This window comes from Cololabis saira, chromosome 22, assembly GCF_033807715.1.
Source record: "Cololabis saira isolate AMF1-May2022 chromosome 22, fColSai1.1, whole genome shotgun sequence".
Classification (NCBI taxonomy): Eukaryota; Metazoa; Chordata; class Actinopteri; order Beloniformes; family Belonidae; genus Cololabis; species Cololabis saira.
Genome location: NC_084608.1, coordinates 18,951,564 through 19,095,742, shown reverse-complemented (window position 1 = coordinate 19,095,742; position 144,179 = coordinate 18,951,564). Strand labels below are relative to the sequence as shown.

The 144,179-nt window shown below is 41.5% G+C and overlaps 6 protein-coding genes across 8 annotated transcripts; 4 read left to right on the top strand and 2 right to left on the bottom strand.

Annotated features, from left to right (window-relative positions):
- Positions 1 to 34,256: 34,256 nt before the first annotated feature.
- Positions 34,257 to 40,165, top strand: agtr1b (angiotensin II receptor, type 1b). The gene is made up of 2 exons (XM_061712938.1): positions 34,257 to 34,425; positions 38,162 to 40,165. The coding sequence occupies exon 2, from the start codon at positions 38,270 to 38,272 to the stop codon at positions 39,347 to 39,349; it is 1,080 nt and encodes a 359-aa protein (XP_061568922.1). The 5' UTR covers positions 34,257 to 34,425; positions 38,162 to 38,269; the 3' UTR covers positions 39,350 to 40,165.
- A 282-nt stretch (positions 40,166 to 40,447) lies between these two features.
- On the top strand, positions 40,448 to 48,431 carry cpb1 (carboxypeptidase B1 (tissue)). Its single transcript, XM_061712937.1, has 11 exons — positions 40,448 to 40,538; positions 41,986 to 42,061; positions 42,358 to 42,482; positions 42,566 to 42,662; positions 42,757 to 42,858; positions 42,938 to 43,042; positions 43,128 to 43,238; positions 43,362 to 43,452; positions 44,156 to 44,358; positions 47,219 to 47,303; positions 48,063 to 48,431. The coding sequence occupies exons 1-11, from the start codon at positions 40,474 to 40,476 to the stop codon at positions 48,248 to 48,250; spliced, it is 1,248 nt and encodes a 415-aa protein (XP_061568921.1). The 5' UTR covers positions 40,448 to 40,473; the 3' UTR covers positions 48,251 to 48,431.
- A 2,173-nt stretch (positions 48,432 to 50,604) lies between these two features.
- On the top strand, positions 50,605 to 62,151 carry gyg1b (glycogenin 1b). Its single transcript, XM_061713717.1, has 7 exons — positions 50,605 to 50,708; positions 52,417 to 52,552; positions 52,680 to 52,854; positions 52,940 to 53,102; positions 58,422 to 58,548; positions 60,893 to 61,109; positions 61,428 to 62,151. Exons 1-7 carry the CDS (start codon positions 50,702 to 50,704, stop codon positions 61,569 to 61,571), a joined length of 969 nt encoding a protein of 322 aa, XP_061569701.1. The 5' UTR covers positions 50,605 to 50,701; the 3' UTR covers positions 61,572 to 62,151.
- A 6,446-nt stretch (positions 62,152 to 68,597) lies between these two features.
- On the top strand, positions 68,598 to 75,387 carry bdh1 (3-hydroxybutyrate dehydrogenase, type 1). Its single transcript, XM_061713981.1, has 5 exons — positions 68,598 to 68,824; positions 70,780 to 70,890; positions 72,743 to 72,884; positions 72,962 to 73,114; positions 74,184 to 75,387. The coding sequence occupies exons 1-5, from the start codon at positions 68,612 to 68,614 to the stop codon at positions 74,648 to 74,650; spliced, it is 1,086 nt and encodes a 361-aa protein (XP_061569965.1). The 5' UTR covers positions 68,598 to 68,611; the 3' UTR covers positions 74,651 to 75,387.
- Positions 75,388 to 78,531: 3,144 nt separating this feature from the next.
- Positions 78,532 to 118,813, bottom strand: nck1b (NCK adaptor protein 1b). Of its 3 annotated transcripts, none has more exons than XM_061713979.1 (5): positions 118,732 to 118,813; positions 91,559 to 91,609; positions 90,380 to 90,620; positions 79,480 to 80,228; positions 78,532 to 79,372 (listed from the first exon to the last, which is right to left on the bottom strand). In XM_061713979.1, the coding sequence occupies exons 3-5, from the start codon at positions 90,603 to 90,605 to the stop codon at positions 79,172 to 79,174; spliced, it is 1,176 nt and encodes a 391-aa protein (XP_061569963.1). In that variant the 5' UTR covers positions 90,606 to 90,620; positions 91,559 to 91,609; positions 118,732 to 118,813; the 3' UTR covers positions 78,532 to 79,171. The 3 variants fall into 3 exon arrangements, with proteins under 3 accessions (XP_061569963.1, XP_061569962.1, XP_061569964.1); XM_061713978.1 differs by lacking the exon at positions 118,732 to 118,813 and adding an exon at positions 117,841 to 118,056; XM_061713980.1 differs by lacking the exons at positions 90,380 to 90,620; positions 91,559 to 91,609; positions 118,732 to 118,813 and adding an exon at positions 88,251 to 88,441.
- Positions 118,814 to 119,804: 991 nt separating this feature from the next.
- slc35g2b (solute carrier family 35 member G2b) lies at positions 119,805 to 123,467 on the bottom strand. The gene is made up of 2 exons (XM_061713350.1): positions 123,241 to 123,467; positions 119,805 to 122,228 (listed from the first exon to the last, which is right to left on the bottom strand). The coding sequence occupies exon 2, from the start codon at positions 122,200 to 122,202 to the stop codon at positions 120,952 to 120,954; it is 1,251 nt and encodes a 416-aa protein (XP_061569334.1). The 5' UTR covers positions 122,203 to 122,228; positions 123,241 to 123,467; the 3' UTR covers positions 119,805 to 120,951.
- Between the last annotated feature and the right edge of the window lie 20,712 nt (positions 123,468 to 144,179).

The window sequence follows — 144,179 nt, the reverse complement described above, 5'->3', positions numbered from 1 at the left end:
TGCTAAAGGAAGGAGCAAAGCTTGACATCCCGGTCTATCACTACAAAAACAGCCCCTTTAGAAATAAGCCTTTATATTCTATGAATCCAGTCAAAATTCTTATTATTGGCAAATAAATCTTTGACAGTAAGGTAAGAATTTTTTTTACACAAAATCTGGCTTAATTACGGTAAACAAATGAGGAACTAACCAGTACGTTACCATTAATTAATCATCAAGGGTAGACAAATTTCCCTATGGGAAAAATAAAATAAATAAATCTATGTTGCTAAATATTTGTTTGTTAATGTTGCTTAATTACCTTAAACCAAATGAGAAACTAACCAGCACTTACTGTAACAATTAGTTAATCATCAAGTAGGTTTTTAGTAAGTAATGGTTGTTTAATGTTACTGTACTTAATTACCCGGAAACAAATTAGATACTTTAACATTAGTTAATCATCAAGTAGCTTAGTGGATTTTTAGTAAGTAATAGCTAGTTAATGATGCTTAATAGCTGGGAAACAAATGATGAACTAACCAGAGGAACCAACCACTACTTAACCATTATTTAATCATGAAGTAGCAAGAAAGAAACAAATGTGGAACTAACCACAGGAACTAACTAAAAAGAAACTAGATGTTTCTGTAAGCAGTTGATTACAAACAACCTGTTTACACTCGTACCCCCCCATTCATTCATCCCACACCCCACCTGCAATTGCTCTGATGCCCCCCAGTTTGGAAACCACTTGTTAGGAGTCCTCCTCCTCTGGCTGGGAGAGCCAGCAGCACAGGTGCTGCTGATCAGCCATCTACCTCAGCTGCCACTAATCGCCAGCCCAGGCTTAAAAGAAGACCTGGACCTTCACTCAGTGCTTGATTGTACTGAACCCATGCGGTAACTAAATCAGGCCCTTCGAGAAACTTTCTCTAGCTTTTTTCAGCCCTCGAGTTTGAACCTTTGTGTCGTGCTTACATTAATCCCTCTGTTTTTTGTCCCAAGGCTTTTTTGTTCCTGTGTCTACGTTGCCTCCCTGGACCCCTCCTCGACGCCTCTGTTCCCCTCGCAGCCATTCTCGTGGATCTCCGTGACCCCCCCCAGCTGCCAACTCACGACTGACCCTGGTCTCCTGGACCCCCAACCATCGCTCCCCCGTTTCCTCTGCCTTCCCCTCCGGATCAACCCCTGAGTCAGTTTTTTCCCCTTCACCTTAATAAACAGCCATCTGGCTCTTTATTTCAATTGTTTGGTCTCCTGCCTGTTTGTGGTTGGCTACTCGGGTTCACCTCAGGTTTTGGGGTTGGACCCTACAGAACAATCAAGCCAAATATGAACCCTAGCCAACCCAGACAGGCGGTTGCCCCACCCGCCACTATGCCCAAGCTCCCTGACCCCGAGACCCTCCAAATCAGAGTCCGCGAGCATGATGCCCAGCTAGCAGGCCTTAACAACCAGCTCACCCAGGCCTTCACCCTGGTCACAGGGGAGGTTTCAACTCTCCAGACCACCTCCCAGACCAACGCTGCTGCCCTGGTGACCATTGGCGCTCAGCTCGCTTCCCTGACCGAGGTCGTCTCCCGGCTTAGCGGCCCTTCTGCAGCCCCTCAGCCCAGCCCCTTGGTCTCATCTGTTCATAACCCTCCTGAACCTAGCACAGAGCCCAAACTCCCATGTCCCAAGAGTTATTCTGGAAATTTTGCCCAGTGCAAGGGGTTTCTCGGTCAGTGCCAACTCCTGTTTACCCACCAGCCCTCACGTTATGGGTCCGACGAGGCCCGGATCGCCCTGATCATATCCCTCCTCTCGGACAAAGCCCTCAGCTGGGCCATTGCAGCCGTTGGCCAGGATGGGTCCCTCTCCAAGGACTATGAGAGATTCCTTGCAGAGTTCAGACTGGTGTTTGATCACCCGGCGGACGGGGCGGACGCGGCCAGCCGGCTACACACCCTCCAGCAGGGGACTCGCTCTGTCGCAGACTACACCCTGGACTTTCGGGTGATTGCCGCAGACAGTGGGTGGGGTGACCTGGCTCTCCGGAGCGCGTACCGGAGAGGTCTGAGTGACGCAATAAAGGATCTGATCGTCGGAAGAGACCCACCCACTACCCTCAACGCTCTGGTCACCCTTGCTCTGCAGATGGATGCACGCCTGAGAGAGAGACGCCAGGAACATGCTCAACGCTCAGGGGCTACACCCAGAGCATACACAGCCTGTTCCCCTATTAACCCCGATGGTGGAAGTTACCCATCGGGCCCCACATTCCCTCTCTCACCTAAACCATCATCCGGAGGAGCCTCTGATGAACCCCTGAAGGTGGCCAGGTCACGCCTCCGGCCTGAGGAACGAGAAGAGCGTATGCGGGGTCGACTCTGTCTCTATTGTGGGAAGAAGGGGCACTTCATCAGAGCCTGCCCTGCCTGCCCAAAAATACCTGGCTCACTAGCTAAGGGGATCCTGGTGAGCAAGACCACACTACCCCAACCCAAGAACCATCTTTTCCCTGCCACTCTTTCTTGGGGCACTGAGTCACTCTCGGTTAGCGCACTGGTGGATTCAGGGGCGGACGAGTGTTTGATAGACATCTCCCTTGCCCGTCAAGCTGGTATCCCACTCGTTCCCCTTGACTCCACCTGCACCGTCCAAGCCTTAGATGGCCACTCTCTAGGTAAGGTTACGCACTGCACTGCTCCTCTCACATTGACGCTTTCTGGGAATCACGTGGAGACTGCACGTTTTTTGGTGTTACACGCTCCCACTGCTCCCCTGGTGTTAGGTAGGCCCTGGTTGGAGAGACATGATCCCCACATCTCGTGGTCAGCTGGACGGATTTTGGGCTGGAGCGTTGCTTGCCACGCCAACTGCCTTCGCTCTGCTCGCTCTCCGTCCAGTAGCCCTCGGCGATCGGTCTCTCCTCCAGACCTTTCTGGTGTCCCCTCTGTCTATCACGATCTTGCTTCAGTGTTTAGTAAACATCAGGCCCTTTCACTCCCCCCTCACCGCCCTTATGATTGCTCCATAGATCTCCTTCCTGGGGCAGCTCTTCCGGTGGGTCGGCTGTATAACCTCTCTGTCCCTGAGAAGGAGACTATGCGCAATTATATCACCGAGTCCCTCGCCTCAGGCATCATAAGGCCATCGTCCTCTGCGGTAGGCGCAGGCTTCTTCTTTGTGGCGAAGAAGGATGGCAGCCTGAGGCCCTGCATAGATTATCGGCAGTTAAACACCATCACAGTTAAGAACAGGTATCCACTCCCCCTCTTGAGTTCCATGTTTGAACCCCTGACCCACGCCTCTGTTTTCACAAAGTTGGACCTCCGCAACGCCTACCACCTAGTGCGCATTCGGGAAGGAGACGAGTGGAAGACGGCTTTCAATACCCACCTGGGCCACTTCGAATATCTCGTCATGCCTTTCGGCCTGACGAATGCCCCAGCTGTCTTCCAGGCATTGGTGAACGACATCCTCCGGGATATGTTGAACACTTTCGTGGTGGTCTACCTGGATGACATCCTGGTGTTCTCCAGGACTGAGGAGGAGCACCAACAACATGTCCGCCTCGTCCTCCAAAGGCTGTTGGAGAATCGCCTGTTTGTTAAGGCTGAGAAGTGTGTGTTCCACTCCGCCTCAGTGGAATTTCTGGGCCATGTTGTGGAGAAGGGTCATGTTTGTGCTGACCCCAAGAAGGTCCGGGCAGTGGAGGACTGGCCTACCCCTACTGACAAGACCCAACTCCGGCGCTTCTTGGGGTTTGCTAATTTTTATAGACGGTTTGTCCCAGGGTTCAGTCGGGTCGCTGCCCCTCTCACTGCGCTCACCTCCACCCTTCGTCCTTTTTGCTGGACCCCTGAGGCAGAGTCAGCGTTTAGGACACTGAAGGGCCTATTTACTAAGGCGCCTGTGCTCTCCCATCCTGACCCTTCACGCCAGTTCATTGTGGAGGTGGATGCGTCGGACACAGGGATTGGAGCCGTTCTCTCCCAGCGGTCGGAGGAGGATCAGAAGATCCACCCATGCGCATACCTCTCCCGGCGATTCTCCCCAGCAGAGAGGAACTATGACGTGGGTAATCGGGAGCTTCTAGCAGTTCATGCTGCACTGGAGGAATGGCGGCATTGGCTGGAGGGGGCAAAGGAACCTTTTATTGTATGGTCTGACCACAAGAACCTAACCTACGTGAGGACCGCCAAGAGACTTAACCCCCGACAAGCTCGCTGGGCGCTCTTCTTCAGTCGTTTCAATTTCACCCTCACCTTTCGCCCAGGCTCCAAGAATGTTAGGGCTGACGCCCTCTCCCGCCTGGAATCTGAGGAATCCACCAAGGCCCTTGCTACCCCGGACACCATTCTCCCCCCAGCCCGGGTTGTGGGTGCCGTCACCTGGGGAATCGAGACGGTGGTAAGAACGGCTCAACGCACCCAACCTGACCCTGGCAATGGACCCCGTAATCGCCTGTTTGTACCGAATGCTGTCCGGCCCCAAGTACTTCAGTGGGGTCATGCCAGTCGGTTCGTCGGCCACCCCGGGGCTCGTCGCACGGCGGCTTTTATCCGCAGGCGCTTCTGGTGGCCTTCCCTTGAGGCTGACACAAGGGAGTTTGTAGCTGCCTGCGATGTCTGCTCCCGCAGTAAGGCCTCTCATCAGCCCCCAGCAGGTCTCCTACGCCCCCTCCCAGTCCCCAGTCGGCCATGGTCTCATGTGGGGGTGGATTTTGTGACTGGGCTCCCCTCATCCCAAGGTAACAATACCATCCTCACCATTGTTGACCGGTTCAGTAAAGCTGTTCACCTTGTTGCCCTGCCCAAACTCCCCACAGCTGCTGAGACCGCAGAACTCCTGGTGACCCACGTCGTACGCCTCCACGGGATTCCCCAGGATATTGTCTCGGACCGTGGCCCCCAGTTCACTGCTAAGGTGTGGCGGACTTTCTGCAGTGGAATTGGGGCCACAGCCAGCCTTTCTTCGGGATACCACCCACAGACCAATGGGCAGACGGAGCGAGCTAACCAGGTTGTGGAAGCGGCCCTACGTTGCGCTACCACCAGCAACCCCGCTTCCTGGAGCAAGTATCTGCCTTGGGTGGAGTATGCCATCAACACCCTGGAAAGTTCTGCTACAGGGCTGTCTCCCTTTGAATGCTCCTTGGGTTACCAACCCCCGTTGTTCCCAAGCCAGGAGCTAGAGGTGGCGGTCCCTTCCACCCAAGCTCATCTCCATCGTTGCCAGCGCATCTGGAGGACTGCACGGAGGGCCATGCTACGGGCTAACGAGCGGTCTCGGCGGACTGCCGATCGACGGAGGAGGCCAGCACCAGACTACAGGCCGGGTCAACAGGTGTATTTGTTGTCCCAGGACTTGCCACTTCCTGCCACCTCCCGGAAGATGGGACCCCGCTATGTTGGCCCATATACCATCGACCGCATCATCAACCCCATGACTGTACGCCTCCACCTTCCAGCTTCACTCAAGGTTCACCCCGTGTTTCATGTGTCACGTCTCAAACCCGTAGTCTCCAGCGTTCTCTCTGCCCCAGTTCCCCTTCCCCCCCCACCACGGGTCCTGGAAGGGGGTGACCTGGTCTGGGATGTTAAGGAGCTCCTTGCTGTCCGTCGTCGGGGCCGGGGCTATCAATACCTGGTGGACTGGGTAGGGTACGGCCCCGAGCACCGCACCTGGGTCCCTCGCTCATACCTGGCGGACCCCGCCCTCCTGAAGGACTTCTATCGAGCCCACCCGGATGCCATCGGACGGTCGCCCGGTGTCTCCCGTAGGAGGGGGGGTCCTGTTAGGAGTCCTCCTCCTCTGGCTGGGAGAGCCAGCAGCACAGGTGCTGCTGATCAGCCATCTACCTCAGCTGCCACTAATCGCCAGCCCAGGCTTAAAAGAAGACCTGGACCTTCACTCAGTGCTTGATTGTACTGAACCCATGCGGTAACTAAATCAGGCCCTTCGAGAAACTTTCTCTAGCTTTTTTCAGCCCTCGAGTTTGAACCTTTGTGTCGTGCTTACATTAATCCCTCTGTTTTTTGTCCCAAGGCTTTTTTGTTCCTGTGTCTACGTTGCCTCCCTGGACCCCTCCTCGACGCCTCTGTTCCCCTCGCAGCCATTCTCGTGGATCTCCGTGACCCCCCCCAGCTGCCAACTCACGACTGACCCTGGTCTCCTGGACCCCCAACCATCGCTCCCCCGTTTCCTCTGCCTTCCCCTCCGGATCAACCCCTGAGTCAGTTTTTTCCCCTTCACCTTAATAAACAGCCATCTGGCTCTTTATTTCAATTGTTTGGTCTCCTGCCTGTTTGTGGTTGGCTACTCGGGTTCACCTCAGGTTTTGGGGTTGGACCCTACACCACTGGGTTAGAGCATGTTGTTGGGCTTAAAGAGACAACTCTACAACAACTCTACATTGGTTTAAATCCTATCTTTCTCACAGATTCCAGTTTGTTCATGTTCAAGAGGTTATTTCTGTACAGATGAGCATCTGCTGCGGTGTCCCACAGGGTTCAGTGCCAGAGCTAATCTTGTTCAGTTTATACATGCATCTCTTGGGAAGTATTATCCAGAACCACTGCATCAATTTTTATTGCTATGCTGATGATACACAGCTGTATTTTTCTATGAAGCCAGATGAAACAGAAACATTAGCTAAACTTCAGGCATGTCATGAGGACATTAAGGCCTGGATGTCCACTAACTTTCTGCTTCTAAATTCAGATAATGTTCAGAATGTTATTATTTTTGTTCCCACACACCTTAGGGAGGTATTAGATGGTGTTGTGATGGCCTCCAGTGCTGTTGTGCAAAACTTTAGTGTTATTTTCAGGATTTGTGGTTTAAACAGCATTTCAATCAGGTTTGTAAGACAATGTTTTTCAATCTCTGTAATATTGCAAAAATTAGGAGCATCCTTTCCCAGAGGGACGCTGAAAATTCACAGGTTTGTAACTTCTAGACTAGATTACTGTAATGTGTTATTAGTAGGATGTTCAAGTAATTCTATGAATAACCTCCAGCTGATCCAAAATGCAGCAACGTCTCTCCAGTGTTAGCGTCGCTCCATTGGCTACCTGTAAAATTCAGAATCCAATTCAAAATTGTATTACTTGCGTATAGAGTCCAAATTGGCCTAGCTCAGCAATATTTGACTTGATAGTTCCTTATGTTCCTTCTGTTCTCTGAGTGCAGGTTTACTCGTAGATCCTAGAGTATCCAAATGTAGATTTGGAGGGCGGGCGTGCTATCAGGCACCATCAGGCACCGTTACTATGGAACCAACTTCCAATCTGGGTTAAGGAGGCTGACACCACCTCCACCTTTAAAACCAAATTAAAACATTTATGTTTAGTAAAGCCTATAGTTAGTGTAAACTTGAGTGTGTTAGAGTCAGTAGTCATTTTATTTTATTTATCCTTTATTTAAGGATTATTTTTATTATTTAAGGATATTTATGATTTTAACATATGTTTGAACATATTAAGAGAAGGTAAATATTTCAAGTTGAGTATGTGTTGTAGCTCATTCCAAGCTTGCAGTGCATAAAAGGAAAAGGCCGATTTACCCAACTCCTGTTTGCTTGGGACCATGAGGAAAATTTTCTCTGATGATGATCTAGTGTTATAGCTACTAGAGTAATATTTTAATAAATTGGATATGTACAGAGGTAGTTTACCCAGTAATGCTTTTGATAAATAAATAATAACATATGTGTCATGGCTGCAGCTATAGGACAAGACTAAAACAGTTCGTCTCAAATAGCTTCGTTGTAAATATGCTGCTATAGGCCTACGCTGCAGGGGGACACCAACATGATCCACTGAGCAGTACCCCTCACTCATATTGTCTCCATTACTATAGGAGTATATGAAGTATCTCATATCTCTTCTGTGCATGTTTGCAGACCAGAGCCTCCAGAGCTGCATGCTGCCCTGTAGTCCCACTCTCTGACCACCTCACTGTCTGCTGTCTACACTTGTTTACATAGTCGTCTCTGTAGTACAACAGCTAACCATGTATCAGTAATATTAAAACTCTTAGTTCTCCTGCTCATGGATAGTTAATACCAATATATCTTGTCTTTTGTACCTTTGACAGCGTGTCTTTCTCCCCTCTCTCTTAATTCTCTCTTTCTAGTCTCAGTTTTCCTGCTCTTACTGGGAGGCCTTCAACAGGAGGGTCCCCTACTTATGATCCAGGTCCTGCTCAAGGTTTCTTCCCTCTTAAAAGGGAGTTTTTCCTTGCCACTGTTTCGCTTAAGGTTTTTCTTCCACCAGGGGAATTTTTGCCTGCCATTGTTTATGTAATTATTCGAGGGTCATGTTCTGGGTCTCTGGAAAGCGCTTAGACACAATTTCTATTGTAATAGATGCTATATAAATAAAATTGAATTGAATTGAATTGACCTTGAGGAGAACACAATGGGTCTTGTGGATGCCTAGCCTGAAAGCACGTAAAAAAAGGCCCATCAGGCTAGTAAAAAAAATATCACCAGGGACCACCTTTTGAATTAATTGGGTGAAAATGGAAATATTCACTCCTCAGTCAATCACAGCCCATCATTATTTAACTCCACCACAGGAGTTCACCAACAGAATACTGAGTGTGCCTGTTTTTTTATACTAATCAAAGATCTGGAGATTGCAATCGAAAAGAGATGTTGAAGGAACATTTTGCATTCGTAGAATGGACTCAATGACTCAATGATTGGAAAATCAAGCCAATGCCAATGTCTCCTCGGACATCTGCTCCATGATATATATAACCAGTTTGAAGTTTGAAAAGCACATCTAGATCAAATGAATGGATCACCATCAGCTTATCCCCAAGGTTTGCACAAGTGTGTTGATGACCCACTGATTTGAATCAGATGTGCTGAAGCAGGAAAACCTCCAAAACATTTAGGACTGGAGCACTCCAATACCATACATGGGGAACTCTGCTTTAGTGCATTTATACAGTGTTGTGAATACAGTTTTATTGTTTAATAGCTGTTAACCATTGTCAAGGCATTTACACAAGTTACAGGTCTTTTCAAACAAGATAAACAAGGTGTTGTGTTGAGTAACAATATCTGCAGTGAGCTATTAATCTATTATTATTCAAACTTAAAGAGCATATTGCAGGTTGGAGACCCCTGTGAATCAATGTGTAGGAAAATAATGTAGGAACTGAATTTTCATTGAAATACGCATAAATATATACTACAGTGACCTCCGGAGTTGTTTTTGTGAGAGTATTTTACTTCTGCATCTGAAAAAGCTGAACCGGAAGTGACGTAGCACCAGGGAGTGCGGTGAATTTCAACAATAGGAAAAATAATGGATCTTAATGTTAGTTGTGACACTGAAGAGGTTGTGAATGTGTATTCACACCAATATGACGGGCCACAGCCTTATAATTACGAACCCGTTAGGCCCCCCACGTTCTTTTGATTGACAGCTGAAACTCGCTTTTTAAAAGGATGATTTATGGGTTCCCGTTACACCAACGCAGACCCTACGGCGTAGGTTACGCAGCGACGCACAGAACGCTGCGTGCGCCGCGTACCCTACACCGTAGGCTGCGCCGTCGATTTTACGCGGAACCATAAATCAGCCTTTATTCACTGCAGCACCCGCCCGTGCTCCTGAAAGGAACTCCGAAAGTAACTCCTTAAAAATGGGTGAGTACTTGTAATCTGTCTACGTTTGTACTTTCTAAACAGAAAACAGGCTTATTATCTTCTCTTTTTTCTGATTAAATGCATCCGAAATAGCCGGGTATTTTTAAAACCGAATTTAATATTTTGTATCCACATTACATCGTTAAAAAAAAAAAAACCTTCCACACATAACCGAAGATCTGCGTTTTCGACCACATTCATAAGCATTCCAAACCTGTAGATCATCTGGTCTTCCGGCCTCCGGGCCGCCTCTGCGGCGCAGCTTCCCCGGGATCCACGTCTCCTTCTCGGGTAACGAGCTCGAGTCCCCCCGTGTCCCACCACGGAGCTGCCGCGTTAAATCGACGCAGCCCTACGCCGTAGGGTACGGCGTAGGGCTGCGCGTCGCCGCGTACCCTACGGCGTAGGCTCTGCGTCGGTGTAACGCAGTAATGGCTGTCAAGAGCAGAGACCATTTATTTAATAAATAGCTTGGAGGACAGATGGTGGATCATCTGTAGTTCTGAGTCGCACGTTAGGCGTCAGACTCAGAGCAGATTTGTTGTTGTTTTGGAGCATAATGTGACGTTCGAAAACGCAAAACTGCTCTCTGTCTCTGTCTACACCAGGTCTAGATGCATTTACATAAACAGAGTTTTCAAAAATCTTCACTTTGCCCGGAGTTTTTTTTAAACATTCGTTTATTTGCGTTTTCATGTGGATGACAGGTCCAAACGTAGGAAAATATCTTGGGTTTAGCAGATACCTGCGTGTGTACGGGGTCTGCACAGTCAGATGGGGCAGCTGTGGAGACTGCTCCCTGGTGCTGCGTCATATGACGCGGTGTTCGAAAAAAAAAGCGTTTGTACGAGCTTGGCTAAAATCAGCCACTTTTTCCTCTGAATACGTGCCCTTATGTCTTGTAAAACATATTAAATCCTACATTAACTTCTCACATAGTCATTTTCACATAAGGTCAGGTATAATTTTTGAAAAAATTCTAACCTGCAATATGCTCTTTAATTTATTTTCTCCATTGACTAAATATCCAATATGTGTAAGTGCATATGTTCATCCTTGCTAATATTAAATATAACAATGCAACTTGAGTTGAATGTTTTATTCCTATCATTATTTTACTGCAATTGTGAGGGACCATAAATTGTACTATAGCAATAAAAAAAAAATAGCTTGTAAAAAAAAAAAAAAGAAAAGCATTTTTCCATTTACAGCTTTACAGCGCTTACTGTAAGCGACAAGCCAATTTATTTTCCGGAAGAGAGACTTTGTAAATAATGGACATGTAATGAATAATTAATCAGTAGGTACTTGGTATGATGCAGCACTTTACTTGGGGCACACGAAAGCAGTGATGAATAGATAATCAATTAATCAGTAGATACTCAGTACTACATGGTACTTAGTCTGTGTCTTGTAGAATTATTGATGATGAAAGGAAGACTATTGTAAAGTAATAATAATGAATGAGTTATTACTTATTTTGTACCGTTAACCATTTGGTTCAGAATTAATTTATAACTGATGAAGAGATATATCAGTATGATCAGTTCAAAGATAATCATTAACTAATTATCACCTAATAATTCATTAATGTAGGATCTTCCAGACTTTTCTTTGGTAGCCTAAATGGCTGTCAGGAAATTTATGAGGAATTACAAAATTAAATCATCAGCCATTCAATTATTTATGGTTAATCAAGTTGACTCAATCTTTAACTATTACCTTTCATAAAACATATACAACTATAAAACTTGTACATGTACAAGTTAATGATTAAGTAATGTTCTAGGAGTTAGTTCTTCGTTTGCTCCTCAGTAATTGAGCAACATTTACAAACTAATACTATACCAAAACCCAATTCAGTACTTTAAATAATGGTTAAGTAATGGTTAGTTCCTTTTGCTAGTTCCTAATTTGTTTCCAGGTATTTAAGCAACATTAACTAACCGTTATTTACAAAAAATCTACTTGATGATTAACTAATTGTTAAGTACTGGTTAACAATTTTCAATTCAATTCAAGATAATTAGGCAACATTAACAAACTATTACTTACCTAAAACCCACATAGGAACATTATGATTAACTAATGGTTAAGTACTGGTTAGTTCTTCATTTGTTTAGCGTAATTAAGCAACATTTTGTGTACCTTACCAAATTTCTTGAATAGAATGCTTAAAAATTAGCAAAATAGTCTAAAATAGTTGTTTTTTCTAATTATCTTATAACAAGGCTTATTTTAAGTTTTTGGAGTATTAAATTGGTCACAATAAGGTTAACGTGGAAAATCCCAAACTCTGAAAACCAACACAATAGAGTGGCAGCTGTGGCAGGAAGTGATCTAGTAACCCACTGCCCTGTTGTCAAACAGAACAGCAGCAACTACTGCTTCCTCTGGGAGAAGTGTTATTTTCTCGAGAAGCTGAAGTACGCACGTTCTTTGTTGACATCACCCATTAGTTCTGCACAGCTATAAAACCTGCCAGTGACGCTTTTGTTGCACTGTGTCTCAGGGAGATGACACAAAACTCTGACGACAAGAGATCAAGAGCAGGTATTAAATCATGGTATAACGTTATTGTAATTGTCTCATATTACAATATTGTTTGGCATCTTTTTAAATATTTAGGTCCATCAAGTGTCTGAATGTCACACATCGGTTTACTTATGCTCATGTTCCTAACTATATTCCTCCCTTTAGCAACTTTATACTTTACTGATTCCCCCATTCTGTCCTTCACCTGTTTTACAGACATTTTGAAGGTTTACCTCTTTTGTCATTCATTATTTCCTTATTTATTCAAGCAACATAAAGAGGAGGATGCAGATGCAACAGGTCAACACTAAAAGAGAACCTTTCAATAAATAAACTAAGGTGCTGCACAGGAAGCCCAAAAATAGTAAGCTCAGACTGGAAGAATAAAAATAGAAAAAGTAATTAACGCAAACATGAACAATGATAAAATGATATGAGAATCAGACACTAAGCAAAAGATACATTGTAAAATATCCACAGGGACAAAAGTATGAATGACCTACACATGTGGAGAAATCACTAAACTAAAACCAAGAGTGGATCAAGGACAAGAAAAAAAGCTGAGCGTAATATAAAAATAAATAATAAATAAAACTAGAACGCACAACATGGCTACCTGAAGTGAAAATTAAAACATAAAAACAATGTCTGTTCAATTAAAAAGAAAAAAAGGTCAACAAAATTTAAAAAAAAATAACCAAAAAACAAACCATTTTCATTCTCCGTATTTTGTTCCCATCTTTGATTTCCTTCTTAATCTTTCAAACAGATCATGCTTTTTGGAGGTTATCCCGTCCACATGTTAAATAGCTTAACATGTATGTAAGAGGTATCCAGAATAATGGAAATGTTCCAGATCACACACATATGAACTTCTTTTGGAAAACATATGAGTGTTCACACTTGTATTTCTGTCACTGCACATTTCACTGCTGTACTCTGAAAAGTGATTGTAGAAACTTCATAAACTCAGTGTCGGCAAACATAGAGGAAATCTGGGGACATTCATTTGTTATGTTTGGTTAAAAAAGAGGGTTGTGACAGTGGAGTGGAGAGATTGAGAGTGGAAGACAAACAAAACTGGGTTCATTTTGTTTGGACCTAAATGTTGGTGGTAAAATGGCAGAAACTAGGGTGATGCTGCTGAAGAAAGAAGATTGTGATCTTCATTTCCGGAAAGACCCCCAAACACTTTTACATTGGGATAGCACACTGTGTACTGTGTACTTAGTGTACTTAGCGCACTGTTTACGAGAGCAAACACAGCCATTTATGCTTTTAGGTCCAACCATCCCCGTATCCTGCACCGTCACCTCTGCCACAGGCTGACGTCAGAAATGTAACCATACCTCAGGTTCACACAGACCTCAACAAATGTGATCGGCCCGCTTGGTAGCACGGTATTTCTTCCACCTATTTTTAGCAACCACTTCTTCTTTGCCATTTTCAAATGATAGATTGCTGTAATGTCAGTAAAAGTTGCTGTTGCTCAACATTTATCAGCTGCAATTCACCAAAGATATTAATTTGCTTCATTGCCACATCTGAGGTACAGTACAAACAGGAAGTAAAAAAAAGCTACCGCCCTGCTGTTTGTTAGAGTGATAATAACAGAGCGCCAACTACGCCAACACCAGCTATGGCGTACGTTCTGTAAGCTATGTGTCTAGCTGGTGCACTGAAGCATAGATGAAGCTTGTTGAAATGTGCATTTTGAACTTTAAAATAAAAAGTAGAATAGAAACTTATAAATAAGCATAGTAATTATATTCAGGATCATCGTCTTTAGCCATGACCGGTCCACGGTAAAATGGAAAATCTTGTCTGCAACAGTTTAAGGTCAGATACAGGTCAGTTTCTGTATTATGCAACACATTGCATTTTCAGTTGCACAGTCACATCAAAACCATGCGAAAGAAGAGAGAACGACTTGAGACATCTCTCTAATCAAATAACCCTAGAGTTAGAAAGGCCTTCCCAAGCCCCCACATTTCCTGTATACAAGTTATATTGCACAACCTGCACGAGAAACAGACATGAGAAACTGCCTCTAACAAACGTGCTTGCAACTTCCAAATCAGTTGAAACCCAATTTACTGTTTCTCCTGATAGGTAATGCACGTGTTTGAAATCATGCAGACATCAGTTCAACACAACCTTTATGTTAGCTGGTAACAGGAATAAAATGAGCCTCAAATGTCACTGGAACACAGTCAGAGAGGGTTTCCTCAAAGCAGTCCGCCCTGGGGAGGGCTAATCATCCTGCACATAATGTAAAACAGATGTATAATAAAGGAAATGACCCATAACAGGAAGAATAATAACTTATACATACAGTATACTCCTAAATGTGTTGAATCCATTGCAGTTCCCCAACAAGCGTTATAGATGACCGACCCAGAAAAACCAAACAAAAAAAGAGAATTATCAAATGCATTGAAAAGCTGAATAATTTATACAAAACTTGGCAACTTGGATGATAGTGCTGAGTAGTTATGAAGATGGTCCTTAAGGAAAAATGAAGGATTAAAAAAAATAAATAAATTACAAAAAAAAATGATGAATCTGGTTGACAAACTAAAACTTAACATATGTCAAAACAAAACATCTTCTTAGTCTCTGGGGTCTGCTGGAGCCTTTTTTCAGCTGTCCTCTGGGGAAAGGCGGAGGTGTTGTACAAAAATAAATAATTAAAAGTAAATATTATGCAGTACACATTACACAATGTTCACTTTGCTCTTCAGATTCAGACAAGAATGAGACACAAAAACTACGCAGTTATTGTATCAGTGATTCTCCATTGCCTGACTTGCTACAACTTTTATTGGATCTGAGTAATTGCTAACAATTGTTGTTAGCACTTTTGTTCTTTTTCTAATGTCATTAAACAGACAAAGGACCAAAAAGCTAATGAGCGGCGGCTGTTGTGAAGGAGGTTAGCGACACAGCAAACCCAGATATTAGGAAAAAGTGAGATGGAGCTGCATCTGAGAGATAGGATGGAGGTGCGTGTTTGTGTGCGCGCGTGCAATGATCGGGGTAGATACACTCGGGGATGGATGTCCCGCAGTGTCTCATGTCCAAATCTATATGGCCCTTTTAATCCAATGAAAAATGAGAAGTGTGTGGTAACTTTGTTAGAAGTGGGTAATGCAGCCAGGGAAAATGGAGCAGGGGCCAGATTTGCAGGTCTCCTGCACATTCGGTGTAAGCGTTAACCTGATTTGCAGTGTGCCAGCTATGAGACCGGTATCTGCCTCAATCGCACAAAGCCCATCAGAAGTGATTAAATAAAAATGATAGACAGTTTTCTGAAGACACTACTAACTGTGACGTCTGTTTAGCATCCACTTTGATATGTGCATGTCTATCCTATTAACATCACATTTAGAGATTTACACTCCCAAACAATATAGGACCCTCACTCACACATTATCATGAGTTACTTACCCTGAAAATGTACAATACAGAAACTGTTCACAGTCTAAATTATTGCATTTGGTTCTATACAGAATATAGAGGAAACTGGAAAGGTAGAAAATAAGAAGACTGTTTTGCATTATGTATGATAAAAACACATATGGTACCCTTTTGTGGTCAAGTAGATGCCAAGTATGACTTGAGGCGTACTTAAAAACCTTCATCAATCAGTATCACTAATTGGCCAGTAGGCAAATGGCTTATAAATAAACTGGATGACTAAGGCCACGTTTACACGTAGCCGGGTATTTACAAAAACGGATATTTTCCCCTCTACGTTTTCAAAAAAATCCTCGTTTACACGGACCCGCATGAAAACGCTCTTAACGTCATGCAAGCCAATCAGAATCCTGGAAAAACATCAACAAATGACACGTGTGTAACTTCCAGTTAAGGCTGATTTATGGTTCCGCGTTACATTAACGCAGAGCCTACGGCGTAGGGTACGCGGGGACGCGCACGTACCTTGCGCGTCGCCGCGTACCCTACGCCGTCGATTTAACGCGGAACCATAATTCAGGCTTCATGCTGCTGGCTGACGCGCTCACAGGCTTGAATGAGCAGGAGCCTGGACGGGGGGGGGGGGGGGGGGGGGGGAGTTACTTTTAAGTGTGACTTTAGAATATTAAACAGGTAAAATACAAGAAAATATTGACGGTGGCCAAACTAATTGTAAACACAGGTCGCACACATGACGCTGGTGAGTTTCTGGTGCATAATGTGACGTTCTGAAGCTTAAATCTCCGTTTTCCTCCGTTTTCCTCCGTTTAGACGCAAACGGGAAAACGGAGTTTTTGAAAATCTCCACTTTGGCCGGAGTTTTCAGAAATGATCGTTTTTGGTGACTTTGACCTCCGTTTCCGTGTAAACGAACGGCCAAAACGCATGAAAACGCCTCCGTTTTTGTAAATACCCGGCTACGTGTAAACGGGGCCTAAAGGTGCTTAGACTCAGCAGAAGTCTGGAAGACAGACACATTTAGCAGATTCTCACCTGGCAAACAGATTACATTCGTGAGTGTATTCATTTAATTGCAGCGATGCATCAAACCCAACAACGCCAAAAACAAGGTCAGCATATTATAACAGTTTTGATTGCAAATGTGATTGACCCGCCTGGTAGTGCGGTATTTTTTCGACCTATTTCCCGCAATTACTTCTTTTTTGACATTTACAAATAATAGATTGCTGTAATGTCATCATCTGCAATAAAGTAAAAGAAAATCTAAAAAAAATACAATGTTATTGTTAAAAAACATTTAATTCTAGTTCTTCGGGATGCACTAACAAATATAAATTTAAATTAAAGAAAGCATCTCCATGTACAGTAATAGAGCAGTATTTTCTACCATTGAGACACTGTCCGCAGCTTATTGAAGTGTTGAAAGTGCTGTAGTTGGTTGTAAATGACTGAAAAACAAACTGCAACCATATTATAAAGAATTAAGTGAATTGATGTTAAACAGGTCGAGGAAGATATGGACTCGTAAAGCATATACACCAGAATGATAGTTTTCTGGCCTCTGAAGGCTTTTTTGATGGTTTATTCATAAATATTTATGCTAATACAGCTTTGGTACTCTCACTGTTAACAATAACAGTCAGTGAGCAGCTTTGCTTGAAACATTTGGGCTGGACCAGGGGTGTCTAAAGTCCTGACGTTTCAGATGTTGCTTTGCATCAACACACCTGATTCTAATTTATGGTTGTCATCAATTTATCATCAAGGTCTGCACAGTTTTTGTATCAAGGTTTGTTGAAGGAGGGAAACATCTAAAACCTGCAGGACACCGGCTCTCTTTTTGTTCAAAGATATAAAACAAAGTTGATACTAAAATTGTTTGTTCTCCTTTTTTCCAAATGAGAATCGATAAGAGAATCGATAAAGAATCGAATCGTTAAGCAGAATCGAAAATGGAATCGTAATCGGAAAAATCTTATCAATTCCCATCCCTAATTGTGCCAACTCTAAAGTTTGGTGGAGGAAGAATAATGTTATGGGCAGGGCTGCACACAAGCCGGGACTCGAGGGCCAGTCTACTGCACGTTTTAGATGTTTCCCTGCCTCAACACAACCCTGATAGACAAGGCTGTGTCACCAACAGAGTTGTGTAAACCTTGATCACATGTTGATGACGACCAGTGATTAGAATCAGGTGTGCTGAAGACGGGGAAACATCTAAAACATGCAGTAGACTAGCCCTCGAGTATCGGCTTGTGTGCACCCCTGGTTATGGCCCTGTTTTTCAGCGTTTAGGCTAGGCTTCTTATTTCCAGTTACAGGCAATATTAATGCATCTGCATGTAAAGACATTTTGGACAATCCTATGCTTCCAACTGCATGGCATCAGTTTGGTGAAGGCCCTTTTTCATTCCAACATAACTATACCACAGCGCACAAAGCAAGAACTATAAAAAACATGGTTTGATAGTTAATCTGGAAGCTCTTGACTGGTCTACACAGAGCCCTGACCTCAGCTACATCAAGCATTGTGGGATAAACTGAAGTGGAGATTGCAAGCTAGGCCTTTTCACCAATGTCAGTCCCTGACCTCATAAATCCTCTAAAGAATAAATGAGAACAAATTCCCACAAACACAAAATACTTTGGAAAGTCTTCCAAGAGGAGCTTGTATTGGTTCTTAAGGAAGCCAAGTCCATATTAAAGTATATGCATTTGTATACAATGACATTTCAGTCTCTGTTAGTATAATAGTCAGGTGTCCAACGACTCTTGTCTATATTTTTCACACTTTTTTTTCAAACACATAATGTAATACTGTTTAAAAAAGAAAGAAAAACTTAGGCAATATGACACATTACCAATATAAAATGTATTTCTACTGTGCTAGCACCTGTGAAATGCTAATGTTCATGCCTAAAATATCCCCACAAGTTACTGACTTATATGAAGAGGCTGTTTCTTAATTTTAAGTTTATTAGTGACAGCAGTTCAGAAAATGTTTTTTCACACATTAATGAAAACCAAAATGGGGATTTGCAACGGAAGTTCAAGTTCGATAGAGCTGCCGAGCTGTGAAACAGCAGCCCTGCGCCAGCTGCTGGGAATTGCAACCATTCTTATGAAAGACAAAGGACAGATGAGGGACGGGACGGGGTACTTAAGGGGGTCAGGCATATTTCAGCTGGTGCCAATGCTTCTGCGAGACAAAACAGGAGGAAAACCCTGTTCACTGTGTAGCCGCAGCCTATCTGGCAACATTTGTTGGGGTGTTCAGGACACTTGATTCTGGGATGATGTTTTTGATGGTAAGAATGAGCATTTTGGTTACTTTCCAAAGGAATCTCATTCTTGAACATTTTTCAAGCATCACTAACCCCACGATTAACTGGGATGTGTTTTCTGGGGTTGGAATGCAACAATATCAGATGTGTGCAGTTATCCGTTTTTCATTCCTCAATTGTTCTACAAATATTCAATTCAGTAATCTGTTAAACACACACAGCTATCTCTTTAAAAATTGCTTATCGTGTCCAAGCAGCTGTCTGCATCTCCCAAATTTATAGCTAATAATTTACCAGTATGTCTGTGCTCTTGATCTTCTGTCTCAGTTGCAATGCGATAAGGCTGCATACATGGTGTCGGTGTAGATGCATTTCAACAACACCACTCATCCAGTTCCTCCTATCTCAGCCTCCGTCCGCTCCACTGTGATTAATTAGGAAAGTGAGTGGAATTAGTCCATCAGTGGGCTGATGGGAGAGGATGAAAATATTTACAGAGCTCCCAGGAAGGGATTTCATTAGGAGTTGTGGTGCCTTCGCTCCTCATGCCGAAGAAGTGTGGGAGTCGTCTGAAACTTGACCCGGCATGTCAAGTCACGTGGCGACTGTTAAAAGCGATAATAACAGTGACTACACAGACGAGCGGCCCAAAATAAATCACTTATTTACTTACAGAGGGAAATAAACCACATAGCCTACAGTAGTAATGGAAGTTCAGCTGTCTAAAAGCACGACAGGCACAACTCCAGTACTGAGCTAAAACCTGACCCTACTGAGAGCTTAAATGAGCACATTAACTATTCTCTCCTCTTAAGGGTAAAAGCATCCACCCACACACTCCTGGTAAATCTGCAAGTATCACTTAGCATCAGTCTTTTGGCTAATGTTTGTTTCTTACTTCACTGTATGTTTATTGGCAGATAGGACACCCCACTGTGCTGCTATTCCCTCCGGCGCGTCTCCCTTTCATGCAGCTATCAGTTGGGGTTAACTGACCTCAGAAACACAGAACAAGCACACACAAGGCAGCCGAATGCCTCTGATTATCATGGGGAAGTAAAACATGACCAATTTAGGAATATGAAGAAAGTTTTTTCATTGTCCTAGCACCTGCAGTCCCAAAATTAATGAGCAGACCAAATCATTAGAGTCAGAGGTAAGATAATATTTTAATAAGATGATATAAACAGCGGAAGTCAAATATAAATTTTGTAAGCCTGTACAATATCCTTAAGCTTTTAAAACAAAAGTCTGTGTTTAGTATTTTAATAGAATTATTTTCATTATATAATAATTTCTTTCTTGTTTTTTTTTTTCAGTGAGGAGAGAGGAAAAAAGTCTGACATTGAAAACACACTTGGTCGTTTTGGCTCCGGGTTGGAATTCCTTGGCTTGTTTCCTAAAACTCTGACCAAGCTGCGCTGTGAAAGGAGGAGACACAGTCCAGTATGGTCAGCAGTATAATGCTTAGACTCACTTTGCCAAAACAAAATGCTGCTGAGCATATTGGTTGTTTATTGAATTTGAAAGACTGAACAAAACAAATGCAAGACTTTACCCAGTGTTTCCCTACTTATTTTAGATCCTCACAGAGTAAATACTGTTCGATGTTCACAAAAGGCGCCGTTCTACTGGAAATGTTAATGTTACTGATATTGTTTATAGTATGCATGTTTATAGTATTTTTTTTTATGTGTACAAGACATATGAGCAAACCAGTCATTAGTGCAATAGGTGCAGTTTTCCGTTTCCGTACAGCCTGCATGTACTGTACCACATGAAAATACTGAAAGAACCAATCCTGACGACTTGTAGGACGGGATACTGTTCTGTGATGAACATAAGTATATTAAATTCAGGGTTTAGTTGGGCTTGGCTTAGTATAGCTCAACTAGGCTGTCTAACATGTGAAAGGACTCAATTTAGCAACCAAAGTATGTCACACTCCACCACATTAGGTGATGATAATGCCAGCTTTCATCTTGTTAGCATAGGGCTTTTCTGGTTAACCTTTTATGTCGCACACCAAAACAGATAAATCTTTGGATTAACTCTGGATTTACTCTGGATATATGGATTAACTGGCAGCTGCAAAGTGGAAAATAGTGAACAGTAGGTTAGAATGACTTACAGCTTTGTGCATTTTGTATGTCCTGTATACTTTAGTTGTTAATATGTTCTCTGTATTAATCTGTTCTGTTTTTTTAAGTACTTCCTGGGTAAATGATGAAGCGGGAACCGTGGAACATGCACAGAACTGTAGGCCAATTTCCACACCAGTTAGAATATTTTCATGTGAGACTTCAAACACATCACTTTGGTGTTTTAGTCTGACCAGGAAGACTTGCATCTCGTCTGATTTCAGTTGGACAAGTGCAATAATTACTTGTTTTTTGATCATGTAAATGCAGTGAATAAAAAGTTAAGCTATCATAAGCATTGATGGAAAAACCAATAGAAACATGTAAACAGGAGCAGGAATTATAATGTTTTTGCTGACTTTTGTATTATCCCTGCCCTGTATTTATTATTTCAATGCAATCCAGTTCCATATGGTGTAACCAGCAAACATTCACCAAGCTCCAAGCTTCAAGTTCAAGTACAGTCTCACGTCCCCAATGTTTGAGTCCAAGTCAAAGAAAAGTTGTAAATTGTCCCCATTATCTCCTCACAGATGGAACGCTTCCCAGTGAACTTTTTCACTGGAGAAGTCAGCCAAAGCAAAGCACTTGATCCTGGGGACATTTGTTAGCACTTTTAGTTTATTCCTCAACAATGATGGATGCATGATCGAAAACTGATGGCAAACATGCATCTTGCACTAAATTAATATTGTACTTACAGTAAATATTATCTTCAAGCGTGCCAAGTGATTTATAATATTTGGATCGGCATATTATATTGTAAGTAAGATACAATAAAACAAAAATCTGAGAACTTGTCTCTCATTCACAAATTCGAATGTTGTTAATGCAAGAGTCTGAGTCCAAGTCCAAGACAGCAGTGCTCAAGTTCGAATCGAGTCCTTAAAATAAGGGCTTAAGTTGGACTCACGTCCAAGTCCGGGACTTAAAATCTGCCAGCAAACTTCAGCAAATTTTATGCAGTTTCTGATAAAATAAATCAGTCTCTTGTATTGTTATGAAGTCATTTAGACCCACTTATCTTTACAATGTTGCTTCAGTTTAGTGAGGTGTCCAGGCATTTGTTTATGCACAGCTCTCTTATTGTTCCATCGCAGCATTTCGGTCAGGTTGAGCTCTGTGCTTTTACTGAACCACTACAGGAACTTGATTTCTTTGTAGCCATTCTGTACTTGGGTTCATTTTCTTATTCGTTGACCTTATTTTGGGCAATCTTAAGCTTTCAAACAAACGTCCTTATTTCTGACTCTGGAGAACTTAAAGGGGACCTATTATGGCATCTAATACCTATTTTAAACAGGCGTTGAATGTCTTAAAAGCAAGCTTTTGATTGTTTTTGTTAAATAAATTAGAAATTCAGCCTCTGAGCCATGGGTTTATCTTCCCATTCTCTATCCTCATTATCTATGAGGGATTCTGAGTGGGCGGGGCTATGATAATGAGGCTCTGTGCTGATTGGCTGCCTGAATGACGCGATACACCGCTACGAAAAAATGGAGGAAGCTCCGGCCGGCGGAGTTAGTTGTGGGCGTGGTTTCACGCATCGGAGGCCAAACTATGTAAATCACATTTTCGTTACTGATTTGATAATGTTTTCACTTATTTTACTGAGGGTGCATCTGGTGGAGCCTTGTGAGGACATGACACGGCAAAGTATCACAGAATGCACTTCATATCAGCAAGCAGTAGTAAGGATGGAGGACAAAAGACAGAAAAGAGAACATTATAACATTGCTTTTGTGTAACAGTGTAGTTTTAAGTAGCTTTCATGTGAAAATACAGCTCAACTAACTTCAAACTTGTGAAAATGTCCGTTCTGGGAATGTGTGATGATTAGAGGTCCTGGGTACTAACATTCCAAACTCCCTTGGCAAGGCCACCATGATGGGAATAGGCTGGCAGACAACATATTAAAAATGTTTTATGCAGAAGAAAGGAGGCAGACACACCAGGGACTCACAAAAATGACCATAATGTTTCAGACACGTATATTCTCTATGTGCCTAGGGCATTAAATGCAGATCGAAAAACGGGACCGGGTAGATAAACTGATGACTTGAATAAGCCTCTTGAACTGTTGCTTACTTTAGGTCAAGTGAACACAGTGTCCCAGAATATGCAGTAAACTTGCAGGAACCACATGACGACGTGACATGACGAAAAACTGCGAGTGAAGGCCATTTAGGGTCTGGTTTTACGATTTTAAGATGCTGTTCCCATCTAATGTCAGCAGTTCAGGAAGATTTCACAGCAACATTCGATTTGCTTGTAAAAGACCTACTCCTAGTCATGGTAAACGTGAGTTTAAGATGCAAAGCAAAACTGGTACGGAGAAGATCTATGAAGGCTGTCACAGTACCTTTAGGTTTTCTCGTAATACATTTCTCTTGTGGTTAAAGGTTTGTCAACTCAGACGTATGTTCATGCAACATTCCATAGATGTTCTACATAAATCAGATCTGGTGACTGACTAAGTGAATTGTCAAAGGAGCCATAATAAAATGGAAAATGTGGGTCAAATACAGATGCTCATGGACAGAAACAATATTTACACAGACTTTGGTATTCTATGTATGACTCAACCAGCAGCCTAGATTACTGATTAGAGATGACTACCGAAAAAACTGTACCCAATACATACAAGTCTCAACCAAGGGGAAACATCTGGGGCCATTGCTCCATATGTGTAGTTGTCGCTTCTTTAGTTCCTTTGTATTTATGAAATGTCATCAGCTGCAGACAAACTACTGTTCCAATTCAAAGTTTCTATCTAACAACTTTGGTCAAAATCCACAATATGATCTTGCGCCATTCATTTGATCATTTTTTTTCACTTATTTTACATCCGGTGGAGCCCTGTGAGGACATGACATGGCAATGTATCACAGAATCCACTTCATATCAGCAAGCAGTAGTAAAGATGGAGGACAAAAGACAGAAAAGAGAATATTATAACATTGCTTTTGTGTAACGGTGTAGTTTTAAGAAGCTTTCATGTGAAAATACAGCTCAACTAACTTTAAACTTGTGAAAATTTCCTTCAAAAGGTTTCCCAGTTTCTTTCTTTTTGCCTCAACTGATTTTTATTTATTCATAAACAATTTTGGTCAATAGCTAACAACTGTACTGGGGACACTTTTTCTGCACCACATCAGGTAAAACTGTAATCATTTATAATTCTAAGGTATATTATTAGGGGTGTGATCTTTTGATTGTCATCACTTCAGGTTGGCACGGCCTTGACTTCTGAGCTGTTAAAGGAGCATGAGGCAGGATTGAGGCAGGATTTATGAAAAAAATTCGTAAACGTTTTAAGTTTTCTAGTAATAATGTCAGATGAAGCGTTCCAAACCCAAAAGAATGAGCCCTCTAGTGTATCTCTCCGTTGCCTTGAACAGGCTGTGTGCTGCAAAATGTGCTGCAATTCCGGGCCGGAATTTCCCGCGCTGTCCTGTGGATGTGACGTCACATGACGCTGCATGCCGTTCTTCCCGTTCTCCCCCGTGCTGGCTTCGCTGTTGGCTGCAGTACCCCCAACGGCCGTCGTGGCGAAGGTGGCGCTAATGAGTCTCATTTCTTAAAGGAGCCTCATGCTCCTTTAATAAAGATCTAAAAGAGTATTTGTATTTGAAAGAGAATATGCTTGTGATCCAGGTTATTGTATTCATAGCAACATTCCCCTGTGACTACTCTCAAACAAGTACTTTCCGTCTGAGTTTTTCGCACCAATCTGAACAAACCCTGCAGAGTTGGGTGTCAATGTCAGGAACTCAGCAGCTTCAGAGAAATGCAAATCTGTAACAGGTATGGAGTGAACCCAATCGTAGCGCAAATTAACCAGGTTCTTGCATTTAAAAACAGTCAGGTTTATAGCAGGTCAGAGGATGGCAGCAGTGAACTGGATCCAGAGCTTAAATAAGTTCCCAGAGGACTTTAGCTGGACAGGGGAAGCTGATCAGGTGGGTCTATTGGTGGAGCAGGAACCGGCCAAGTGCCAACCAGCCACAGGCAGACAAGGAACAGAAAGCAGGCAAACTTGTGTTCGGGGACAGAAAGCTGGAGACAGGAGCAATAGTTGGGTCGATAACAGGTAAGGAATCCGGGAACAAGTGCTGGAAAGTCAGGCATGGGAGCAAAAACAATCTGGCAGTGAGTCTGTGAACCAGAAAGGCTTGAATCCAGGCTTGATACAGATGAGCAGCACCTGAGTGAACAGAGTTGGCTGCTGTGGGGGGGTGGCCAGTAGGGAGAGTGGAGCAGGGGGAGGAGAGTGGAAAATTACTGGCAGGGCAGCAGAGGAATAGATTGTGACAGAATCAACACCAAAAAACATGCAGTAAAAAAATTCACAGGGAATACATTTATTCATCTGATTCTAATGTTTAATGCAAGGTCCTGCAAATCTCCAAAACTGCACGTGCTCTGATGGCTCTGCATCCGGGTGAAAGGAGCTGAGGTGCTCCTGCTAATGGCAGATCATTTAGCTAATTTGTGCAACCTGAGATTCATTTCTTCTCAGCCAACTCATAAAAGTTATCTGAATTATTGTAGCCTTTCTTTCAGCTTGAACCAGCACTGCCATTCCCTGCAAATAGGATTGTCCATTGTCCGATTGTCCTGTTTTATTTCATGCTGAGCAAACTTTAGAAATGTTAAGAGTTCAACTTAATTTTTTTCGTCCTCATGTGAACTTTAAGTGTTTTTCAAGTCAAACAAAATCCTGTATTACTTTTGACCAGGTGGTCAGCAGCACAGGAGCACTACACCTCTCACCATTCCTCTTTACTACACCTCTGACTTCCAGTACAAGTCTCAGTTCTGTCATCTGCAGAAATATTCAGATGCCCATGCAGTTGTGGGGAGTATCAGTGATGGACAAGAGACTGCACAGAGAATTGGTGGACTGTTTTCTGGCATGGTGTAGGGAACAATCATCCCATCTAGAATGTGAACAAAACAAAGGAGATGATTGTGGATTTTAGGAGAGCCAGGATTTAGTCTATAAATTTGTCTATCATGGGGGAGGAAGTGAAGGTGGTAGAGGAGAATAAATACCTCGGGTTTCACCTGGACAGTAGACTGGACTGGAGATACAACACTGATGCAGCTTATAAGAAAGGACAGAGCAGACTTTACTTCTTAAGGAAGCGTAGTCTTTCAGCATTTGCAGCAAGATGTATCTATAAGTCTGTTCTGAAGGGTGCAATCACATCTGCAGTCATCTGTTGGGGGAGCAGCATCAGAGCCAGTAACTTAAAGAAGCTGTAAAATTTGTTAAAGAAGGCTGGCTCTGTTCTGGGGACTCCTCTGGAACTGATTGTGCAAAGGAGGACCCTTCGTGAAATGAAGAAGATCATGGACACCCCTGAGCATCCTCTCCACTATTATCCTGCTTAGTGTTATCAACAGGAGTTGGTGTAGGTTTTGTTGTGCATGACTGTAAGAAGCAGTTATCTTGACCCCACACAAGGGAAAGTTGGAGAAAATTATTCACTTGCATTTTTCAGAAGATCCTGTATTACAAAACTTGCAAACTTGAGAGAGTCACATTTAACAACTGTGTAGACTAAAAACCAGTTAGTCCATTCTGTGACGGTGGTATGACTCGAAACTCAGACAGTTTCTTATCATAAAGCTATAAATATACAAATTCAGAATGACATTGCCATGTCATTCGATGTGTTCAGAGTAAATAATGAAACTCGGAATTATTTGTTTCAAAGATATTTTACCCGGATCAAATTAAAAATCTTATCATAACTGAAGATAGTCTGTTTATTTATTGTCCATCAGAGTCGTCAAAGGCTGAGCCGTTTCCTTGGAACACATCTGCCAAATACTAATCTGTTTGTTACGACAGAGATGAGGACTTGACGAAACATGGGCAGCAAGGGTCTTCCTGGAGGACGGGGGTGTTTACATGGTCCTGAGGGGCCCGTGATATTGACTCAGCTGAGCCCAGACTCCCCAGCAGCCCCAAACAGTTACAGGATAACCCGAGGGGGTGTGAGGGGAAGTGGGTACATGCTGAGGGACAGTATGTAACTTTAAAGGATGTTTATTGTGAATCTTGGTCTTATTTTAGGGTTGTGCTTAATTTCTTCCTTACATTTTGCTCTTTTGTGATGGTTCTTTTTCAAGACAACAAAGTGTGGGTGAGAAAGACGACCCAATGCTGCTCACATGCTGTTTACGTAAGGAAAGCCTGGCCGGGCCCTGGAACAGGTTCCAGTGTGTGTGAAACTACACACACACACACACTTCCCTCTGTTCAATTTGAAGTTAAGTGACAGAAAAAGCAATAACAAAACAGAGGATGTGACTCAACACATGCACACCAGCAGCCTTCTGCTGTGGAGCAAGATTAAAGAAACCGAGATACTTCAAGGATGAGAGTGCACTGATGTAAATGTATGTGTCTGGGCTCTTTACATTTATGTCTTATATAACTACGTTAAAAGACAAATCGCTTTAATAAACACAAACAAACCTTTAGAAGGGCATAGGCACTCCCTGGCTTGAAGGCAACATTACCTCTTCTACCGCTATTATCTTAGTCTATTATACTTTTTCTGCTGGACAAATAGTACCTTATAGAAGTAAAATACATCTCCATGACTTCTCACTGCTTTTATTGAATTCAAATGTCATCCAGCTGATAAACTCCCCCGAGCTGGAAGGAAGTACAGATGCATTTTTATCCTGCACAGATCTAATAAAGATCTCAAAATATTCATGGGAGAGGCTGCACTAAAGTAGAAGTGGCAAGCCTCCCCCAGCGTCCCCATCAGTATTTTCCCATCCCTCCCTGAACATTCATGTAAAAAGGCAACCTTGACGAGCTGAGACCTAAACAATACGCCTCTTACGAACCGCTACGAACCTTCCCACCAATTTCCCTACAATCTATTTGACGCTTCCTGTTTGTGCAAAAGATTTGTTTTCCTTTACATATCTGTGCTTTTGCTCCTTTTAAAGTAGAGTGCTGGCCACATAAATTTACATATCCAGGGTCAAAACGTGGTTCAGTGATTTCCGTGACGTAAGGCAAAGAGATGAAACTAAGGAGCAAAAGTAAATCTTAAGCCACAGCGATTGCAGGTTGTACATGTATTCCTGACTAAAAGAAAAGATGTGACGGTAGACACTTTGTGCTCTGCTGCTCTTTGTCCGCGTCTCCCTCGTCCTCCCACAAAAGCACAGTTTTTGAGTCCCAGCTTTGACTCATGCGGACAACGCCGCTAACATGGCAGGTCCAGTCACAGTGAGAGACGCAGTAAATATTTTCTGAGCCTTGACTGCACCACAGGGATGGTGTGAGAGCTGTCCCTGACACACACGCACCACACTGGGAAAATAAAAGGCCTGTTAAAGTCACATTAAACATGTCCATTTTGGGTCATCTGGGGATTATACATCCCGTTATGTTCCATTGGATGTTAAGGACAGTATGAAGATCAGATTTTTGTCCTCCACAGATGTACAATTCTGAAATCTTTACAAGACATTGCTAAATGTCTTGTTTTACGTGTTGTGGAGTCCAACCTTCTTTTTATATCCTCTAAACGACAGTCAAAAGCATGCCATGAAATCTTTTTAGGGAAATTATCATTCAAATCACCACCAGAACTGATGTAAGACCTTCAAGATCTTTAATTCAATTCAGCTTTATCTACAGTATATAGTCACTATATAACTCATTCCAAAGTAGTCCAGTTGGACAAGGCGATAAAATAGCAATAATTATTATTACTTCGCTAAGGAAACCAACAGATTGCATTAAAACTTTACTTTGATAAGATCCCCCGTCCAGAGAAAACACCAGGCGACTGTGGAAAGGAAAAAAAACTGCTTTAAAATGAAAAAACCTACAGCGGAACCAGACTCATTTATCCATCAGAGGACAGGAAAGAGGAGAAAATCTTCTGCATTGATGAGTTATTTATGCATTTATTTGATTTTGCCCAATAACTGATTTAGAGGGGTGGACAAATACATACAGTAACAATGAAGTCACTGTGGCAGAAAAGAAAACAAAGATAGATAACTGCACCATGATATTATGAAAGTCCTGCATAACATCATGATATGGGAATGAGAAGTTTGCAGAACTGGGTAGTCCTGTAACCTACAGACATTAAAGAGATTTACTATATGCACATAGCTGTCAGTTGGCATGTGGAGTCTGACCTCTTTCTCACAAATATCCAATACAGTTTGGTACAAGTGAGATTGAGAAGTACTGCTTCTGTTTCAGAGAAAGTTCTGCAAAGACTAATGACACCAAGAGAGCGCACCAAATCTCAACGCAGGATCCTGATACGTCATCATTTTTCTTTATGAAGGATTTTGATTGAGTGAATTGTGAAGTATCAAGTATCAATTTAACACCCTTCCAAATGCTGAGGAATGTTGAATGACTTCTTTAGCAAGTTCTATACAGCACTGATTAATATACTTATAAGTGAGCCTAATCAATTAGAAAACGCTTCAGTTCAATTCATGGAGTCTGACGATTGGACTCTTGAACAACAGAAAAATGTCAGGTTGTTTGATGTGTCCAGTTTTACCTTGGGTTAGACTTGTTTTGTCTTTATCGGCGTAAGAGGAGCAGTGGATGAAGGGATCAACCCATCATTTCTAGTGTGTACCGTTAAAGCCTGTGAAGACAGTGTTATGATACCGTGGTTACTTCTGTTGGTCAGGTCTGGGTCCACAAATGAGGTCAGTTCAGCACCTGAATACGGTGGATAAGACAGTTCTTCCAAAAACACATAGTTATCCCCACTTTCCTGAGGGCAAAATCATACTCCAAGATGGCAAAGCCAGGTCTCACCGGACTCAGACTGTGAAATATCGGCTCAGGGGCGATAAGAAATCCCTTTTCATACATGGATTTGACCCCAGAGATCCAGACAATAACTCCATTGAATCTTTCATGGATGGGTTTAAGGAAAGGTTGCCTCGCCAAGGGTGAGTTGTTACTGTTTATTTTTCTGGGCCAGCATAGAGAGCATGTATTTGTTTATTTTTGCCACGTCATGGCTGACAGTTTTATGAAGTCCCTGTACACAACCTTTTGCAGAAATACTTAAGCTGGAAATTGGATATGTTTTCAATTATTTTACTCTACGATAGAGAGATTTAGTCTGGTTCCTCTGGATTTTGACTATGATTTCCAGAGAGCAGCACCAACGGCGCCATTAACTGGATGATTCAGAAATGAACCATGTGAGATAGCAGAGTGACAAGCAGACTAGTATCAATAAAAAACCTCCAAAATATCACGCCGTGGAGTAGGAACCTGCAAAACCTGTTGATTCAATGTGTTATTAGAAATTCTGCAGCCATTTTGATCATTTGGAGTAGTGAACGCTCGAGACATAAAGCTTGTGCCTGCCCTGTGGTTATTGGTTCGGTATGTTCTGTGCCGGTGGAAAGTAGATTGTCTACAAGAAATGATGAAATCATAGCTTTGATAATATGTTGATATGATGTAAATGTTTCTGTCTGATTGGCAGCATGAGTTGGGCACATTCATGAGCCTTTGGCCCAGCCCATCTGAAAGCCTCCAGGAAATTTGATCAATCAGAAAACAGGCTTGTGAGCCTCTCTTTACATGCTTTTTGAGTTATGTTGCATTGTCATGTTTGGTCACGGGAATCCGGCAGGTTGGCGAGGTCTGACAATAGACCCGCAGGTCTGAGGTGAATCTGTTTAAATGATTCCACTCAAAAGAAAAAAGAATCATTGAACTTGTCTCAGTGAACGCACGCAATTTCTGCATCTGGGTTTCAGCTTTGACTTCTGCCCCAAACTTAATGGTCACCTTGAACCGCGATACTGAAACAGAGTATTAACTTACTGCGGTCATGTCAGACAACAAGAGTGATGTCACACTAATGCCTACAGAACTGACTCTCTTACAGAGGTGAAATATTTTGTTTAACTGAGAATCTCAAGAGTACTTTCACCAAGACAATAAAAAGAAAATTAATCTAAAGCAGAAAAATGAATGAAACCATACACTGGCTAGGCCGTATTTATACTCTTCCCACTAGATATGAAAGGTAGTGTTTTGTGCAGCAGCAAAAGTTGGAAAAGAAGTCTCCTTCACTTTGTAATCTTGTATAAACGTTCCATAATTTCTTTACAACAAACTCGCCAAGCATCCGATTCTTCTCAGACACCATAAATCCTACTGGATCAACTAAAAACCTTGGCAGCTCCTTAAAAGGTAAAATCGAGGCGCACTTTCACGCCTTATTCTCACTGACCTGTCAAAACTCCTTTCGCGCTGCAGCGATTGCTGGAAAAGAGCCATTCGCGTTATCGGTTCCACCTGTTCCCTAGCTGCACCGACAAGCCAAAACATCGACAGATCACTTCGGAAGGATGTGAAAACAAGTTTTAGAAACTCAATCTTACTTTAAGATGAACTGGCTTTTAATGAAAAACAGATGATGCTCATTTGGTTGAAATGTCCATCAAATCTGTCTCACTCTGCAAGGGATCTTGTACTATACAGCAGAGAGTTTGGTCTTTTGGGGAAAGAATAGTTTTTGAGCAGACACTAATGAAGACCATGTGCAAGAAGAAACGTGCAGTTCATGTTCTTGATTTATCTTTGATTATGCAATCCATCTTGGCTTGCTTTACTTGTTCAAAATCCGTTCACACGACATGAAAGCGATGGAAACCACACAACATTAACCTGTCCGATTATGTAATTTATTGGACATATTGGTCAAAGACGAGAAGTGGCGTCTTACTCAATAGTGTTCAGTTCTTTAGGGTTTGAGCTCAGTCTTTCGGACCTAACACGGTATCGTGTTTCTTCAGCAGGTGGCTGTGCGTAGGGTGGCATTTTCCCGCCTGTGTTGTTGTGGTGTAAAAGGTCTGTCCTTCCCTGCAGTGCTCCGTGCTACCAGTAATTACCTCAATTCATTCGACTACAGCTTAAGTGCTTACACTGCTAATCTTGTTAGAGTGATTTGATTAGCAAGAACATCGCCCGCTATCACACCTCCAGGGCAGGCGTACTTGAGATGAATCCTCTTTCTGGCCTTGATCACCCAGGAAAGGCGTGCACAGTGAATCACAGGATAACTAATTGAACTATGTAAATGAGCACATACGTTTGGGTGTCAGGATAACTGCGTCTGGTTCTTGAAGGTTGCACAACATGACCGAAGACATAATCTTGGAATGACCACTGGAGTGTTACTTAAAGTGAGTTATGGAGGTCTTTTTCCGGACAGGGAGTTTTAGGTTCTTAAAAGGCCCAACCACAACTGCAAAATAAACCCCACCCATTCGCCTTAAAAAGGTACAATCCCTTAAGACATTGTATTTCCCACATAATTGCATCCCCACAAATCTCCATTTTTAAGTCATCAACATCTGTCTCTTTTGCCCGTGAAGCGTAAATCTCGGTTGTAGTGCCGGGTTTTGCAACAACATCCTGTCCCTACTGAGAAATATTTGGTTTGTGGAAAATACAGCCAGAGATTCAGTGCCTGATGCATAACTCTCTCTGCACTTCCTGATGGGTCCCGTGGGTCAGATATGAAGTGCTGATAGCTCTCGTTTGGCAGCAGGACCAAGACAAGTTGAGGGGCGAACTGATACCATGCAGATGCACATTGCAGTGACAGGATGCGTAATAAGATGGCATTCGCCTAATGGACGATTCTTATCATTCACAGTAATTGAAGAGATAATGGAACCTGATCATAATCCACTGAGGTGTAAATGACTCTGTTGCTGTGTAAAGTGCATTTTACTCTCTTCCCCAACCTGGCAGGTATAAAGAGCGAGAGGCCCTTCGCCTGTATGTCATATGTTTTCAAAACCCTCTTCAGATCTTTGCACCCATTATCCTTTGACCCTCTGTAACCTCCATGAGGGTGTCTGACACTGAAATCTTTGTATATGTGATCATTTACATACCTGAGTGAGCAAAAGTCACCAAACAGGCCCTCCACTCAGCCCCAAGTGTTTATTTTCACTCGCTTTCCTTTTAACCGAGGCGATGGCTTACTTTGTCGCCCGTGCCACGGTTACCGAGGGGATTTAGCGGATGAAGGCCGAGCCGCCCCGTCTGTCCCTCCATCCTCCCTCCCTGACATTTCTTAACACCTGTTGCGACCCTAAAAGAGAAAAGAGATGCGACAGACAAATAACTTTGGCTTAGAGCCAGGCCTCAAGGTTGTACGCGATCCCGAAAAATAGTAATACAGCTGGATAACACATCCCCAAAAAGTGCAGTCTCAGATTCTTTCCTTTCATGTCAAACATCACACGTGCAATTATTCTTCGCAGAATCAGCAACTCATCCACCCATTTAATTTCTAACAAACAAATATCACCATATTTCTTCAGCAGCTGATTACTGCATCTGTATAACAAATATGCCACGGATGTTTTCTTCAACATGCAGATGAGTTGTTGTCTAAGGTAAATGTGTAATGGTCTGAAGGAAGAAAAACTAACTAAATCAAATGACAGCATTGAAAGGACTGTGGTTTTGTCTGTCATGTTTCGCTTAAAAAAGAAACTTGACAGATGTGGGACAGCTGAATCCCACACTGAAAACAGGAAATGCCCTGAGGAATCCCAGCAAAGACAGTAAAAACTGTCTCTCTCCATCCACTCTGTGACCCCCCCCTTCAATCCTCAAACAATGCACGATGGTTCAAACTGAGGTCCAGTTTGATGTGGCTATTAATACAATGTGATGACAGGCCCAATCAGGATCGGAGCCTGGCCATTCCTTTCATCTGCAAGTGACAGAGGACTGTCATGAAGAGACACAGCAGCGATGGTCCAAAAAGAGAGGGCATTGTTCGCATGACTATGTTTTGCTAATCGATCAACCTAAAAAGGATTGCGAAACAGGCCAATATTTGTCCCTTTGATCGGCCCCTGAGGAAGAAAGAGTGAGTTATTAGAAGCAGACATTACGAAAGAGGGGATGGTGCCTTGGGAGGGGGAGAAGAGAGGAGGAAGAGGAGGAGATAGGGGAGGAGAGGTGCTATCATGCGGGATCTTGTGTGCGGTTGTTTGTGTATGTGCACGTAGACTACCGGCCAAATTGAGACAGGCTAGGACAAAACGTAACTCACTGGTTCCAGTGTAATTCACTCATCGTTACAGGGAGTGTGTGTGTGTGTGTGTGTGTGTGAGAGGGAGAGATTCAGAGAGAGAGCTGTGGGGGTTGGGGAGGGGGCTGTGTTTGTGTGTGTCAGACGGTATTCATGCTCGTCTCGCTCTACCAGCTAAGTTAAATCAGAGGCCGTCACTGGCACACCGTGGTGGTCTCTCCGTCTCTGTGTCCGCTCAGCTCTGAAAGCATCAACAGCCTCTCCGTTACGCACCACAGGTAAGTGCTCACATCGCCTCATTTCCAACTTAAAACAAAAAAACTAACTATCCATGGTATCTGCAACAGAAATGTCCAATTTTGCTGGTTTTATTGGTCAAGTAACTTTTACTTAATTTACTTAATAATTATTTATACTTCATAATTTACTTAATCACTTAACTTTAACTTACTCAACTTAGGCCTCTATCTCCATATGCGTCAGGTTGTCAACTTAAAAAAAAAAAAGATCATTTAAGGTCTTTTTTCAAGCAACTTAAACAACTCTGCATGTTTAATAAACCATCCTGATCAGTGCAACCTGTTGTTGCTGTTTGTGCAAGCTATCCATGATCCGTGAAAGTCCTGCATGTTTGGATCCTTTCAAGCATCTTGTTTAGCCTTGCTCAGCCAGGACTCGTGGTCCTGTACACAGTAAGGTTGGTTTCACTTCCTGATAAATGTCTCCTGAAAATCCTCGCTTAACGTCATCAAAACTGATGGAAAAAGAGGCAAAAAGTACTGACTTTTTTAGAAAGAAAATGATGTAGCCATTCAAATAAAGAGAAACGGGGTGATAGTGGAGACTGGACTGCATATGAAGCTAAATGCAACTTTCACTTTTTTAGGTGCTTCTTTTTACCTACTGGAAACAGAAGCAGCTCTGCTCAGACTGACCAAAAAATATTGGCGAGAAAAGGATTTATTATCCGCAATGATACTGTAACTGAAGGTACCGGAATAAGAAATGAATGGAAGCTGCAAGGCAAACCTTTGTACTGTTGGATGTGAGTCACATTTAAGGACGGTTTTGTAAACAGAAAAATGGAGACATGGTCTCTGAGGCCAAAATGTCCATTAGATGCTCACTTAGTTCATGGATTCTGTCTGTCTGTTTTTTCTCCATATGAAAAAAAGCCTCAAACGTACCCTAAAACAAGAGGTGTGTTGAATTAGTTTTTTCCTATACTTCCCATAGTGAAATGTAAGAAGCTACGGTTGAGATGCAGCACACTATTACACCCCCACATTACTAATCTGTGAGGAGTAACACTGACAAATGAAGCTGTGTTTGCTGTTTTTAAACTGGCATGTCTCACTGGTTGCAATGAATGTGTGCTCCTGTGACGTGTTAAAACGGTGTCGGATGCTAAAAGCTGGATAAACTCATTGTTGCAGAACTTCCTGTGAACCAAACTAGGCTGAAATGATGTTTTAACGGGGGGATGATCAGAGGGTGGCAGGCTGACGGTGCAGTGAGGTGAACCTCACTGCATAATGGCTTGATATAAATCATTAACTCCATCAGCCTGACATTTTAGTGGCTCTCTCTGCGGACAGCCAGATGGTGGTGCTCATGTCAGAGTGGACTGGTGCTTGAGCCGAGGGCAGCCCCGGATAGCTCAGTTGATGGGAACCGTGTTTCTGCTCAGTCCAGCAAACATTCTCCAGCTACTTCTTCTTTTAAATAACCCCATGATCCCATGCTGGGAGCAGCTGCATTCAAATCCCCCCAAAATAGGATTAGACATGGAATGTTGCTACTATGATGTCAGTCAGAAGACAGCCAGTCAACAGCAGAGCAGAAAGGTCCCCAAACTTCCTCCTACTCCTGATCTTATCATATATTGGAAGCAACTCTTTGTTTGCAAATAGTGTGGGGCCTTGCAGCCCTTTGTCTTGTCTTGGAGGATGCAGCTTGCTCGTGGACCTTGTGAAGTAGATGATTACCTTCCTGTCTGTGGTCACCGGGGGTTTATGGCTGCCATTCAGTAATGTGTCATTTCACAGGGAGCTATAGCCCGCTGGACACAGCAACACTTAATAACCTGCTTCCGAGCCACCTCACCTTTTTTATAGGACTCGCATACATACGTGCACTGCAATAACGTCCAGCCTCGTTTATGTAACAACCGCCGTCACCATCAGTATATCCCTCATGGAAAAATACTGGTGGGTACAGTAATCGTCCCATTCTCAGAAAAAAATATATTCAGTCAGTTTTTCCTACTACGAGTAAAAAAATCCACCAGGCTTCAAGAGATTTGACTTTGACTGTTCTAAATCCCTTAATTGTAGCACATATGGTAAGCTGATCTCTTTTGAATGGTTTAAATTTACAGAAACCACTGTTATAATAATTTTTTTTTTAAATAAATACAACACATGTCCAGCAAATCCCAATAACGACATCTGCGCTGGTGCTCTGCCCTACCCATTACACCACGCTGTCTGTGCAGGAAAGTCGGGGGATATTTCATTATTGTGTTGCCCTTGGCACTCACACATCTTCCACACTCAACAATCCTCACATCTGCAACCGATACGGCTGTTGCTTTAGTGCATGGAGAGCTTCTTTTTTTTGTTTTCTTCCGAGAAATGATCCACTGAAACCTGGTGGAAAATGAAACGGTCCTTGAATGTGAGATAAAATAGTTCCACTGCAGAGCTGAGATTGCCTTCATGCCAACTAGAGGGCAGTGGGAATTTACTTGAATGTTGCTTGAAATTTTCAATGTTGCAAATGTGAAAAAAAAAATAAAAATTGTAAACATTTCTTTTGCTGTTACTGTTTACTGATGTAACTTTTTGTACAAGCAAACTGTAAGGTGTGAAGGGTAAAATCATTAAGCGAGAATGCCATCTTGTGGCAGGAAATCTGCTTAGTCAAACAGTAATAAAAACAGCTTTTACAATACTTACTTTTAACCTGTATCGTACTGAAAAAAAAATCAAGTTCATGTTCAAAAATGTGGTTGTTTCATTCACTGTTTTTGGGCTACAAACTCTTACAAATTCCCTCTGGCATCTGCTCGCTTTTGATGCATTTGCAAAAATGTTATTTGCAAGTAATTAGTAACAGAAGCTGTCTTTGCAGTTACAATTCTGCATACATGAGGCTTATGCTAACATTATTACATCAGCTCCACTAAGGGCACCCATTAAACTATTCTATTAAACATAAAGACTGTCAGTAAAAACCGTTGTTTTTTCTTTTATTTTGTTGCTGTTTTTTGTCTTTTTAAAACATTTCACATTCTGCTCGGACAAATGAAGCAAAAACTCGCCTGAAGGCTTATTTTCTGTGGCGCGCAGGTTTGATTTTCTCACAGAGAGAAGTTTCCACGGAGCCGAATCCCTGCTGTCTTGTTTGTTTAGGTGTGCGCTGATTAGAAGTTCCCATGCTGGGTACAATGTATCTCTGCACACCGAGGGTTAGAAACGTGACATGTCTTTTGCAGTGACCGGAGCCTCAAAGCGCTCTAAACTCCCTCCTCCCCGATCCTTCAGTACCTCCAACGTTAATGGCGCTGTTATCCAAGCTCGCACTTCGCCATGCAGCCTCAATTAACACAGGTCATAACGCTGGGCATGAATGTTCTCCTTCTGGCTGCTGTCAGTCCACCCAGACGGACAGACCGTTAGATAAACTGTATGCTTTTACTGTTGCCTTTCATTAGCCGAGGGACAATAAAAAAGGAGGCTGAATAGAGACCGTCTGAATAATGATCTTCCAAAGAGCATTTTTTGGAATATTAAATAACATGAAACATCTGTTTTTCATGGCTTCTTGTTTTACAGAAATAACATAAAGCGTCAGGATGGCTCTATAATGTGCACAGATCTTTAATGAACTGGTGTAGGGTGAGCACTTTCATGGGTGCTCGTGTGGATTAGCGTTTATGGGCCATGCCAGCGGTAATGACGGCTATTCTCCGAGACTGTCTGTGACGTTTTTGTTGTCTTTCTTTTATAGGACTCGCTGAGGCCCTCGCCCAAGGCCTGTATCAGTCAGCGCAGACACGCCCTGCCGACAGGGCCCCCTGCTTGAAAGGTCCTCAGATCTGGCACTAAAAAAGGGAAAATGCAGAACGTAACGACAGGGGCGACGAAGGGGATAAACCTGACATGTAGCATGACTGGAAGCCATGAATTCATCTTCACCCTGGTGCCCATCGTCTACGGCTTCAACTTTGTCATCGGCATGATCGGAAACAGCATGGTGGTGGCGATCATCTACTTCTACATGAAGCTCAAAACAGTGGCCAACATTTTCGTCTTCAATCTCGCCATCTCTGACCTCACCTTCCTCCTCACTCTCCCCATGTGGGCGACCTTCACCGCCACGGGATACCAGTGGCCCTTCGGAGGATTCCTGTGCAAAACCAGCGCGGGACTGGTCACTTTTAACCTCTACACCAGCACCTTCTTCCTCACGGCGCTCAGCATGGACCGCTACCTGGCCATCGTGCATCCGGTGCGATCGCGCCGGCTCCGCACTGTGGTGTACGCTCGCATCACCTGCGTGGTGATCTGGCTTTTTGCCTTCGTTTTGAGTGTTCCCACCGCCCTGACCAGGGATGTCATCTTCCTGGAAAACTCAAAGACAACCGTTTGTGGCATCCTGCATCCGACCACTAAAAATGACAAGCTCCTTCTGGCCATCGGCCTCATGAAGAGCCTGCTGGGCTTCTTGGTGCCCTTCCTCATCATCATCACCTGTTACTACCTGATTGGCCGGGCTCTGCTGCGGGCCAAACACATACAGAAAAGCTCCCGTTCCCGGGATGACGAGGTACTGCACATGCTCGCCGCAGCCGTCCTGGCCTTCTTCCTGTGCTGGGCGCCCCATCAGGTGTTCCACTTCATGCAGCTCCTCACCCAGCTCACGCTGGTGGCGAACTGCACGCTCCTGGAGATCATAGACACCGCCATGCCCTTCACCATCTGCATCGCCTACTTCAGCAGCTGCGTCAACCCCATCGTGTACAGCTTCGTGGGGCGCAACTTTCGCAAAAACCTAATGCGCCTGCTGCGCTGCTCTGCGGCCGGAGCGGCCAGGCCTCACCCGAGCATCAGCTCCAAGATGAGCGCTCTGTCTTTTCGCGCCTCTGAAGCACTGAGCCTCACGGTCAAAAGTAATGCTTCCTCTGATATTAAGTGACGATAAAATAGAAAGAGAGAAACAGACCACAATTTGGCTCTTCCTACTCTTTTGGTCTGGAGCTAAGAGGATGGGGAATGAGGATTTGTACGCGTTTGCCGCCTCAGCTGAGGTAGTCAGGAGCCTTTGTGAGACCAAAAGACAATTGCTACCTTTTACAACACTTATTTGCAAAAAAAAGGTATTCACAAACTGTCACATTTCCCATAACATGCTGCTGGATTTTTTTTGCATCTAGGCTTGTGGAATTACTATAAATAGATAAAATCCAGAAATAAAAAATAAAATAAAAAGCAGTATGCATAATATATTATTTATACAACATCTTGTTCTGTAGGATTTTTGTCAGCGTTGCGTCTTGACGACACGCCGCAGTGCTATGTCGTCTGGTGAAAACCATTTTGTGTGCTCAGCAGGTCTTGAATCGGTGATCAAGTGCACAGCAAAGATGCCAAAGCTTAAGAAAAGCTCACAAGCCGCCCCTGCAAGCTCTGCCAGCAGCCCAATACATGGCACCGTCCAGACTGTCATGCAGAATATCTATTTGTCACTTATCAGATGATGGCAGCTGGTGCTTATATGTTACATGTTGTTGTCAACTCTAGTCGTCCTTATTGAAAGAAAAATGTAAATGAGTTCACTGGAACATCTGAGAATAATATACTGTAACAATCAGAGTGCACAAGCGCTCCAGGTTGGGTGATCTTTGTTGATGTCTTTGTGGTATTTAAAGATGTTGATATTTTTTTTCTACTCTATAAGTGTACATTTTGTGAATATATGAAAGTATAACTATAATAAAAGAAGTATCACCAATTGAGTTGTTTCTTTCAACAGAGAAAATAATCCTGGCAACCGAAGTGACTGGAACTAGCACTTGATGTGAGATAAGATTATTAGGAGTCATAACAACGTGACCTTGGTTCCCCAAGCATCTATTAATCATTGACCACGCATCGTGTAGGGCTCTGCATTCCCAGTAACACCTAAAATTAGTTGTTTGGTTGTTTTTTTTTACGCCGGCTGTATGACATGCAGCTGCATCGCAGAGTTGGATTGGTTGACGGGCGGCCCGCTGGGCGTTATAAGCGCCGTCCACAGCGGACGCCAGCTTCACTGCCAACATGAAGGTCCTCCTGCTTTTTGGATTGGTGGCCGTTGCCCTGTGTGACATCTCCCGCTTTGATGGGTAAATTCTTTCAATTTGATCACAGCAAAAGAAAAAGAAAAAGCACTTACTGTGCTGCTGCGAACTAAATGCGCCACAGTGGCTTTTAAAATGCCAAGAGTTGATGTGCTACTTTGTGCTTTGTTATGTACTAACAACTAGGTGATCGTGGTACTGTATTTACCCAGCGTAAGTACTCGAGGGATTCATGAGGCCATAGGAGAAGTGTGCATTCTGGCTCAATGTAATTGTCTTCCAATTAACTGGAAGTATGTAAATTTCAGTCATTTGTGCCAATAGGGAGCCATCTGTTGAGGAGAGAGCTTGTGACGTTTTTATGGGGCTATTCTTTCCAGGTGTTTGCTCACATTAATGAATGAACCTGATCTATTTGGAATTAAAATGAAATATGTATTGAGTGATGGAGAAATAATGACATATTCATTTAGTTTAAAGGTGGACGTATAAAGATATCCTGGAGCCAATGACAGGGCCAAAAACAATTAAATGTGCTGTTGTTCCTTCAGATAACTCAATAAATCAAGGCTGGGAAGTACTGGCTCATCCGGCGCATCCATGTGGACCCCATCTGGATCAAAAGTGGGCTACTTGGGTACAGCGAGGGCTTGAGCCTTAAACCGGCAAATGGCAATGGGTCCCTTATGGATTCACTGTTATGGGCCCCAAATGGGAAGTCAATGTGAGACAAATATATGGGGTCCAAAGTGCAGTAAATGGGCTAAGAACGGAAAATTGTATGCGCCTTTTATAGTTTCAGTAACCAATTGGGCCACATCTAAGATCCTGGTAGACTATTTGTGGGACCCAGGTCTAACCCAGGTCTAACCCACTTTTACCTCATTATGGGGTCCACATATAAATGCTGGCAGGGAGATTGAATGGAATCAGCATTTTTGTGATCAAAATAACAAAAAATCTATTGATTTTAGTCAAAGTTTGATTTAAGAGAAAAAAAAATCAACAATTACATTGCCAAGATTTACTGGAATAAAAAACGTGTCAAAAAAAGGAAATAATACGGTATACATACAGATATTTATGGTACCGTGTTTCTGTTCGAATTTCAAGGCTGAATATGTCAGTCAACTTCTTCTCCGTCAGGAAGTCCTTTACATCAGTTATGGTTTGTGGAAGGAAGACGGACTGAAAATGTAGGATAAATGTTAAAAATTGAAATGATCCTCTTGTGTCGCAGGAGAAAAATGGAGAAAACATGGGTGTTGGCTTTTGAAGGAATAATTTGAGTATAAAAGGAATTTGCTTATCAAATTTAAAATAGAAAACATTATGAGATGTTTTTTAAGGAAAAATTATATCTATGCAATTGTCAACATTTTCTGTGTTTCAGTCCCCAAAGGTATAAAAAATAGAAAAAATGTTCATTTCTTTTTGGGTCCAATGAATTACAGTAGTGTTAAATTTATATTCTCTGCCTTTTCCTCCACAGAGAGAAAGTCTTCCGTCTGAAGCCGACGCTTGATGAACATGTGACGCTCATCAAGGAGCTGGCTACCAGCATTGACGTACGTATTTACCTTCAAACACAGTCAACCCTGAGTGCCGTCCTCTGATTAGCTGGTTTGCCAAGGATTGAAGCTTTGTGCTTAAAACTATATCCTCTTAAATCATTCAAATGCTTCAGTTATTTCCTGTTCAGATGTATAGAATTATCCTAACTGTATGTTTTATCTTGAACACTGCAGATATATGAAGCGTTTGTTCCTTTAACATCTCAGTCTCAATACCTTAGAATGACAAGGACTCGCAGAGTTCATGGGCGTTTCAGTGCTCAAGCTTTGGTCTTTGGTGCCATCTGCAGGTCGACTTCTGGAGCCCCGAGAGCGCGGAGCAGGTCACCATCGACATCGATGTGGACATCCGTGTGCCTGCCATGTACCTGGACATTGTGTACACCACCTTGGGACAGAGTGACATGAAGAATGAGTGAGTTGGCAGACAAATGTGCTTAGTAATAGTTTTATTTCTTTCCTGTGATGTTACAACATTTGCATTCAATCCCCACTCAGGATTCTTATTGAGGATGTCCAGAGTGCCGTTGAGGAACAGAGCAGTGGCATCGATCCCAGAGCCCACAGCTACACTAAATACAACACCTTCGGTGAGGTAAGAGCGGAAAACAACAACAGTGCCAATTTCAGTCATGAATGACATAATATGAGATGCTTTATTATCATATGTGTTCTCATTCTGATTGCAGATCCAGGCCTGGATGAACACCATTTCCTCATCCAATACTAACCTGATCAGCAAGCAGGTGATTGGAAACACGTATGAGGGACGCCCCATGACCGTCCTCAAGGTATTTCAAACTTAAATATGAATATCAGTCCCAGTGGTTGAGGAATTGTACAGTTAAATGTGACTTTTGACAACCACAGCTCGGTAAGAAGTCCAGCTCTACGAAGCCTGCTATCTTCATGGACTGCGGGATCCACGCCAGGGAGTGGATCTCTCCTGCTTTCTGCCAGTGGTTTGTCAAGGAGGTAACAGGGACGCGGGGATACGCACTGCAAGTGTTTACCCACGAGCCTCCACAAATTCCCTGAATTCTTTCACAAACTTCCTCAGGCTCTGTCCACCTACGGCAGCGACTCTCAGATGACCAGCCTGCTGGACCAGATGGACGTCTATGTTCTGCCCGTCTTTAACATCGATGGCTACGAGTACACGCACACCAACGTATGTCACAGTCGCTTAAAGCATTATTTTTTTGTTGTTTTTTTTTCGTCTTAAACAAACTTGCAGTGGTTGTTTGTTAAACACGTGTGAGTCATGTGCATTTCATCCACTTGGGAACTTTAGAGCAGGATGTGGAGAAAGACTCGCTCCAGGAGCTCGGCCTCCAGCTGCACTGGAGCTGATCCAAACAGGAATTTCAATGCTGGCTGGTGCAGTAAGTGCAACATACTCACAGATATACCTCGAAGGGGGCGCTGCCATGATTTTATCTTGCATTTGCAAAAAACGTAGGAGCCTTGAAAGAATCACATTAGATACAAAACATCAAAATCTGTAGACAAGCTTAAATATATTGAGTTTTAGTCCTAAGTATGAGTAATGCTGCCAACTCTTGAATCTTTGCCTCACGGCATCTTTTACTTGAGTATATGTTACTGTTTTTGTTCAGTTAAGACATATTGCAAATCGTGAGACGGGTTTTAAAAAATGCAAAGGAAGCTTTAGCAGTTAAAAAACATTTGCAGAGGACAGGCACAAAACATATCAAGCAGGTTAAAAAATGTGTTCTGTAGAAACATATTCTGGTAGAAAACTGAATCTGAAACTAGACACAAGGATGAAACCAAACATATATAAAAGGAAAAACTAAATAAAGCACAAAGAATGTAGTTACAGTTGGAAAGTGTGGAGTGGGCAGAACCACAGTGACAAAGTCGGGCAGAAACACAAGGCTGAACACTCAGAATCACTGAAGCAATAGGAACTCATGTAGAGTAATCCCATTCAGAGTCCTTTAGACACACCATTGCAGGTTATTTTTGTCAGATTAAAGTTAAAGTGCAGCTTTGAATGTAGCCACAATGCATTCCAGAGAAAAAAAAGGGCATCACTAATGTTTTCCCATATTGCCATTGCAGCCCTCGGAGCCTCCAGCAACCCCTGCAGCGACACTTTCTGCGGCTACACTCCTGAGTCTGAGATCGAGGTCAAGAACGTTGCTGACTTCATCCGTAGGAACAAGTCCAACATCAAGGCCTACCTCACCATCCACTCCTACTCTCAGCTGCTGCTCTTCCCCTACTCCTACTCTTACGACCTGGCTGCAGACCACAGCGAGCTGGTGCGTCTCAGCGTCTCCCGTACAGCCCCCACAGCTGATCAGGCACTGTGTTTGATTAAGGCAGACTGCTGGGTCTTACCACATCACTAAGAGCTTTAGAAAGTTAGGCATGCAGCACAATGCATGGGGTATCCCCAGTGCTCGAGTTGTAAAAGAAAATTAGGGGGGATGGTGGATTTTATCATATGGGGGCAGATAATGTGTGCTGATTACAAATAATATAATATATTACAAATAATAGCACTGACCAAAACACCTGCAGAAATACTGCAGGAATGACATAGCAGCAGTTAAATGCAGCCTTCTGTAAGCTTTAAATATCCACTGGGCTTACATCAAATACATCAAAACACAACAATAAAAAACAGTTTTCTGAACTTATATATGACTCTGTCCTTCACAGGATAAGTAAAATGGATCACTGCAAAAACTCAAAATCTTAACAAGAATATTTGTCTTATTTCTAGTTAAAATGTCTCATTTTGGTAAAAAAATCTCATTACACTTAAAACAAGACTCATCACTGGAAAAAAACAACAATTTTCTCCTGTTTCAAGTAGATTTTCACTTGAAATAAGTAGAAAAATCTGCCAGTGGAACAAGATTTTTTTGCTTGTAATAAGAAGATAAATCTAGTCTCACTGGCAGATTTTCTACTTATTTCAAGTGAAAATCTACTTGAAACAGGAGAAATTTGTCAAATAAGTTATTTTTCTGGTGTTATTTTTCTGGTGATGACTCTAAATGTTGAAATAGCAGTAAAACCACATTCATTGATGAAATGACATAAGGGATGGAAAGGGGGGATGGCAGTTTTACAGGGGGGATGATTTTGACCGTTTTTATTTCAGGGGGGATGCCATCCCCCCCTCATCCCCCCTCAACTCGAGTACTGGGTATCCCTGAGATTACCGGAGTAAAGGGCCTTGTATAGCATGAGGGGAAAGAATCCCTACTCCGGGCTCATATGCTTCATTCTCATGGCTCTTTTACCTCTCACTGGGGTGTCCGAGGGTTGCACAGTTAACATTTTCACCCCTGCACTCACTGAGGCAGATCACACGTCTCTCGGCCGCTCGCGTGTGATTTAGGCTCTCTCTTTACAGGACAAAACAACTCCAGGGATCTGCCATAACTCATACGTCCCCTCAGAAATATCATTTCCTGCTCGTGTGTTTCTCTGGGGGCTTCATTTCCTCTCACAATTCGCTGCAGATTTGTGCATTTTCTTCTGTTTTTGTTTTGTTTGTTTTCCTCTTAATATATGTGAAGTTATTCTGTTTGAAAAAAATCCAAAAGATGCTGCAGGGGGGGTAAACAGATATTTAATTCTCACAAGCAGATGTCCTTTGATAGTTGTTTTTGCTCTGCTGAAGTCACTAAACACAAAGGTTGTGTGGCTATAACCTATTTTTAGGGCCCGAGCACCTTCAGTGCGAAGGCCCTATTGTATCTGTAGGAATTTTTTTTCTTTTTCTTTTTCTTCTGACGAAAGGACGGCCTTTTTGCCCCCCTAAACGTGCCCAAAAAGTCACCAAATTTTGCATGCAAGTCAGGCCTGGCGAAAAATTTGATATTTAATGGTTTACATTAATGGGCGTGGCAAAATGGCTCAACAGCGCCCCCCAGAAAACTTTGAGACTCAAGCCCCACAATACGGTTTGACGTACATGCACGAAAATCGCTACACACCTGTATCAGAACACAACTTAAAGAAAAGTCTCTTGGCGACATGGCCGAAACCGAACAGGAAGTCAGCCATTTTGAATTAATCGTGTCACTTTGGCGCAATTTATGCCATTCCTTCGGCAGTTAATACGGCCCGAACCGTAACGTGCACCCAGGTGTGTTATACATCAAAATGTGCGTCTACATCCTGCGACAACACGCATTACTTTTCTCTTTCAAAAGCGTTACCGTGGCGACGCTAGACGCCAAAAAGCGCGCCCACCCTTCATCTGGTTGGTTCAGACCGAAAAAACTTTGCGCCTCAAGCCCCAGAATACGGTTTGACGTACATGAACGAAAATCGGTACACACCTGTATCATGTAGCAACTTAAAGAAAAGTCTCTTGGCGCCATGGCCGAAAACGAACAGGAAGTCGGCCATTTTAAACATTCTGAATTAATCGTGTAATTTTGGAGCAATATGAGCCATTCCTTCGAGAATTAATACGGCCCGAACCGTAATGTGCACCCAGTTGTGTTATACATCAAAATGTGCGTCTCTATCCTGCGACTACGCGCATTACTTTTCTCTTACAAAAGTGTTACCGTGGCGACGCTAGACGCGAAAAAGTGCGCGTCCCCTTCATCTGATTGGTCCATATTTGATAGTTCTCCAAAAGTCACCAAATTTTACATGCAAGCCAGGCTTGGCGATAAATTTGATATTTCATGGTTTGCATTAATGGGCGTGGCCTAACGGCTCAACAGCGCCCCCTAGAATACTTTTTTCTGCCATAACTTTTGAATGGTTTGACATAAAGAGTCGTGGGTGGTGTCATGGGACTCGGTATTGACTCCTTGACCATAATTGGTGAAAATTAGCCCCGCCCCTTCTTCTGATTGGTTGTCCCTATTTCCTGCTATAACATTTGAATGTTTTGACATAGAGAGTCGTGGGTGGTGTCATGGGACTCTGTAATGAGTCCTTGAGCTTCGTTGGCCTGAATTAGCCCCGCCCCTTCTTCTGATTGGTTGTCCCTTTTTTCTGCTATAACTTTTGAATGGTTTGACCTAGGAAGTCGTGGGTGGTGTCATTTCTGATATGCTTATGGGGGGCGGTGGCCGTGAGTGCGAGGGCCCGTTCATCGCTGCTTGCAGCTTTAATTGTCGTTGTTTCTTCCCTGTAATGTAGTTGAAGGTTGCTGAGGGAGCCTCTGCTGCTCTGCGCTCTCTGTACGGAACCCGGTACACCAGCGGACCTGGCGCTACTACTATCTGTAAGTACAGAAAATAATGAGGCTGAACTGGCCCCTTAATGGGGACCTATTATGGCATCTAATACCTATTTTAAACAGGCCTTGAATGTCTTAAAAACAAGCTTTTGATTGTTTTTGCTAAATAAATTAGAAATTTAGCCTCTGAGCCATGTCTTTAACATCCCAGTCTCTAACCTCATTATCTATGAGGGATTCTGATTATGATTATGAGGCTCTGTGCTGATTGGCTGCCTCAATGACGCGATACACCTCTACGAAAAAATGGCGGAAGCTCCGGCTGGTGGAGTTGTTGTTGTTTTTCCATCCAGAGTTAGTTGTGGCCGTGGTTTCACGCATCGGAGGCCAACCGATGCTAATTGCATTTTGGTTACGTAACGAAAGGGAGCAGAATCTGAACGGCTCGTAGATCCACATCATACTGGACGGCTCATCCGGGCGGCTGTACAGACACTTCAGAATTTGGTTGCTTTCCTCCTTCTCTGAGTTGGCAGGCTGAGGGGAGACCACTTTATATATGTTAAATCAAGAAAAAACGTGTTTTTCATAATAGGTCCCCTTTAATGGAAACAGTTCATTTGGTGAAAGCTTGCTATTTGTGTACAGTAAGGCACTCATATCATGCATCACGATGTGTTCATGATGCGTTATTTTGATAAGACAATAATTGCGATTGCTACATCCATACAAACAGTCCTACTTTGTCCCAGGCCATCGGCACAGCTCACTCTGAATAATCTCTCCATCTTTCTCTGCCCTCAGACCCCGCCGCAGGAGGCTCTGATGACTGGGCCTACGACCTGGGAGTGAAATACTCCTACACCTTCGAGTTGCGGGACACTGGTCGTTACGGCTTCCTGCTGCCCGCTTCTCAGATCAAGCCCACATGCGAGGAGACCATGCTGGCCGTCAAGTACATTGCTGCCCATGTGCAGAAGAACCTCTATTAAAAAGCGTAGCAGCCGGGACCCCTGCCAACGCAGCTCCTCTGCACTAGCCCCCAGCCTCTCCAACCTCTCCGCTATATCATGCCCGTATCCATGGATACGGGCACCACCCGCCATGTTTTCTCCCTGTGCTTGACAGAATGTCACGATAAGTGCAAACAATAAAATCAATGATCCATCCCCACATGGTGAATCAATTTTTTCATGTGCATATGATAGTATTGTATCTGACATACTCAGCATTTGCATTTTGTTGTGAGAAAATATACAACACAACACAATAATCAAGAGTTATTTTTACAAGCCCATGCCTTACAGGTCAGAAAAAGGTTTCAGTTGCATTTATTGCAAATAAAAAGCTTCAAATATGCTTAAGAAAATACAAAACCATTTGGATTCAGATTCCAGCTTACTGCTTTGGCCCTCTTTAAACCCTGATGGTCTGTGTTGTGTGCGGATGGCCCCATTCCAGTAGTGGAGGCTGTGGGGGCGTGGGGGGGTGGGGCTCCGTTTTAGAGGATTTCAGTCCAGCAGCTCAGTACGTGACAACCACACAGTACTCCTTGGTAGCATCTCCACTCTGCCAAGCATCTGTCTGAGTGGAGAAATAAAGGAGCCAGTGATCATCAGGAAATTTAAACTGCACCAGCACACATCTATGTGTAAAAAATCTGTGCAATCTAGTTATTATGTTTCCTATCAGGCCTGCTCACAGTAGCAAACGGACAGTAACAACAAGATATGCAATATCTGTATACCTCATACACATCGTATCTAATTTTTTTTTTTGCACTACTTTTTTGTACTACTTTTATTTTCACCCCAATACTGTTTATATTTGTAATTATATATTTCTTACTTTTTTTACCCTTTCGCTGCATGTGTGTGTTGAGTGTACCGCTGCTGCACAAAGAGAATTTCCCCATTGAGGGAGGAATAAAGGACAATCTAATCTAATCTAATCTTATCTAATCTAATATAACAGCCAAATAACTATTGTCAAAGAATTTGGTCTAATAATGCTCCCAAAAGCTCTAAAATACTTCGCTGTTGTGTACTAATAACACAATAGAGCTGCTGACCTTTATTGCCGCTGTTTTGTAACAATCCTGCTGTTGCGTCTTCAATCCACTAGATGGAGACAAACGCCTGTTGTGTGTAATCTAATTGTTACAGCATCACTTCTCTACTCACACCATCACTAAAGAAGACATTAAATAAACGAGATGCAGATTGTTTATCTAAATGATGTCTTTGAAGACACGTCGATGTAAAATAATAGATCGCGGCTGGTTTTTTATTGTTGTTTTTTTTCCCCCTTCCTTGGAACATTTTTTAACAAAATATAAACTGCACTAACTATGACAATAACAGAGTCAATAGTACAAGTACCTTCAAGTACCTTCAAGAGCAACCTCAACTGTATCTTTATCCTGCAAAAACGCCTTATCAAAATGATTACATTTTCCAATAGACTTACTAGATCCACCCCATTGTTCCAATCCCTAAGTATTCTCCCTATTTTTACTGTAAATGTTTTTCAGATTTGTCTTTTTGTCTATCAATCCATTCACAAGCTGCTTCCAATCTGTTTTCATTCTTTATTTCAATTCAATTCCCAAATTCATCACTCCAATACTAGGTCTGCAAACAATCTCCATCTCACCTTTTTCAGGTCTACTTTTTCCCAATTTGCAATTAGATTCAAAGGTTCCTCTTTATTGGAACACCTTACCACACCATATTAGAGAATGCTCGAGTACAAATACTTTCAAAAAACAAATCACAACATTTTTACTAGCCCAAGTTAGCAAAGCTTACCCATTCATTTCCAGTACTTCTCTGCACACCCTCATTAGATTCCTGTTTTTTTTGTTTTCTAGCAATTTAGCTTATTTTCCTTAGTTGTCCTATGTTTTACATATTTCCGTAGATATTGTTTGTTTCACTATAGGAGGAACCACTCGACAAGCCCTTATGGGTTTTTTTTTGGTTCCTCCCGCACATTTTCTGATATATTTCTTTTTTTATTTCCTTTTTTTCTACATACTGTTTGTCTGTACTTTTTAAAACTGTTGTAGGATATTTTTAGATTAGATTAGATTAGATTCAACTTTATTATCATTGCACATGTTAAAGTACAGGGCAACGGAATGCAGTTGCAGAATGTGGAACGCAGAATGCATTTTTATGTGCAAATAAACTAAACTAAACTAATACAACAATAGGTTACGAATGTAGTTTGTTTTAGTTGCTGAAAGTGTGTGAATAGTTAATGACCTGTTTGGGGGTGTGTTGGCAGCAGGTGGGTGTGTGGGGAGACGGTCACGTGACCGAGTCCTCCTGTCACGCTGGTATAAATCCACCTCTGGAAATGTAGTCAGCCCTCTTCTCCTCGTCACGCTGCCGTCTTCAAGTCCGCGCAGCACGGTCGCTCCGAGTCATCCTCCAGCCATGGCAGGTATGGGAAATGTTATTTTTTTTTAAAGCGTAGGTGCGTGTCGCCGCGTACCCTACGCCGTAGGCTCTGCGTTGATGTAACGCGGGACCATAAATCAGCCTTCAATGGTCTTCACCGAGACACTAACTTCACGCGCAGACTCAAGTTTAAATGTTAAAAGTCTCGCGGACTCTTGCGTTGTTACGTATGTCTGTGTGGAATTTTTATTTTTTTGCGTTTTTATTTTTACATACTGAGTCTCGTAGTTTGTACTTAAGCAGCCTGAGTAATTTTGTGTATTATTTATTTATTTATTTTTTATTTATTTTTTTTTTTATTCTTGAAAAACGTTTTTTGTTGAAGTGTCCTCGTGTTTTATTATGGGACAACACTTGCCACAAGTTTTTACAAGCATGTCTCATGTTTTCTAAACCTGCAGGTCCCAGGTTGTAAGTTTGAGACCCCCGGCACTACCACATAAATCTCAACTCTCTTTTGATGTTAAACTTTTGAGAAGTAACCTGTCAGTATTAAGAGTAAACATGTCCAGTCCGGACTGAGAATCGGTGCAAATCTGGGCTGTTTTTTTCCCAGTTCTTTATTAACAGAACAAACAAACAATCAAACAATACAAAAGCAAGTCTTATCAATGAAATATCAAACATCAGAACATCAGCCAGGGGGTAGGCTGCTAAATAAATACAGAAAACAAGGTGCACAAATCACAAGTTTTCATAGCTTTCTTGTTATTCGAGTCACAAATACTTTGTATGTACTGTTCAGTTCTCTAAAACGTGTTTATAAAACCATGATAACTGCATCGACGCTGCAGCTCTGTTTCTACCAATTGAACAGGGGGGCGTGAGGAGAAAGAGGTGTGGCAGTAAAACAGAGCAGCTCTTTCTGGCATGCTCTGCTCAGGCAACCATTGTTCTGCTTGGCTCCAAGTTTGAGACTCCAAGTCTGTACTTTGCTTACCCGTGGTCTTTCTTTCCTTAGTCATTTCAAAGCACTAATTGGTTAAAATACAATCCATGTGGGATTCTTGCTGGACCACATGCCGAAGTTATCACAGCTCCAGTGCTGACTTCATCATCTGTGTTTATTCTTCCTCCCACAGGCAAGTCATTGTTCCAGGTTATGACTTGGCAAGTAGTGACAGATTTTCATCCCAGCAATCTGAGGTGATGGTAAAGAACAGATGCCAAAAAGGCAAATCAAGCTCACCTTAATGAGACTATTTAACGTGTTACTGGGTACCAAGTCGTACCTTGTGAAAGTCTTTTATGGATGTTAGATTTTTAATGATTTTACAAATGATGCTTGGATTCATATTACAATGGATAACTGTTCAGACATGAACGCTGTGGCCTAACATTGTTTAAAACTGCCTATACTTAAGATGGTGAACGAACAATCTTGGTATGTGTGGCTCCCAAAGAATTTATCTTCAGTTAAGTTTTTAATTGGTGACATGGGTTGGAGCTCATATCTTGGCTGCAGCAGATTTGAGTACAATATTGGAACAAATTGTAATAGAAAGGTAAAGGACTGCTTTTTTATAATCTCAATGAAGTTTCCACATTAGGTTTCAGTTGTCTACCTTTTTTAATAAGTGATTTTATGTGGAGACCTTTCATCTTCCACAGCACATTGCTCTCTGCAACAAGACCCTATAGATTTAATGAGAATTACAGAAAACCCACTTTTTTTTTCTCCCTGCCAACAGATCAGGCCTTTGTGACATTGGCTACCACCGACAGCTATGCTCGGGGCGCTATGGTTCTGGGCAAGGCCCTTCGCAACAACAATACATCCAAGAAGTTGGTGGCGCTCATTGGCCCACACGTGTCAGAGCCCTGCCAGTGAGAAACCACAATCCAGTAACACAACATTTTTGAGTCATGCCTGTTGGCACTCCTGTCGACTCTTGTTTTCCCCCTTTTCGGTTGATGGGGGGGATTCACTTAAGTTTTTTTTCTAAATCACTAGATCAGTGCTGAAGAGGATCTATGACGAGGTGAAGCTGGTGGACGTGCTGGACAGCGGCGATACGGCTCACCTGGCCATGATGAAGCGGCCCGACCTCGGGGTCACCATCACCAAACTTCACTGCTGGACCCTCACGCATTACTCCAAATGTGTGTTTATGGATGCAGACACTCTGGTGAGACCGAGTGTTGCATCATCGCAAGTTTCAAGTTGCTATTAAGTATTATATAAAGCATTTTGTTTAATTGTCTGCATTGTAGGTGCTTTCCAATGTTGATGAGCTGTTTGAAAGAGAGGAATTGTCAGCTGCTCCTGATCCTGGCTGGCCTGACTGCTTCAACTCTGGCGTGTTTGTTTTCCGCCCCTCGGTGGAGACCTACGGCAAACTGCTTCAGTTTTGCACAGAGCACGGCAGCTTTGATGGTAAGCCAAAAAAATGTTTGTTTTTTTTTGTTTTTTTTTCTAGTTTGACATCTTTTAATTTGACTCAATGTGAAATCTGGATCAGATGGCTTTGCTAAAGATGTAGAAAGATTTTAAGGGTTGAAGAATTGCATCTAAAGACAATAAGCTTGAGTTTTAAGTTGCATATTAAAAATTTCAACATCTGAGGAACATGTGGGCCCTCTTGTTCAGCTTCAGATTCCTTTTAAAATTGATAGCCAACAGTTCTCATGCAAATTGAGTCATTCCATTACATAATTTTGTGTCTCTAAGAGAAGACCAGAGACTTTCCAAAATACTTTTATTTATTTATTTATTTTGTGAAGCCAACATGTGGAAAAGGCTTTGAATTCCACCTCACACCAAATGACCTAGATTGTCTTGACTCTCAAAGTGTAACACATTTTCTTCCAACTGTGGAAACTTGCATACCACCTTGAAATTGCTTTTACTATACAAGCTCGGCATGTAAGAAACTCCTACAGTGAGAGGTTGTACATCTCCCTCGGGGAACTAATCCTTGTATTTGACTGTTTAACACACTTTCCTATAAATTTAATATCTTTAAGTCATTATTTTCTGATTTAGTTTTTAAGAGGTTATTTAGAAATGCTCATGTCTGTCCTTCAGTACAGAAGCGTGTGAAAATATAGTGTCACATAATGTTTTGTACTTTTGTCCCCCCCCACCTCCAGCCACTGAACATTAAGGCTTTAACCTGATTTGAGCAGCACAACTTCAGTAAAATGATGTAAAACTGGTCTTTGGTCTTTTTTTGCTCCAAGTAAGGCCTTTATCAAGCCCAGTGCCTGAACACAAGGCCCTCCTGTCCTTTCTAGCTCTGCAGAGTTATTCTCAGGGGCTTGTGGGGTGGGGTAGGTGTTGCATTTGAGGGGCCCTGTCTTGCACAGAGGACTGGTTGACAGTCAGAAATGCTTCTCAATTAAGTGTACTATAACTAAACTGTGGCACTAGTTCTGGCTCCAGGGCTCTGTGAATCGGTGGCTAAAAACGCTCAGTGGTCCAGACTTGTTTGGGGTTGGCATGCTGAAGGTTAACCACCTATGGCTCCTCCTTTGAACATGACTGCTAAAGTCGTCCTCCATATTAAATGATGTTCAGTGTATACAAATCTCCATGACTGAACAGTCATTCATATGGTTGGACATGCTAGAATTTTTAATCAAGCCGCTTCAAGTTGGAAATTGCAGGACGGCAAGTGTATAGTACCGGTACTCCTGAGTTTTCCATGTAATGCAAAGTTACAACTATGTGTAGACTTTTCCCAGTGGCTCTTCCTGTCTTCTCCCGTGTCTACCAGAACACGGTGGCCCAAACTGGTTGTAATGAGACTGCAGATCTGTGACGCCTTCACTGACTGCAACAGAGCATTAACACACCATCACAGCTTTGGATCCCTTCTCAAAGTTAAAATTCTCATAAAAGGCACTGTAGGACTAACATTGTTCACCTCAAATTTAACATCAGAAGTGAAGCCATTTCCACCCATTAGTACTAGAGAGAAGGATTTTCTGTATTTGCTTTTGGTACAGGCTTGGAGTGTGCAGGGGGAGTAAATGGATGCAGAAAGGCTCTGTGGACGTTGCCAGTTGTTTAAAACTTGGTAGGGGATCTTGGTTGCGCCACAAAATCTTAACAAGTATGTGTTAGTGACAAGCAAGCGGAAACCTGAAGTAACAACCCCCTCCCTGCATGAACGCCTGGTAAATGAAACTCTTCTGGAGATTTTACTAGGAGCTTGCTGGAGAGCCTGAAGCACATGTGCAGTGCATGGTTTTACTTTAAAAAATGTTCAGTTATGAAAGTGTACTTGATGGCTCACTCTGGAAAGATGGAGTTATGAAATTGTTTAACACTTTTAAATAGGCAGCCTAATTTGGTAACATTAAATAGATGTGCATCATCAGAAATCCTCAAGTTACCAGAGCAACAAAGTCGTCTTGTTTTTGTTTTTTAAATTCCGAGTATTTTGAGAGCTCTGTGGTTGAGATGACTCGCTTATAAAATTTCTCCACAGATAAGTCTTAAATTGGGTTCTCAAACAACATCTTATTACTGATGTCATAATGGACTAACAATATTAGGTCTTTTTTTCAGAATTGAAACAAAGTTGGTTTGTAGGTGTCCTCAAAATCAGACAAAAGTTTTAAGGAATGCACCAAACAAAATGTAGATTATAGTTGGCCTTGTTAGCAGGGATGTGACGGTGTCTCCCACACCCCCGCCCCTTGTGATGCTGTGAAAGGGATTCAGTGGGGGCGGATAACTGAGGGAAAACCAATTAGTCTACTTTATATGGGGCATGCTTTCAAGCGCCGACTCATTGCTGCCACAACTATTTGCTGGCAAGAAATATGCACATGGCAATCACAACTTCATACAAAAGACATTATCTTTTCCTCCACCACCCATCCCCCCCCTGTTCTCAATTAAAACTAAGTGGGTTTTCAATGACATTTAATGATTTTATTTCCGGTGTCCCAGTGTGATGCGTGTCTGCACGGTGGTGTGGTAATGAACGGAGCCGTCTTATTTATAGCTGTGGAAGTTCAATTGACGTGCACATGGGTGTGGGGTTGAAGTTGCTTTGACCTTTTTTAGCATTTCATTTCCAATCCATTTAGGATGCATGTGCATATGGTGGGTGATGTATGGAGAAACTGCTGATGAAAGAGGGGCTGAACCCAGAGGCTGTATCTCTGCATCTGTGGCTCCGGTGCCGTCTGCTGCCAAGACAAACTGGCAGGGTTGGATGCACATTCTTGCTGAGCTCCTCTCATCCCCTCAAAATGAAGATCCTCTGCAGTATATTGAGTTTTGAAATCCTCAGTGGAGGTTGTGGGATTGAACAAACGGCTGTGTTTTAACGGCACCAACTTGTAATTTCATGGACGTCGTGGGCCCTTTGCTCACCAAAAGTTGTACCGGGTTTTGCTCCCTGACTTGCCACAGTGACTTTTAAGAAGGGGAAGAAACTGCTTCAGTGTTTGAGATTTTTCTTGTTCTTGGCAGCTAAATCCTGTTTTGGCTCATCAGTTCCAGGTATGATGTATGAGAAGGTTTAGATCTGATTAGTTTACTTGAACTGATTGACATTATGATTAAAAAAAGGCCATGTTGTCCCAGGTTCTGTTGTGCAAGCTGCCACCAAGAGCAGATCTGCTCGGTTTGGACCTGGGGCTTCACATGTGCAAACTTAACAAAGGGCTCTGATCCAGAGGAGAACATTCACCAGCAGGCAGACGAGCCTTTTCAAATACTTGGCTTTAAGTGAACGTTTCATAAATGGGGCTAGGTTTGGTTCTGACATGGGTGGGGGGGGGGCACCATTGTTTTTGACAGCTGTTAAAGGCCACACTGTGCTTTTTCCTGACATTGAACGGTTAAATTATTTGTAGAATAATTTTTCAACATGTGAAATGGCTGCATTTTAAGACTAATCAAGACAAAAATGTTTGTTTCTGAACAGCCAAAGTTGTTTTTTTGCGCAGCAACTGGTAATTATCACCCCCACAACCAATAAACCGCACAGCTCCATTTTTAATTGGAAGAAAAATTCAAACTACTTTTGAATATCTTTAATTTGACTATCCCTTTACTCCCAAGGGGAGTAGAGGAAGCGAGCTGTGGGAACAGTTGTGTAACTGCCCGTCGGGACTCGTGTGTCAGTAGTTGGGTGTGGAGCCTTGAGCCCAATCTCACAGATGTGCAGTTAATTTGACTCGACGCCAGTCCCTCAAAGATGAAACCTGAACGCATTTTGCAAAGCTGCATTTCTTGTGAGCAAAGCTGGCTTTGGGTAAACTCATAAAGTGAAATTTCTTCTTTTTTTTGGGGGGGTGGTTTGGTCCCTAGATTTCCAAAAGTACAGCCTGATCTCTCTCGTGTGTGTGTGCTCCTCCCCCTCTTTGCGAAGGCATTTTCTGTTTAGCAATCACTTGCAGTTTGTAGAGTATGTTCAACGTCATCATGGCTCCCTCTCATGAAGTGTAACTAACTCACAGGGAAAACCTGTCAGCATGAGCAGCTAGCAATGCCTTGATTTGTCATTCCAGGGCAATTTCTTCCCAGATATTGCTTATTTCTTGACTGACTGGACTGGATTATGACACTCTTGTGTTGCGTTGCACACCAACCGTGATCACTTGTGTTGCCTCACCATCCTGTCACTACACGCTTTACCATCTGCTCTACGCTGTGCATACATTCTGGGAAGGGGCTCCCAGTCCACGGCCCAGCCCATCTTCACATTTTTGGGGCCATGTGGCTGGACCACTTTAGTGCCATTAGTGCTGGTACTTCAAACTCAGCTATTACTGTGTACATTTCCCAGTAATAGGTGGATGACGAGGGGGGGTGGGAGAGGGAGAGGGAGTCCCACCTCATGTCAGCTGTTATCTTTAGTCTGGCCACCCACAATTCTGCTTCTCTGGAGTTTTGAGGGGTGGTGTAAATTTTAAATTTCATCCTTTTTTTTTTTTTTTTAGTTTATTTACAAATAATTAAAAAACACAAATACAGATAATAATCGAGGTTTGTAAAATGGGACTCCCCAGAAGCTACTGTAGCTTATGAATAGGGGCCCAGTCACACACAGCAGAACGACTATAAATTACACATATAATACATATACATACAGTATAATAACCTTATAACCTAAAAAAAAAAAAGGATCTCCTAGATACAAATATATTCTTATAAAAATAATACATCAGGTATTAGTACATAAAAAATTTAACAAGAAACATAATATAATAATTTTTGTTTTAATCTTTTTTTAAACATTGAGAGAGATCCAGACTCTTTTATAGTACTACCAAGCTCATTCCAAATTTTTGGACCTTTGCAGGTTACACTAAAACTTGTACATTTTAGTTTCCTTTTCTTTCTCTTTTAAAAGCTGTTTTCCCCTTGTGGTGTGTTCATGAGTGGGAACAGAAATGGGGATGAGATGACAGTCTATCATTGAGTCTAAAAACTACAGTATACATTACACAGGCATTGTGGAAAATGTTACACTCAGTAAGTTTCAGAAGCTTAAAACCATTAAAAAAAGAGGATCAGAGGGAGCATTAAATTTGCTCCATGATATAACGCGAATCACTTTCTTTTGTAAATCTTAATGCATGGAGAGTGGTTCACACATGCCTGGGGGGGGGGGGATCAATCCAAATGTGGTTAAAATGGTGACTTTAAGATTTCTACAAAATTGAGGTATGTGGAGGTTTTTGTCTTTTCTTGCATTGGTGAGAATGAAAATGATTCCTGTCTCTGCAGGAGGAGACCAAGGTGTTCTGAATGGCTTCTTCAATGATTGGGCAACAGCTGACATATCCAAACATCTCCCTTTCATCTACAACCTGAGCAGCATAGCCATCTACACTTACCTTCCCGCATTCAAGCAGTAAGTGATTCTTCTCTTTCTACTAAAGTTATGCCTCTGCTGTCTGAAAGGGATGTGAGTGTGGGGTTAGATCTGTATCACAAGTTGAGTATAATTTTTAAAGGGCTATAATGTAACCACAATGTCTACACCCACAAGACAATGGTTCCAGTGCTGCATCTCGTCAATGTCGCCAAGATCTTGTGTACTGGGCACCAGGCCAAGATGTAAGTGGATGCCAAATCACATGAACATGTCGCAATGTGACATTGAGTTACGAACGAGATGAGCTGCGCAATTACAGACTCTCCGCTGGAGCATCCCGCAGCCGGCCTCTACTACTGGGTTGGATATCCATCCTGATCTCCCAACAGCTGATACTCACTCCTAAAAATAGAGCACTGTATTTAAAGACCGTTTTTTTTTCATGTTCGGCTCCAGTGCTGTTCATTGTGTCCCATCTCAAGCCCTCCTCCCATCCTGATTGCACCTCCGCGTCGACAGCTCTCTGCATAGAAACGAACGTCATCGACAGGCTCTTAAGTTCAGTCTCTTCTGGCATCCGAATAATGATGACTGCGACGATAAACGAGTCTTTACTTGTCAGCAACTTGTCAGAGCTTGGCGGTCTGGCAAATGCAACAAAACGTCCCCACAGGGCCAGCTGGGGGATTTATTTGTATTTGCATGTTTGCCAGAGCAAACGCCTCCATATCTGTGAGGGCGTCTGTCCAAACCTGAATACCACGGTGACATCGAGAATTTTGCAGCTGAAAATATTGATTCAGAGGTTGTTGGGTTTTTTTTGCTTCCAACGTAGTTTTTAGCAGCACCCTAGACTGGTTTGAGGCTGTTTCTGCTTCTCAGCATTATGTTATGTTGACTCTTCGCTTATATTATTAAAAGCCTATTTCATAAGTGAGATTTGTAGGGTTACCCATCACTTTTGGAAGATGAACAATTTCCTAAAAGGAGATTGCGTAGGTGGCTCTTTTACATGCAAGATATGTATTTTTAATGATAAAATCACTTTGTAGCTAGTTTCGTTCAGTTTGGACCTGAGGGATAGTTTGCTTTACAGCAATCACACATTCTAGGATGGGCAACCTTTTCTGTATATTGCACTTTGCCTTCATCTCTGGCCAGATGTGAGGACAAAACATTCCTCCATAACTTGGTCTGTTCGACATTAACAGGGAGTTGCTGGACTTCAGTTGTTTCATTGGCCATTTTCATGGTGTTAAACTTCTCAAATATAGCCTAGAAGTTTTTGAACGCAAGACCATGCATCGATCTGGCATCTAAGCCTCAAAGCACAGATGATTAAATCTGGTGTTTGTGTGTGAGGGTTTTTTTTTTTTTTTTTAATTGTGTGTTTGAGAGACTACACTTTGGCATTTTAATGTTCACATGAAGCGCAGGGGGGTGAAACATCTGTTGCAAATCTGAAAGACAAGAAAATCACACAACAGGCACACAAACATTTGGAATCTGAAGAGGAAAAACAACTTTTTTTTGTTTTAAACTGGCAGAGACAAACAGCAACTATCTCAGGTCTGTAAAACTAAATCAAGACCACTGCAATTATGTGCAAGGGGGGGAAAAAAACAAGGCTTTACCTGAACTGCGCCAAAAGTGGAAGGGGGCACAACACCACGCGAGAGACCACAAACGGATGAGGAAGAATCTCCGGACAACCTGCAGACCCCACTGTCCCTCACCAGCAAGCAGGATTTCTTGATAAGACGACGAGGGCCCCGAGTCCTGGATGTCATAAATCAGCATATTACCGTAATCTGCAGCTGGCTACTCGAATACCAGACCATGGCTTTGCATGAACTGAAGAGCCTCAAATTATTTGCGTTGAACAAACACAAGAGAGGCAGAGGGAGGCCGCCGGTCACATAGGGATTTGTGTAACGACTTGGCCCACATTGTTCAGCATGGAGCCACCACCTGTTCCATCTCCTGCATCAGTCAACCCTTCTGATGTTGCTAAGCCAGTGTTGAACACATGTTCCTCATCCAAGGATGAAAGCGGGGTCTAATCTAAAAATGCCTTATGATTGCCATTTGGCAGACATACCCCCTGGCTGAGCTCGGAGGAGCTGCAATGGCAGTGAGGGAAACTTGTGAACTGCATTAGAGCTGCAGGTGAGGCCAAAGGAGCAGATTAGTTTCTCAAACTGCCCGAGTTATGAAATATCAGAAAATAATGGTAACTTCAGTAAATAGGACTAACTTATAAACTGTAACTTAAGAGGTTGCAGTAGCAAGAGCTGACCCAGGCAAAGGGGTAAGTGTTTTTTTTTTTTTTTTTTTTTTTTTTTTTTATATTGTAAAAACTCTAATTTCATGTTTACAGGTATGGTGGAAATGCCAAGGTAGTCCACTTCCTTGGCAAAACCAAGCCATGGAGTTACACATTTGACCCCAAAGCCAAACGGCTTTTGGGGGGTGAACAAGAATTCACCTCACATCCCACTTTCCTGCTGGACTGGTGGACCCTGTACGCCAGCGCCGTGGTGCCGATGCTGCGGGAACAATACGGAGACCAACCATTCCACTCCGGATGTGTGGAGGTGAATTGATCTGTTCGTTGCACATCTGCATTTACACAGCTCATAACTCTTTAAATGGGATGAGGGATTCTCCACGGGATGTTTTCCTTACTATTCAGGCACCTTAATTACTTTCAAGGAACAAGCAAGTAGAATTTTTGTACTTTGTTTTGTTGTGTGTTTTTTTTTTTTTTTTTTTTTTTGTGAATAACAGGTTGGCAATTTAATACCTTCACTCCTCCTAAAATCAGAGCTTGACCGGGGTGTTGCGTAAAGTGTGTGTATTGTGGTTTTCCCTTTCCTTCTTCCGCCAACCCTGAAATGATTTTCTCTCTTCAGGGTGAGGGCAGCTTTTCACAGGAAGTTAAGCCCCAGCCGTCCTCCAAGGAGAGGAAGGAGCAATGGGAGCAGGGTCAGGCTGACTACATGGGAATGGACTCGTTTGACAATATCAAGAGAAGGCTCGACACTTTCCTCAAATAAAGGGGTGTTGGCGTATCAAAAGCATTCGCTGTCTAACAAATGGTCACCATAGATCTTTTTGGTGTTTGGTTTTTCCTTTCCTTTCTTGGAAACTGAAATGGATTGCAGTTTTCCTTGTTTCTCTTGTAGAAATGAACCAATGTCTCCCCACCAGCACTGTGCCTCCATTAAGACCATGCAACTTAAAAGAAAAACTACCATAAGTGGCTTTAAAAATTCTATGCATGATCATCTTTTTACTGTCACTGTGAAGACAAGTTTACAATAACATGTTTTTGTTTTTTTGTTTGTTTTTTTCTTAAACAGATGCCAAGAATTTGACAAAAAAGAATTACTGCTTTTTGTACTGTTTTAAAATAGAGATGTTTAACATGTAAGAAATGTTTACAGTGTTTACAAAGACGGTTTAAAATTTACACTACGATATTGGTGTCTCCTCTCTTTACTGCTGTTGGCCCGGAGGTTTTGAGCAGCAGCTTTCCTGTAAGTGAGTCGTTGAAGTCTTCTGTATTTTTACTTGACCACAATGTTGACTGCTACGAAGCCCTTCATCTGGAAATATTAAAATTGTTTAAAAACACTGCCTAGTATGGGTTTTTTTTGTTAAGCTGGAAGTCCATAGGGAAGCTTTTACCAACTATTGTTTTCCACTTGTGAATTGTTCTGTATGCTTGTAAGAGGTGTGCTTTAATCCTTTTCAGTGTCATGTGCAGTTACTGCTTCTCTATTGTTGCATCAGAACTCCATCTGCTGTAGTTTCTCTTGTACCACACCTGCTACTAAACTGGGCTGATAGTCACTTGGTAAGAACTTAAACTGTTTTCATAAGTCGGGGTTCAGGATGAAAGTGGGGTTGAATTTTTGGAAAGGGTACATTTTAGATGGATCACCATTTGATTGCAGGGCTGCATATAGACACTCATGACTATGGGGAAAACTACGAATTGAAATTCATGTTTCTTGAAAGCCAGAGTACCTGGAGGGAACACGTGCAAGCATGAGGACTGCATGTCAAATCCAGAGATTCCTGTGCACTGGCCCCAGGAATTAAACTAGGAACGTTTTGCTCTAGGGCCACAGTGTTGCCGCTTTGATTGACAAACGTTTGTAAACTTGTTGCTCATCTGTCCATTAATTTGGCAGATTAATTCAAAGCAGGCATTTTAACACATTTTAATGGGGTTGGCACTGGGCTCACCACCTGTGGGAAGGGCCTTAGGGTTCAAGAGCTGGGTGGGGGCCAAAGGCGGGGACTCTGGCAGTCGGATCCTCCACCACAGAAGCCGCCTCTAGGGAACTGGAGCATCACCACTGTTGGAAGGAGCCTACACTGATGCAAATATTGTGCTTGATCTACTTAAAAAAACTAAGTCAACTTTTTGCATGAGATTATTATATAGATCAAGAAAGACTAGTCTTTGTATAAACTACTTAATGTTTTGTATGTAAATAATACATTTTCCAAGTACAGTCAACTTAATTGTGTTAAGTTTACTTTATCAAAATTAAGTTGACTTTATTCGCTAAAATTAAGTTGACTTTATTTTCAAATGAATTTTGTACATACTAAAAATTTTGTTTATACAAAGACTAGTCTTTCTTGATCTACATAAAAATCTCATGCGAAAAAGTTGCCTTACTTTTTTTAAAGTAGATCAAGCAAGATATTTTTTACTGTGGTGTTCTACTTAAACAGAGCATATTTCATCTAAACGTTGGTCAATCTGCCCAATAGATTAAAATTGTTAAAGGAAAGGTAAATACAACAAGATCATTGCTTGTTGTTTGTGTGTAAATGAAAAGATAGCCTGGGATTACATAAATACTGCTTGTTAAGGAAAAAGGGCACAATGTCTTGTTTTTTGAACAAATGCAGATTAAGTTAAAAACTAGATGTATTCATGTAAAGCAACAAACTTTATTTTTAATTGTTAATACCACAGATTTAAATATGTTATATTTACATGCACTTAGATTTATTTTTTTCAAATAATTCTGTCAGTAATTTAGAGTGGGCCAATAGTAAAAGTGGGTGGGCCCAGGGCCCATTTAACCTATTAAATATTATCTTGTTTTTTCATAAAGGGAAATGTTTGTCTTTATTGTGTATTCAAATGTTCATTTTAAATTAGAAATTCAGAAAAAATAATAATTCTGTCAGTAATTTAGAGTGGGCCAATAGTAAAAGTGGGTGGGCCCAGGCCCGTCAGGCCCACTCCTGACGGCGCGCCTGGTCCAGTCCCCGTACATCCTGTGTCAGAGCTTGGTCCATATTGGTGGCAGTAAATCGGATTAATTTCCAGCGAGGGGTGGACTCCACAATCCCTCCCTTTGTCACCGATTCTGTTCAATACTTTTGTGAACATAATTTCTAGTGGCAGATGAGTGGAAGGTTTGATGACCTAAGAATTGGGCCTCTACTTTATGCAGATGATGTGGTTCTCCCATGACCTGCAACTCTTACTGGAGTGGTTCGCAGTTGAATGTGAAGCTCCTGGGATTAGAATCAACACCTCCAAAATGGGCTCACCACCTGTGGGAAGGGCCTTAGGGTTCAAGAGCTGGGTGGGGGCCAAGGGGGGGGACCCTGGCAGTCTGATCCTGTTGGAAGGAGCCTAAGCTGGGGCATGAGGTTCAGAAGTTCCAGTTTGATATACTCTGCATCACCTCGACCCATAGCTCAGGCTTTGAAACCAGTCCCCTTGACGGGTTGGACTCTGTTCTCAAAGTGAGAGGTGCCATGCAGGGGTGGACACCCAAAGGTGGAGGGACGGGTCCTGTTGGTCGTCTGCCTTTGCAACAAGAAGCCGCTCAGAATACCAACCCTTTTCTGGAGTTCTTGGATAGGGGTTTGGAAAGTGTTGGGGGATCCCTCGCTCTGCTGGGGGATGTAAATTCACTGGGAGGAGTGAACCCGACTGGTGTTCTGTTATTGGACTCCTGTGCTCGTCACAGATTGTCAATAATGAACACCATGCTCAAGCATATAGGTGTCCATATGTGCACTTGGCATCAGGTGCCTAGGTTGCAGATTGATGATCAATTTTGTTGTCATGGGCCATATGTCTTGGACCACCTGGTGGTGAATTGGCTCTGATGGTGGGGGAGGATGCCAGGCAGATCTAGCAGGCCCAAACATAGTGGAAGGGTCAGAAAAAGCTTTTAAGTCCTACAGTATATCCGGCAGAGCTTCAGCCATGTCCAAAGGCAGCCGAGGGACATTGAGTCCCGTGGACTATATTCTGTGCCTCTGTTATTGAGGCGGCTGCCTGGAGCTGTGTTCAGTTCCTGTTATGGCAGTAATCCACAAACACAGCGGTGAAAGATGCCATCAAGCTGTAGGGGGAGTTCTATCTGGTCTGTTTGGCCTGTGGGACTGCAGAGGCAGGTGATGGATACCGGCAGGCGTGGGAATCCCTCAGGGACTCCTGTGGGGAAGAACGCCAAGAATATGGGGTGCTGGAATCCCTAGTGCACACTGTCTTGTCCAAACGCGGCGCCAGGATTTCAATTCTGGGTGGGCCAACGTAATTTTGAGTGGGCTTTGATTACAGAAGTTAATACTAACAGTCAAGACATAGAGCTGGAAATTACCTGATTGTCTATGTACTGTAGTGCATGAAAGCATACACCGTTAATGTTGAGACACGAGCAGTTGTGAGGAGCTTTGACAGCGCCGTGTGCAGCGCTCTCTCCGGTTAAAACTTAAAGTAGCTCACCCAGTATGTGCTCGCTCTCTCTCACCTGCTACATTCAAATAATAATCCAGCCAGATCATTCAAATAGAATGGTATTTACTAAATAGACTTAAAATCTCAGTGAAATTAATGAATGAGATAGTCATAGAATATACAGAAAAAGTTATTTTCGCGTGTGTGTGTTAGTTACTCACTGATCTGATGGACCCAGAGGGAATAAAAATGCATGAAAAGCCAAATCCTTTAATTACAGTTGGCATATTTATTTTCAACTCTTTGTCAGTGATACATTTCATTCACATTTGGCATTCTTAATAAAATATCTCAAACACAAGAAAACCAGTAGGCTCAGTAGTATAAAGTATAAATGATAAACCACACACCTCACTAAATGAAAAATGAACCACAAATCATGCAAATAGCACCAGCATCCATCAATAGTAGGCTATAATCTCACAAAACGTGAATTAGTTTGAAAATCATGTGCCATGTGTCTGTTGTGCCATGTTTATCTGTAGCTATATAGCATCAGTTTTAACTCCACCGTCTGCCCGCCATCCGCCTGGCGCCTGATAACATTACGTGCTGACGTACAGTATAGAGAGATGGCAAAATCGCCTTTTGTGACCTGTGATTGGTCCAGACTTCATACATACTAACCTATTAAATGTTATCTTTGTTGTTGTTTTTTATAAAGGGAAATGTTTTAGTCTTTATTGTGTATTCAAATGTTCATTTTAATAATTAGAATAATTTTAAATTAGAAATGCAGAAAAAATAATAATTCTGTCAATAATTTAGAGTGGGCCAATAGTAAAAGTGGGTGGGCCCAGGCCCGTCAGACCCACTCCTGACGGCGCGCCTGGTCCAGTCCCCGTACATCCTGTGTCAGAGCTTGGTCCATATCGGTGGCAGTAAATCGGATTAATTTCCAGCGAGGGGTGGACTCCACCCTCCCTCCCTTTGTCACCGATTCTGTTCAATACTTTTGTGAACAGAATTCCTAGGGGCAGATGAGGAGTGGAAGGTTTGATGACCTAAGAATTGGGCCTCTACTTTATGCAGATGATGTGGTTCTCCCATGACCTGCAACTCTTACTGGAGTGGTTCGCAGTTGAATGTGAAGCTCCTGGGATTAGAATCAACACCTCCAAAATGGGCTCACCACCTGTGGGAAGGGCCTTAGGGTTCAAGAGCTGGGTGGGGGCCAAGGGCGGGGACCCTGGCAGTCGGATCCTGTTGGAAGGAGCCTAAGCTGGGGCATGAGGTTCAGAAGTTCCAGTTTGATATATTCTGCCTCACCTCGACTCACAGAAGCTGCCTCTAAAGTCTTCAGCCAGAAAAGATTGGAGTGCCCTCTTCAGGCCAGAGATCAGATCCTGCTCCAAGCAGAGGGGCGATTCGATCTGTTGTGGTAAAAGAGTGAGCCAAAAGGTAAAGCTTTCAATTTAGGCAAGGCAAATTTATTTATAAAGCACATTTCACATGATTGTGAAATGTGCTCAAATACAATGTGCTCAAATACATAAAGAGGGAAAAACAATAACCATAATTCCATTTTAACAAAAGTGTGATCACCCAGCCAACCATGTAGAGTTTACTTTACTCAAACACCTGTACAAAAAGGTAATTTACCACTCTACGTTCCCACCCTCACCCATGGCCACAAGCTGTGGGTAGTGACCAAAAGAAAGAGATTGAGGAGACGCTGTGTCATCCAGGAGGGGTTCAGCGTAGAGTTTCTGCTCCTCTGCCTCGAGGGAGCTAAGGCATCTGGTTAAGATGCTTCCCTGGTGAGGTTTTCTGGACACATCTCACTGGGAGGAGACCCGGGGGAAGACCCAGGACACGGTGGATGAGTTTCTGTTTCTCAGCTGGCCAGGGAATGCCTTAGGGGCTAGATGAAGTGGTTAGAGAGAGGGACATCCACCCATCCATCATCAAGAACAGAGAAATGTCATCTTGAGAACAAGAACAAGTTTCTCTTTAATTTTGCTAATTCTTTTTGTCGGACAATAATTCTTTAGGTTCTTTAAATACCTTTTTCAAATAGCTTTTAACATCAGCTGATAAATGATGGTTCACACACACCATCTTGTGACTGATGAAGGCGATGTCAGGTAACATGTCAGAAATATCTCAGGTATTTAAAAAACTAAAAATGTTTGTCCAACAAAAAGAATTAGCAAAATTAAATTGTAAAGCCATGGACAAAATTAAATTTATTAAACCAATAAGTTTCTCTGTTCCTGTGGCCTACGTATCAGCATTATAAGCAGTATAAGCTACTGCCCCTTCACCTGACTCTGGATAAGCAGAAGATGATGGATGGATGTTTGAATTTAGGATATCTGGAATCAGGTACAAGCATAATTTTTAGTTCTTTTTGGATGTAATTTCATTAAACACATAAGAGTCCAGGATCTATCTAAGAAGCTGAAAGCTACAAATGTTTAAGCTCTGGTCTGGGGGAGCTGATATTAAACAGTCAGTGGCTCATCTGCATTTGACAACAACAGTGCAACAGTGCTAACCACCAAGCCACCGTGCTGCCCTCTTCTTTTCTTATCATTTTATTTTATTAGGGCCCGAGCACTTGCAGTGCGAAGGCCCTATTGTATCTGTAGGAATTCTTTATTATTATTCTTCTGACGAAAGGAGGGCCTTTTTGCCCCCCTAAACGTGCCCCAAAAGTCACCAAATTTTGCACGCAAGCCAGGCCTGGCGAAACATTTGATATTTAATGGTTTGCATTAATGGGCGTGGCAAAATATGGCTCAACAGCGCCCCCTAGAAAACTTTGTGCCTCAAGCCCCACAATACGGTTTGACGTACATGCAACTGTATCATGTCGCAACTTAAATGTCGGCCGAAACCGAACAGGAAGTCGGCCATTTTGAATTATGTAATTTTGGCGCAATTAATGCCATTCCTTCGGCCACTTATTCGCCTGAACCGTAACGTGCACGCAGGTGTGTTATACATCAAAATGTGCGCCTCCATCCTACGACAACGCGCATTACTTTTCTCAGTCAAAAGCGTTACCGTGGCGCTTTTAATGTTGATGTAAAGCACTTTGAATTACACTGTGTTGAATTGTGCTATGCAAATAAACTTGCCTTGTCTTGCTTATGTTTTTATACATTCTTTTATGATGTGTTATATATCTGATCTCTTTTATCTCTGTTTTTCGTGTTGTGGAGCGTCACGAGATGACCTTTGTTATGATTTGACGCTCTGCAAATAAATCTAATTGACTTGAGTTGACCGGGACGCGGGGGCGCGCCCCGCCGCGTGCCCGCGCCCACCGGTGACGTAGAACATAAACATCGTCCCCCCAAGATGGCTCCGCAGTCCGCGTTCCGGGTCGGACTCCTGGTGTCGTTCTCGGTGTTTCTCACCGTGGTGTTGGGCTTCGGGCTGCCGGCTCTCCTGAACGGGGCCATGCGCCTGCTGGGTCTGCCGGAGACCAGTGTCACGGAGTGTATCGTCCTGCTCTATGCAGTTTTCGTGTTGTACGTGGCGCTGCCTCGGATCCCCAGAGGACTGGTGCAGGTATAAAGCCTGATTTATGGTTCCGCGTTAAAACGACGGCGTAGGCTGTGCGTCGTTGTGTACCTTACGGCGTAGGTTCTGCGTTGGTGTAACGCGGAACCATAAATCAGCCTTAATAATGTGATGCGGGGGATTGTTGTCCGCAGGGAAACGAGGGTTTTAGTCCTGCAGTGTCTTCAAATGACAGCCAGGACCTAAAGGGTAAAGTCCAGACTTCCACAGAAACCCCTGCCGGTGTGAGTTAGTTAGTTAGTTACAGAGGTGGAAAAAGTACTGAAAAATTGTAATTGAGTAAAAGTATCTTTACTTTGCTTAAATCCTACTCAAAGTAAAAGTAAAAGTACTCATCTAAAAATGTACTCGAGTAAAAGTACAAAAGTACTTCATTTAAAATGTAATTTGAGTAAAAGTTACTTTCAGTTATTTAATGCAAAAAAAGGATGAGTCACGAATCAAATCCAGCACAAGTTGTTTCAATTAACTTTGAGGCATATTAAAGTAAACATCCACACTTGTAAAAGCTCAGCTGAGCTCAGTAACATGATCCTTTTACTTCCGCAGAACAGGACAAAAAGGACAGTCACAACCTGTACTGTAAAGTGCAAACATATTGTCCAACCGACAACACTAAAACCAGAATCAAAGTATTCAAACAAAGTGCCCAATGCCCGCAGGATCCTGCTATTCACAATAAACCAAAATAAAATGCCCACAAGATTTTCACCATAAATTTTGTACTCAGTAACGTGAGGGGGTTCAAATGTAGCGAAGTAAAATACTAAAACTACTTAGAAAATTACTCATAAAAAGTACTCAATTACAGTAACGTGACTAAATGTAATGTGTTACTTTCCACCCCTGGTTAGTTAGTTAGTTAATATTTATTTCAGTTAATCACAAGCATAAAAATCAACAAACAAGATAACAAACATCCACAGGTTTTTCACTGGTCAACAATGTGATTATTTTGACCGAAAAGGTCTGGGCTTGAAGCATAAAGCTTATCTTGCCCACCTTTTAACATAATATAATATACAAAAAGAACAAAGTATCATGAGGTTACACAAAATAATAATAATAATAGTAGTAGTAATAATAATAATAATACGTCACTTTTTGTAAAGATTCATATCCAGCACTTTATAATCCTCTTGTACATTTCTGTTTATCCCTGTTATACATTTTACTTTAAGATAAGATAAGATAAACCTTTAATAGTCCCACAGAGGGGAAATTTGCAGTTTACAGCAGCAAAGGGGATAGTGCAAAAACAAGAGGCATCAATAGAAAAATAATAACACAGTAATAATAATAACACACTATAAACAGTCACAGTAATAATAATAACACACTATAAACAGTACACTGGTATACAATAATAATACGAAGAAAGTTAAATAATAAGAAATACTAGTATATAAAAAGATAACAGATGGATATTTACAGATTTATTTATTCTATCTCTCAGTTTATCTCCATATATATTTGTTTGCTTTTATATTTTTATATTTTTATTTTTATTTTTATTCTTACTGTATTGCACCAGTCACCACAACAAATTCCTTGTGTGTGTTAACAAACTTGGCAATAAACCCCCTTTCTGATTCTGATTCTAATAGCTGTAATATTAGTAATAATAATAATAATAATAATAATAATAATAATAATAATAATAATAATAATAATGATAGCTCTGAAAACAGAAAGTGAAAAGATGCTAAAGAAACCAACAAAACCAATTTAGGTTGTCATTTCATCTCATGCATGTGTACATTCTTCTTTGTTTGCTATTTGTGCTTCTATATATGTGTCCATTACCTTTGCTTTGCTTTGAATAATATCTAGTATGCTTTTATTGAGTTTGCTAATTTAAGGTCGTTGTCTAATGAGTTCCACAGTTTTACTCCTCAGACATGTTTGCTCTCTTCTCAGGAAACTTGTGCTTCTCTCTGCAGGTTCCAGGGAGAGCCGTGCTCGTCACCGGCTGCGACAGCGGTTTCGGGCACGCGCTGGCCAAACATCTGCACCAGCTGGGCTTCACCGTGTTTGCTGGATGTCTTCTAAAGGTGAGGCTTATCTACGCACCACAGATAAGGTGCATTTAGATGGCTTGGCTTTCTAGGTGTAGCGGTCCTCTCGTCGCATAGGGTTTTATTTAACTCTGAATAACTTAATATGAATTATTCTGGATCTCTTCTAAATTAATAAAAGCTCTGACTGTTTTAAAACCACACTATCATGAACTTACTTTTTAAATGCAGTTTTTACCCAAAATCTAACGTATTAGACCTTTTTTAAAGTTCAGTTTTACTGTAGTAATTACCTATTTGTACCCAAATGGAACCTCTATACTAAGTAGGCAATCCAAAAATCACAACAGTCAGTATTTATAAAAAATAATGAATCAATCATGTATTAAGGATTAATGCACATGTTGAGTAAAAAAACAAAAATAGTAAAATGCAAACAATAGCAAATATGCTGTAAACACTGTAGGCTGAAAACTTTCAATGAGAAATACCCCTATTATTTCAGGAATATTAATACTCAAAAGTTTTGATGTTGCCCCATACCAAAAATAATAAATACCTTTTCAAAATATATTATTTTAATGTAACAGAAATCACACTTGTAATTTACCTTACAAGTCCTAAAGTAAACCTATTCCAAGTTGTGGGCCCACACACTCATACACACACTCACAAAAAGACAGTCCACTAAAAGCCGGCAGAGTTTTCCCCCAAAACCTTTAGTTGCAGCCTGTTCGTTGTTGTGTGTGGTGTGGCCTCAAACCAGAATGGCTCCTTCAATCCTCGGTGAGCAAAGTACATGAACGATGCTTTCTGCACCGTACACCGTACCTTTTAAAGGCTTTTTAACACTTTTTAAACAAACCCATATTTCATTATTTTAATCCTATTTAAACCATAGCTTATATTTTAACTGGGCTACATGGGGATCCATCAATATTAACATTAATATCTGCTTGAGTAAAATACTCGAGTACATTTACTTTGTTACTGTTCACCTCTGTTGATTATCAGTAGTGAAGGAGACCGATAACATGTATTTGCTTTTTTGATATACATGGCAATAAAACAGATTTGATGTAAAAAAAAAACTAAAAAAAAACCTCCCACACAATTCTGTTAAATTATAAAAGTAAAGCATGTAAAGAGGAAATGTATAAAACAACATATTTCTTGTGCTTGGAAACATGTTTAGGTGTCTGACCACTCATCAGACATCACAGAGCCAGATCAGATTATCCAGCATCCAAGTTATTTTATCTTTAACCAGTTCAATGGACTTGCTCAGCCGCTGGAGAGGGTTGCAGAAATAGACTGTGAAGAACAAACTGTGATGTCAATTAAGTTTTTCTAGGGAGTCAAATTAATTAAGATAAATTAATTAATTTCACTTCGGGGATCAATAAAGTATTTTTGAATTAGAATGTAAGTTTGCTTACGTTCATTCTGATTAACTCTATAAATCCCTCAGATCCTCTGATCACTACCAAAAGGACATTTGAAGTGATTAATTCCAAATAACAATAATGCGTTTGATCATTATTCTTCGGAGAAGAGTTGACATGCTGACTCCACCTAAAAACAAAAAAAAATGAGAAAAGATGTGTGAAGACATGGTTGAAAGGAAGTTTTTATGCTGTATGTTTGATATATTGATCAAAAGATGTCAGACATTTAGAAGACTTAGGTAATTATGAAAAGAGAATAGAGAATATGTATCCTTTTAAATAAGAATGTCTTTTTAGTCTTTTATCTTATCGTAAAACATTATCTTTAAATGTGAAGGGATGACCCTCAGTATTTTTATAGGAATGATTATGTAGCTAAAATCCAATTATGTGGAGCTAAAATTGGGACATCTTTTGTGTCTCTGTAATCATCCTGGCAGGATAAAGGCGGAGAAGGTGCAGAGGAACTTGAGGGATTGCATTCAGATCGGATGAAGGTAGTGCAGCTGGACGTGTGCTGCGACAAGGGGGTAAACAAGGCGGTGGAGTTCATCAAAGAAAACCTGGAGGACTCACAAAGAGGTAAACAACTGCAAAATCCACCAGAATCCGACTTAATACGATGTCTTCATTCACACGAGTCCCTGCTCGTGACTCAGGTCTGTGGGCTGTGGTGAACAACGCCGGCGTATCCACGTTTGGGGAGGTGGAGTTCACGTCTCTGGAAACCTACAAACAGGTGTCTGACGTCAACCTGTTTGGCACCATCAGGGTCACCAAAGCCGTGCTGCCGCTAATCCGCCGGGCAAAAGGTAAACCGCTGGAAGAGCATGTGGTACGGTTTATTGATTACACTTTATGTTATATATTAACATTTGACTCGATTACAAAGCTGAAGGTCCAGGGTACAAAATCCTAAAAAGGGACAAATCCCAGTTTCTTTGTAGAGGATTTAGGGGATTGTGAGAATCCCTGTTGGAAAGAAAACCTATGAATCCAACCACTTGCTTTAGTGTCACATGACATCTGTGCAGGAATATTCATGCAAATCCTAGTTTTCCAAAACAAATTTTTATTGAGAATACAAGAGTTGCAGTCGCACCGCTGCTTTCTCAGCAACCTCGTTGCAGTTACTTTCACAGTAGCCAGTTTTAGTGAGTCGGCTCCACTCCTCACCTCTCCTCCGTTGGTTGGGCCCTTTTGTAATCGTCTTACAGCTTCATTCTGCCACGCAAATGTAAATTTGGAGAAAAAACAAAACATACACCCCTTCTTAAAAATGGGACAACCAAACCAGTCATCCAATCTAGAGGCCCAGCCCCCAGATTGTGCAGAGGCCCAAGATCTGCAGCATCTGTCACTTTTCACGGTGCTGCCAAAATCCTCCTGCAAATGATCTCAGGTTCACTTTCATTTCTTCAGTGAATTGAAAATAAACTGTTACACCCCCCTTTTTTTCCTCTGAATGTCATTGAAGTGCAAAACACAACACTGCAAAAAGCACAAAAACATGAAAACCTTAATATATTAAATATAAATGATCTAATTAACATGGATGGATAACAAAAAAAAAAATCTTTAAAAAAATGCCCTGAACACATAAATACAAAACACAATGTTTAATGAAGATCATTAAAAAAACTTAATAAACTCAAATAAATAAATAATTCTCTTTACTTTTCTTTTTAATATTGTTTTGGTGTTGAATCGTTTCGATGTATTTTCCACCTGCAGCCAGTCCACTCATGTGATTGAACGGCTGCTGGATTAACTGTCATTCTTGGGTCGTATGGAGTTTAATAGACACAGCGTTTGTCCAAAGAGATGTGTCCTTAGAGCGTTGGCGTATAAAACCTGAGTGGCTTTCATCTCTGCCTGCAGGCCGCGTCGTGAACCTGGCCAGCATGTACGGGAGGATGGGCAACGCGCTGCGATCTCCGTACTGCGTATCTAAATATGGCGTGGAAGCGTTCTCAGACTGCCTGCGCTACGAGATGAAGACCTGGGGGGTTAAAGTGTCCGTAATCGAACCGGGGAACTTCATCGTGGCCACCGGCATCCTAACCCGGGACATCGTGGCCACCACAGCCAATAAGCTGTGGAACGAGGCGCCCTCAGAAGTGAAGGAAGATTATGGGAAAACCCATTTTGAGCAGCACATGGCTCTGATGCGCTCCTACTGCAACAGCGGAGAGAAGGACATGGCCCCTGTTCTGGATGACATCACAGACGCCATCGTGTCCAAGCGTCCTTATACGCGGTACAACCCCATGGAGCCACACTGGTGGATCAGAATGCAGGTAATGACCCACCTGCCTGGCGCCATATCCGACTTCCTGTACTTCTAGAGGACGAGCTGCTCCCGTTCTCGGTTCCTGCATCAGATCAGATCGCAGTGTATTCTGTGTAGCATTATGCAGATCTACAGACTTCACCCGGATGTGGGTTTCCAATTTGTGTTCAACACTTGAAATCATTCACTGATCCAGCCTTAAAATTAGTAAATGACGGCACCGTATTTCTTCATACATCTGCCAGGAATCCTAACTTTGATCAGATACACTCCAGTGAGTAGTAGCTACTTAATTTGTGTCAGATCCTCTATGAAATGCTGTTACAACCACTACACCTGTGTTGCTTGTATGTCCTGTCTCTTTTTTTCTTTTACAAATCTGTGCTCGTCTCTTTCTTATTCTTCCTGATACTTTCAATGTTTTGAGAATAATCCAGGGCCCTGCTGGCATGACGACCTGAGCTGAAAGGCTCATACTGTTCCTTTGTGGCTCACACCGGAACAAACCGGGGTCGGCTTCTGTAAGGCCGTGCTGAGATTTGGCCCAACTTGCCCCAAAAGTTACATAACAATTTACACAAGTGTACTTTGTTTCATATGCTCCATGAGATCCAGCGTGCTACTGTTGACAACCGAAGTCCTTCAGTGGGATTAACGGGGTGTTTTGGAAGAAAAAGGTTGCCTGCCACCCTGATTTTTTTTTTGATGATATAGTATTTTGTATGGAGAATTATGTAAATGAAAAGAGCATTTTACTTTTAAAATATAACAATTAGTGTCTCTTTTTTCAAAACTGACTTGAAATAAAGTGACCAAAAAGTAAGTGTGTGTTGGAGGTGTTCTTGGAGGTAAGTGTAATTTTACTTTCGGCCACCAGGTGGCACACATGCACCAGAGAAGAAGACTACTGCTACAATCCTGCAAAGAAAAAAGAAAACACTTTTACAAATGTTATATTCATGAAATAAAAGTTCACACTTTTAACAATTCCCACCACATATATTCAAGCATTAATAGAAGCAGCACAAATCATTTTTATGCTGTTTATTACATCTTTTCGACGTTAAAACTCTAAATTATTACACCTGAAAACAATCTCCCCTCCATAATAACAGTATTAAGAGCAAGACATTAATTTTTCACAGCACTGCCTTTGTCATTCCACAGCATGAATCTGTTTCTTCACTCTCTCATTACAGGGAAAGAAAAAAAAAAAGAAAAAAAAACTTTGTGAGACAAACACCACCATATAAATTTAAGCAGCACAAAAGCACCAAAGTTAAATGTGGGCCACTTGTTCCAAATATTATCAAGACATTTATGTGAAAATTCACAATAATCTCAGGCTTGTCTAGCAGTAAAGAGGTTCTCCGTCAGGACTAATAGTTTTATAAACAATCTTGATAACATCTGTCACAACTGACATCAATGGGTTTTTTTTAAACAGATTTGAAACCATTTCTGTACAGCTACAAGGCTCCGCTCATGCAACCTCTTCTGTTGAAACATGAAAGACATCTCAGTAACAATATCCACGCAGGGAGATACTGTACTTTTGTATTTGAATATCAAGTAAAATATTTCAGTATTGAGCTTCCTTTTTTTTTGTTTTTCTGAATACATATTTAAGTGTCTAAACTGCAAAAGTGAAGTCTTACGCTACTCTTACATGGAGGAAAAAGACTTCCTTAGAAACGGTGACGGTTTCTTCACAACCAACGTCATGTGAGTCCGTTACTTGAGGTGCTCGTACATAAGAGTCAGGCCGTGATTACGTCACACCTGGGGGTTACGTCTCCTGACTGAACATCAGCACACATTTTTATACAGTACACGTAGTATGCTATGGTAAGGTCACTTGAAACTAAACAGCATCAACTACTGAGGGGTGGATGAGTTTATGCATGAGAAAAAGGTGGGGGGAGGGGGGGGTGACATTTTCAGCCAGCATGAAAGCTGGTGCTTAATGAGGAAACGCACTTTTCCTACAAGGATGTGTTCAGATTTCCCAACTCGCCACTAATCACTCAACTGACGCACATGCAAAGCTTTAACCAAATGGGACTCGGTCATGTCGAGGGGAGTGGGAAGCACAGGGGGGGGAGAAGAAAGAAAAAAAAGGTGGGGGTCGGACTAAAGCTTTGGTCGTGAGAAAGTCGTGAAGGCACATAAACATCTAATTCTGTTAAAGTGGGGCACATGGTGTTGGCATTCGCCACTTAAATACTGTACAACATTGCAGATGCTGTAGAGCTGGAAGCCAGGAAGGAAATACCTCCAGGGGGGTGGGGGGGTGCTTATAGCACGATTAATTCATGCTGTAGGCAAACACCGTCTACGCTGTCAGAAAAGTGGGACTGGATGTAATAAATTAACAAGATGCTTAAATCAATAGGAAAATAGGCACTAATGACCTTTGCAAATTTGATTCATAAATGGTTTAACCTGACAGTTCATGAAAAAAAATCAACAAAAACAGAAGCTTTATATTAATGTGCTGTAAATCAAGACATCAACTGTAAATGAGAGCTTTAAAAAAAGAAAATGGCACTTTGAACCCATCAGAAATCACTGACTAGTTTTAATAACTGGTATTTTGCCACGCTAAATGGCGCCGTCATCCACCTGGAGAACGGAGGGTGAAGTAAAAAGGCTCACACCCATGTTTTATGTTCTTTGTGGCGTTAACCGATTTTTCCCATGCTTGTATTAACTCGACCTTAAAATCGCTGCCAAAACCCTCCCATGTTAAATCTCTTCTCCTCTGCTGCGATGCCTCAGCGTTGGCCCGGCTGCGTACGGCCGACGAGGCGTGGTATTCCAGATACTCATATCCAGGGGAACGTGCTCTCCAAGTCTCCTCCCTGGTTCCTCATTCATTGGGTTTGTATTTTTTTTTCCTCTCTCTCTCCCTCTCAAGTCCATTTTTCCTTTCCTCCTCTCTCAGATCCCCCTTCCTCTTGCTTTTTGTGCTCGGCTCCAGCCGGCCCCAGCTGGAGAACTCATTGCAGGCATTGTGATCATCGTCGTCGTTGTCGTCGTCTCCGTGCTGGAGTGGCTCCCAGCTACTGCAGCCACTGGTACCGGCTGCCCTTCATTATTCCATCACCGCTTGATCCTCCTCTGCTCTAACAAACACTCACTTGAAACCTCTGCTGTAAATATACACCATGTGTGCCACTGAAAACATATACACCCACTGCAGTCTAACTTGTCTAAGACCATACATGTCCTACATAACCCAAAAAAATTTAAACTATCTCTTGGATGACTTGGTGGTGGAAGCCGATGCTCAAAGATGGGGTTTTTAATCCATCCGTTACGTGAAAATCCTCTGCCTGCTTAAGAAGAGGAAAGGGGCGCCTCTGTGTGATGTATATGCCTTGCAAACACAAACTTGACCCCTGGGTGACCCCGAGCTCCTCCATTCCCTCCAGGAGCAGTGACATCATCCTCTGGCCTGCCAGGCTGGCTTTCCACTTCCTCTATGAGCTCTACAGGACTATTTTTCCCCCCTTTCCCCTTCATCCCGAAAGTTGTCCCCTTTGGCAAGACTGACGAAACGCATCAGCTCTCCGCTACACGCTGGGACGGGGAACGGGGGGGAGGAGGGGCCGGCTATAAGGAAAAATACTTTGTGGCTCTTCGTGTTACTTCAAGATGCACAGACTCCTCCTCATCCGTCTGAACAGTCAGTCTCTCCTATGGAAGACGCAGAGAAGGTGGTGCGGTACTGTTTTGCATGCATCCATTCAAAGTAATAGGTTTTAGAGCCTGCCTCAGCTTTGCAACATTCATATGGTGTGTGTATACAGCAATATGTGAAATAAGCTAGATATCTAGTTTGAATCTGCACACGCAAGAGGGAACAAAAAGAAAAAAAAAATTGTGGTATTCCAACCTCAACATTGATCCTAACAGAAGTGTAAATAAATATAGTTTGGTCACTTAGTTTTTATTCATGATAAGCATAAGTTGTGGATTAGCGCGTCCACAACCATGAAAAAAAAATGCTTTAAGACAAGACGACACAAATGAACTGAAGAGTAGACGTGCAGGCACGGGTCCGGATGTGCTAACATCTGAAAACGCCTAAGCCACGTGGTTCTGGTATGTTGTGTACAGTTTTAAAAAAAAACAAAAAAATGATCACATTTTAAAAGAAACAGTTAAAAAGATTATATATTATCAACAAATTAAAAAAGAAAAAAAAAAAAAAGAAATCTAATGCAAACCTAACAGAGGTTGAAATACATGGCATTGCCTATGATCTAGCACATCTGGATAATTTAAAATAGGCGACCAAGAGGCCTGTAGTCAACTCTCAGGGGTTCATAGTCTCTCGTTTCCCCCCCACCCTTCATGTCTCTCCCATGCTTTTTCCATACCTCCTCTTGGAATGCTCAAAGAGGCTTTTTAAGTCCTGATGATCTGTTGAGTCGTCAGGCTTGAAGCTGAAATGTTAGTGTGTGTTCTGGTGTAAGTATATGCATTTCTGGATGCTATCATTATGTAGGTGTGTGAGTTGGTGTGTGTGTGTGTGTGTGTGTGTGTGTGTGAGAGAGAGAACGGTGGATCAGGAGGCGGCCAGGGCCTTGACCAGGTACAGTTTGTCTCCCTGCTCACTGGTGAAGATGGGGGCCTTTTTGTAGTGCTCAACAAGCTCTTCCATAGAGTTGAACTTGCGCTGTCCAATGCAGTAAAGGTTTTCCTTCAGCTGCACTTTGAAATGCTTGTTCTTGCTCTGCGCCTTCAGGGAGATCGAGAAGTCGTTAGGCTGGAAGAAAAGGAGAAGAAGGAAGTTGGGTTAGTAGCGGTATTTGAAGCAGCCACAGAGAGAAGGTCAACCCGTGTTGGTCTCACGAGCAGATGCGGGCCACTGACCGAGGATTCGCTGTCTCGGATGAGGAAGTCTCCCTCCGAGCCTCTCTGATTGAGGGCCACTTCTGCCTGATGGCGCGTCACTTTCCCGTAGTACCACTCCTTTCCTGCGAAGCGCCCGCTGGCCGAGGGCGAGATGTAGTCGCAGTCAGGCGTGGGAGGCCCCGCCGTGGGTCTGTAGGAGCTAGAATCCAGCACGGTGACGTAGTTCTTAGGCACCAAGCCCAGCTGTCCGTCCGCTTTGCGGCACTTCCACCATTCCGGGTCGTTCTCCGGCTTCTCCACCACCTCCATCACCTCGCCTCGTTCAAAGTTTAGTTCCTCGTCGTTGCCTGAGCTGAAAGGGTAGAGCGCCTGCACCGTGTGCAGCACCCGGTTCCCGTTGGTGGTGCTGTTCACCACGGCGACCAGCTTCTCCGTCAGCGATCCGGCCGGGTCTCCCAGGCCGCCCATGCCGCCTCCTCCCCCCGCCGTCCCGTCCACGTCCTCCGTCACGTAGTTGGAGGGAAACCAGCCAGAGTGTCCGTTGTAGCTGCCGCGCCACCAGCCGTCGCTGCACTTCTCCATCACCACCACCCGCGTGCCCTTCACCAGGGACAGCTCGTCCTCCCGCTCCGCCGTGTAGCTGAACTTCACCAGGGCGGGCAGGTTGAGGTCGTACAGCCGCTCGCCGTTGTCTGTACTCAGGTCTGTGTCAGCGTTGGAAGCCGTGTCTCTCATCCCTCCCTTCCTGCCTTTCACCTTCCCGATTCCTAGAGAAAAGAAAGAAAAACAAAAAATATTTGCAGAGATCATTGACATGTACTAGGACTGTTCGATTTTGCCCAAAAATAAAATCTCGATTTTTTTCTCTCAAAATCCGATTTTCGATTACGATTATTTTGTGAATTGACAAAAGGCAAAGAAATGATTTCAAATATGCTGTTTTTTTATTGAACATTTGCCCCATTGGGCTTTAAGTGCAAACTTTGCTCTTATTAAACCAAAAATGAATGAATAAAGTGCAAAACTCTGTAAAATAAGTTGAAAAAAAGTTTTTAAAAATATAATAAAATATAAAGTTTTATCTCTGAAAAAAAAAAAATCAGCAAATCAGCACTTGCAAACATACAGTAAGTTATATTTCCAATTAAATAAAACCAGACATTTTCTAATTAAACTTAACTGGGTCTTTGCATGCTAAATAATAATGCAACCCATGAAGGAGGTAGAGGTGTGTAATGTCAGTCATTACATTTGCTGTTCACATTTGCAAGTTTTTTGCAAGGAACACGAGCCGGTCTACCGCATCTGGCTTGAGGGATGCCCGGTGGGGGCACTTGTCGCAGGTATTGAGAGGTATTTCCATCAATCATTAATATGTGTGCAGACAAGGTAAAAAAAATTAAAAATAAATTAAAAAAATAAAAAAAAAGTGAAAAATCGATTTTACGATTTTCACGTTTTAACATCGTTCTAATTACATAATCGCGATTACGATTTAAAATCGATTAATTGAACAGCCCTAACATGTACGCTGCAGAAACTGAACTGGAAGGTAAAACAGGCCTTTTTTGTAAACACACTTGAGTCTTACTATTACACAATTCTCTCAGCGCTCCATTTTTCTCACCTTTCCACTGGTGTGAAGCAAGTCTCAACAGAAAATAACAAAAACCACAGACACAAGCCATTGCAAAATACCTTTGAAACGTTGGAAAAAAAGAAAAGAAAAAAGCCAGACAAATAGCAGGGGGTAATGAGGGTGGGTAAGCAGGGCTAAATATCATTCCTTTCCACATCACAGTGCCCTATCGCCCCCACACACTCAAAATCCACATACATTCTTGGGGATTAGTCCTGGGCACTGAGGAAACAAAAAAGTGAGTGGGATGAAAACTTGTTTTGGCATGGACGTATTAAGTCCTGTGGAAACAAAAAAAAGGAAAAAAGAAAAGTGGTTTTATTCAACTGCTGTGGCTCAAACGTTCAAATAAGTCTCAAACTCAGAGCTCTGCGGGGCCAAAAGCGCTCGATCACATTTCGTTGCTGCTAATCACCTCAGCTACTCCGACACCTGCAGCTCTGCGTCCGCAGCATCTCCATTTCAAACCCAGAAAACGTAGCTCTCATTCCCCCCGGCAGTTTACACCGACTCGTCATCCCTGATTTCCTGACCGGCGAGCCAAGCGTTTGATTTCTGGATAATGTGGGGCTGAATGACAGATTGTCAGGATTTCGTGAACGCTGTTTCACTAAGAACCCACAGCAGCTGTCAGATGGCTCTCGGCATCGACTAAAACTTTCCAAATCTGGCAATATTTTAAAACAACACAAGGATTACCATGTGATCCATTTTCCGAGTTAAAACATTTCCACTTAGCGAGCTAACTTTCCAAGAGTTGTGTGAAACAGGTGTATTTGGTGGAGGATGTTGAGATCATGCCGGTTTCTCACTCCTCAGGTGACCAGAAAGAGTAAGTCCTACTGCCCAGTCAGGGTTATTTATACATTAGAGTACTGTAATCATGGCAGTCCGTGGTCGCACTGATGATGCACACAAACCAGACCGAAGCTGGGACTAACCAGACACCGATAGCAGACAGCGAGCAGATTTAAGACGAGACCCCATTTCTGATTACGCTTGCAAGGCTATTGCTTGCCTAATCAAAAGACAGCTGCTTTAAATTATACAGTGGGGTAAGGGTGGAGTCTCCAGGGCAGCGCTGCCAGGATGGTGTGTATGGACGTGCATTTGTCATCCGAGTGGGGATGGTGAATGTGCTCCACCACAGAGAGATTGTTGGCTCAGAGGTGCCTCTGACTCAAGGAGAGCAGACAAATTTCACGGTAGCGCTGAGAGTCCAACGTCAAATTGCTTCCAGGTAGACCCTGTTATTAGTCACACCACTGCACGTAACTACAGACTCCAGACGCGCTGTTAAGAGCTGTCGTCTGTAGGTGGGGGTTAGATGTTGTGCAGATGATAGTTAGGCATCTTTGCAATCGTACAAACTCAAACAGGTGAGCGCAACACAAACAGTGGAGAGGGAAGAAAAACAAAACAAAAAAGAGTGAAGCACTTATACCAACATGAAGCACTCTTCTTTAGTGCGATAAGCATGGTAGACAAACACTAGAGCCTTTACATGTAAAAGTACATAAACATCAGGATGTGCTCTGCCGGCTGAAAATGAACAGATTCGAGCACCAGCTGAAAACAGAGAGACAACAGAGAGTTTATATATTTTATCTCTCCGGCCAGGTAGGCTTATCAGCATTTCTCTCGGGGCTTTTCATTCGCTGCTTCCTGCTACAATCACCTGAATGCTTTGCATTAAAAAAGCAGAGCTGCTGCATTTGACTAGATGCTCAATCTGTACCACGGTAAAAACTGGAAGTTTGAATTTGCCTGTGCAGTTACCGATAGATGCTGAGAAGATACGGCACTGTTATTGAGAGAGGCTGCAGCTCTGAAACCCATCTGTTGCGCCGTTAGTTAAATCGCAAGAATTCACTTGCTGGCTGCGAGATTGAACCTCCTTTTACAGTTCAGTAAGAGATCCTATCTTTTCACATTAAAACACACAGAATGGAAACACTTTTCCAGAGGAGGGCACGGCTGCATTCGTCCCAGGGGGTAGGAACTGACTTTGGTGAAAACTTAATATCATTCCAGGTTTGTCCATTCACTGACATTTTGAGCGTTTCTGTACAAACCAACGGACTTATAAATATGCCAACTTCTACAACTTGTTCAGTGAAGTAAGGAGACGGAGACACGTGTACACACACGTGCTGGTGGGTTCTCAGAACCTCCAGAAATCTGTAGTCCATCCCAAAAAAATACAATTTCATAGAACTACATGAACTTAAGGGGGTATCATATGCGGTGTGTATTTTTAGCGTTGCTCTTGAGATTCCTGCTTACAGTTACAGGCTTTTTCCCGTGCGTTTCCTGCGAGAGCAACGTAGAGGAAGGAAATTACACAGAACCAAGACAACAGCAAATTACAGTAATGTGGAAGGAGGGACATGACACGCACACGGTAACCCCCCTCAGATAGGGTGGCGTTTTATTTACACATGATGCACACCGGCGGGGAAGAGAAGAAAGTGCCTGGGATTTTTTCCGGCTGCGAGTGACATACAGGAACTAGTTTTGTTTTTTGACTCTGGCCTGCCTACGCTGCCCGGCTCTCCATTGTCTGCCACGGCCCTTTCGACCCCTCGGCTTCCCTCCATTCCAGGGCTCTTCCTCTGTGGACGACAACACCCCGCGTCAGGCTGTCTGATAGCGCCTTAACATTCCCCCTTTGCCTTGACACTTTTGCTAGTAGTCAGCAAAGTCCAAAACAACCTAAGGGCCACTCTGTCGCGAATTACTGTCATAATGTACATCGCAGTACCAGTCAGGACGGCTTAATTATTATGTTGCATCGCTTTCTGGTGACAGACTTTCACAAAGTGCTGTACATGTTAATAGGAATTCAAAGTCCAGAAGCTGAGTGGAAAACAGCAGCCACCAGGGACACGGTCTGACATGAGACACAAACGTTGAACGTAACGACAACGTGCTCAGTCGAAAACAGTGCGAGTCGATCACATGAAAGGCGATGCGCGCAGAGGTGAACTGGAGGATTCTGGGTCGGTGCTGGCTTTAAAGGCTGCAGCTTTAATCAAGTTGCTAACACAGTTGACAGATGCAACGAAAAAAAAACAAAAAAAGAACGTGCAAAGTTCTTTCAACTTCAGTCATCTGAGACATCAAACGCAGAAAAGCTTCGATCTCTGATGGAAAAATAGTTTGTGGAGAAGAGCAGCTCTAAATCTGCACAGCAGCGTTGCAGTCAGGAGCTCAACGAATAAAATTTGTTCTGATTGTGAAATAGTCTTAGGGTATGATCCATCAGGCTGTAAATGGAGCAACTATTCACATTGTTTCCAGATAATTTTAGTAAAAACACTTGAATGATGAGGTTATTCTCCCCTTGGAGGTGCTTCATTTCTAACCAGGTATCGGTCAACAAAAATATTGCAACTTTGTGTCCTCTTTAATCTTTTTCAACCTCTTTGAGGACCTCAAATAACATGGCGAGTGATCAAAGTTTAAGTGAAGACTATGACCTTAAAACTGTTTTTCCATCTTACAAAATAACTCAAGGTTATTTAAAAATAAGCTACCGGTATGTATTAAAACCCATCACATAATGTACGAACAGACTGCAATTAAATGGCAAAAGGTAACTATATCGAATTGGCTACATGTGGAGAAAGAAACCCCAAAACCTATTCATCAAAACTAGTTGACGGGGAATTCATTACGAAAGATGTAAGACGTGTTCAATAAAACCAAAATAAATAATTCAGCCACCATGTTTTCGTAGGTAAAAAATTAAAAAACAATGAATTCTAAATGATAATTTTTTTTTAACGACTGAAAGATTTTTAAACTGAAAGATTTAATATTTCAAATATTTAAATTTTTGATTGAAAACCGCATCAATAAAAACATTGACCTTCTCTGTACAGTTTTTATATCTTAAACATACTAGTCAACATCTGAAATGGGTCATTTGATCCAAGTTGTCTGAGGACAAGAACGGACATTGTTCAACATTCAGGCACGCAAGTGTGTTCTCGATTACTTCAAATATTGACTATTGTTTATAAACGACCAAAAGTGCATTATTCATATCATATGATTTGGTTCGAGGTCTTTTGGCAGCAGAAAGTATCTCTTCAACCCCAGAGTACTTAAATACTTCAATAACTAAAGCAGAAGAAAAGACATTCTTCCTGTTAAAATACTAGTTTCAATTTCATTTGAAGGAATATTTGATAACTTTTAAAAACATGCCAGATGGTTTTCCCTTCTCCCATCCCTCCTACTGTCAGACATCACCCAAAGTAACTTTTGACTCCTATCCCAGTTGTCTGTTGCAACAGCTTTGCTTTTTGGCACCAAGTCGAATAAAAAAATGATGAAACTAGCTCAAAGAATTACAATTGACATCATGGTGGAGGTGACTGAGAAACTCAGGAAAGTAAAGATGGAGAAGAAAATGAGAGCAATCAGAAAGATACTCTTGAAGCAACCTAATCACCACACTTCTCTCTCTCTGTAATTTCCAGTACCAGAGAAAGAAGAAACCGCCTCTACATGGCATTAGAATAATCAATCAGCCAAACAAAGCATGTGACATGAGCAGAGTGACAACGACAAGTATCGACAAAAGGCATCCGGTGATGTAGGAACAGCAAACCGCTGCTGGTTTGAGGTAAAAACTTGTTGATCAGATGCATTATTAGTTCTAGCCGTTTTGAAAAGCGTCTCTTAGACACTCATATGTGACATCACATAAAGCCCGCCCCCTACCCGTTGTGATTGGCTCAGTATGTTTTGTACCAGTGGTATTAGCCTGTGTACGGCTGTGAATGAGAGGGTACCAGACCCATTTTAATGAGAGAGAGCATTTTAGTGAAGGTGTATGGCTGGACAGGCTGGTGGAGAGCAGGGTTATAATAGTTTTGAATTTTTCATTTTAGTTTAGTTTTATTTCGTTTTGACTTTTTCTCCTTCAATTCAGTTAGTTTTAAGTCGTTTTTAGTGTGGGTTTGCTAGTTTTTATTAGTTTTTATATTTTCAAAAATGCTTAGTTTTAGTTTAGTTTTTATTGGTTTTAGTTTTAGTTTTGACATCACGGACCGTGAGGCGTTCAGGTGCCGTAGCTGCCAGTTGGAGATAAACGGCCAGAGCGGAATAAATTGATCATACCAAAAGGCTTATATTGACAGGGACGAAAACGGAGGAAATTATATCTATAATTTCAGTTCGTTTTAGTTAGTTTTCTAAACACGCAATATAGTTTCAGTTAGTTATCGTTTGTCTTTTAATTTTAATTTTTATTTAGTTCAGTTAACGAAATTGTTTTTTCAATTTTACTTTTCGTTATTTCGTTCGTTTTCGTGAACGATAATAACTCTGGTGGAGAGACCCTTAAGCTCCTTTGTGGTGCTTTAACGCTCAATACAACCAGTACTTGATAAGCAGCAATACTAATACTAATAGTGCTGCAAATCCATCTCTCAATGAAACAATCACTAAAGTATGAAATTATACTGATAAGAAGAAAAGGTTAAACAAAATAAACAAACACCACCACTTTCTACTGTGTCAAACAGGAATATTTCAATATTTTGGACTGTTGTTCCCATGAAACAAATATTTGAAGATGTGAATCATGTGACTCCAAAAAACATCATCCATTACTTGATATCACAATGACCATCTTAGACCCTTAAATTTCAAAAGGGAGCTGTGACGTAGAAGTCCATGTTCTTCTCTAACAACATGCGTACAATGCTGGCTACTGTTCAACAAGTCCAGACCACTACTCACTTCCTCTGCTGGGAAGAGGAGACAGGAAAACAAAGAGGAGCGGATAGCGTCACAACAGAGAGAAAACAAAAGAAATCTGAGGCTTAAGTGACATTGACAACTCTCTCCCCAGTTTCTTCGTTATGATTAATATATTCTGTTTTTATAGTCAAGGAACAGCGGTGAAAAGGAAAAAGGAGTTGAGAATGAAGGAGTGATGGACTGGTCCAAAAAGACGGCCCATGCACCATGATTCAACTTCCTTCTAGCCTCCCTCTTCCTCTCTTGCCTCGCACTTCTCCAAAGCTCGGGGAGAAATGTGGCTCAAATTAGAGTTTCCGCTCGCTGGGGAGGCTGAGAAACAGGAAAACAGTGGGAGGGGATAGAGAGAAAGAAGGAGAGAGAAGACTAAGAGCTCTCAGTTTACACAAGCCAAACATCTGTTAGCTCATCGCTAGCTCCGTCTCATCCCCTTACACCCGGGACGACAAGCAGACACAACCAGCAGATAACACTCGGTAGCTACAAGGTGAGATTACAGCGAAGGGTGTGTGCCGGGTCCTTTTGAAAACGTGTGTCAGAGTGTCAGCTAAGTATCCACAAGCCACAGAGCGTCTTAGTAATGACATTCCCCTGATAGCTGACGGAGATGCGGGAGATGTGAGCCAGGTCCCATCAGTCAGCAAGGACCCCTTCCTCCTCCCAGCACAATGACTACAGTGTTCTACATGAGCACCCCACATCTCTTTAACTGTAACTCATGACCAGCGCTGGGGTTTATGCGTGGAGTGGGGGGTGGCTCCCAAAATGAGTGAGCTTGCCCTGAGGGAAGCATGAAAGAAAACAGGCGTTGGTTATGTCTTGAGATATTCCTTAACAGGGTGGGAGGGGGGGGTCTTAGAGCATGATAATGTAATCCGCCAAGTCCAGCCTTGTTACTAAGGCAAATAGTAGAGAAAAAAAAAAAAAAAAGAGGCAAGATTACTGCGTGTATTCGTTTAAAAGAAAGACACAGAAGGATTGCTAAGGCAATTACAGGCTTGGGCTCAGCAGAAGGCTTTCCAAAAGCATATCCACCCAGTCTCTGCAGCCGCTCACACAGACACTCAAAACCTGTTGAGACACCCTCTCCCCGCCTGATCAACATGTTAACACACAAGTCTGCTTCCTCTTTCTCTGACTGTGGCTTTAAACCAAAGAGAAAAATCTCAACATGAACATTCAAAGAAAACTGACTAAATAAAAAAAAAAAAGACACCGCTGTGGCATAGTTTGAAAAAAAAAAAAAATGAAAAAGAAAAAAAAAGTGGCCGTTCAAAGTTCAGGGAAAAGATTTCCGGGCCACTTGTAAATCGACACACCGGGCAGAACAGCTGAAAGGAGCCACAGAAGGGTAGGAAAGTTTAAAACTCACGAAAGAAATGTTTGAATAGGTTGGCCATGTCCATTTTGGGCTCGCCGTCTTTCCCCCTCTGTCTGTCTCTTTCCCGGCCCCTGCTCTCTTCCCACTGCAGCTGCAGAGTTATTCCATGTGAACACCCAGTGAGTGGGGCGGGCCGGCGGAGCAGGGCGGCCCACTCCCCGACCATGTGGTCGGGGATTAGCCAATGAGGGTGCGGGACAGAGAGAGGCCTTCAGTCCAGTTTTGGAAGGCAGACTTACAGAGGCCTCATGGAGAAGGGAAGGGAAGGGGGGGGGTGTTGAAGCTCAGAAACAGAGACCGGAAAAAAGGAAAAAGAAAAAACAGTTCTATATAGAAAGTGTTAAAACTATTTCCTGGTTGTTTTACAGCATTTTCTTACGTATGAGAGGGTAGAGTGCCTCCAAAAATACTGGAAAAAATGCGGGGACGCAGCAGCAGCTGAGTGAGTCAGGACACACTCAGTGTCACATGACTGCAGTCGTTTGCTGAGACAAACTTTACAACAAACCCAGGAAGCAGGAGTCCTCAAACATCGAAATGCACACGCACAGGGCCCTCTACAGACAGATCATACCATCAGACATTTTTTTCAAAGAATGTCAACATTCCACACCTAGCAACCAGAGCAAAAAAAACTAAAATATCAAGTTCCCTCCCACACAGCATCCACATCCACTTATGGATCATAAACCGGTACAAATGAAGGTTAAATCTGTGTAAACTTTCTGGTTTTTTATCTCATTTCAAGTACAAGTTACACAAAACTTATGATTGTATTCAGAAAAACTGTTTGATCAATGAATAAAGTGACAGATGGGACCTGACTCAGACAACACACACTCCCACACACATAAACAGTTGTATGACATATGGCCGTCGATCAAAAACAACTACGCAAGACGAGGTAGACAGACTTTAAATCTAGCTGTTAAACAATTTACATCAGATGAAGCCATGACAAAAACAGAAGATGCTGGCCAAACAAAAACACTGCCCAAATATTACCCTGCTCTAACCGCAGCCCTCACATCGGCCAGAGGAGGGGGAGAGGAACAGGAAGAAAAAGTTCACGGGTCCAAGAGATAAGTGTTTTGCAAACACTGCAGAGTGCGATACAGTTATGAGTGTATGACACATTTGTGATGAAGAGAAAAGTCATGTCTGATGTCCATCCTCCAAGAGATTACACTAAGCAGGAGGATTCCATCTTAATCATATATTAAAAAAATAAAAACAACAAAACACAGCCCTGAAAACTCCAGTTTGACTGTCACTTAAGTTAGATAAAAGATACAACAGACGGCAAGCAAATGATACATAATCAGAGACGAAAAATGAAACTTTCAAGAAGCATTTTAAGAGAAATAATCAACCACTGAAATCATAGGCAGAACTAATGCCAGTCTGACTGATGCAGACCGCTCACCACTCTGCAAGTATCCGTCACCGAGAAGAAGAGCGCTAAGAAATGGTAACCTTGGCTTACATTCACTTACATTTAGCTTACTCATGAATCTACAATGCCCTTGGAAGATGGCACAAATATTACAGTAGTGCTGAGAGAGCAAACACCTGTCCTGGTTCAATTCCAGTCATTAGTTGAGGAAAAAATAAAAATAAAAAGTGGAAAAAATAAATCTTTTGCATATGCATATTTTTTTTAATGGCATAAGACAAACGTGTAAAAGGCAAAATAACTGTCAAAGCTATAAATTAACATCTGCGCGTAGATTTTAAACCATCAATCCAAGTGGGGCAAGAAAAAGAAAATGTGGCTGCATTTCAACCAATCACATGTCAGTGTGGGAGCACATTCTTGTCGTGATCATGTCATACATTTTATACCGCATTAGTGTGGTCAGAAGCAGTAAATAGTACTGGCCTAGATAAAGTCTGCAAACATGATGCTACTTATTCTCCGCCTGTTCGTCCCCACAGTCAAAAGGATGCTGTGAGGGACTGAAGATGTATAAATATTTAGAGTACCACAATCCATGTAGCTTTACTGGCACTTTATGAGACCCTTCGCAAAAGTAAACTTGCTGTCTGTTCATTGATTATTAATTTATCCCTCGTGCAAATCCCCATTAAACTGAAATAATAATAATAGATTTTTTTACCGAGTGTGTCTTTGAGATTCTTGACAATAGAACCTTTCCTGGCGCTGTTTTTCCTCTCCACATAGTTGGATGGCACAAAGCCAGTTTTGTTGGTGGCATTTCGGACCCTCCACCAGGACTTGGAGTCATCAAGCAGCCACAGACGTTCGTTTTTCTTGATGTCCAGCTCCTGGTCCTGCTGGGCCATGTAGTCAAATTTGGCGATGACGATCACCTCTTCAGTCATCTTGCACTAGGTGGACTGATTGAAAGAGAGGAGAGAGGTTAGACAGGGAAAAGGGAAATATCTTACATTGCAAACAACAACAAAATAGCATCCAAAACACCCTCTGATTCTGACAAAAATGCAGGTATCAAGATCTGTGAGTATTTACTCTGCTCCAATTGATACCACTTATCTTTTTTTCATAAACACGATTCACAATTTGTCTATGTTGCTCTAAAAACCAGAACAGGATGCTATAATACCTTGACAGATGGATAAGCGAGTTGTCGGATTGAGCAAGCGTTAGCATTATGCCATCACTATGATGTCATCTTTTGCTGGATGGCTCTTATATAAGGCTGCAGTTGGAGAGGTGGCACAAATCTTGCAAAATCTAACACAAGCAACCTTATGAAGCATTTAAGTGGTCATCAATTGACTTTACTGAGTCACACGGAAAGACAGAGTAAGCAGTAGAAAGAAACTCTGGAGTTTGCTTATCAGAAATGAGAGAAATTCCTCAAAAAGTTGTAGAATTTGTTGTCCTAGATGGCCAACGTCTGTCGGTCATTAAAAATGTCAGACTGAATGAAAGGGTGCCCCCACAGTGAAGTGTGAATGACACTCTGGTGACAATCACCTGATAGTTATTCAATGTTAGGAATAAAGGCATCAGATCGGTGCTCAGTATCAATTGATAATCTAAAGCCAGGGTTTGTAATCAGTATCTGAAAGAGGGGGAACGGGTGATGAAATATTTCTCCCAAGAACAGTGTTTTGTTATGTGCCACAGCAGTATAAAACTCCTTCAGATGTGGCATACCTTACACAAGTATGGATCCCAAGTATCATTTTTCCTCCATCTGCTCAGACTTAACACACATTTCACTCCCCAATTCTGCCGTTTGCTCCTGGAATAATTAGTTAGATGGCACACTAAAATTTAGAAACTCTTTGTAGATGAATAATTGTACCTGTTCTGCATCAAAGCTGAGAACTTCACAGACTCTGATGCTTCTGTGGACCTGGAAAGAGAACAGAAATGACAAGAGCATTAAAAATCAAGTCTTAAAACTATTCCCACAGACATCGTTGCTGTCTATGTAGTATTGTTGTATTTAGTCATGCCAAGAGAAAGGTGGAGAAGCTTATCCAAACATACAGCGACTAGGCCTGAATCCTGCAGAAATTACAGCACCGACTTCCACAATTTAGTCTTGTCAGACAAAATTTCCCTCCACCAATTGTATTCTCAATACAGCAGATAAACGACTTCTCTTTTCAATTTTCAACACCAATGGCTATCAGAGTAAATAACTAATCTTAGGATCTACATTCTTCATAATTTTACACAAGGGAGGACTTCCCCTCAGGAGAAGTCCAACGATTGTCTTTTGTGTCGGGTATCAAGCACGAGCCAGGAGGATGGCAAAGATTACTGTAAAGGGGAAGTAAATAAAGGGGGACTGTGCGTCAGCAGTGATTCGACATCGAAATAAAGTTCCCCCACTGTGTCCTAATGATGAACGGTGTTTTAAATTTAGCTCTGGCCAAAAAAATTAAAATCCTACAATTTGTACAACCTCTGCAGTACTGCATAGGTTCTGCTGGCCATCGAAAATTGTAATTTCAAAAAAGCATGATCCACTGTGGAAATTTGCGCGACAATGTTCAACAATGAGCACATTCACAACAACAAGTCTTATGATCCATACAGCCACTAGCGCAGCCCTGCTAGTCTTGGGTTCACACGGTCGATACTTGGATCAGCGCTGAGGGGGTGAGGGATTACTGAAGTGGTTGCTTAGCTGTTCTGGTGTCATGAGAGTGGATGAAGTTTCAACCCCCCCACTCGGCCGAGTTCAGGGACCAGACACTGACTTCATTGATAGGGAGCTGTTGGTTTTTATTTGTGGCAGCGGTAGTGTCTAGGTTTCAGTCACAGCTGGCCTTGAGATGGGCGCAGAACCTGATCTTGGGCAAACATGAGCGGAGGCAGCCAAGCTAACTTCCAGCATGATTAACCAAGTGTCCAACAACTGTTATTTTCTCACAGCAAACTTAATGATGCTTATTATTAAAAAAAAAAATATCCAAAGCATCCTCAGTTGTTAAGACTTAACCCGCATTAAAATTAACTTTAAAAAAACAAAAAAAAAAAAAAAGAAGAAAGGCCTGGTCCCCTTTCTTACCCCCCGTTCACACTGAAAGCGTCACGGGAGTCATAGGCGTCTGGCTGCCATTCATTGTCTATGAAAAACGGGCGTCAAGAGGCAGCGGGGGCGGCGGGACCGGCGGGAGCGGCAGGAGCGTCTGGCGGCGGGCGCGGCGCGTCAATTTAAAAGTTGAAAAATCTGAACTTTATGCAAATGAGCAGCGGCGACGCCGAGGCGTCGTCCAATCACAGACCGGGATTCCCGAAGTGAGAACCCTCAATGCAGATTGTACTTTCATGTTCACACAAACGTACACTCATTCACATGCTACAGGAGCAGAGCTGTGCACTAACAAACTTATTTTATCAGGAATTAATAGATTTCATCCAGCAAAATGACATTTTTGCTGGTTTGACTGCCGTTTTTACCTGAACTGATCAAGTGAAACACGTATCTGATGGGTGAGGAGCTGGATGGTCCTAACTATTTTATTTGCTACATTGATCCAACGAAAAATAATTAAAACCCGTGCTTATTAATCACAAAACACAGTTTAAACATCATGACCAAATCCGCTCCGACCCGTCACCCGGTGTGTCAGTGTTCACCGCACAGACTGCAGTGCAGCTTCGCCTGATTTATGGTTCCGCGTTAAATCGACGGCGTAGCCGACGGCGTAGGGAGGCGGTGCGGTGTGCGTCGCCGCGTACCCTACGCCGTAGGCCTGCGTTGGTGTGACGCGGAACCATAAATCAGCCTAGGCGGATTTATGGTTCACCGGGAGTGGGATCTGGCGGTTGATGTTGAATCCACGGACCAAACTTGTTAAGGAGCATCAAACTCACTCTTATCCCAAAGTCCCAAAGTGTGATCTATGGTGAAATAGGAAGATTAAGATGTGTAGGCTGTTCCCACTGTTCCCTCCAGTTCTGCAGCGCAGCTTTAACCCCGCCCACCGCCGCCCCGCTGCAGGCACTGACGCTTTCAGTGTGAACGCACCAAGCGGCGAGATGCTGGCGTCGGGACGCCCGTGACTCTTTCAGTGTGAACGCAGGGTTAGACTTCGTCCATATGCTGTCTTTCGATGATGTAGGGATGTAGTATTATTTTTGTCTTGTTTACAGTGTTACTCGGATGTGTGGAAACCCTCAATTGTACTACTGACAAATGTTTGGCCTAATGTGTAACCCTTAACCGTCCATGTGTTATTCATCCATTTATTTATTTTAACATCATTATTGCTGTTATTATTACTAATGTTATTTTATTTGTGTACTTTTTTTTTAAATTTATTCATTTATTTTTTAATTTAATTTAATTTTTATTTTATTTCTTGTTTACATATTATGTTTTATTGCTATTATCTTCTTTGTATGTGGGAACTGGGGAGGGTGGGATATATGTGGGGTTGTTTGTCTTAAAAAATATTGAAAAACCTTATAAATAAAGTTATAAAAAAAAAAGAAGAAGAAAAAAGAAAGACTGGGCTTACCAATTAGTATCTGGGTGTGTACTTTGGTTTTGTCTGATGACATGCCATTGCCTGCCTCTTTTCTATCAATTAAATTAATGAACATGGGGACTTGAAAGGAGTTGCACGCCAAAACAAAGAAGAGATTTACTCTCCTTGAGAGCCTCATTCACTTGGACAAAGGCAACAATCGCTCCACTCCCTGGGCTGGGCTGGAGAGCCGTCTGCCAAAGAGGGAGACAAGAGTGTATATGTGCTGGACCTCCATTTGCAACATCCCTCCATTACAGTTGTTTTTCCACTTTACACTCCTCCAGCCAATGCATGTGAGAATCATCAGCATAGGGCTTTTCGCTTTCTTACTCATCCCCTCCTTTAACATAGAACTAGGCATCCCAGTGGCACATCTTTTAGCTGCCATCACTCCCCCACGTCTTTGGTGTTTGAGGATAAATCCCACATTAATGTCGCTGTGATTTATGACTGTGGATTAAGTAAGATAAATAAGTGACATATGCTAAAAGCTATTCGTGCAGCTGTAAACTGAACCTAGGCTACTTGCCACTCCATATCACATGTCGTCAGGCAGGTCAAAGTGCTCAGACGGTGTCACACTTGCATCCACTGTCCACTCAATTTGCCCTGCTGTCAGGCAGAAGTAACAGGCAAGTCCACACCAGAAGAATACTACAATCTTATTAAGAATATTATGATTATTTTTGGACTGCCACTGTTTGGTGTTTTATTTTAGATTCACCTTTTTGACTAATAAAGATCATTTCGAAAGTCAATACGACTGGAAATAGTATATGCACGTTAGAGCTGCACCAATATCAGTTTTCATAACTGTTAGCATGGTTAACTGCAACTTGATAAACTATAAAATAATTATAGGTATGACAAAGCAGACAGCTGGACTTTAATGACTCTGCCATTTAGGTGGCAACTGGTGTTTATGGAAACTTTTATATTCCCGAGCCGTCAGCTACACGCCTCCATCCTCCATAGAGTTACAGTCTGTTGTTTAAACTCATGCAGCTTTATGTTTCTACTCGTTGTTAGTTATGAAAACCATACAGATTTAAAAAATTGACAATGTGTCCTTACTCTGTAAAACCTTCACACCAGAAACTTTGAGGTTCTGAGTCACTATTTGCACGATCGATTCAATGACTGGGAGGGCAAGACACACACACACACACACGCACGCACGCACGCACGCACGCACGCACGCACGCACGCACGCACGCACGGCAAATACGCCAAAGCAGATGTGTAATAGAGCAACCTCCTCCAGTGCCATTGAGCCTTGCTGACGTAAACATTCCATTTTCTCAACTTAGTGATGTAACAAAACAAAAAAAAAGTCTGCAGTTATTAAATCATTGGACCTATTGAGCTTTTTATTACAGTTTTTAGTAACAGCAACAAAGTTCTGGACTACCTGCTGCACATGTGATTAGAGCCGGGAGCAGTAAAACAGCCAGCTCTAATGCACATGTTACAAGTTCCTAGGGGAAACCCTACTGATCTAAATTTAAGATGGTATTCTAGTGAGATGCAGCATAGGTGAAGTACAAACCAATTCAAATCTGAAGCAGATGTGCAGCTCTATCTTTTAAAACAGATATAAATAATTAGACTTGGTAGACAATGATCCACTTCAATTGATAAGTCAGACTTAAAAATGATTGTCAATTGAACTCCATCCATATCTCATCTCTACCTGCTTATTCCTGTGTGGGACAGTTAAAAGTCTGGTTTATAATTTAGATAAAGCAGTCTGTCAGTCAGCTATGCAAATATACCCATGGTCCTACAATAACCTTTACAAGTATAGTGTGTTGAACACTCAGCAGCCTAAATCCCCAAAATACTGGTTTGATGTTTTTCGCCTAACAGGTGACTATTATCATCCTTAAATCTGATACTGAGGATTAATCAGAATGACTGTCATTTTCTGAGAAACAACTGATAAAGAAATTCTGAAGTAAAAAAAAAACCCCAAACAAGAAGAGTTCATGGCCTCTGCTTCTAGCACTTGCCTATTTAATCATAAATATCTTAGTATCGATGTAGCTCTATGGAAGCAGAGGCCATGAACTCTCCTTCTTTTGTGTCTATTGACAACACTTGTGCAATATTGATTATGGACTATATTTATACAAACTTATGACAACTTAGCAGCAAACGGGAAGAACATTCCTATCGTTTTTATACTTTTCATTCAAATATAAAGTTAAAATTACTATAGTTTGTCTGTAGGAACCCTGTCCACACTATAAATTAAGTGGAATGACATTCTTCAGTCTTAGAGGCTTAAAATATCTACATATATCTGGTCTGAGGATCTGATGAAATGACGACCTTCATCAAATATTTCACATTATCACGGTTATCATGGTATTGCAAATACAATTCTAAAATGAATTACTGATTTACAGAGTAATACTAAAAAGATTGTGTGATTTCAATGTTGAGGAATAAGCTGCAGTTGGGTCAAATTGAGTGTTCACTTAGACACAGGCATACATGCACTTATTACTCCTGCAGGGTTTATACAGCAATCCTTATGTTAAATTTAATACCAATTTAATACCTTTTTCACTACCTTCAGATTTTTTTAAAAAACTGTCACAACATTAAGTGTTAATCACGGACCTTTTAGCATTAATACAGATTTTGAACTATAGAACACTATACAGAACAGATTTATAGACTCATTGATGTTGACCAGATGTTTCACATTTATTTCACTTTGTGAATGACAATAAAATAGACTGATTAAAATGTAAAAGGTAAAAAATAATACCAATTTTAAAAAAAAAGAATACCTCTGACAGCGAATTTAACACTTTTAATGGCCTTAAATTTGGCAATTTTCATTTATCACTTTTTAATACTTTTTAAAATCCCGCGGAAATCCTGTCCTACAGAATGGTCACAATACATCACAAAGCCAACATGCTGTTTATAAATATGTAATGAGCAGGAACAGATGCGCACATTATTGGAAACAAGGATATGTGGGAATGTGTAATAATCTCTCAGAAGTTAACACTTCTCTGGTCGTCACCAGTCAGTAATGCTGGGGGGAGGTCGGTGGATGTTAGCCAATTTGCCATATTATCAGCTTTGATAACATGACGACCTTATTTTACCATTACACACACACACTTGCAGAGAGCTATGAGTGGTGCTATCATAGATGCAAATTCCCGTTGAAAGTATTGCATCCTCTTCTGGCAGCTATGCTTCTAAAGTACAACTTAAGGCATCCCTGCACTTAGGGCTGTTCGATTAATCGATTTTAAATCGTAATCGCGATTATGTAATTAGAACGATGTTAAAACGTGAAAATCGTAAAATCGATTTTTAATTATTTTTTTTTACCTTGTCTGCACACATATTAATGATTGATGGAAATACCTCTCAATACCTGCGACAAGTGCCCCATCGGAGAGGCTCTTTAGTGTAGGAGGGGGCGTTGTAACATGCCACCGGGCATCCCTCAAGCCAGATGCGGTAGACCGGCTCGTGTTCTTTGCAAAAAACTTGCAAATGTGAATAGCAAATGTAATGACTGACATTACACACCTCTACCTCCTTCATGGGTTGCATTATTATTTAGCATGCAAAGACCCAGTTTAGTTTAATTAGAAAATGTCTTGTTTTATTTAATTGGAAATATAACTTACTGTATGTTTGCAAGTGCTGATTTGCTGATTTTTTTTTTTCAGAGATAAAACTTTATATTCTATTATATTTTTTAAAACTTTTTTTCAACTTATTTTACAGAGTTTTGCACTTTATTAATTCATTTTTGGTTTAATAAGAGCAAAGTTTGAACTTAAAGCCCAATGGGGCAAATGTTCAATAAAAAAACAGCATATTTGAAATCATTTCTTTGCCTTTTGTCAATTCACAAAATAATTGTAATCGAAAATCGGATTTTGAGAGAAAAAAAATCGAGATTTTATTTTTGGGCAAAATCGAACAGCCCTACCTGCACTCATAACTTCGATGAGGCGTAAATAACGCCTACCATAAAAAGAGTATGACAATCTTTTTTTTTCTTTTTCTTTTCCCCCCAAATAGTTTTGAAACTATTAATGGGCTAGTGCCTATTTCAGGGGTCACAGCCCAGAACTGAGCTTCCAGTGTGAAGAGAGAAAAAGATTTTAAAAATAAGGATGCTGATTTGTGTCATGCAAATATCCAGCATTACGGACTAGTACAGTAGCTACCCCACTGTACCTCCTCGAGTGTCCAAATGTGGACCAGTAACAGCTCAGTGTTGCCATCATTGAGTTAAGTGAGTTCAAGACTAACAAAGCAGTTTCATATTAACAACATACCACAATCTTTTAGAAAATACCTTCACCATACCAATTGAGAGGATTACTTGACAATGTGAAACCAAAAACCACAATAACTGCATTTCAGTGGTGTAAAGGAGATGCACGGTGCAACATTGCGAGTTCTTTTGTTACTATGAAAAAAAGTGACTTGCGTTTACCACATCCTGCAGTCTACAGCTGCTGCCATGACCTCGTGTGTTTCTGCAGAAAAGGGGGAGAGACATGAGCTGAGATCCAGTCCAAGAGCACACCTAGTGGACTTTGTAGGAACACACTTTTGCTGGGATTTTATTAAAGAGACATGCGTGAAAGGGAAAAGGAGTAAAACGGTATTGTTATTCAGCACAATTTTCTCTGGACGTCTTTGCATTTACTTCTTTGTTCTTCGTAAAAGTGAGGCCACAACAGATGGGCCGACAGTATAACAGTTTAAGGTATCTGAGCCTGAGATAACAAATAGAAACCCATGTCTCTCCTCACTGTGGGAACAAATAGTGTACTATTGCTTGGCAGGATTGCTGAAGCACTGAGACAGCAACAACATGAGCTCACAGAGGCAGACAGGGTAACCTAATCCCTGTGACAGCCTGCTAAAATCACAGGGCTCTGCTGCTTTCTGGAATGTGCTCTGTATGCTCACTGCTAACTCTGCCCCTCCGGCTCCAACTAACTTCCTCCTACTAACACTAAAATGAGCATTTTAGCCACAGGGCAGGTTTGCTTTACAAGACGACAGGCGAAGGACAGCGATGGACCAACAAATACACGCCTGTGGCTCCTCTTCACATCGAACCACAGGAGCTGAAGCCCATGAGACCTCATCTCATCCCTGCTGACCTGGATTCTCCCAAAACAAAACAGCAGGATAGCAGCAAGGGGTCATGGGAGACTTGGCAAAGCAGCTGTGAGACAGGAAGTGTGGACACAAGGGTGACCGGATGATGGGAAAGTGATGCAATCTGATGGAGAGCAGGCTTGACTCTTAAGTTCAGAGGAGTTCTGCTATCTTTGCATTGATGCATGTAATGCGTCTTGTTAAAGGGATGAGACGACATTCAGGACTAGTTTAAGATTTAACACCAGCGTTAGAAGAGAAACTATTCCTCTATACTCTTCCAAGACTATATTAATATTTTAATTAGGCATCCTCCAGTGCTTTAGGCCAAGGCTGCAGTCATGACTGTGTGAAAGCAGTTGGTCATCAACCCCTGGGGATCACACTGAGCAGTGAGGAACAGCCGAAAATAGCCAGTGGCTTATGTCCTTTGAGAACTACCAGAGATTTACTCTCAGCAAAAGCCAACAGCAGAAGTTTCAGGCTTTGTTTTTGACTAACATCAAAAGGATATTCTGGACCCCATACAAATCAAAACCACTGCCTAATATATGTTGCTTAGCAATGTACACAAAGCACAAAGTCTCAGGGAACCGAGGAACGTTGTTTTGGAAGATAAGAGCCAGATATCTTGAAATATTGCATAATGACGACCTTATTCAATATAAAAATCTTCATCATTCTCATCAAAAACATACACATTTACTAGGGCTGTTCGATTAATCGATTTTAAATCGTAATCGCGATTATGTAATTAGAACGATGTTAAAAATCGTAAAATCGATTTTTCCCTTTTTTTTTTACCTCGTCTGCACACATATTAATGATTGATACCATATTAATGATTGATGGAAATACCTCTCAATACCTGCGACAAGTGCCCCATCGGAGAGGCTCTTTAGTGTAGGAGGGGGCGTTGTAACATGCCACCGGGCATCCCTCAAGCCAGATGCGGTAGACCGGCTCGTGTTCCTTGCAAAAAACTTGCAAATGTGAATAGCAAATGTAATGACTGACATTACACACCTCTACCTCCTTCATGGGTTGCATTCTTATTTAGCATGCAAAGACCCAGTTTAGTTTAATTAGAAAATGTCTTGTTTTATTTAATTGGAAATATAACTTACTTTAGTTAGTTAGTTTAGTTACTAACTACTAACTAACTTACTGTATGTTTTCAAGTGCTGATTTTTTTTTTCAGAGATAAAACTTTATATCTTATTATATTTTTTTAAACTTATTTTTAACTTATTTTACAGAGTTTTGCACTTTATTCATTCATTTTTGGTTTAATAAGAGCAAAGTTTGCACTTAAAGCCCAATGGGGCAAATGTTCAATAAAAAAACAGCATATTTGAAATAATTTCTTTGCCTTTTGTCAATTCACAAAATAATCGTAATCGTAATCGAAAATCGGATTTTGAGAGAAAAAAATCGAGATTTTATTTTTGGGAAAAATCGAACAGCCCTATAAATCGTAAATAATAATATTTGAGGTATGAGACTACCTGATCACAGCACAGTTACCACATCGCGGTCACAGGACACATACTGCAGTTATGACATCGCTACCGCTGTTATTCCCCCCAAAAAGGGCAGAAAAACATAAAATACTGGCAACATAGGCATCAAGCTACAATAATCAGGCAGATGAATCAATCAGCCACGTCAGAATGCCTAAACAGGAGGACCTCTTTAATGTCATGAGCACTAACAGAACTCTCACATGTGGATGAGCACAGCGTGACGGCTAAGACAGGGAAGCTGGTGACAAAGCTGAATATTACATCATCCAGTTGGGCACATTTTGGCTTTCAGCCCAATGAAAGAGGAATGCCAGCACATTCAGATGAGCCTACAGTATTTGCAGGCCTTGTCACAAAATTGTGCCAGTTTTACACTCAAACTCTACAAATTTGCAAATGCTATGTGGATTCATCACCAGGCAACATCCAAGTCCCTTGAAACAACCGCTCTTACTGCATATCAACCCTCCACCTCAGCAGGTGAAGAGAAGACAGGACAGATGGAGTCTGACTGCCTGCCTGTACCTTGCCAGAGGTACGAAATACACATGAGAGTGAGCCACCGATGCAGGACCCTGACTGACAGATTGACATGGTTGCTGGTGGGGAAAATGATACCATTTAACATTGAGATTGTGTTCATGGTCAAGGTGGCTCCTCTTCTTTAGGTAACTTTTTAAGAATTGTTTAAGGTAATTGTTTCAGAATTGCATGAAGAACGGTAAGCCTCCTCATGTCGCACCAGGATGATCATCCCAGTACTGCTGTGTGTGTTTCACCATAACTGGTATATCTACATGCCTCAATACAACAGCTGATTTCAGATCGATCAAGCTGATTCCTGCTGTCAAAAGTACAGGAGTTTTCTGTTACATCAAAAACAAGTCACAAAAACAATTGCAATGCAGCTATGATATTAGGGCTGCAGCTATCGAATATTTTAGTAATCGAGTATTCTACTGAAAATTCCATCGATTAATCGGATAAAACATATTTTTGTTTAGTTAAAGAGCAATTATAAATATTGAGGGCTGAAGAACATAACCTCCTATCTGAAAATTTCACTTTTTTGGGAAAACACAAAAAACTATGTTGTTTTGTTGTAGAATGCTAATTTTTTTTTAAGGATACCTCTATACATATGGGTGGAAATAACGTACAGACAGGCTGATTAGGTGCAGCCCACCTTGTGATGTCATCTAAAGTGAAAAACACCAGTCCTATCACCAGCAGATAGGAGGTTATGTTCTTCGGCCCTCGTTATACATAATATGTTAGATGTTAATTGACATCACTAAGACTAAATTATATAATACAGTAGGTTCATGGCTGTGCATCTAAAAACCCTGAACTTACACCAGTTGAACAAATTCACTGCCTTCACTCAAAAAACTAAGGATCTTACCGAGAAGTTTTCTTATTTCTAACCTAAAAATGCCATTACACCTGATAACACACATAACTTAAAAGGTTATGTGTTTTTCCCACGTGTTTCAATTGAACTTTCATTTAATTTAAGTTCTAGTTAAGTTTTAAGTTAGAGTTTTGGCAGTGTTCAAAATAAAGTTATGAGACCTGCTGTATTGGAGCACATTAGGCACCAGTGCTGTTTGTTTTATCCATGAATGACTACAGAGCTAAAATTGAAAACTACCCAGTTAGCTTTATTACGTTTTTATTTTCTGACATTTTCTGCCTTTTCTTTTAGTTAAAATTGTAGCGGGAACAGATGTTTAGAGGAACCTATGTATGTACCGGGTTAGAGGGGGAACATACAGGAGAACGGACCAGAAGAATATAGCGTGGATTGAAAATAAAAGTTAAGCACTGAACTACATGCGCAGATGGCAGAGAAAATTCCTCAATCCTTTTTTGTAATCGAATTACTCGAATTATTCGAGGAATCGTTTCAGTCCTATATGATATCAATAAAAACATTAAATATTTTATGGGCTAGTGATACAGAAAAGGTGGGGATGCCGTCTAACCGTGGTACTTTCACTTTTTTACCACGGTACTGAAAAAAAATTAAAACTACCCTGGCCGTAAATGACACTGGTGACTTTATGAAGGGAGAAAGTAAAAAACAAAATGTGGCCCGATTGTAGACAAATTGACAAGCGTGGGTGTCAAATCTAAGGTCAATCTTAATAAAATCTGTATTATTTACAACACTGTCCAAACTACAGCATGTGGAAGCTTAACTTCTCACCTTCAGGCTGTTGTGTCCAGACTGACTTTAGCCATAATTTAAGCAAGTTGGTCAAATTACTTATACGATCTAGGGCTGGGCGATATGGACAAAAAGTCATATCTCGATATTTTCTAGCTGAATGGCGATACTCGATATATATCGATATTTTTTCTGTGCCATAATTGGGGTTTCCCCCAAAGCATTATAGCATAGCATCTCTGTTAGCATCTCTGTTAGCTTCATTTTTTCTGAGGCAAACCCTTAAAAAAAGTCAGTTTTAATACAAAGCCTCGTGCCAAATGTCACACAGGTTCCTTTATTAACAGAGGTCTGCACAATATCAAAATGTATAAAACAAATGAAATAAAAATAAACTGCCTGCATATATAGAATAAAAATGCTTCTTGAATAAAATAAAACAAATATCCCTTTCCTGCATAACAATTAAATTAAAATACACTGTGTAATTAATACAATGTAGACAGTAACAGGCAGACTTTTCCACTGAGGTTGACAGTTGGCCAAATAACAAAACATTTGTGCAAATATCAAATAAAACATTCAAGTCAATTTGTCACAAAATAAGCTATATCAAAATCATTCAAAAAAAAAAAAAAAAAAAATTTAAATCGATATAAACGATATTGTCTCGTACCATATCGCGTTTGAAAATATATCGATATATATTAAAATCTCGATATATCGCCCAGCCCTAATACGATCCCTCCAATGCCATGTGTTCTGTTTAACTCCATCACTGATTTAAACTCAGGAACATGCATATTTGAGGTATTAGTCTGGTTAGTAATGTTCTGTAGTTCTTAAAGTTTATAGCAGCCCTCACTCCTACCTGCCTAAGAAGCTTGGCATCAATGTTTGATGATGATGCTCTTCAGTAGCTCTGCCACAGTCAATACTGATTATTCAGCCATCATTTGGTGGAGACATTACAAGTGTGAAGGCACTGGAGAAACCAATACAGATCAGACCTATTGGACTAAAAAAACTAAACAGATACAGGATGCAAACATTTCTGAGTAGAGACTTTATCCTCAAATTAAAGCCATTGAGCCATTCAAGAAACCACTGCACAGCTAGTCAGGTGATCACAACTTTGACTAAATCAGTGGATAGAAGTCAAATGTGATACTATTCCAAAGAAACAACTTTTTTCTTTTTAGTTAAATCATCCAATTCAATGAGGCTGTTTTCATTTGAAGACTTAAATCAAATACAGAAGATTGTGGGAGAAAAAAATTAGGCCTAAAATTCTCTCTATCGCAATAGCATCACAAAAATAATTCTAAAAATAAAGCAGACTTTTTGAAGGTTAAAACTAAAAGAAAAAAGTCTACATCAATGCTTCTTAAGACTATTACTTTACGTCACTATTCTAAAATTTATCATACACCATTACAGAGTTCAGGGATGACTAATAAAAGGGAGCACCTTTTATAGGGTCTTTCATGTGGTTGCTTGCTGGGGGGAGTACCAGAAAAAAAGAAGATAGTAAAATGATCAATGATATGCATCATTCCTAAAAGGTCTGCTCAAAACGTTATCATTAAAAACCACAGGAAATGATAATTTTTGTGGGCAGCCTTCACTGTGCAAGAGCAGCTAAATATAGACATTGTCATAATAATCATCATCATGAAACTCTCTACGATTAACCTGAAGGCAAAACAGACTCTGTGAGCCCAAGTAAAGTCATGAGACAGAGGAAGAATTACTACATTTTTTTGGTTTCTGTTATATAACAGAGAGGCTGATTTGGAGAGAATTGGTAATTTACAGGAAACATCATCCACTGAGAAAAAAGATCTAACTTGTAGCAGCAGCCGTTTGTAAAAGCTTCTGCAAGAGTTACAGAAATCTGTACATCTGTGTTTTCTGGGGTTACACATTTGAAAATGTTTTGATACATTTGCCACAGTCTGATTACATTTGATGGATCTCTTCAGAAATCGTTGCTACTAGGGGAGATGAGAACGTGAAAACATTTGTACGCTAAACATTTGAGGCCAGTTCTCAATACCCACCCCAATTAACAAATCATAAATACAGACTGAAATAACTCCAACAACATAAACATGACATCATCTGATAAAATTAAGTCATAATCCTGTATGTAATCTGCAATGTTTATCTTTCCCAGATGAAAGATTACCAGGGCGAAAAAAGTGTTGCAATATCTTTGATCGTTGTTCAAAAAAAAAAAAAAAAAAAAAGTAAGAGAGAGGTTCAAAGACCACTGTTTGCGGTTTGGCGACCAAGGGTCTACATCGCCACTACTACTTTGATGCAATCAGGAAGTGAGCCTAGTTTGCAGTTGACCACTGACGCCCATGTTCTACTCTGCAGCATTATTTAATAAACATATTTACGGTCTGGTACAAAAATACGATTTTGCTCTACATGGATAGACCATGACAACTGAAGAGGGGGTACATTTTTCTGTGCCACATTATGGCGTGGTCTTTAGACTGACGGCAGGCATAGCCAATGGTTGGCTGTCATAACTTTAGACAAACTTACCACTGTCTTGACTTCTAAGCTATGAACAACAGTACATAGTTGTTCGTATCTTTTTACTACAAGGCTGCCTAATTTCTGATGTCACAAAAATGAAATTTGAAATGCAACGTCCACAAAAAGTCAGAAACAGGACCCTCGAATAAGCCAACGCAGGAGTTATTTCTGATGCTGCATTTCAGTGGGACTATAGGATCTTTCCAAGCAGAGGTCTGCTGGGACCCGCATTGACTTGGTCTGTGAGTCAAGAACTTGGGCCAGTAGGCTGCGCAACCAACAGGCAACTGTATTCATCCTAACCCTGTGATGATGTTTAAACAGATTGGATCAGAGTGAATACAAAGTACTATAAATTAGTGTCATAGGTAGCATGAGCTAAGCCAGCCAAGCTAAACTAGTTATCGTACAGTAACTGAGCTAATAGCTGGGAGGGAATATGTCAAAAATCATAAAGATTGTGCACTTGGTGACAAGTTTTTGATATTTGGCATGGTGTTAGGTATGGACATAAGGTTTTCAAAAACCACCGCAAACAAATTGGGATGGCCCCCTAGTGGCTGGTTTGCAGAAAATTCAAAATGGCTCCCGCTGAAAAGACCAAAGGTCATATCTCAGCTTCTCTTAGTCCTAGATTATTGTTTTGGTGCTAGCAATTCAATTCTGAGATAGATTTCCTATTTCAAGGTCATGTTGAAGGTCAAATTTAATTTTCAAGGTCATTTTTTGCACAAAAAACTCCATATCTCTAGAATTAAGTCACATAGAAAGATTATATAGGGCTCTAGACCCCTATTTTCACCCCCAATGAATGCAATTTTCTGTTTATTGGACAGGTCACTATCACTGTGTCAATCTCATTGGGTGAGTGCAGTGGCATTCATTCAGGCTTAAAGCTAGGGTCTACGATTTTACATATTGTATATTTTTATCAAAATCATTTATAAGGTTGTTATTGCCCAATAGTGTTACCTATGAAATATGATTAGCAAAAAGAACCAAAAGAAAATATTTCTTCTATCTGCTGTAATCCTGCAAAGACCCGAATGGCGCCTATTGGTCAATCTGCTTGAATGTCAGTGATTGGACAGTCCTCACCTACTCCCCGCCTCCCAAAGTACGGCAACACGAAGGACATTTGAGAGAGAATTTTTGCCGAAGTGGCGCTTGTTTTTGGTCCTGCTGGCTCCCGTACCAGAGGGCGTGTGTCGGAGGCGGGAGCTTCATGTGAGGCAGAGCACGGGGAAGGGAGTTTGTGTGGGGAGTAGGTGTCTTTTTTTTTTTTTTAAACTCAAGATCATAGACCCTAGCTTTATGATGAACATAACCTCAGAACTAAGTCACAATGAAAGAATAGGATTTTATTAAAATAACACACACAAAAAACATCAGCTGTGCATATTTAAACTCACTTAAAATCTACAATGCCTGCCTCTATGGCCTTGTTTATTGGGCCCAGAGTATGAAATCAGAGCTACTTCACTCTTCATTATTAGTGTAGCCTCCCTCACACTTACAAAAGGTGGTACAGCGGAGTCCAGCTCTGTAGCATTTACAGTTTCCCTTACAGGAAACCACACAGCCATAGTGAAGGAGAAGTGCGCATCCCTTGCTGACATCTTCCAGATCTGTCCAATATGGCACCCACACTTTGGTTCTGGCATTCCATTCCCAACCCCAATCACATGGGTCTGGAATCTTAGGAGTTTTGGAGAGGGATTGCTTCCAGCTTGCCATGCTGGAATAAGGCGTGCTGGGTCGGGGGGATTGAATCCAGGGACTTGAGACTATGGGTGAAAACAAGCTTCCTGGCTTTATTGACTGACTCTACACTGCAGTCCTTGCTATACATTAGAACAGTCCAGCGTTCGAGATGTCGCATATGCACTGATTCCAGTGTGACGCTGGTTGGGTCTTGGGTGATTTCAATGAGGGTGTTGGTGACTTAAGGAAAAGCTGTCCATGCATTCCATGTGTTTTTTTTTTGCCAACTCAAAACATTGCTGATACAACGTTACACCCGGTGAATGCGTGGAAGAAGGGCAGTGCTTGGCATTTTTGAGGTCCCAGCATTTCTGAGATGTGGTGAATTGGAATATCTTTATATGCTTTTCCTGATCCAAAGCCAATCCACAGTTCTGAGAGGCCCAGCTCCTTGAACAGGTTGATGGCCAGCACCACTACATCACTATCTACTGTCTTTAGGTAAGCCTTGGAGCATGGATTCAATGTGCTCAAATACATAAACAAACAAAACAAACAAAAAGGCTTGTAGGTTCGTTGGTTTGTTGCTCAGGACAAGGTCAGCCTTTGTTGTGAGAAGGTGGTAGTCTGACCCAGCTGTGATCTCTTGAAGGTTCTGACTAAGGTACTGAAACAGCTGGTCTTTATTTTGACTGTCCTTGAGGAACTTCTGCCATTGAGCTCCCTTTGGCAGAGGCATCTTAGCAGACACTCATGTTCGACACCCTGCAGTCCCACCCCGCTTGACACGAGTTTGGGATTTGAGACTTGCCTCTATATATTTATTCCAGACCGCATCCACTCTTGTCATTCTGTCAGTCATCAGGCTGCGCAAGTAGGGTAGCAAGTGCATTTGAGTGTACTCTCCAAACACTCTGGCACGCTGGGTCTTGATGATATGTATTACTGCTGCCATATCAAGCAACTACAGAAGCCTCTTTGGCTGATGGAGAGGGGCCAGGACCAGGCATTACTGGTAGGCATCCACGAATATCTGACTTGGTTCCTGACCGGAGCTTGCCTTGTTCAGACAAGGATGGAGGCTCACGCTGATTCTCGTGCTCAAAGAATTCATCGATGTCTAGATCAGGACGGGCTTGTAGGGACAAGAAGACCTTGGTGATTAGAGCTGCATTTGCCTTGGCAGAGCCCAGCTTGCTTGCAGGCCACCTCAAACTCATCAATGGCCCGTAGGAAACTAGGTTTCAAGAACTCGATGATCTCCTTCTCCTCTTGCTGACCATAGAGGCCTTTTATCCACTATCTTCCTTTAGAAATTTGATGCTGTGCTTCTGACTTTGATCAAGTGCCATTAATGTGAACTTCTTTTCACCACGTTGTACGACAAACTTGCCCTCCATGAAAGCCTCATGTACTGATGCGTGGGTATCTGGTAGACGTGCCATCTTTCAAGAAGACTGGCATCCAGCGGGCATAGTTTGTATGTCCAAAGGCCAATAACCATGGCCACAGATCCTCACAAGCTTTCAGGGTTAGTGGCCAATTGCCCACTCGCTGACCCGGATGAGGCGGCAGTTGATCATCAGGTAGTCTCTCACTGTCAGCCAGTAAGAGATTGTTGGAGCATTACTCATAAGTCGATTCTCCCACATCTCCATGGTTTCATGAGGCCCATAGCCCTCTTGGCAGTATTCATCATATGCCTGTATTTTGAGTACATGTAGCCAGGCAAGAGTAAGCTGGTATGCATACCGTGTACGTTTGACATGCTTGCCACTTAGAAGAGATGCTGCAACACCAGTGTTGAAAATTTTGCGAGGGAAAACACCCGGTCCCAGCCAGACCCAGCCAACAGCTTACGCCCAGACTCTTGGGACATCATCTTGATGTGAAGGAAGCCCATGAAGCACACCATCTTTGATTCACCAACCTCATTAGGGAACTTCCACTTACATTTTCTCTGTTGGGCATACAGAGGACAGTCATCCGCTATGTCTGGAATCTGGCCAGGATTCACAAACTCTGTTGCCTTCATGACCACAAGCATTGAGGGTTTCTGCACCCAATGCTTGACATCTTCATGGCTTTGGCCATGTGAGATGAACCCAGAGTAGATCACTGGTGTATCTTGAAGTGTTCCATCATTTTCTATCAGGACCTTGTGGACATGGTCTAGCCATGCTTTGTCAGGCACCCCTGCTCGGTTGTTTTAAGAAAAAGTTGGTCTGGGTGTTCCAACTAGAATTGATGAAAGCTTGATTTCCCCAGCATAGGCTATTCAGCTATATACGGCACAATGGCAAAGTCATCCGGAAGCTTGATAGTGGTGCCTTCAGAAGCTGAAGGCACCACTATCCCCCCCATGTTGTCACATGTCAGATGGTTAGTCAGGGATATAGCGGTGCCATGGAGCTCAAATCGACCACACTCGTCAATATTATCAACTCCACCAGTACTTGCTTTCGTTGTGGCTTTGTTCTGAAGTTGAGTTCATTTTAAGCCTGAACGACGGCCATAATGCTCACCCAATTAGATTATTGACACTACAGCGATAGTGACCTGTCCAATAAACAGAAAATGACATTTCTTGGGGTTGAAAATAGGGGTCTAGATCCCTATATAAGCTTTCTATGTGACTTAATTCTAGAGATATGGAGTTTTTATGTACAAAAAATGACCTTGAAAATTAAATTTGACCTTCAACATGACCTTGAAATAGGAAATCTATCTCAGAATTGAATTCCTAGCACCAAAACAAGTAGAGAAAGTGACAAGATACAACAATCTAGGACTAAGAGAAGCTGAGATATGACCTTTGGTCTTTTCAGCGGGAGCCATTTTGAATTTTCTGCAAACCGGCCACTAGGGGGCCGTCCTAATTTGTTTGCGGTGGTTTTTGAAAACCTTATGTCCATACCTAACACCATGCCAAATATCAAAAACTTGTCACCAAGTGCACGATTTTCATGAATTCCCTCCCAGCTATAAGGTGGATGCGTTCCAGACGGCATCCAGGCCTGCTCATTCCCCTAATTTGTAACATGGCGCCATGTAGTATAATAGGGAAAGAGGCTTCAAAAGCACTTTTCAGAAGGACTGTAGGTGAAATCAAAGGGGACTTGTCCAGCTCCTCTTATACAGACTATGCGAATAAAAAGAAACCAAAATAAATTATTTGAGACAGTTTCAATGAAACATATACCCCATTTCAGACAGAGGGTGGACCCCACTAAATTTAATACCATGGTGGTCTATCAGAATGAGCCCAAAATTTGATTGTTAGTAATCCATTAAAACGTGCTGCCTTTGAAACATAACATAACAGAGCATTTAGCATCTCAAGACCAGAAGGTTGAGCAACTTAAACCAATTTTGTAATGAACCACTGACAAATATCCACCACAATTCATCAGAGCGCCCATTCAAGTACACAGCAAATTTGGGATAAACAAAAAGTGCAATGTCAGGAAAATAAAATTACAACAAAACCCAAGTGATCATTGGCAGATGGTACAAAGGAAGAAATTTATCTGCAAATTAGAGACACTGATGCAGTCATCCATTTAAAAATTGTGGAAATGCTGCACAAAAGAGGCGTTTCCAGACATAAATCACAACTAGTGATGCACCGATTGTTCGGTAACCGAAATTGTTCGGCCGAAAATGGCAAAAAAAACACTTTCGGTGTTCGGTGGAATAAGTGGGAAAAAAAACGAACAATTAATAACGACATTGTAAAATAAGGAAATAGACTGGCCGCTCCCGTAACTGTTGCACCACAAACATAAATCGTTGACCAACCAAAAACTAACCCCACAAGAATTTGACCTAACATTCACCAGGAGGTGGAACCAAAACAACATAATGCTGGGAAATTTAAAAAAATTTCATTTTTTTATGTTCAATAAATATTTTCTACCTTGTAATTTTTTTTAAAGATTTTTTTCTTTGAAAAGCACCCCTAAATCAAATGTATTTGATTTATGCAATGGTGAAAAAATTGGCAAAATAAATGAAAAACTGCTGAAGAACCATGTTCGGTATTGTTCGGTATTCGGCCAAGTGTTTATTGTTATTTTCGGTTTCGGTCACAAATTTTCATTTCGTTGCATCACTAATCACAACTGCTTAATAAATTGAAATAGCATCAGCAATCATCATTTCTAAAGTACCAGTGGGTGAGAGTTTCATATGGGACAACTATCAGCACATCCTGCATGCGCCACGGGAAGAGCTGCTGTCCAGCCGGACGAGCAGTGCGTCAATGCTGCTAACAGGTTCACTGGTTATCCTCGAAGGAAAGCACCAGGGGATTCTATCTCGGCCTCTCTTGATGCAAATGCAAGAGAGCTGGACATATTTGATATGTGCAGCTCCATATCAATCAGGCCCGCTTGAAAAATGCTGCAGCTCTTGTGAGCAGCTGGGATATAGAACCCAGAATTAAGTGACAGGAGCAACCAGCCTGCTGAGATTTTGTTTTGTTTAGTACAAATGAGTCTGAATGTTGACTAGCACTATTTTAATGGTATTTAAACATTTATGTGAATAGCTACACCTCCTCTCTCTCCCACTCCGATCCAAAGGGCTAAACATGTTTATGTCAGAAAGCAGTACTAGGATGATCATCCTGGAGTGTGACTGACCGCTGGAGCTACTTGCAACTACCATCCAGTCAGGAGCTGTAGCAGGAGCATCCAGCCGAGACCATGAATGCATCGAGGAGTGTATGACTTCTTAAAGAAAGCAAGACATATTGTGGAAAGAAAAAACATAGAAACTGCACCTTGATTGTAGGGCTGGGCGATATATCGAGATTTTAATATATATCGATATATTTTCAAACGCGATATGATACGAGACAATATCGTTTATATCGATTTAAAAAAAAAAAAAAAAAATTGAATTTTTTTTTTTTTTTTTTTTTTTTTTTTTGTGACAAATTGACTTGAATGTTTTATTTGAGATTTGCACAAATGTTTTGTTATTTGCACAACTGTCAACCTCAGTGGAAAAGTCTGCCTGTTACTGTCTACATTGTATTAATTGCACAGTGTATTTTAATTTAATTGTTATGCAGGAAAGGGATATTTGTTTTATTTTATTCAAGAAGCATTTTTATTCTCTATATGCAGGCAGTTTATTTTTATTTCATTTGTTTTATACATTTTGATATTGTGCAGACCTCTGTTAATAAAGGAACCTGTGTGACATTTGGCTCGAGGCTTTGTATTAAAACTGACTGTTTTTTTAAGGGTTTGCCCCAGAAAAAAAAATGGAGCTAACAGAGATGCTATGCTATAATGCTTTGGGGGAAACCCCAATTATGGTACAGAAAAAATATCGATATATATATCGAGTATCGCCATTCAGCTAGAAAATATCGAGATATGACTTTTGGTCCATATCGCCCAGCCCTACTTGATTGTGTAGCAGAGCAGACTAGTGAATATATTCACATGCACTATAATAAACAGTGCAGTCATCTTTTAGTCATAAGCTCATGAAACCTACTTTACGTAATCTATGTCTCTGTTCACAATTGCAGTTTATAACAATTCGGTAGGTATGTCGAGTGTTTGAGCTCATTCGCTTTACTTGATATGACCTATGACTATTCTGGATGTGTCAAGGAAATGCTGATGCTAAATGTGACATTTATGCATTTATAATAACAGTATAAAGTATACTGCCTTACAGGAGGTGATGCAGCAGGAGTTATTATATTGTTCTATCTGTAAGCTAAGAGCTAGAAGAACATAATACCTGTATAAAAGAAAAGATCCTTTTCCCCAGACCCCACCCAGAACAGCCGCCTACACATCTTTATACACACCCTGTGGTTGTCGTGGGTGGCCTGCCAACTTGGTCCAATGACAGCCACATCCAAGCATTTCTGGATTAAGGCAACAGAGAAATAAACCTTCAGGTAACTTCACAAACGTCAAGAGCTTTAGGAGATTTTCAAATCACTAATCAAAATTTACAAAGCAGAAGATTCCCCCCATCAGTTGTTGCTGTACCATAAATCTAGTTGCGGTTTGGTCTTGTGTGCTGCCACGCAACTTAAAACTGATGGAAATGCAATGCATTACAGCAACACCTTGATGCTACCGCAACCTTTTGAAATACAAATAATATTGCTGCAGTCAAAACAAAATATTTGTACACTGCAAGATTGTAATTCAGTACACCTGTGTCAGAGAGAATAAACCAATACACTGTTGTCCCAGTCCTCCTCCAACCCTGCAAATATGAGCCCTTGGTCCTGTCACAATACGACTAAAGCTACATGGGACAAAAGTCCAGGCGGGCCAAGTGTTGGTACTTGTACATGAGCATCTGGAGAGCAGGAGGCATACCACATTACATGCTCATGCCACAAAAATCTCAGCTCTCCACAAATCAGCATCTACTAGATCTTTGATAGGACGCAGACAAGAAAGAAAACATTTTTCTACAGCAAGCTTCACCTCTCCAAAGCCAGACTGCCGCAGCCTACACGCTTCTGAAACACCGGGGAGCCTGTTCATCTTTAGAATGCAGTCTTTTATAAAAATTATTCAAGAGAGCATAATGAAGGTTCTTGTGACAGTTTACTTTACGCCACCAATTGCACGGCAACGTGGTCACTCCTCATGTAATTGGTGGGAAACAACGGCATATGTCCCACCAAACTACGCAATCCAGGATGTAAGAATTAATGCAGTGGAGGCAACAGAAAGTACAAAATGTTACTAGTCAAATATTTCAACATAATACCCTTCTAAGAAAGAACAATAAAGAAGTCCGCGATAAACACATTGAATGAGGTTGGGAAAATCCTTTTGAAATTAGTTTTAAAACAAACCGTGAAGAGATCATAAAACTCAATTAGGCAACATCAAATCATCCAAGAACTGCTTAAATAATCCACAATGTGACCATCATAATGTGTCCTTTTTAAGTTATTTTGCAGTTCTAGAGTTCGATTTCTCACATTGAAAGAAACTGGATAAGACTACTGTCAGTTAGGCCTCAAAAACAAAATGTGATGAACGCTTCTCTTCTGTACCCGTGTCTGAGAAAAAAAACCACACTTGAACTCACCACAAAGATCTCAACCAACTCCCAGCTAGAACGTATGATTCCTCCATGTGTAGTATGACATAACTTTGCAGTGCTGAGGGACCACTAGCGTGTCATAAGGGTTCAATAATGATAGGAGGGGGTCAAAAGGTGATGCCATGAAAAGACACTGCCAACATTCCCTTCAGCCAATTGTGGATAAAGATAAAAACAAAACAAAAAAACATTTTGCGTCGGCTTTAACAGTGTTATTTTTTTTGTAGTCAAATATTTTACCAAGAATATGGTAGGGGATATTTTTAGATTTAAAAGGAAAAAGGGAACTAATCAAAGAACAGTTTTCTGGGTATTAATAGGTTTCACGAGACAACTCAGTGTTTCCACGAAGGCTACGGCACATAACTGCGTTGCAGACTTCACACAGATTTATAAGCACATCAAGTTTCTTTCATCATGACAGAAATCACCGCTTTTGAAAAGACACGATGACAAAAATGTCTTTTCTTGGGTCATGGATATACAACAAAGTCTGTCATAACAATGACAGCCACTGTTACACAAGTACACACATCCTCATTTTCACTCTGCTAAACCTACAGAAAGAAAACCCCTAACCATAATGAACTCAGACAGAAACACACTATTGAAACTGCAATCTTCTTCTCCTACGAGAGGAAGTTTACCCCAAATGAAAAATTATAGCAAATATGTCAGCCACACTCAGCCTACACAGTGAAGTTTTGCAGAAGTGGAAGCAGTGTTTGGTGACTCTGCGGCAGCATACAGTCAAACCTGAACAGAGGAGTTTCTCAACGGTCTCAAGAGCAAGCACTACTGTTCTGCAGAGAATTTCTGTTTGCATGGAGTATCTGCCATTGACTATTCAAACATGCATGAGCAGTCATTAGAAAAGATGCTAGATATAGATATATATATATATATATATATATATATATATATATATATATAGTCAAAAAAGAAAAAAAAGGAAATGAAAGAGATTGTGCAATAGCTGAGATTAGAGAGGTAATATGACAAAAAAATCCCTCTTTTACAGTTTCATTAGAAGACTAAAACCACAAACTAATCTTCGTTCCTTCTCTAGTCACCAAGTGAGGGAAATTTTCAGCCATGTTAGTTTTCGGGCTATCATAAAATGCACAGTTGGTATTTTCCCCTCGGCTGCGCAGACGGATTTGGCTGTTGGAGGCCACTGGTACCACAGAGCCAGGCATCGGGATCTTCCATAAAATGAGATCATCACTCCATATCCATTAGCTATTTCTGCCACAAAAGTTGGAAGAGGGTGGCTTGGAGGATGCATGAGTCAACAAGAGTGACTAAAAACTCGTAGTAAACATCCCACCATAACTGTAAATATCTACATGTACAGTTGAAAAGAGAAGGCTTTAGTCAATGGAAAACCTCAATCATGCACATAACCTGGCAGCTGACAGGTGCAAGTTTTCCAAGTAGATTGCATACCGTTTTTTTTTCTCTTCTTCAAATGTGTGCCATCAAGCATGAAATTCTTACAAGTGGGACTTCACAGCCCCTCTCTCTCTTTAAACTGTGGCTATCCTCCCTCTGACTCCCACTGAGAACAGACCAAATGTCTCACTCCTGTGTTCACCCTTTAAAAGCTTCTGGTGTGGCAATATCATCAGAAATGTGCTATTCAGCAGCTACTGATGTTTGGAGATGTTACTCCCTTTAACCCTTCAGATATTAATGTGGTATAATGTACTTAGTTGTATCAGTGAGATTAAATACTTGTGCCATTAATCTGTTGACAGTCACACAGCACTGTTTAATACATTTTTTAAAAAGGCCACACAAATAAGAGCTTGCCAACGATTATATTGCTGTGATGCCCATTGTGCTGCTGAAGCGTGACATTTAGGCTGGCTCTGCTTGTGTAAGGTAAAAACAATGTTAGGAGATAAAACAGTATTAAATCATCTGAAATCTCACCCTAAAAAAAAAATGGTTTAATGGCCCTGCTCCTAGTCTTTTAAAGCCAGCATGTGCCTGCATTAACACATGTTTAATTTCAGACATTTTCTTTTACTGTGTTTTGTTAAGTAAAAACCATCTTTCCCTGATGCCAGCACTTTCAATATTTTCCCATTTTCTGCTTCGTAGGTCACTGTGACCAGAATAATTTGGGGTTAGGGGATGTTGATCAACCCAAACATGACATTTGAAGAAAATACCACTGAATTCAAGGAAACTGTGACACACGACACAGGCATCTTGATAACTCAATGAATATTTAATAAATTACAATGAAAATGTACTGACATAATTGATAATTGTTTACCGATATTAAAATACTACAATACGACAATAATATGTGCAATAATATAATATGTGCAATAATATAAGATGTGCAATATGTGCAATATCTGCCAATCTGCCAGTCTACCTCACAACACTCCACCTGCTTTTTCTGCACTGTTTCTTCTTTCAACCAACTGTATATACTGTTCATATTCTGTGGTTATACATATTATATATGTATCTTTTTGTATTTTTTATATATTTTTTATTTCTGACTTTTCAGTCTTTTTACCCCTCCCCTGCATGTGTGTGCTAAGTGTACTGCTGACAACAAAATAAGTTTCCCCACTGAGGGAGAAAATCAAGGATATCTTATCTTATCTTAAAATAAAAATAAGGAGACATAAGTTACCCATATTGTTAGGGGGTGGCATTATTATGTATTATTAAGCCTTGAAGGGGAATAAGTATTATATACACACACACACACACACACACACACACACACACACACACATATATATATATATATATATATATATATATATTATTATTATAATTAGTAGTAATACTGATCAGAATTGAATGAGTCAAGTCAAACTTAAGCTTGACCATATTGTTAAATCATGAAAAGAGCCATTGCTTAGGAAAACACAAACGCACTTAATTATGGGGTGTACTCCATTGCCACCGCAGCTTTTTTCGTTTTTTCCAAAATCCCATCGCGATATAACGTCCACGTATTAGCCAGATTGTTGTGCTGTACTTTAATTTTTAACCTTTCATCTCACAACTTGAGCTCGACAGCGTGTCACGCCGCACAACTCGGCCAAGCTTGAAGGCTGATTTATGGTTCCGCGTTACACCGACGCAAAGCCTACGCCGTAAGCTACGGCGTAGGCTCTGCGTCGATTTAACGCAGGACCATAATTCAGGCTTAACGTGGTTACGAAAACTCAGTGAAAACCAGCGAGTTAACTCGGTCACGGCGACACCAGCCCCGGACCGGCCGAGGGTCCCTTTGGCAAGGCAGTCTGCCGGGTCTGCTTTTGTGGATGAACATCCAGCGGTGGATGAACACGAGCTTGAGCGCTGACTTGAAGCTAGTTTGATCACCACGTCTTACCTGACCGCCCCTGATGGTCACCTCCTCTTCTCCTCTCTCCTTTCCTCAAAAATATTATTTACGCCGCAACGCCTCGAACGAGGTAGATAAAAATGGGGGGTAAAAATGTCCACGGTCGTGTCTAGCTAGACGCCAGTAGTTTTTTTTAGCTGCATGAACGCCGCGCTGCGCTGGAAAAGCATTTCTACACCAGACATGTCAGGCTAACTAGCTGAAGCTACAGACGCTGCTCTTAGCCCCGCCCACGGCCCGAATCCTCAAACCCTATTGGCTGAAGATAACCTGGCTGTATTCTGATTGGTCAATATACTTGTCAGTCAAGTAGAATGCAGCTGCCGATTTTTCCCTTTCCCCCCCCCCCGGTCCCCATAAAGGCATCGTCATGATTTTTGCTTTGTACCCGTCAGGAATCACTATAATAACTTCCTCAGAAATAATAAATAAAAACAGGAGAGCGTGCGTAGCAGACAGACATTTTACCAGGTCTGTAAAAGGACAAGTGTTGAATGAAGCTTCTTGAGTATTCTCATATCCTGCAAAATATAGCAAAACTTATTCTACATACTCCTTATATAGTAGTATCAGACAAAAGTTTAGACACATTTGATTCAAAATAAATTGCAAAAGCATATTAAACATAGGTTCAACTAAAAAAGAAAAAAAAAGTTTCCAAAGTGCACATCCTTATCTGTATCAATAGTTAATATTAACTGCAAATAGTAACATTTTAAGTTGCCGTGCACTTCAGCAAGTGTGACTTTACATGATGAATATGCTTATCATATGCATTATTTAAAGCATGTAAAGTACAGTTATTATGCTATTTTTATACTGATTTGATAAGAACGCATCATTCAATAGAAAGACACACACCCATAAAAGAATACATACATCAACCCATCATCAAATTCCAATCAGCGTCCTCCGAGGAGATGATAAAGCATCTAATAGATGTGTTTGTGGTGAAGGGAGCTGCAGAGTAATTTGGAAGGTTGTGCAGCACGCTGCAGGATGCAATCTGTTTCCTGCTCAAACAGATGGACCTCCTATACGTATGTTCTCTACACCCAAAACTCAAAACAAGCCTGTAAGAGTTGCTGTGTGTACAGTTGGGAGGTGAAAGCCACCCAATGTCAGTTTTATTAAACTTTATGATCGAAATTAGACCCTGACATATATCTATATCTATATATCCATATATATCTATATATATATATATATATATATATATATATATATATATATATATATATATATATATATATATATATATATATATATATTCTGTACAATAGAATGTATTGTCATAGTTAAAAATGAAAGGAAATTGTCAATTAACGGGGTCTGATGTCTGTGCACTTCTGCCTTATCTATTTGTTATGACAGCACTGATAGTAGACTTCCATGTCACAAGATTTTAATAACTGAGCATCTGCTTTGTGTGTGAACTGATTACTTCTTGGTTCTTTGCAAATGTGTGCAAATAAACATTCAGCTGAGTATTATGAATTTACATTGCTCAGTCTGGTGTCAACTATTTTTTTTTGTCCAGACTGAATAAAAAGAGGAAGTGCATTATGCCGCTGTAAAACTGCCTTTGATGGCTAGAAAAGGGTGCCCAGTTGGTGTTTGGATATACCACTAATTACCTTTATTAGTAACTCTCAGGACTACAACTTTATCCTGCTGCTGGCTGCTAGAGTAATGAAGTAGATCGTGAATGCCACCTGCTGGGCTGTTAGTGAAGCGTGCCTATAGTGTTGTGCTGTTTTTTAACGAGCAACATGTCCTCTTTCATCCCCTTTTCATCATCGTGTCTTTATTTCATCCCCCCAAATTGCTTTGCCTGTGGGGCTTGCTTTTCTCGGCTGGGCTTTTCTAAAAGGAGAAAGGAAACGTCACTGTTGAGCCACCGACTCTACCAGTACAGAAAAAGCAATTGGTCTTATGTTGGTAAAGGGGACTTTAATTCAATACAGTGCACCTGCCTCTGGGCATCAGTACGGCATGCATTTGAAAGTAAACAGAAGCCACGTCCTGGGAAGTGATCATCAGTACCAAATACCCACCAGCCGAGGAGGACCGAGCTGCTGTTTGTGCACAAAATATTTCAGGATATAATTGATTTAACTTCACACCAAGCCCTGTCATATAGTTTGCATTACTTTGACACAGAATCATGAAATTCTTTCGTATTATGATCCTTTGATCACCCCTCTGCCATGGCATTTTCTTTTTCTTTTCTTTGGAAAAACAAATGTTATGATTTAGGGAAATACTATTTATTTAATTTAATGTGGTTTGCAGTCATTTGTATCTTTTTATTTTATTTTTTTATACCATATAAATGCTTTCTGGGCTGACATTTACACAATTTGGCCATTTGACAACACAGAATTACACAACACCATGTTCATGTTATGATTTTATGCTGCGATTCACAAGACCAGATTTAATGTAGTTTATACGATTTCAAATGGTGAAGCACAGTAAATCCAGCCTGGACAGACATCCTAATAGTCAACCTCCTCAAGACAAAGAATTACTCTGGTTCCTTTTGATTTAATTTGGATTTCAAAGGCAGTAACGGAAGAAACTGCATTTGGTGAGCGCTGGATGGTGGTACTAGTGATACTAGTCTGTTAGTTTTACATGATCAAACCAAGTAATTCTGCAGACATTATGATTGTTTTGAATCATGGCTCTTTGACGCTGCTGTGTGAATCATCATTTTAATTCAGATGATTAGTTTTGTCACATTATGTACCGGTGAAATGGGAGGGGTACCAGATTCATGTCATGAGAGAGAAGTTTCACAAAGTGATTAGGTATGGCTAACCAGGCTGGAGTACATCACACAGATTAGATAATTCTTCCCTTTTGTCTGAAATTTCAGCTTGTAATACAATTTGACATTAAAGCAGAACTGTCGGAGGAATATGCTCACTATATTACATTTGTCTTTTATTTCACACACAAATATTAAGACATTAGTTACACAACTGGCACTCTTTCAACAGCACAATACAAAGTCATCAGATCAAGATCCAGACATTCTTTAAATTGCACAACAAAGTAACATTGTAAACAAATAGACTGACGTATCTAGATTCATTTAATAGGCGAGTCGAGGATCTCTTGATAATCCTGCCGGATTGCTCTGCTCACCCTGTATAACTTGACTCCCGTGAGAGTGAACACGCTGACCATGATGACGAGGCCTCCAATGACGTCGTACACAGACGGGATCATCCTCAGCACGATGAGCTGCAGAAACATGGCAACCACGATCTCTAGGTGCTGCACGGTGCTAACTAAGGCAGGATGAAACTTATTCAGAGCGTAATAGACTCCGAGGAACGCCACAGTGGAGCAGATACAGATCCCAATTAAATAGCCCCAGGTCTCCCCGTCGAGAGGAATGATGGGCTCCTGCATGATAAACATGGTGGAGGCCCCCCACACTGTACCCGTCCAGCCGAAGGTAAACAGTGCTGTCCACATGCTGACGCGCTCCTTGATGGCTCTGTAAACGATCATGGAGAGGGCAGCGGTCAATCCGGCCATCACTGTCATTGTGTACCCAAACGCCTCCTTCCAAAACCCCAGCCTGGACTTTTCCTCATCCGCCACATTCGGCACCATGACCAGGCACAGGCCGAACACGCTTCCGACCACCGTGACCACATCTGTGTAGCCCAGCCTCTCGTCCAGCAGCAGGAACGCCAGTATTGCGCTGAAGACTGTGGTGGAGGCGCGCCACATGAGGGTGCCGTTACTGGGCGGTACTATGGCAAAGGATGTGTAGGCGCAGGTGATTGAGATAACGTTGCAGACGCCGTACAAGAAGAGACGAAGTCGATAGCCCTTAGGGCCAAAGGGCGGCTCCTGGTAATAGAAGACCACCAGGATGGACAGCACTTGTATCACAGAGCGGATGAAGAGAAGCTCAAGAGAGGGAACTTTGGAACGGTCTGCTGCTAGACGAGTAATTAGTGCCACGCAACCGTGAGCCGCCGCCGCCCCAAACAGGGCCATCCAGGTCACCCTGGAGGCCAATACATTCGCCTCCCCAAAGCTTGCCAGCTGACCCCCGACGCCTTTGTCTTTTTGCACACTTGGCTGCTTGGGCTGCGTCTCCATGGTTCCAAAGAAAGTCCTGCCGCTCATGGCATCTGACACCAGTCTTTTCCCTGAATTTTCCTCCGCAAAGGTGCTAAAGTCCTCAAAGGAAGGTGCATCGTCATAGCCTTCGTCACCAGGCTGGGGGAAGTGAGTGGCATATTTCACCGTCACGGTGTTTGGGTGGATCTTGACCCGCTTTTTGGATCCGTACTGGAGCGAGGATGATGACACATCCATGTTTTCTGGGCGTCAGAGAAGGAAGTCTGAGAAATCAAGTGAAAATCACAGTGAACAGTCACACTCAAACACTGTTTTTGGGTGGTCTGCTTTTGTTTTCTATAGTCGGTCAAAATAGAGGGAAAAACTATTTATTGTTATTTGTTTGCGCAACATCTACAGCATATTACCATTTTAATATAGTATCCCGCGGGAAGTCATGTGCCAAGCAACCTACACTCTGAGGCTGATGCAGTCTGATGGGGATGAGATTACATAACAGGACTCCAGAGAGAGGCTGATATGTGAATGTGGGTCACTTATGACATGAATGGAGTGGCACACCAAAAATAAGCAGCCTCCAAATAACAAGCTGTGTGAAACAGTTAAACGGTCCTGAAGGGTCTGAATGGCCATTTTAGTCAGGGGGATATTTCTGCTTTCTTTCCACAGGAAAATGATCGAAATTATCAAATAGTGATGGAAATGTGATTATTATTCTAAAATGAAAATTCCTGGTGGAAATATGAGCAGAAATTATACGTTTATAGATATGTATGTTATTCTTAGACATGTTTACTACAGCGTTCATTTTAGATTTTTTTTTAAATCACGGTTTAAACACAAACCACAAGGGGGCAGATAGATACTCCTGTTTGCTTCTACTCCCCTTTCAACGTGTAGTTTCTTCTCCTTTTCGAGGCATACATTGATGTATCTGATTTGTGGCCGTAGTGCTCTTTTTTTTTCTTAAATCCAAAATAAAGGGTGTAATCGACGCTTTTAATTACTCACGCTGCATATAACAGTGTCTTATAATGCTTATTTGGTTTGGACAGCATTCAAAATGATTCTTTTTCACAAATCCACGGACAGCATGAGATGATTAAAATAGTAGTTCCTCCTTATTTAGAGACGTTAAATCTCGAATTTCTCATGTTAAGTATATTCTAAAGCTCTTCATAATAAGGTTACACTTAATTTCAAGACTGATAACTGTGTTCTTTGCAAGACAAACCGTGAATTGGGCGGGAATGAGTCATATCTTAAACGGCTTACCTTTTGTCCTTAATTAGCTCCTAATGATGCACAAAGCAAGGTTTGTGTCATAAAAGCAGGCTGGGTCGGATTTCTTGATCCTTACATGTGATCACCTGCAGCTGCCATCTCCCCATCTTCCCGCTGGAGTGGAGCACAGTCTCCTGAAGATGCGCTTATCTGGTCCACGCTGTCCACAACTCTGCCTCTCCTTCTGCTGCTGAAGCTGCTGCTGCTGAAGCTGCTGCTGCTGCTGAGGCGGAGGAGGAGGATGATGATGATGATGATGGGGAGGATGATGATGATGATGATGATGATGGGGAGGATGGGGAGGATGATGATGAGGATGGTGATGATGGTGATGATGGTGATGAAGGTGGTGGGGAGGAAGGCGAGGAGGGAAGCAACTGTGTCACATCCAGCGGTTGGTTCCCTTCGCTTTCCAGCCCCCACCTATTTCTTCTTTCGTCTTTCCTCCGTGGGCGGAAAGGAGGATCATAGTCGTCTTCAAATTTTGGGGATTAAACCCACTTCTCTTCAATTTGAATAAATTACTCAGAGATAAAAAATAATCTCCGTGTATTCCACACTGCTCAGCCTCATACTCTGCTACCTTTCTATGTTCAATTTATTTTTTTCCCCCTTTATTTGCCTTGGCCTACTTTTACTACAAACGGGCCAGGCAATTTTTCTTCATTTCTGGTTATTTGGATTTCCATAATCCTCTCTCCAATTTAAGGAAAACTCTTGACTCAGTTATTCTTGTGTGCAACACTCCTTTACATCACTATGCACTATTCATCCACTACTATAAACTAAATGCATTTATTTTTTATTTATTTTATTGAAGCCAATTGCATCACCAAGAGCACCACCTAAGAGGAGTATGTAATGAGACAATGATATGATAAAAATCAGGAGGAACATGTATGACCACCTCAACCTCAACATGTGAGCTGAAAGCACTACAATGAGGTTGTGCTGCCGACTCCCCAGTCAATGCAACAGGAGCCTCAGCAGGTAATATAGACCCTCTGTCACTAGCTGCCACTGCCTCTGTGGCATCTTTCTGTTTTTAATTGGCACAAAGCAACACAGAAGCTATTTTGTGATTCCATGGCAATTAGTTTCCATGTCAACAATTTTACGAAACTGCCTATTTAGGTAAACCTAACAGCGGGGAAGAGATGTTTGAAGGGATACGCTGCAGCTGGTTAGAACCAAAGCTGCAGAAAATATATTACAATGATACATTTCCACATTACTGATTTAAATTGAATGTTTAAGTAGGCGAGAGTTTGTGGAAAATGCACATTGGAGCATTATTAGTGCGTAATATAAAATGGATTCAGAATAAATAAAGCATGAATATTGTTCCTAAATAAAAGCTACAATAACTGGAAAGAATCAAATGTGAAGTCAGAATCTCAATTTATATTTGTTGAATATGAACCTAAGGCATGTGATAATTAGCAGAGTTTAAATAAACAGCTTTAATTAGCCAACGCTTTTACGAAAAAGTCACCTGTTTTCACAAAAGGAACCGTATTTCATTTTCCTTGTGTCCTTTTTGTTTGTTTTTATTGGCGTATACTTAAAGCTACTTTCACAAGCAGCTCTAAACCACCATGAACAGATTATCAACACTTGATAACAAATGCAACCAGAGCAGCTAAAGGGGCAAATCAGAGGATAAACCCAGAAAACGTGTGCACAGCCAGTACAGTGGCGTATGAGGCTGCACAGCCTCTGCTTATGCAGCTCTAGTTGCTGCGGCTTCTTAAGCAGCCAGTGTCTGTGCCACAGGAATAAGCCAACGCATGAAAATATCCCAGTAAACCCCGAAGAGCCTCACAGCTCAATGAACCACAATGAGGACTGGGACGCGATCGCACCATGTCTTTTCCTTTCATTATCTAGTGCACAGGATGAGTTTTGATGACTGAATACTGAAGAGATGTTCAAGAAAGTCAGATGCTGGAGGTTCTTTATATTCTCAATCAATAGGAGTATAATTAAAAAGATAATTGGCTCTCTTTTGTCAAGTATCGTAGCAACAAGCTAAGCTTCATTTCACAACCTAAATCAGAGCTTTAAAACAAAAAAAGATGATATTGTACATCAGATACAGAAGGTGTCAGGTCCTTTCTATAATTCAAAATATAAGTAGCTTGTATTTGTCATATGAGGTGAATTAAAAGTAATAACAGACTCAAATGTACAGTCGAGGACACTGACAGTCGTGGGTGTTGGGTCAAGTTTATTGTCATACAATCAAAGAATTTTTCAATGTAATATCAATGCCTCAAGAAATATCAATGATCATTTGAGAGTTTACTGTTTTCACTTAATGTCACACAAGTGGAAAAATCTCAAAATATATGCAAAAAGGTTTTCATGCCCATGAGCTTTTATACCGATCAGCAAACGTAGATATTTGTGATGCAGTATGTAGACATGAGCTGCTTTTAGAGCAGACTGCATCTAAAAACAATGATTTCAAAGGTCATTGACTGGGGTTTATGTTTTTTTTCTTAACAAAAGAAACATTTGAATGTCTACTAGGCTGACATTTAACATGTATCCAGAAGCTATTTCCTTTTTAAAGGTGTTGCTACTCGTAGTGAACCCAATGATTAATACGTCTTTGCCTCAACAACCATCGTCTCACTCGTTCTCTTAGATGACTTGTTGTTTTCCTGGAAATAACATTGTGTATTTCTCCTGCAGGCTTTTTGAGAAATATGAGAGGCGTGTTTTGTATTGATCCCGTGCAGGTTTCTATTTCCCTGCTAGTCTGGTCTCTCCTAAACCGAACAGATATGAAGCTCACTTGTCCTACATCTGGTCTTTGGCCATCTGTCTTTGATTAAGCAGTTAAACCATATTTCTGTTTTATTGACAGAGGATGACAAATTACCATCATCTCAACCGCTACACTGTGAGACAGGCTCATGCAGCAGTCTGTCGGTTTTGTTAAGAGAGAAGGTGACAGCATCCTTATCTCGAAACAAATTCAAATTAATTGAAGTTAGTGACACAAACAGATGCTTTCGAGTGCTGGTGGTGAGAGAACAGGCAGCTTTGATGACAAGGAAAGGTGTCTAGCATGTAGAAATATGCTTATAAACCCTGTATTTTTAATATATGCTGCTGAAAGGTCTTATTGCACATGGACTTGGAATACAAAGGTCAGTTTCTAGCAAATTAATCGAATGAGTGCATTTCATCATTCACTTTGTCTAAGCAAACAATGATCCGCCAGCTGTTTTGGAGCCAACTGATTTCCGGTGTTAACGTACCTGCAGACGTTACTCTGAGACCTGCTCATCCCTGCCAGCAAGCTTACGGCACTTTTGTTGTCTGCATATTTGCAGAGCCCAAAATCAAACAGTGCCTCACACTTTCACGGATCATAAATAGGCCAACACAGTGGTTTGTTCCAAATGGAGCCTTTTTAATAATGTATAAGCTGAAGTAGTTTCCTCTCTGGATTTGATGTTCTCCCCAATTCTGTACAAAAAAAAGAAAATGAGACTAATTTCCCAAACTGTAATTATATAAAAAAAGAAGCTCTTAAAGCATTCAGTGAGCTCTGGTTTAAGGCTGACACCAGAATTAAGGCGATGATGTTTACAGACCTTTGCTCCATATACTACCATCAACCTGAGGCTTGATTTAGGACACAGATGTGTTGTGCTTTGAGTAAACTAAAAAAATACATGCATGCAAATACGTATGTTTGTACCCTTCCATTAAAGAAAAAGCCACAACCCATATCAATGAAATATCTTGAAATGATATGACAGAAAAACAACAAATCAAAATCAGACAATGATTAGTTTTCCCATGTATATCTGACTAGTTAATTATCAACATGTTAATGTGGTTTGATGTAAAAACAGCAGCTTCCTGCAGATCAAGTCTTGCAGGATTAGCAATTTTAATCTTAATTGTAGGACCGTTACTTGTAAAATAATACGTTGCCTTGCATTAATACTCTAACTTAAGTATAGTATCTGTGTTTTTGTTCTGCTAAAAACAAATTACATGTCATGAGACTAATCTGAGTGACGTTCCAGATGAGGAATTTCATCTTTTATTATCGCTTGTCGCTCACGCTTGTCTATCTTTTTACGTACGCTACACTTTTTTTCTTCCTCTTATAGCTCTAAGAAAGAGACGGAGCAAAGATTTATCGTCTGAAGGCTGGACTATTTTGATCTCTTATCAGTAGATGTCCAAACAGATCTGAGAAAAGCCTCCAGCTGACTGAAAGTGCTGCACTTTCTGACAGGAGCTGATGGAAAAGATTGTGCTTTTCTCATTTTACCTTCTCCTAATTGGATCTACTTTAAATTTAAAGTACAGATTCAAATCTTTACATTATCTAAAATCCTTTCACCATCGATCCAGAACACAAGAGAAACAACAGTCACCCCACTGTGGCTGGATGACAGTTTTTTCAGGGCCGTCTCTAAACTGCTGCTCACACTTGTATTGAACATAGGAGACCCGGACTGAACATCTTTTCTCATTCGTCTGTTATATTATCAACCTCATCAGAGAACTGAGCAGCCAAGGCTGAGCATAATTGGATCCTGAAGCTCTATAAGCTTTTTTCTTCTTCCTTTTTCTGGTGAGATTTCAGTTGATAGTGAGAACACTTCATAACTCACCAGTCAGTAAAGAAAGGAATGAATGTCTGAGGAAATTACAGCGGTGCTGCTTACTGTCAGCACAATGAAATGGTTGCATTTTGATCATCTTTGAGTTGCATGATTACCTTGCTTATATATATTTACTCTCACCAAAAAGGAACACATCTTGCTCTAAAATGACAGCTTGTGCCTGTGTTAAAGGTCCAATTTGTCCATAAACTGTTGCTGCTCTGCAGGAGCAGGTGCAGCTGAGGACCTTTATACCGCTCTTGTGACATTCACCTTAAAGGGCTTGAGCCGAGACGTTGGGCTCACGTGGAAAGAAGGACAGCTGCACTGCAAACCTGACAGACCTTAAATCCACAGCTTCAAAAGCGTCATTTGAGGATGATCAAGTGGATGAGACAGTCTGAGTTTTCATCATGGTTGGGCAAAGTTCAGTCCAGTGGAGCATATGAATGAGTAATCGCAGGCACACTGCCTCTCAGCTCAGCAGTGAATTTTTATGCTTTGATGTACTGTGAGTGTTAGATTACAACAGAATGACATCACGTCCATAACGGGTTTAAATTCAACCTGATAGAAAAGTATGTTTTCTAAAAGAAAATGTGTTGGATGGTGTCAAACTGTAAAATCCTGACAATGTCAGTGAAGAGAACATCAGGAAGAAGTACGTCCATTTTCCCCCCAGGTGGCCAACCTCACCCCACAGTGGGGTTAAGACGCAGCCATTTCTGATTTTTATTATCTGGGCCTCAACCCTTCCACACTTGTCACACTGATTGGCCTCAAGGCCCGATCCGGCAGACCTTGTATGTGCCAGCATGAGTCCTCTGATCAATAATGGATGTGACACTTGTGACATCACGCCTGCTCTCATGAGGATGCCCTTTTCTTTCTGTCTGTCTGCCCATTAGTGCTCCCATTTCTTCTGACCTCAGTTCAAAAAAAAAAGAAGAAAAAAAACAAGCATTCTGGTTAGTTGATTGGATTTATAGTTATGAAAATTAGATCGTAGATTACGATCTCATTAATTTCCAGAAGTTTAGCTAGTGCGGTTTGACAACCAGAGGATCTACTGCAGACGTCTGTGCCCTCATCAGAGACGACTTCCTGCCGCCACAGCTGTGGCGATGAGGTTTGTCTCACACGTTCTCAAAAGCTGCAACGATAGCATAACAGGTAACAGGTAATATTATATATAATGTAAACACACAATGTTTACAATAGAAGAAAAATAGTAAAATTAAAATCCAGTCGTATTTGTTTTTTTTTGACAGATCTAAAAGTATAAATTAGACTTCTGGTCATAAATTGATAGTGTGGTGGATATACACACACAGGACAATTGTTAATTCTCAGAGTTATAATTCACGGCGACCTCGCCCATGTTACAATGCCTTGTTGTTTCCTTTTACTAGGGATATTCTTTCCTTTAATTATACGTGCTACTTTAAGAGTAGAGATACACCTCAGAGGTGCTGACGTCTTTACCTGCGCGACAGTTTTCTGATTGTGTTTTTTGGTTATTGACTGTGTTAATTGAATTAAATGGAGTGCTCTCCAAAGAGGAATTAATCTCCGTCGTTTCTCTGCCTACATCAACCGCACTCCTACAATAGAAAGAAAGAATCTCGGATCTCAACTGAATAATACTCCCCAGAGGGAAAAAATACTGATCCAGTAAAACCTGATAAAAAGTTATCATAACTAAAGAAGTATCGGAAAATTGGGGCGGCATAGGTGGAAGAGTCTCCATGAATGCACTGGGATGTTGAGCTTTGGCAGCAAGTGAGTTGATGATGTCACACAGTTGGGATGAAAGGTAAAGTCTTTTAAATTAAAGAGTGTTTACAGAGGAGGAAATGAAATGTAGATGCTAAAAGACAAAAAACAAGTTCTTACAAATTCAATGTTACAAATATAATCTGAGAAGGTTTGGCTTGTTACCAGGATAACTTCACTGAGTCAGGTAAAGCACATGGTCCCAGTTTTACTCGGAAATTCTATATCTATCAAATTTAAATCTCAGAAAACACTTGCTTACTTAGTTTGTATATGCCATCGGAGTTAAAAAATATGATCCCATGTCTGGTGGAACCTACGGCTCTCTAAGTGCTACTATTTCAGATGTCGGTGAGCTCACATTGAAGGAAATTTTAAACTTTCTCACTTCTCATTTGTCAAATTTTATGAGGTCTTATCATGAGCATTTTCAGGCTTTGCCTCCTTATGTAAACAACGTTCCTATTGTCATGGTTACTCTTCATAGCAGAGGTCAAAAACTACCAGACCTACTAGCAGGAATCCTTGAAGCAGAACAGAACCAGCTTGTAAAATTTAAACGGCCGTACTTTGTGAAATATGGATGAGAATTTAAAATGAGCTGCTGAGATCGGTCAGTTTTGCAGAGACTTGTCCAACAGCTTCTGGTGAAATGTTGACAGTATGCTGCTATTAATGATGAAAGGTTTTATTGAGATGACATGTTTTTCATCAGATGTCAAATGGAGAAGCGATGAACATGAATACAGAGATGGAAAGGAAGAATTAAACTTGACTATTTCAAACGCTTCCTATGGGTGGATTTCCTCAAATTATGGACTCAGTTGGATTTTTTTTTTCCTCTTAAAATAAGTTTTTGGGGCCTTAAATAATAGATAAGAACATCTGTAACTGAGAGCTTCCCCGACTTTGCTGCCTGGACCCCAAATTATGAATTCATTCTTGCATCAGTGCTGTTTTCTGGAACATCCCTCCTGTGTTGTGTAAAAACCGACTACAGACACCAACGCAGGAAGCTGCTGCGTTGTGTCTGGTTTGTCTTGTACAGAGGCAGCTGTAACCTGAGAAGAGATCCATGCATCCAAAACACAGTTGATGAAGATATAAACGATGCTTCGGTTAGATTTTAAGGTCCATAATGAAGTGAACTGTGAGAGCTTATCACGCTCAGGCTGCGGCTGGGAGGATACAGAACAAAAACAACGCTGATCGCAGTGTACTCTGACCGAGTTTGCAGAAAGTGCTGCGGTTTGACCTGCAAGTCAAACTAGATGCAAATGCATCAGTTATAAATAATCCGATGCCAGACGGGAGATTTGAGGTGGATATTTTATAGATATTTTATATCCGATGAGAAATCCAGTGTGAGAAAAATAATCTTTGTGATCATTACATTAAAAAACATCCTATAACTTTCTCATTGATCACAATGTAATTCTAACTGACCTTCCTTTGGCTTATTGACTTGAGAAATAAATAAATAAACCGAGAAATTGATGCAAACACATTTGACAAGAATATTACACATACATGCTGCAGCCTGTTCTCCAGTCACCATTTATTTTTTTTGTTTTGTTTTGCTTTTTGTAACCCAAGGCTATTTTTACCATATATTTTGAGTCTCATGGTTTTGTTAAAGGGTTTTCACCCAGACCTTGACATTTAGGATCAATGTTGCTATTACAAACCTTCGCTCAGATGTCCTATTTCCTAAGGATGTCTGTAGCACAAAAAGAAATGATGAAAGTCACTCTAGACACTTTGAAGGTATTTCGGTCACCTTTTTCACTTTAGAGCAAGCAACGATCCTTATTTGCCATCAATAATGGAACAGGAATATAGATATACACCATAAACCTCGTACTAAGGCTTGAAGAAGGAAAATGGATCAATAGGATATTGTGGTTTACACAACAGCTGTCTCATCAGAAAATCCACTGAGGCGTAAACCACCGCCATAGAGGCCTTGAATGAAATCATCCCCGAACCAAAGCAGATGGAAATCAGATTGGCTGCATCACTTGAGAAAAAACTTTCAAAATCCCTGACAAAAAAACCAAAGGCAATCTGTCCTGGATACAATATTCATCATGTTTGATATCTGCTCTTGTTTTTTTTTAGTTTTTGTGGCGAGCCAGCAAAAAGAGGGGTCATAGAAGCTGACATGTGACAACTTCTTCCTCAAATTGACGTATCAGCGCTGTGACACACAACAGCAACCACAGCAGACGACGGAGCCTGATAATCACAGCAGCACAAATTATTATAAGACAGCGAAATTAATCGCCACATGCAGCCGTACTGTCAAGGGAGGGAGCGAAGGTCAGATAGCAGCATGATTCATTATAGGGGTTCTGGTTTGACTGTAACCTCCTGATTTTAAAACAGAATTGAATCAAAAGCCTGTAATTTGTCATTTACTCCGGTCTCATAAGAAAATGTGTAATATGCGAGTCCGTCCACATGTTGAATAATTGGTAAATTTGCTATGAAGGTATGGAAATTGTCAAATTGTAAAGCATTACTTTGACAGACACCAGCTCCACCTTTAAGGTCAGGCTTAAAACTTTCTTTTTTATAAAAGAGTATAGGGTCAGGTGACAAGACCCGTCTGTTAAGGATGCTGCGATAAGACTGGACACCTGCTGGACTTCCCATCATGCCCTGGGCTCTTTCCTCACTCTGTTTTCTTCACTCTTCTGTGTAAATATCATTGTTATTACAATGAACACTGTCTCACAGACATATGTTCCTGTTATTATCTCTCTGGGTTTTTTGTCTTCACAGGTGACAAAATCAGACGGCTGCTCTCCCCGAGTCTGCTTGAGCTTTTTTTCCCTGTTAATTTTTTTTCCTTTTCTCCATTGTCACCTCATGTTTGCTCAGTAAGGTGGAGTGCACTAAAAATGTTAAAGCCCTGAAGCTAGCTGTGACTGGTATTAAACATTTTAGGGAAATAGTGGGACTCATAATCAGCTCTGCAGGATGACAGCTGCTGATGTGCCACCACCCCCTCATACCTCCTCATGTGCACTTTTAAATATGCTATAGTTATGCAATACCACCGACAGTTCCTTATGAAAGACATGTGGACATGCAATGATTTTGGAGCTCAGAGCAAAAAGTTAAACTTTACATTCTAACCATTTATTTAGGAACATCTATTTAACTCAAACATAACTGTTATAAATTCTGGACTGAGTCTGTGTTGCATCATTAGATGTATTCTCACTGCAGTAAAATCAGATTAAAGAGAAGCGTAGGCTGAAACAACTCTGACTTTAAGGCAGTTTTTCATTATTTATTTATGAAGAGAGAAAATACAGATTTGGACCGTTTGTAAAGTTTTCATTCAGAAAACCAAAACATGCAATGAAAAGACCAAAACTAGCTATTAGTTGAGCTTCCATGATCTTCTCAGCATGCAGTCAAACATGCACCTTAAATGTTTTTATGTTACCATGGAAACCGCTCAGAGGTATTTGAAAATACCCGATGGCATAGCTGGATGAGAAAATAAGGAGAAAATCACATTTGTACCATTCATCCTGAAGATGCAACTGTCAACGTTTCACTGCAATCCATCAGATGAATTTATTCTGAAGCTACACATCTTACGCCGGCCCCTCGGGCGGTAACCACTGTCAGTCGGCTTCATCCTCTGAGAGCTATAAATGTCATGGCAATGAAAGACAGAAAAAAAAGAGCTGATATACTTCAGTCGGAGTCAAAAAGGTGGACTGACAGACACGCTGTTGTGAACCAGAACCACGTCACTACATTCATGCCTCACCAGTGTAATACTGACATTCCTACATTATTTTAAACATGATTATTGCAGTTTATTTACCTGATCCTGGAGATGTTAAGAAACCTCCCCCAGAAAAGATTAGATCTAGATTCATTTTCAAAATATGGATCTATCAGCCATGACATGACAAGACAAAATGGTTGGGTTTTAAACCCTAGACCTTATTCAACTCTTAAGCCTTTTAAATTCAAGTTCGGGTGTCTCTGTTTTGAGATTTTGGTGGCAGATGTGATGCTTAAGGGATGCATTTGAGTGAGAAATTGGGTGCCAGCCATGAGAATCATCCATCACTCAGCGTTGCATGTTGTTGCTTATAAAGGTGAGCATTGGTAGGATTTAAATGGGTGAAAAGGTGTCAAAAACCACCCGCATGTACTCCCATAACAAGAATATTAACTGTGGGGACAAAAACTATTTTTTGTACCTGATCATGAACATGTTTATTTCTGCTGTATTGCTGAGCATTTTAACATATGGTGCACAGAGATTAATTAGTTTTAATTTTTGGGGCCATCCTAGGAAGTGAGTTTTTTTGGGGGGTTTTTGGCTTCATTTTTTTTGTTGCCAGAGAATGCACGTAGATTGGTGAAACATAAAAAAAACACAATTTTTTTAACGAGGCTGGCTAAAATGACAAAACATAGAATAGCATCATAAATCATCTAAATATGTCATTTAGGAAAATTCTTCCAGCTTATCCAGTAGTTTCAGTTTCAAAGGTCTTTCAGCCAGGTTTAGAGAAAAAACAAAAACATGTTAATGTTCAAAAACGTCTCAATAAAAGCACAGAAATTGTGAGACGGTGATACTTTTCTTTGCTGATTGTTTTGTGTATCACAGGCACAGTTGTGTGGAAACGTTAGCGTCATCTCTCAAGTTTTTTGTTATTTTGTGTTTGTAAAAACCTAAAAAAAAGTATCACCATCGGATTATAGTGGGACTCTATTTGGAACAACTTCAGATGAGCAAAAACATAAAAGAAAGTAGTAATATGTAGTAATACAATACCAAGAAGGAAAGACATAAGCAGTGGTCTTAAAGAAACAGTGGCTGCTGCACAGAAATCTGAACAAGGTTAGTCGTGATTAGAAGAAGACTGGACCGTGCAATTTGTTTGGAAACATTGCCAAGAGAAAGCCTCTTCTGTCCAAAACCATGTAAGTGCATCTCTGGTTCACAAAACTGCCTCTAAACAAACCAAAAGACTTCTGAAATAAGACCAAAGTAGAGTCATTTGGCCCTCATCCCCAGCAATATGTAATGCAGCGGGAACACCAAACGTCCTCTGTCAGGCACGGCAGTGAAGGTGTAATGATTTGGGGTCGGCCATGAACATCTCTGTACACCAGGCTATTCCAGAGTGACATATGAGGCTACCAGTCTGAGTGCCAAGGTTTGGTCAAAACTGGCTCACGCCACAGGAAAATGATCCCAAACACAGCAGCGATTCCATATCAGGCTGAAAAATTAAATGACAAAGGTTTTGTAATGACCTAGTCAAAGTCTGCCGCTCAACCCAACTAAACCTTGAGTGCTGCGTAAAAGCAAATGCTCAAAACCCTCAATGCCCTGAAGCAATGCTGGAACGAAGAAGAATGGGCCAAAACTTCTCCAAACGAGTGCAATACCCACCAAAATATGAACCGTTGGAAACTAATTTTAGCACAAAACTAACATTTCAGCATATTCATGTACTTTTGATCCCCCTCCCTAACTATGGGTCTTTTTTTTTTAAATTCTTAAGCTTAACCATTTCTTTCTTTATTCCTAGTCCAAGCTGTTTTTACTTCATGCCTTACCTAACAATCAACAACATGGGTTCAGGTGGAACTTCAGCTCAGCTCATGACAGTCTGTGATGTAACTCCATGGACCAAGAAGAAAGAAGAAGAAACACAGTCAGTTTGATTCATTCTTTCTTTTATTTTTAACCCTTATTATGAAACTGCAAAGCCTTGTGTTTTGCGCCAAGAAAACTATGACACATTTCTGAGCGAGTGAGGCTACATGGTCCGAATTTCTCTTTTTAGTAGAGGAACAAAAAGAGAGATGAAAACGGTCCTTTCATTATCCGTGACTGCACACATTTTCAATTCACCTTAAATGCAACCGTTCCAGTTTTGCCTTCACCAGATGTCTGTCAGTGTTTTAGTCCAAGACCAGTTTGATTTGATTTCTAGTCGGCAGGAACATTTTCCTTAAGCACCGTTTGTCACTGAATAACACAGAACATTGATTTAAACACTTATGCCAACCAATTATCTCCGCAAACACAGTTGCCATGACATAAAAGCCAACAATAAGCTAATTTTGGACATGCACTGAAAAGGTAGAACTGAATCAGACGGTGAGAAGACGAGGAGGCGAATGTGAGCAGATATAACCAATAGTACATTTCAGTAGGGCATGGAAAAAAACATGGCACATGTGTTTTGTCAGAGATGCTGAAAGCATAACAAATCATTGTTATGTTGGGCTGAATCTACATAGATATATAAAAAAGAACATCCTAGTTTTCATGCATGCAATAATAACAGCATCTATACCAAACTAGCACCTCTCTAGGGCTTTTTCTTAAATTTGTGAATTAGTTTAACATTTTTGGAGCTGCAGTTTGTAAAAGGGGTGTCAAAGAGAAGATTTAATTTGCATCTGTTGATTACATGGCTCCTCAAGTGAATCATTTCCTCCCTCTTGTCTTACTACCAGTTGTAGAAGCGCCACCGCAGCAGGCTGTAGTTTGTCACCGTTCCCAGGACTCTGCATTAGAGCCAGAAGAAATTCCTCATCGATCCGCTGAAAAAGCTGCGGCTCTTATTGACTGGCGACATCTCCCAATGGCCAATATCATTACCTCCTTGTTACCAGACTGAGTCAGTCAGCGCTGGCACACAGAGCAGCCTCTTTGTGTGAACAGATGGACCAAGAGGAGATGGGTGATATCACATGGCACAAGGGTGCACAAATGACTGAGGAAGGCTTGCCAACTGTGTGGAACAGCTATTAGCATGGATCAATAGCTGATAGCAGCGATCAGCCTCTCCCAGGAGCAAAATCTCCCTAAAAACTGCCTATAATGACCCTAAGTTGTTCTGCAGGCCATTACTCTCTCCAGATCCCACTCCAATAAAGCATGGGCGTTTGCCCAGGTAGATTTTTTGACATAGGTATAATTGGCCCGAAAAATGTTTTACTCCATAACCTTATGTGCAAATTTGCATTCCCATCAGTCTCTGATGTACTTTGTGATTCGGGTTCTGTTGTTGCATAAAAATAGGCTTTTGGCATTTAAGTCAGCTTCACAGAGCTCAGAGCATAACTGTATCTTATGAATGAATCTGGAGTCTAACATTTACACACAGAAATTGAATTTTTGGAGGGAACAGTAACCTGTCAACTGATATCAGCTTTTTACCAGCAGAGATGTGTGGTCTGCCGACCAAAGCTGATGCGTTGCCTGTGATAAAAAAAAAAAAAAAAAATCTTCATAGAAACAATATATTTTTCCTTTTTTGTTGCCTTTTTCTGTTTTTACCTGCTCATAAAGTTTTGTCCACTGGCCACAGTTCAGTTTGCTTTGCTGAAAAGGAGATTTTCCACTAAATTACAGAATAATCTGTCCCTGAAAGGCACCATTCGCCTTGCTGGTGTAGACGCTCAGACAGCCAGGTCAATGGCTGGTTCCCCTCCCATCTAGATGGATTTGTCAACTAAAACAGTTTTGAGAAGCACTCAAAGATGAACAAGTCTGGGTTTCCACCTGCTTGACAGCTGTTACGGGAAAATCCCAGCCATCGTCTTATCCAGGTTTGGTTGGAGGGGGCAGCAGCCTAAGATGAGAGGCCCAGGCCTTCCTCTCCGCAGTCACCTCACCTGGCTCTTCCAGACCAAACCACCTCAGAAATATAATCTTGCCAGCATGTCCTGGGTCTGCCTCTGGGCCTCCTTCCCCAGGGAGGGATCCTAACCAGATCCCCGAACCACCTCAACAGGCTTCAGCAGCTCTATCTCTGAGGGAGAATCCAGCCACCCTGCGGGGAGATCAATCTAATCTTTTGGCTCAGCTCCATTTTCACCACAACAAAACAGGCAGTGTGCCCATTACTGCAGACGCTGCAACGATCCACCTGTCAATCCCCTGCTCCATTATTTCCTCGCTTGCGAACAAGGCCCTGATATACTCCTCGACTTCATTCGGGAGAAGCAATTTCAAAATACTAGTCAATGCCAAGAATGAGGTTTAAAGCGTTTCAGTGTGAGCGTAATGTAGCACAGACACTGTTGCTGAAGTAATTGTTGGAATCGGTACATCTAAATCTACTCTCAGTGAAGGGATGTGCTCGATTAATCTGCTGCTTCTTCCCCAAAATGCCCTCATTAGACAGGATTCGTTCCTGGAAGACATTTTCGTCTTCAGACGTTGAAGCTTTGAAGACATTTTCGAAGATCTTCCTGCCCTCATTTCTGCAAGGTCCCGAGCACATGTTAGATTGAGACAAAGTGACGCCCTTTCAATTGTTATCATCCCATTTCTCAGTCTCTCCTTCTTTTTTCTTTTTTTTTTACTCTGGAAGGATCCTGCACACGTCCTGTTCTGCCAGGCAGCTGTCAGCAGAGCAGCCTGGCAGACTGCAGAGCAGCTCGACATGAGAAATGTTGTTTCTAGGACTCTACAGAATGCAAAATTGGAGCTCGGGGGAGAAAAGTCATCTACGTCACCGGAGCAATGGAGCAGTGGCTCCAAATGGCATTTTCCCTTTGATATTCATAACACAGTCAAGTGTCATTTTTTTTTTTTTTTACATTTTCTGTTTTGTTATTTTTTAATTATGATCAAAGACATAGAATGAACGAGGATATAAAGGGCAGAGGGTGTACAGCTGTGTCGTGTGTGGGAGGGATAGAGGAGAAAGAGAGGAGGTGCTTGAACTGACAGCTGTGACAAAATGACGCACGAGTCATGTTTCTGGTGACGTAGACGAGCGTAGCAGGTAAGTAGCACTCTGTGATTGTAATCACCAACCCAAAGGCTGCAGTTAGACAGGAGACGCGCCTCATCATTTGAGAAATAAAGCTCCTAAATCAATAACCACTAACTCTTGTGGTTTTGTCGTTTTGGTGTACTTTAATGGGTGATTGATATAACTTCAGCTCTGGTGAGCAAAATCTGTTTGAAGTCTCAAATTATTGACTTAACCCTCTACAATAGAAATTAAAACACGATACTATATCTAGAAATGATGTCTGAACTTGGAAATGTTTGAAGTTTGTATAAAGCTCTAATTAATGGATCAAACATCTTCATTAACAAATCTACAGAGAACGAACTGCCTTCAGCTCGAAGCAATATTTTGATGCCATTTATTTAGTGTAATGGCCCAGAGTTTTACTGTTTCTCCTCGGCTTCACCGCTTTTGTCAGATTTACGAAGTGTTTCCTGACATTAAGTTGTTATAAAACCACTGCAGGCGCCTTTCCCAGCACAGAGAAACAGATTTAAAAATCGCAGGAGATGACTTACTTAGCATTTAGAAACTACAGACAGATATTTCTTTCAGGAGCTGGCGGTGACCAATGTAGAGATTAGTACTGGATTTTAAGTTCACATATTTAACATTTAGAGGGATTTACTCCCTTGGGAAAGCATTTCTTTCTTTAGTATTTTTAAAACTCAAACATATGATGTTTGATTTCGTGCATATACATAATTTTGTCTTCTGCAGTTTACGTTTTCTGTTTTGTTGAAGGGTATTTTGTCTTTTATTTTGAAATGCATTTTAATAGAATACATTTGTGACCATCCCTGACGCTGGATTCACCGAGTCGCTCTACTTTTAAGGTTAAAGCATTTGTAGAGAGGAAGGCAAAGCAGAGGGCATTCGGTTAGTTGTCACCTGCAACTTCATAGTAAGTAAAACCTATACATTGCTCCGTAAATTTGAAGAGGGCTATAAACCCAACTCCAAATGAATGCTCCTGCTGCACAGTCAGCTGTATCCTTAAACATTAAAGCAATCAAAGTTAATGAGATAACAATGCTTTACTGTAACAAAATCATTGCCAGCAACATTTTAAACACTGCTACTGTCAAAGCAAATGAATATGCACTTAGACTGGTGCCACGAATGCAACTCAGTGCATGAAAAAGAAGTCAAGAAGATGCAGCTTTTTACTCTTAATATTGGTTAGCTTGGTCGGTCTTGGTAATATATAATGGATGATGCTCTACAGAAAGATAAAAAGCAGGAAGAAACCACCCCTGCACATGAGGATAATTTTGCATGTCAGCAGGGAAGAACTGCACTTGAGATTAGATGAAGCATCTGCAGGTGAAGCACAGCTCAGCAACACCAGTGATGTTGCAGTCCTAACATGAAATGGCATCAATTATCCTCCTTATATAAATCTTACTCAATGGATAAGACACTACCACTATCATTTGTAGAGTTGCATTTTTTTCCAAAGGCAAGCAGTTCAATTTTCATAACTTGTCGGGCTTTTAATAGTGAGTCACACACGCTTGTTGATAAAATGTTTGAAAGAGGATATTGCTTCTGTCATTCCAGTGATTAGCCTGCAAAGTTTCATATTAAAAACCAAGGAAAGGTTACTGATGAGTCAGTATATTCCCTATTTTGATATTGTATGACTTGCAAAGGAGGGCTCTTCCGTGCAAAAGAACTCAAACACGTTCACATAGTGACATCATTCCTTTGGCAGTAAATCTTTCAACATAAATAGTTACTCTTCAAAAGAGCACAGCCAGACCCTGCTTTCAACAAGCAACACTGAGAAGCACTTGGTTTTAAGTTAATTGTCTCTTAGCTTGTAAGTGATAATTTGGTTATTCTTCTTGTCAGCTCTGCAACGACAAGCAAGGACAGCGGAAACGCATTACAGTAACTAGGTCTTTATTTCCGCTTCTGAGGCAGTAAACAAGTGTAGAACATTTAAGTAACTGGTATAGATGACTGGAACATGTGTCCACTTAGACATTTCATGGTTGTGTGAGAATAATGTTCTCACCTCTGTCAGCATGTATTAACACCGAGTTCAGCCCAGCTGTGTTAATGGGAGCAGCAGCTAAAGCACGGACACCCACAGCTCCCTCTCTTCAGAGATTCAAGGCTTTCCCAGCAGTTTCCTGCCCGGCTGACCGATATAATCCCTCCAGCATGTCCTGGTTCTGCCTCAGGACCTCTTCCCAATTGGACATGGCCAAAAACTCATCCTGACCAGCTGCCTGAAGCTCCTTAGTTGGCTACTTTTAATGCTGGGGTGCAATAACTAATCCCCCTGTCTCTAAGGGAGAGTACACACACCCTGTGAAGGAAACTCATTTGACTTGCTTGTATCCATGACTACCCACAGTTTGTGACCATATTTGAGAGTATAGATCAAGCGGTAAACGGGGAGCCTTGCTTTTTGTCAGAGCTCCCTTTTCACCATTAGTATAGAGTCAGATCACACTGCTCCATCTGTCAATCTTCCCCCACTTGCTTGAAGTCCTCCACTTTAGGCAGCACCTCACTATCAATCTTGATTGGAAATCCCAACCTTTTCCAATTGAATTCCATTTCCTGAGACTTGGAGGTGTTGATTCTCATCCCTGCTCCTCCATGGCTCATTGACACCAACAAAACAACATCACATGCAAAAATGCAGAGACAAGAAGTTTCCAAACTAGCTTCTTTCAGGCCATTAATCACTCCTTTTGCACGAAAGCTTTGGACACTTTTGAAATATCTATACCATATTACCGATATGTACTGATTTTTTTCAAAATGTAGTATGTACCGGTAGTACATGTAAACAATTATACAATGTGCAAAGAAAAAAACCTGAATGGTGTGCAACTTTCAGAAAAAAAAAAACCAATATGCAACAAACCAGTCTACTGTATCCCAAGATGAACTGAGCTACTATAAGCTTCCAGTTATACTGTAGTAGAATTACTTTTACATTCCCATTCTGCAACAGCTGCCAGACTAGTATGCAGTACATACTACATAATGCATGGTCTCCCCAAGTATATAGGATGTGGATTCAAAAATAGTTTGTCACTCACAGGTCACTCATAAGGAGGTCAATCATGAAGCAGTGATGTTTGTTATCAACATTATTTTTTCAGTTTGCTGCATGTAAACTACTCAATCTCAAAATGGTTAAAAGCTGAGCGTATTTTCAAACCTACCGTAGCTTCCACTCACTTTCAATACATTTCCATTATCCATGCCTCATGCTGTTGGGGATTAAGGTAAACGTGTGAAATGGAAAAAGAAATGCAGCTGACTCATACGCTGACTTTTAGTGTAGTGAATGAAAAGGCTCAGACCTGAGCAGCTTTACTAAAAGTTCCTCTGCAGAGCAGAGGTGCTGCGTTGAAACTCTATCAAAATGCTATTTTGAATCACACTGACAAATCTTTTTTTCGTTAAATCACATGCATTCTTGACTTAAAGCCTAAAAAACTAAATCAAATGTTTTTACTTTGTTAAATCATACACAATTTTTTTTAATGCATTTAAAACAGATATGAGCAAAATCTGCCTTCAGTTCTACATTTGCAAACATATGGAGTCATGTAAGCATGCTTATAGATCACAGTTTACTGAATGGGAAACAAAGTGTATGGTCGTACCTGAAGCCGGTTTAAAACCACAAAAGACTCATAATATCTCTGTTATGTTGATACGATGCAGATGGAAAATGATGATAATGGCTGCGGGGAATCATTTAAGCGGCTTGATGGAAACTCTCACATGCGTGTTTTCAAATACTGCTCTCTGAAACTAGCATGTTCATATTGTTTATCTTGAGATGTACCTGATAGAACGAGCAAAGAGAGGGAAGAATGGGGATAGAAAATGGACCGTGGAATAATATTTAATTAAATGAGAATGAATCCAAATATGACACTTTTATCTCTGACAGTGGCTTTAGCTTTCACACCGCATGTTTTATCTGCTTTCTTTTATGTTTGAGCCACAAATGTGGATTCTCTATCACCCATGTCTGTGTTTTCATGACGGTACGGTGAGTCAACATGCAGTCATTTTATTATTAAATCAACAGGCAGGATGAAAGGTTCCTCTGGCCGCCCTGAGTAGCAGATGACGATAACAGCCCGTGGCAGCGGCCTGAGAGCAACATTATTACAGGGTATGAATCCAGCGGGGAGCAATTAACCGGCGGTAGCTATTTTATAGATCGTAACCTCGAGACATAAGCGCCGCTGTTCAATTGCTGTGTGCAAACATGGACTATTGAAAACCTTTACATTTTCTTTGTTTTGTAATTGCTCCTATGAACTAGGGCGGTTATTATCGAGGACATGAACGCCAGCTCTGACTGAATTTTAGGATTTAAAAAAAAATATTTCAGGGCTGAAGGATCCAAACCCAAGAAATGGGCAGGCAGGAGTGATAAACAGTAAAGTGCTTTACCCAAACAAAAAGCAGGGAGCCTGAGGGAAAAAAACAAACAAAATACAAACATGGCTTAAATGAGGAATAATAAAGTGAATACATAAAACTGTAGAGACAAACAGCAGGACTGACAAAGAGACGGGTAGAGAGACTGAGAGAGAGAGCGAGAGAGGTTTGGTTTAATGTAATAGGAATACAACCTAAACACAAAAGACGAGTCAAGATCCCCAGTGAACTGATATCAAAACCCACCAAAACAAGAGAAAAGAGCAACACTAAGGCTTTATCAAAACCCCAAGATCATGACAGTCTTGTTGCGTTTGGGTGCTTTTACAGTGGAATATTGGTTATACAGCATCGGTTACGGGCACTTCTGCCTTTGCATCTTCTGCCTTTGCATCTACTGAAACTCCTTCAAACTATTTCCATTTGATTTTACACACCTGTTCCCAAAAGCCTGATCATAACTTTTCTGTTAACTTCTCTCTCTGGTTCCCCCTCCCATTCGCAGCTATTTAAACTGGTCCATAACATACCGAACCAATCACAGTGGGCCAGCTTTATCTTCAAAACAACAAAGATGCTGGCAGGATAATAAAACTTGGGATCAACAAGTATTTACTGCCAAACAAGACAACAGTCATTCCCCAGTGTTCCTGCTCTGTACACTTTTATGGATGTCTTTAGTCGATATTATTCTGGCTGTTGCGCTTCTGTCACATGCTTCATTTCTCCAGTTGCTTGTTCTCCATTTTTTTTTAAACCACATGATTGTTCACTTGGCTCAAAAGCATCTTGCCGCTGAGGAACATGTAGAAGCGAGGCCATTTCAATCTGCCAGAGACCATTACTTTAAAGCAAACGGACGCTACTTAGGCTGTTTCGATCAGTTAATTGCTTGTGAGCAGAGAGCAGCCAGATGTTTGAGGTTATCAATGGTTCACCAGAGAGGGGGATAAGACGTAACCGCAGAGAAAAGACAAATGTGGTCAAGGACTGAAGCAGAAATGTATTACTGTGTGTACACAACTCATTGTCAACTAGACTGCAGCTTTTTTTCTCTAAGCTGAATATCAATACCTTTTCATAAACACATTTTTATGAGTCTTGACTAAGTAAGGATTTCTTTAAAAACGAAATAAACTACAATATTAGAGGATACAAAGGGTGACGAATGAGAAATCAGAGGGGAGCAGGTTATATTTTCTGAGCCGTATACACAAGATTAGAGAAGAAACTACTTTTTACATGCCGCCTGACATATCATGATGAGAAT

Excerpts from the sequence above, each read along its gene's own strand:
- agtr1b (XM_061712938.1), top strand. The coding sequence starts at position 38,270 with ATGCAGAACGTAACGACAGGGGCGACGAAGGGGATAAACCTGACATGT.
- cpb1 (XM_061712937.1), top strand. The coding sequence starts at position 40,474 with ATGAAGGTCCTCCTGCTTTTTGGATTGGTGGCCGTTGCCCTGTGTGAC. Across the intron at positions 42,483-42,565 it reads CAGAGTGACATGAAGAATGA|GATTCTTATTGAGGATGTCC; the intron begins GTGAGTTGGCAG and ends ATCCCCACTCAG. Across the intron at positions 43,239-43,361 it reads ACGAGTACACGCACACCAAC|AGCAGGATGTGGAGAAAGAC; the intron begins GTATGTCACAGT and ends TGGGAACTTTAG.
- gyg1b (XM_061713717.1), top strand. Across the intron at positions 52,553-52,679 it reads CACGTGTCAGAGCCCTGCCA|ATCAGTGCTGAAGAGGATCT; the intron begins GTGAGAAACCAC and ends CTAAATCACTAG. Across the intron at positions 52,855-52,939 it reads TTATGGATGCAGACACTCTG|GTGCTTTCCAATGTTGATGA; the intron begins GTGAGACCGAGT and ends TCTGCATTGTAG.
- bdh1 (XM_061713981.1), top strand. The coding sequence starts at position 68,612 with ATGGCTCCGCAGTCCGCGTTCCGGGTCGGACTCCTGGTGTCGTTCTCG. Across the intron at positions 68,825-70,779 it reads TCCCCAGAGGACTGGTGCAG|GTTCCAGGGAGAGCCGTGCT; the intron begins GTATAAAGCCTG and ends TTCTCTCTGCAG. Across the intron at positions 73,115-74,183 it reads GCTAATCCGCCGGGCAAAAG|GCCGCGTCGTGAACCTGGCC; the intron begins GTAAACCGCTGG and ends CTCTGCCTGCAG.
- nck1b (XM_061713979.1), bottom strand. The coding sequence starts at position 90,605 with ATGACTGAAGAGGTGATCGTCATCGCCAAATTTGACTACATGGCCCAG. Across the intron at positions 80,229-90,379 it reads GAATCTCAAAGACACACTCG|GAATCGGGAAGGTGAAAGGC; the intron begins GTAAAAAAATCT and ends TCTTTTCTCTAG. Across the intron at positions 79,373-79,479 it reads TCCGAGACAGCGAATCCTCG|CCTAACGACTTCTCGATCTC; the intron begins GTCAGTGGCCCG and ends CTTTTCTTCCAG.
- slc35g2b (XM_061713350.1), bottom strand. The coding sequence starts at position 122,202 with ATGGATGTGTCATCATCCTCGCTCCAGTACGGATCCAAAAAGCGGGTC.